We start from the raw sequence: 135,819 nt of genomic DNA on the forward strand, positions 1-135,819 counted from the left end.
CGGCAACGAACTTAATATAACCCGATATGCACAAGCGGAAGCAATACAAAATTTTCCCCATACAAAGAAATTCACTTGATGACTTGGTAAGACAAAGAGATTTTATAACATAGAAATACGATGATCCTTACAACGCATAGAAACAAAATACATAAGGATCTAGGGAGAAACGGTAGCTTAAGGTAAAAGGGATCTCCCACGAAAATACTAAACCTAAGGGTTAGACTCGTCGACGGAGGACTCGACGGTAACTAAAGCATCCTCGGTGGGAACGCTCGCCTTGGGCTCGGACTCATATGTGTCCATGGGGTCGTCATCGGTATCTCGCGGCTCTACGATCCCTCTTCCCTCGCCAGGGTCCTCGGGCTCTGGAAACTCCGTCTCAACGGACTCGTCCTCCAACTCCCCTGCGGCTCTCTGCACCTCGTCCGGTATTACGTAGCCTCTTAGGGGTCCAAAAAGCATGTCTCCATCCTTATACGTCCAGGATACAAAAGTATACGGTGTCCGACTATTACCTCCATCATCTACCCATAAGGTGTCAACCTTCCTATGGTACACGTGACTCGGTCCTACGTCGTACGATGTGGTTACGGACTCAAAATCCTTCGGTGATCCAAAAAGCATCGGCATCCTTAGGGTTGGGGGTCCGAAAGGTTTTGGAATACAATTATGAGAATAAATCTCAATAAGCTAACCCCTAAGCCTCGACCGGGATAACAGTATCTCCTAGCAATTTTATTAAGACATAAAACCCAACATACCACTAGTAATAATAATAACCTCGAAAATCATCAATTAAAGAGAATTGACACCATACATACTTCAAATCAATATTTCACAACCCTATAGTAACACGCTTCATACTTAGGCACTTATCAACAATTCAATCACAATGCGCAGCAATAAATTCAGGTGGATCGGTTCTAGCAATTAGGTCCGCAATTATCGTTTCGGACTATTCAAAATCACATTCCCCGCGTCATATAGGCGCCTCGGGGTATTCATATCACCTTCCCCGCGTCATATAGGCGCCTCGGGGTTGCAAGCACATTCCCCACATCATATAGGTGCCTCGGGGTTTCAAGCACATTTTCATCCCATGGATCTTGCGAGTCTTGCAAATCCACGTTCATGGAGGAGTCTGGTTGGTTCTTCCGGAATTCTTCAAGGGCTTGAAAAGTGTTGGGGTGTGTGCTAGGTCTGTCCCATGAACAATTTGCTGAATATGGCCATACTTCTGGGGGAATGACTTTGTTTGACTGACATAAAATCCTTTGAAGTTCCTTATACTCATAAGGAAGTTCTGTGATTGATTTTGGGAACGCCTGGTGGATCCGGGCTTTCTGCTCAAGAAGATCCGGTTTGAAAGACGTAGTGCCAACTTGAGCTGCGTTTGTCCATCTGTCTCTTGTGGGTCCTATAAAAGACCACGGGCCGTGGAAGATTAGCACTGTGTATCTCTCTGGTTCTGGTCTTCTAACTCTTCGTTGCATCTTGAACAGGTTGTTCCATGCTTGGAGTGGTTGGAACCATATGAGGATGTCCATCAAGTATCTCTGTTCATGGTTTCTATAATTTCCAAAATGGGCTGGGATAAAACCTTAATGATTTTATCTGTTGGAAATTCGATAGCAACATGATACAGATTAAACATATGCCAAAACATCCATTTGAGTTCTTCCGGGAATGCTTCATCCGGAGACCATCGGAGAGGATGAATGAAGGGATATTCATAATTCAATCCAGGTTTCAGCATTAAACCACCATAATCTAGAAAAATATGATAGTGATAATGCCAAAGGCGATGATGACGGTTTTCAGAGAAATGATTATGCTGGATCGGACCGGGGACATTAGGAGGGTATTGGTGTGAAGGCCATCGATGTTCTCTCATATTAACTATACAAAAAGTACTATCTGAGACTTGTTTTCGAATGTACATGTTAATAGAGGAAGTTGGTTCTCTTGGCCTGGAGAAAAAGTCTGCAAGGACATTTTTCTTTCCTGAAATGTGTTTGGCATCGAAAGAATATTTTGAAAACCATTCGGGCCATCTCGGAAGCCGAGGGTGAGGAATTTGCTTTTGTTTGAACTTCAGCATTTGAGGGAAGGAGGACATATCCATTTCCACAAGAAAATGGTGACCAATGAGATGGAATGGAATTTGAATTTTTTGATGCCATTTTTGATCGCTAAGATTTCTTTGAAAGTCGAATGATAATGCATTTCTGCATTCTTGAATCGGCCACTTTTGTAAGCACAGTTCTTTCGCTTACCATTAAGTTCTTCAAAGAGAATGACCGCCCAATATTTGTCACTAGCATCATGTCGTAAAATTCTTTTGCTTGTGGACGGAATTTGTAGAGGAGGTAGATTCTGAAGGATGTCTTTGAGATATCTGATTGCCTTTGTCTGCTTTGGTCCCCACGATGGTGCCTTCTTCTTCAACATTTTTTGGAGAGGATGCAATACCTTTGAAACTTTGGGCACAAAGTCTCTTAGATAATTGACAATTCTGAGGAAGGCTTGTACACGATTGACAGTGAGATCACTGTCCGGGAATTTTTTGCAAATCTTACGCAACATGGGGTCCCGGGTGATAAGTTCCTTCTTTGAGATGCATACCAAGAAATTCTATCTCTTTCTGGGCTATAATCATTTTTTTCTGGGAAAGCATGATGCCGTATTTCTTGACAATCTCGGTGAACCGAGTGAGGAGTTTACAATGGGATTCCTCATCAACCGAATAGAGGAGGATATCATCAATGTAAATCTGGGCATTTGGTAAAATGGGCTGGAAAATTCTGCACATGGCCTTTTGAAAAAGTGAAGGGGCCATTTTTAGTCCAAAAGGAAGGACTTTCCACTGGTAATGCTGGTTTGGAATGCAGAATCCAGTTTTTGGCCTATCTTATGGGTCAATACCCAATTGCCAAAATCCTTCTTTGAGGTCGAACTTGGAGTAAATCCTGGCCTGAGCTAGGTTGGAAAACAAGGAATTTTTGTGTGGCAGAGGAAATTTATCATCCCGAAGGAATTGATTCAAAGGTTGATAATTTATGACTAGTCTAAGTTTGCCACGATTCTGTTCAGCTCTCTTGTTGACATAGAAAGCTTCACATGCTCATTGTGAGTCGGATGGTTCAATGGGTCCTTAGGACAGTAGTTCGTAACATTCCTTTTGAGCAAGAGCAAGGTGGTCCGGATTCATTCCTGAATGACTAGCTTTTGTGGGATTCACATTTCCATTTTTCTTGAATGGAAGACGAATGAAGAAATCCGAATTTGTCCAAAGAGGATGAGAACAATTTTGGATAAATTGGGAGTGGGAATTTGCACAACATGATATGAGTGTCTGGGTGATGGGATCAAGAATTTCAGGTTGAATGATAAAGAGTCGCTGGTTGTCAACGAACTCTTTAAAATGATCTTTGAATTTGATTCCATCGGACCGAATTTTGAGTTGTGAAAGTTGGGCCAAAATGTCCCAACCAATGATGAGGTCTTTATCGGGAGAGGGGCAACCAAGGATTTTTGTGGTGATAGAACACCGAGTAAAAAGCTGGAGAGTGATAGGTTTGCTACGGACTTTAGTAGTGAATGTGTCATCGGAAGCGTAACTAAAGTACCTGGTATATGGAACCCAAAATTCTTCCGGGAGGACTTTGATGTCCATGAGGGAAGCAGCAGCTCCAGTGTCTATAAGGGTAATCACTTGGATGGGGTTTTCTTGGTCGAGCGTAAAGGTCCGGACTGGAATATAGAGTGAGTGAAAGACAGAGGGTTTGATGTGGAGGGAGTCGGAAACAAAGTTAGGAAAAATAGCAAAGATTTCTCCTGGGGTATCATCAGATTCGGAGTCAGAAGAATAGGCTTTTATGGCACGTAGGGTCTTGGATGGAGGTTCATCTTCGATCGAGAAGACCGATTCGACATCATCATCACCGAGAGAGATTCCAGTAGTTTTCAAAATCTTCCGAATCATGTAGCTTCCCCGGTGCTTGACACGAGGACATTTCTTTGCAAAGTGTCCTTTTTTGTTACAAATGTAGCATCGATCCGACTTGTACTTTCCTCTTGTTACTGAGGAATGAGACTTCTTATGCAGAAATTTCCATTTGCCTTTCCATTTTCCTTTGTTTCTTCTTCTTTTTCCAAAGGAAACCTTCTTGAAGTGAGACTTCTTCTTGTTATGGCGGGATGGATCATCACAATCCTTTGGGTACTTTATCTTCAAATAAGACTTGTCACAATTCTCGTTCATATTGCGATTCTCACGGAGGAACCGTTGGAAAAGTTTCCTTTTGTGACAATTTTCTTGAATGGCAAGATGGACTACTTGCTGTATTTCACCCATGGTGACTTCTGCAATGGTCTTATTGCGAGTACGCAGAACCTTTTTTGCTTCGTCCGCAACTTCTTTGGGAATCGAAGCCATGAATACCGGTTTAAGGTTTGCATCGGCACCAAGGTGGTAAAAAAGTTTGATCATCTCACGAAAGTGACGATCAAGGTTTTTTATGAAAGTGGAACAGCATTTGCGCTAAAAAAATTCTTTCTTTTTGAGTTCCTTGGTGTTGTTAGGTAGGCCAATGAAGTAGGTATGAATAACATGGATGGCTTGGTTAAAATTCATCATGAGGAAAGATATTTGGTCCTGCTCGGAACCAAGATTCCACCAATCTTTCATTGTTCCTGTTAGTCTGCTGGTAAACTCAAGAAGCACTCATAAGTACTGTGCTCTCTTAAGTTTGTGGCAATCATCCATGCATGAAACTCCTGGAGTCTTTCGGGCCATTTATGGAATGGGAGATCATCAAAAGTGAAGAAGGTCCTAGAACCCGATGAAGGTTGGTTTTTCGATGGCATGGTTATGTGAGGTTCTACTTCTTCTTCCTTGGGTTCTGTAGGATCAACCATCATAATCTCGTAGACCGGCTTATTCTTATCAGGGGAAGTTTCATATGAGGATGATGAAATATGATCGGTGTTTAAAGATTCTGAAGTTGAATCAGAGTCAAACAACTCTTGGGGGTCGTTTGTATTGACAGCAGAAATAGTAGGAATTTGCTGTCTCAAAAAGCTTTCTAGAGGATTGGATACCATGTAAGAATGGGCTTGAGGTTTGGGGGAATCAAGAGGTAATTCTTCAAGTTTGGGAGGTGCAGAAGGGGTAGGAATAGGTAGAGGAGATTTGCTTTTTTGTTTTTCTTTTTCGATTTCTTGCAACTTTGCTCCGAGAGCCAAGACATTTGTCTTAGGAAAAGGTGGTGCAGTTGCAAGGGTAGCTGCCAAAGAGGAAGATCCTAAAAAAACAGAAGTAGATGGAGATTCTAGAGTAGTTTGGGATGGGAAGTATTCAGAGAAAAGAGGACTGGAGGAAGGAAAACCAAACTGTGGATTCTTTTCAAGCTGCATCTTCCGTTCCTCAAGAAGCTTAATTTGTCTCCTAAGCTTCTCAATCTCTAGGGTCTGATCTTCGAGATAATGATGACGAACTTGATGAGTCTCAAGCATATAAAGCCGTTTTTGAAAATCTTCAAGCATTTTCTTGATCACCGTGGTACACCGGTCTACCCGTTCAACTTGGGTGGAGACCGTGTCAAACGCAACATTTTGTGCCAAAGCATTTTCGGTTTGCCGGTTCAAGACGGTTCTCGCTAGAGTTGGACCTTTTCTTACGCCATGTGCATCAACATCATGAGGGGCTGGTATTTTTGGAGCATGGTAGTATTTTTGCCGAGGGTCCGAGAATTTTTCCAAGGGAGGGAAATGAAGGTTTGAGGAGCTGGATTCATTTCTTGCGGGCTGGAGTGGAGGAAAATCTTTAGGCTGAAACATACAAATGCTTGGTAAAACAGGGGGTAGATCTGTTTTAGGGGAACATGTATAAGGCTTCGGGAGTTCGATTGAATAGAATGGATTTTTCTTGACCCATTTCTGGATCGGCTTGTAAAAAGGAGAGGTGGCTAGTTTCTTTGGTGGTGGTGGTGGTGGTGGAGGGAGTAGTTCATCCGGAACACATGGTGATGGAACCGAAATTTAAGGAGGCTCGGGTGTGCCATATTGAACCATGTATTGCCATCTTCCGCCATGTTCACCAAGAGGTCCTACAGTAGGGTCACCGTCAAGATACCTTTGGTATAATGAATCTTTCTTTTTCTTCTTTCTCCTTGAGGAAGGCCCGTCTTCTTTGTCTTCTTCTTGATTTGTGCAAGAGGAACATGCACGATCAATACCCCAGAAGCAATGTCCTGAAGGATCCTTTTAATGGTAGATAGGTTGACCATTGGAATCAAAAGATTGGACAAGTTCTTTGGGATTCGGACACTCTATGCTTACCGATTCGGTTGGCCATGGAGTAAAGCACAGAATGGTAGGAAAAGAAGGAAATGAATAACGAGAGTCTTCATTTTCTTTGGCAAATTTGATGGTCACAGTACCATCTTTCTTTTTGGTAAACTGGGGCTCAAAAGACTGACTTGGTCAAGAATTCTCGTGAAGCTTCTCGTAATTTGTTACCCGGCTATCATGCAGTAATTTGACAAGTTGATCTCTAGGGATCTGTCTGGGTACATGGACACAAGAAGTTTGATCATGATCAATGGAAATGATCAAGGCTTCATCCGAATTAGGGAGGTTCGGATCTATGGCATGGTTTTGAACCCGGTAAACCATTTGATAATGAAGAGTTGCAACCAAAGAGTTAGGAGTCCGAGGAGCTCCTGTAATTTGCGATTGAACTTTAAGGGTTGAAAGTAAGCTGGGATCAGCAAGGGATATATTGAAGTTTGGGAACAGGGTGACAAAAATTGTGCCAGCATTTAAGGTAGTCCGGATCGTACCAATACATGCATGTTGGTAATCCGTAAAGCGAGTATCCGTAAGAGCAATCCTTGCTACAATAGGCAATCCTTTTCGGCCATGAAAGGATAGAGCAAGTCCGATGGCTCCAAAATGCAAGTGGGTGAATCCTTGCTGGATTCACTAAAAGGAAACTCCTGGGGAATCCGGAGAGTCACGAACTGTTCTTGTTGTGTTGCCAAAATATGGTGCTGATCAAACTTTTAAGATCGCACGTACTCCTTCACAGCACGAGGAGTATGTTTGATGAGGTGTTTTATGGATCCGATGGGTGAGAAAGATAAGGGTTTTGAAAAGGCTGAATAGGGATTTATAAGAGGAAGTTAGGTCTCCGAAATCTTACTATCTTCGGAATATGCTACTTCATAAAGATAGTCGATCTTGGAAACCGTAGATCTACGGAGTTCCGGAGGAGGAGCCGGAGAAACGGGGGAAGTAAACCGTCTTGGGGCAGTAAGATCGGAGGAAGATTCCATGGTAGGTAATACTTCTCTTCTCACGGATCCGCAAATTAGATTCGTAATCTTAACTTAGACCGATGATATTTGGCTCTAATACCATCAAAGGAAGCGGAGACAAGCCCGAATCGAGAAGCAAATATGCTAATCCCATATGGCCTATCTGCAGGTGACTCTGAGAGATCTACCTTTTAGCTTCTAAATTCATTCTTGAAGCTCAACCCTTAACGCATCAGATATTTCTAATCCACGGGTTCCACAGATGCATTCTCGGGAAGGGGATTCCAGGTGAATTTTACGACCTTTGGTTGGTCGGTGTGATCGTGCAAGTGTGGGAAGAATGTATCAAAGTGGCAAGTGGAGAGCATCTTGAACCAAATCGTACCACTAAATTAACAAAAAGAATCTGACTCTTGGAATGCTGCTCGAAGAGAAGAGGGGAGAAATTTAGTGTTTCATGGTTTTGAAATCACACTGATATTACTGCAGGCTAACTTTGAACGAGCAAGCTCTGACCTTCATATTACACAAGGGGGCTTTTTATAGGCGATCTTACATGATAGTACGACAGAAGCTTTTGGATTCTCATTAAATGAGATCCATTAACTACTACGATAATGACAACTATTCTGACAATATTTCAAACTATTACAACCACTCTTTCAACAACTTTGAAAATCTTCAACGTTGAAAGTCTTCAACTACTACGGCTGGTCATTTATTTCACACATATTATTAAAGTTGAGTCGGATGACTTTTCCTCACGAAGGATAATAATTTGCGTCGTTGCTATCTAAGTCGTCGAGTCCATCTTTTTGTCCCTTGTATTCCTTCCATAATTGAGCTTCTTCATATTCAACTATCTGTCTTTTAGCTTCGTTGGCTTCTGGGTTATCGGGAATATCGCTTGTCTTGGATGGGATGTCTCTTAAGTCGGACGGGATATCAGCAGGGTCGGGCATGACCGGCTATGGTAGGTCATATGGGTCTTGCGGGTTCAGTGTGTCGGCCTTTTAGTTTCTTGGCTTACGTGCGTTGGTACGTTGCCACGTCGGCACGTCGGCTCGTTGGCTCGTTGGCTCGTTGGCACGATGGCCTGTTGGCCCGTTGGGACGTTGGCCATCAAACTCCGCGGCAAATTTTCAAATTCAAATTCAAATTGTATTTCAATTTAGCGGGAAATTCCCGAAATTCAATTACCATTTTTGCCGCAAATTTTTCAATTTCAATTCCGGCGAGAAATTCTCAATTTCAATTTCCCGAATTTCAAATTAAAATTCGACGGCTATTTTCAAATTCAAATTCAATTTATGCATTTACATTACATGCCAACAATTCAATCGATTCACATAAACAAGACTTCATGATCGAGTACAAGCAAAATCAAGCCCAATTCTTAATAATTGACTCGCACCACTCATCACATGGCCAAATGTACCAAGGCACTTCAATGATTCAATTTCTAATTAATTATCTCATCATGCCGTAGTCGAAAGTAATAGGGTCCAATCCACACCATAATGCAACATAGCACACCCAAATAGTTCTAGCCACATATTTGGGACCCTCAAGGCAACGTCATAGCATTAAATTCACTCATGACCAACATTGCATCAATTGACATTTGGTCATGCACATAAGCCACGATTAATTACTTGATCCCTATATGCATAATAGATCGATTCTAACATCCCTAATCAAGTCTCTAACCACTTAAGACCTCCAATCAAGTCTCTAAGATCATCCAAACATCTTTCTCATTTTCGGTTCTGCTATGAACAGTACCCCGTCACGATGAACAATACCCCGTTGCAATGAACAATAATAATCTTCAATGAATAGTGATTCGAGATCCTACATCCATGCTTATTAACCTCTAATTACACCCAATCATCCATTTTTAGCATAAAATTCCACATTCCAACACCCAAGATCACCTAAGCCACATTTCTCATTTTCGGATCTCCTCTGTGAGCAGTAACCCGACGCCCAAAATTTCACTAAATCAAGCCCTAAACATGCTCATTAGTAATCCATTAGCTTCCTCAAGGATTAGGGAGTTGCTTACTTGAGTTTGAGCTCGAAACTCTACCAAATGAGCCTAAATCAACCTCTCAAGCTCACAGCAAACCCACGGCCGAACGGTAGCTGATCGGAGGCACGGCCGCGGCGAAGGGTGGTCGGTCTTGGGTGGCCGAGCAAGAACACAAGGGAGAGGAAGAGAGAGAAAGGGTGTTTGGTTGGGGTGAGCATACTAAACCAAATCGTACCGCTAAATTAACAAAAAGAATCGACTCTTGGAATGCTTGCTTGAAGAGAAGAGGGGAGAAATCTTGTATTTCATGGTTTTGAAATCACACCGATATTATTGCAGGCTAGCTTCGAACGAGCAAGCTCTGATCTTCATATTACACAGGGGGCCTTTTATAGGCGATCTTACATGATAGTACGACAGAAGCTTTTTGATTCTCATTAAATGAGATCCATTAACTACTACGATAATGACAACTATTCCGACAATATTTCAAACTATTACAAACACTCTTTCAACAACTTTGAAAATCTTCAACGTTGAAAGTCTTCAACCTTGGAAGTTTTCAACTACTACGGCTGGTCATTTATTAAAGTTGAGTCGGAAGACTTTTCCTCACGAAGGACAATAATTTGCATCGTCGCTATCCGAGTTGTCAGGTCCATCTTTCTATCACTTGTATGTCTTCCATAATTGAGCTTCTTTATATTCAGCTATCTGTCTTTCACCTTCGTCGGCTTCCGGGTTATCGGGAATGCCGCTTGTCTTGGATGGGATGTCTCTTGAGCTGGACAGGATATCAAGGTCAAGCATGACCGGCCGTGGTAGGTCTATGGGTCTTGCGGGTTCAGTATGTCGGCCTTTTGGTTTCATGGCTTACGCGCGTTGGCACGTTGCCACGTCGGCACGTCGGCCCATTACCACGTTGGCCTGTTGGCCCGTTGGGACATTGGCTCACCGGCCATCAAACTCCGCGGCAAATTTTCAAATTCAAATTCAAATTGTATTTCAATTTAGCGGGAAATTCCTGAAATTCAATTACCATTTTTGCCGCAAATTTTTCAATTTCAATTCCGACCGGAAATTCTCAATTTCAATTTCCCGAATTTCAAATTAAAATTCGACGGCTATTTTCGAATTCAAATTCAAATTATGCATTTGCATTACATGCCCACAATTCAATCGATTCACATAAATAAGACTTCATGATCGTGTACAAGCAAAATCATGCCCAATTCTTAATAATTGACTCGCACCACTCATCACATGGCCAAATGCACCAAGGCACTTCAAGAATTCAATTTCTAATTCATTATCTCATCATGCCGTAGCCGAATAGTAATAGGGTCCAATCCACACCATAATGCAACATAGCACACCCAAATAGTTCTAGCCACATATTTGGGACCCTCAAGGCAACGTCATAGCATTAAATTCAATCATGACCAACATTGCATCAATTGACATTTAGTCATGCACATAAGCCACGATTAATCACTTGATCCCTATATGCATAATATATCGATTCTAACATCACTAATCAAGTCTCTAACCACTTAAGACCTCCAATCAAGTCTCTAAGATCATCCAAACATCTTTCTCATTTTCGGTTCTGCCATGAACAGTACACCGTCACGATGAACACTACCCCGTCGCAATGAACAGTAATAATCTTCAATGAACAATGATCCGAGATCCTACATCCATGCTTATTAACCTCTAATTAGGCCCAATCATCCATTTCTAGCATAAAATTCCACTTTCCAACACCCAAGATCACCTAAGCCACATTTCTCATTTTCGGATCTCCTCTGTGAACAAGAACGTGACACCCAAAATTTCACTAAATCAAGCCCTAAACATGCTCATTAGTAATCCATTAGCCTACTCAAGGATTAAGGAGTTGCTTACTTGAGTTTGAGCTTGAAACTCCAACAAATGAGCCTAAATCAACCTCTCAAGCTCACGGCAAACCCACGGCCGAACGACGGCCGATCTGCGGCACGGTGACGGCGAAGGGCGGTCGGTCTTGGGCGGTCGAGCAAGAACACAAGGGAGAGGAAGAGAGAGAAAGGGTGTTCGATTGGGGTGAGCATCTCGAACCAAATCGTACCGCTAAATTAACAAAAAAAATCTGACTCTTGAAATGTTGCTCGAAGAGAAGAGGGGAGAAATTTAGTGTTTCATGGTTTTGAAATCACACTGATATTATCGTTGGCTAGCTTCGAACGAGCAAGCTCTGACCTTCATATTACACAAGGGGGCCTTTTATAGACGATCTTACATGATAGTACGACTGAAGCTTTTTGATTCTCATTAAATGAGATCCATTAACTACTACGATAATGACAACTATTCTGACAAAATTTCAAACTATTACAATCACTCTTTCAACAACTTTGAAAATCTTCAACGTTGAAAGTCTTCAACTACTACGGCTGGTCATTTATTTCACACATATTATTAAAGTTGAGTCAGACGACTTTTCCTCACGAAGGATAATAATTTGCGTCGTCGCTATCCGATTTGTTAGGTCCATCTTTCTATCGCTTGTATACCTTCCATAATTGAGCTTCTTCATATTCGGCTATCTGTCTTTCACCTTCGTCGGCCTACGGGTTATCGGGAATACCGCTTGTGCTGGATGGGATGTCTCTTGAGCTAGACGGGATATCAGGGTCGGGCATGACTAGCTGTGGCGAGTCATATGGGTCTTGCGGGTTCGGTGTGTCGGCCTTTTGGTTTCATGGCTTATGCGCGTTGGCACGTTGCCACGTCGGCCTGTTGGCCCGTTGGGACGTTGGCTCGTTGGCCATCAAACTCCGCGGCAAATTTTCAAATTCAAATTCAAATTGTATTTCAATTTAGCGGGAAATTCCCGAAATTCAATTATCATTTTTGCTGCAAATTTTTCAATTTCAATTCCGGCGGGAAATTCTCAATTTCAATTTCCCGATTTAAAAGTAAAATTCGGCGGCTATTTTCGAATTCAAATTCAAATTATGCATTTGCATTACATGCCCACAATTCAATCGATTCACATAAACAAGACTTCATGATCGTGTACAAGCAAAATCATGCCCAATTCTTAATAATTGGATCGCACCACTCATCACATAGCCAAATGTACTAAGGCACTTCAAGGATTCAATTTCTAATTCATTATCTCATCATGCCGTAGTCGAATAGTAGTAGGGTTCAATCCACACCATAATGCAACATAGCACACCCAAATAGTTCTAGCCACATATTTGGGACCCTCAAGGCAACGTCATAGCATTAAATTCACTCATGACCAACATTGCATCAATTGACATTTAGTCATGCACATAAGCCACGATTAATCACTTGATCCCTATATGCATAATAGATCGAGTCTAACATCCCTAATCAAGTCTCTAGCCACTTAAGACCTCTCATCAAGTCTCTAAGATCATCCAAACATCTTTCTCATTTTCGGTTACGCCATGAACAGTACCTTGTCGCGATGAACAGTACCCCCGTCGCGATGAACAGTAATAATCTTCAATTAACGGTGATCCGAGATCCTACATCCATGCTTGTTAACCTCTAATTAGGCCCAATCATCCATTTCTAGCATAAAATTCCACATTCCAACACCCAAGATTACCTAAGCCACATTTCTCATTTTCGGATCTCCTCTGTGAACACTAGCCCGACGACCAAAATTTCACAAAATCAAGCCCTAAACATGCTCATTAGTAATCCATTCGCCTACTCAAGGATTAAGGAGTTGCTTACTTGAGTTTGAGCTTGAAACTCCACCAAATGAGCCTAAATCAACCTTTCAAGCTCACGGCAAACCCACGGCCGAATCGCGGCTGATCGGCGGCACGGGGGCGGCGAAGGGCGGTCGGTCTTGGGCGGCCGAGCAAGAACACAAGGGAGAGGAAGAGAGGGAAAGGGTGTTCGGTTGGGGTGAGAGAGAGAGTGTGTGTGGGGGGGGAAAGAGTGTTGTCCAAATATGAATACGGAAAAGATGGAGGGAAAGCTTGTGGAAGAAACTTGAGTTCTTGGGTGTGACATAAAGTGGTAGTGATTGAGGGAAATTAATGGGGAAAAGATTAGTAGGTGTGGTGGTTAAGGGGAATTAATGAGGAAAAGACAAAAATTCAAACCCCATTAATAATTTTGGCTCTTGCAATTAATATCCGGAGGCAATTTGGTAACTTATAACTCTGATCGAACAGAGAATATTGAAACAAACATCGATAGGTAGACCGATGAGCACTGGGCTAAATGAGACGACGTCAAATTAATAAATGATGAAATCCTTAGATGTTCGACCTCTGATTTCGAAGTCTACTTCGCACTTAAAATTGACCGATTGAGAATTCGGTACATGTCGGATCGACGGGCGTCTCTCGGGAGTTACGCGTATCGACGTGATTTGCGTCACGTTCAAGAATTATTCGAATCACGGCGACCCTGGTTGTCATGTAATTGTGAGGGTAATTACCAGTCCCAAAAGGACGCGATCGTCAGATACCGGTTCAGGTTTATTCGCAAATTATGCCATGGTCGGGCGGAATCACCTGCGAACTAATTGCACAATGCTAGCAAATCGTTTCGACACAATTCTAGATCCGTCCACGATGGTTCAAAATATACCCTCGACAATCCTTATGGTCAGGGTACTAATCCGTAGTCGAGTTCTTTAGTCCACGTATTTAGATCCTATTTAGTTATTCCCTTTTGGTCGATCGACTCTAGAGAGATCAATTTCGAGTGAGATTCTTGAAATACACCGATACTCATTTTATTCATTCATAGACTTCGAAATGGAGTCGGAATCCAGAATGTGACAACCCGAGGATACCTCCCGGGTTGTACATAATCGAACCCGACCTTTATCAGCCCTAACTAAATAGGTGTTATGTTATGGTAATTCGTCAGTGCATTTATTTTTAAATTAATTGTTATTAATCGCTAGTGAATGTGGTAAGCCTGGGACGCCACGGCTGGTACAATCACCCTTCGCCGTAAACCCATCGGCCGCCAAGAATTTGTGAGCCACCCGCTATACCGAAGTTTAACCCGAGACTTGAGACCCGAACTTGCGATGCCCGCGAGCCTTGCCGTTGTCGCCGTTGTCTTCATTGTAGCGCCCGAGTCGTCGCCGACCGTCATTTAGTTAGTGAGTTAATCCATAATCTTTGATTAAGTTGTTAATTGAACTTATGGTTAGTTTAATTAGTGTTAATCGTGAGTTAGATTAGTTTAATAACATTTAATTTAATTAAGCGTGGTCGAGTTAGATCGGTGACTATATTTAAGTTAGTTGACCACGGTTAGTTTAAGTCAACCCCGATTAGTTAAAGTAACCGTAGTTATTTTTGTTAATCGTAGTTACTTATGACTAATCGTGGTTAGTTTAACTAACTCTAGTTACTTTAATTAATTGTAGTCAATTTAATTACCTGAAGTCGAGTTGATTGAATACTGATGTGCTAATTAACTAGAGTAGGGTTAATTAATTAAGATGAGTTAACTAGTTAAAGCTGGGTTAATTAATACTTTTATTAATTATAATTGGGCTAATAATTATAATTAATTTAATTAACTATAGTCGGGTAAATTAATTGAGATGAATTAATTGATTGTAGTCGGGTTAATTAATTAAGATGGATTGAATTAATTATTAGTGGGTTAATTAATTACAATTAGATTAATTAACTATGATTGGATTAATCAACTAAGACCGAATTAGCTAATTATTGTGAGGCTAATTAACTGAGGTGAACCTAATTAATTATAGTCGAGGTAATTAATTAAGGTGAGATAATTAATTAAAATTGGGTCAATTAATTGCGGTTGTGCTAATTAACCTTGGTTAGATAATTAATTAATTATTATTGAGTGATTATTCAGTAATTGTCTGATGATTGCTATATGGTTTGGTTGTATATAATTATATGAATAAGGTAATTAATCACCATGTATAAGATGCAAAGTTTGATGGATAAAGCATGTTCATATGACCACGTATAGAGTCAAATTGTATTTTTGAGCATGAAAAATAGCCTTGAGCCTAGTTTTAAGCACGGCTATGTGTGCATTGACATTTAATGCGAAGATATAAATTGGCTGGTTGCCTAACGTACATGTGTGGTCATATAATGGTTGCCATCACTCTTGGGTACTTGGGGACGAAGCCGATACTCTTGGCTACTTAGGGTCGAGCCTAGTATGTTCGTGTCAATGGTACTTGGAATCATACGGCTTATTAGATATCGATCGCGGCAATATGCGGTCGTTAGTCCATGCCAAGGGTAGTTGGAACCACATGACTTATTAGTCGCCATCGCCGAAGGAATGGGACAAAACCCGGTCTTGCCGGAAGAGCATCGTTTTGCTATGACCGATTCGATTGTTAATAATCGGAACACGTATGTTGTATTATGTTTGAGAGTTGTAATGAGTATTCTGGTTGTGTGCCATGGTTATATGCTATTGATTGCCATGATATGTATTGCATAATGTGTGGACCAAGGCGGCATAAGCTTGCATATGATTGATGATAATCTGTTGGGTTGTGCCCTGCCTCGTAATAGTTAGAGCGTTGCGTGAGTCGCATGCTAGTGATATGTTATCAACTTGTTCTGTATGTTTAGGTGGCCCTAAGTGAATTAATGCCCTACTCGGACTTAGACGTTGGCTCACGGAGATTTTATATCTCATCCATTGTTGTTAACCATTTTTCGGATCCTTAGCTATAGAGTGGTAGTATATCGGTATCGAGTAGAGGACGAGGACGTTGGTCACTTGTTGGAGTAGCTTGGAGTAGTGTTAGTCCCGACCCCGATCCGGTATCATTTGATGGTGGTAGGAAGTGGCCTTGAGGTAGGGCTTGTATATATACGTACTTCCCGGGGTTAACAATATATAAATTAAAATAGTCTTTTGTTGAGTTGTAATGTGATTGTCTGTTTTACTATCCATGCTATCTGATTTGATGTTTGGGAGCAGCACGTTCTGCATGCGCTAAATAAAACGATAAAAATAAGGGTTGATGACATGCTTGAGACGTCGTCCATTTATGATTTGAGGCGATTTGGTAGGGTTGTCATGTACAAAACGCATGTCATGTATTCTGCCAAAAGATGATTATATCATGATGCATATAACCCTCGAGACGTGTATTTATAAGGTTCAAGTTACACAGTACTTACTTGATGCTAATTGTATACATTGTTTATTAAATTAGTAACCTTCTCCATGAACTTCAACTCCATTAGGATTGAGTTCATATTGGTTAAAACTTTAAGAAATGGACATGGGATTTTTTTTGTTTGGGATGGAGCTTGCGGATATTTGAAATTGCTCTTGCTAAGGATAAGCCAACAGATTTTATTGCCGACAATACGAAATCCGAGAAGACACACTTTCTTGTCTAGGTTTTAAGAACAATCAAATTTGCTTGTTATTTATGAGAGATCTATTCAACATCACTTGAAAAGTGATTTGCCAACTGACCGCACCGCTCTACGGATGACAGAAACTTTGGAGGCTAGGAACTGTGTCTCGATGCCGAGATTATGACACATCTACAAGGACTCTTCAACATGAGGTTGGGGTTAGAGATTATGTCATAGAGATGGTGGACCTGCGTAGTGTAAGAAGTCTAAAAATCAAACTTATAAAAAAACTCATGAAACCATTAGTCATTTTGATAGTTTTGGTCATAAGTACGTATCCTTTAAAAAGGATGGTGGCCGTTGTATCTTTTGTAAGAAGAAATGTCACATAAAGAAAGAATGTGATAAATATAAAACTTGATTGTCCAAGTATGTCATGCCCCGCACCCATCGGGCACGTTAACATCCCTTCTCCGTCGTTAAGTTCTAACGTCCCAGGATGCGTTACCGACCCATTTAAAATTTTATCTTTTAATTAAGCGCATACGGAAACGATCCACTTCTCCGGACAAACATAACAATAGGAATAGACAGTAGGACATCCCACCACTCCGTATCGGTAAAAAGCCTATTTTATTAATAGTTACTCGTTAATCCTAGGAAGTATGTTTACACATATAAGTTCTACTTTAGGGCTACTTCCTACAACCCTCAAAAGTATTAGATTAGCGACTTCATAGTTTAATATTAGATAATACACAAGAGCACATTAATAAATATAATGTCTAACTACCGAAAATTAATTTACTTAATTAGAGAATAATAATTCTCAAATAATCTGATAGCTTATCATAAAATAACGATAGCTTATCGTAAAACATCGATAGATTATTATAAAATAGGCGATAGTTTATCGTAAAATATGTGATAGCTTATCGTAAAATATGTGATAGCTTATCAAGTCCACTTATCACTTATCACGATAGCTTATTAGCCATGATTAATTAACCAAATCATGGTTAACAAAAGTAACTATGGTTAATTAATCTAACCAAGGTTAACTAACTTAACCATGGTCAACTAACCCAATTATGTTTAACTAACCCAACCATGGTCAATTAGATTAGTACTAAGCATATTTAGACTAATCTAAACTCATCATAATCAAGTTTAACATACTAATCAAGGGATTATGGTGATAACTCACCCGATTGAAAAATCGAGAACACCGCGCGTCGTCGGCGGCGAGGGCTACAAGGAACTTGGTCCGACAACAACCCGTAATCACCTAGGACAGCCGACCAGCAGCAAACAAAACCGGAGGGACTGTTTTTGGCTCCACTAGGCTTGATTTGGCACGGAAACAACTCAAACGAAGTACGTACAGTAATGGGAGCTCACGGCGGCACTTGGGGATGTTTTGGCCGGCAAAAACCAGCCAAAAAGGGCTGAGATGAGCTCATTTTTGGGGCTGGTCATGAATAGCAAAAGGGAGAGAAATTGGTGGCCAAATGAAAAAAAAAACAAAGGGGGAGAGAGAGATAACAAGAGGGCTTCTTGCAAGATGATGAAGATGAATTTCCCCTCATCAATGTCATGCCACAAAAGTCTTCAACCAATTAAAGCTTCTTCTCTTTTGCTAATAATGCAAGAAGGGCAATTTGGTCATTTCAAATGCTAAGGGTATTTTGGTAATTTCACAAAGTATAGTATGAAATACCATGCGCATATCAAGGCTAGTATTTTGTACAAATTCGTATAAATAGGAATTGGGCTCAAAAGAATAGAGTTTGGACTTTACAAAGCTTAGTGGACTTTAGTAAGCCCACTTAGCTTGCCCTTGGGCCTAGATGGTCGAAACTCACTTGGGCTTGAGGCCAATTTGTCCTCGTCCAGCCTGCTCCTTCATAGGCACCAAATATCGGCTTGTCAATTCTTAAACCGAGAGTCTTGAGAAAACCGATAAATATGTAGCTCAATGAGGCGATGAATAATAGTTTAGTCATAAGATTCTCGAAAATTCGATACCCATATTCGGATTCTAATCCATGGTCAAGATCGATCGATCGCGACTAAAGTGCATCGAGTAAAATCGTCACTTCATTATATCCTAAATAAGATCGAATTTGAGGATGTCACAATTCTTTTCCCCTTAAAGAAATTTGGTCCTCGAAATTTAGAACAACCATCCTACTAAAAGAAAAGATAGGGAGGTTGTCGTCTCATTATTTCCTCGCTTTTCCAAGTAGCTCCCTCCGTTCCATGGTGTTGCCAAATCACCTTGGCTAAAGGGGTCATCTTGTCCCACAACACTTGGTCTTCTCTATCTTCCGTTCACACCGGTCTTTCTACGTAGGACACCCTGTCGTCCACATTTTTTTCCTTATAATTCAGCACGTGCGTCGAGTCGGGCTCATATTTTCTTAGCATGGACACGTAGAAGACTTCATGTACTAGTGCTAGCTTTGGCGGCAAAGTCGATCAATAAGCCAAAATTCCAATCATCTCCAAAATTTCGAACGGTCTGACGTATCTTGGGTTTAACTTCCCTTTTCTTGTCAAATTGCGACGTTCCTCGTTGCTTGACATAAATAGTCACTTCATATTAATCCTTATCTTGGCTCAGCATACTAAAATCACGAATCAACTATCAATACGCAAGTCAGATTCAAGCTTACAATTCTCAAATACCAATTCTTCACCATTCCATATCCACAATCCGTCTAAACAGGCTAAATAGTCCAACTTCAATGATTCAAATCGAAATTGTCACCATCTGATCTTACCTTCCACTCCAACTATCGATTGCTATACTAGAACCACAATTAACCACGTAAATCAGCAATCCGTACTTAGCGATCGGCAACTTCTTAATTAACAAACGGCGGAGGTTGTTACTATCTCCCCTACCAGACACAAACTCATTTTGCAACATGTCCCTTAGTATCTGGATTGTCCTTTTAGACTGGCCATTCGTCTGCGGTTGATAAGCCGTTCTAAACTACAACTTCATTCCCAACGTAGTCTACAAACTTTTTCCAATATATGGCAATAAATTTAGGATCATGGTCCTATGTGATCGTCGCTGACACTCCACAAAGACATACTATATATTGTACATATAACCCTGCACATTCATCCAAAGCGAAATCCTTTCGCACTGCGATAAAATGCGCAAACTTCATCAATCTATTCACCACACTTCCATTGCGTACTTTAATCACTTATTTTCCTTAATCGTCACATTTCGCAATCTTAATCTTATTCTGGGTCATCACCGATCTCTGTAACTCATAGATTCAATCGGCAAACCATAATATGTCATCCACTCATAACTTGCAATTACAAATCTTTCACGTTCGTTTCCACAACTCTTTGATCAACATACCTACTTGTGCTTCTATTGGTTACGGTCTTCGTACAAATTTCAAATAAGTCTGACGCAATCCTCGAATCTATGGGAATCAACCTCCGGGCATTCTATGATGCAACCTAGACCTCTGCAGCGTACATCACTGCAGGCACATACAAACAATACATCCCTCACACATATGGGATCTTCTCCGGTAATAACCTTGGAGATATCACAAGAGACTTTCACCAACTTCTCACCAGGCAGTCCAGGCTTTTCCACATCCTTGTCCATGGTACTTCAATCCACTCATTGTTCTCTCATTCACCACTCTAATCTTAGAGATGCAATGCGATGCATTTTCGAAAAACATTTTTCATTTTGAGAACCAACTTTAATGTAATGTATCTTTTAATAAAGGTCAAACTTAGCCCGACATCTAGATCCACCTTTTTCAACGCATGACTCGGTTCATTCCTGCCCCCATCGCTATCTTAGAAGCCTCGCGTAAGTCGCTCCTTGCTCAAGCCATTTCGCCCCGGCGTCACTTCCCGCCCTCATCGGATCGGGTCGTTACAAGACCTTCCCAAGCTACACATCTACAAAGTTGAGTCCCGCTCGACACGTCCCATGCCATGTCTTACGATTTATAGGTGTCATGTCCATCTCGTCCCATACCGAGTGACAATTTATTAAGTCTGACAAAATAATGATATGCTCATGCGTGCACGTTTCTCAATTTTCATTTTAATGTAATAGACACGTCCAATGCATGATCGTCCTCACTACTCGTCATGTATCACTTGCTTTCACATCAATCCCGATATTAAATTAGCATGCTAAACCACCAAGCGATCATCGGATCAAAGATTAATTACCTAAGATCGATTTATAACTTCATGTTCGATCATTGTCCGGATAAATTTCATATGCATTCAATCACACTGGCCTTTAGTCCAAACGTTCGTCGTTCACTTTCTCATGAACAACCTCCGTTTTTTTTTAATCAGCACCATCACTAAAAATCAATAATTTAAACCATCAAAGTGCCACACAAATTCAAACCTATAATCTATAATTATCAATCATCACAATCATTGCAAAGAGGCTAACCAACAAACCCCAACGATTCAAATCTAATTATTCACCTTCCGAACTTATCATCCAATCTACTTGTCAATCACTATATTATATCCTCAAGTTTGATCGTTGACAATCCAAAATCACAATCATATAATCCAACTGGCCCTTCGTCCATAAGTAAGTCATTAAACCTCAAGCACATTTACCGGTTCAATCTACACTTAAAGCTTCCTAGTTCTCGTTCGCTTCCTTGCAAATCTCAATCATATCACCACTCAAGATCATCAATTAAAGTCGATACTAAAACCATTAGAATATAACACAAGCTCAAGCCTATAATTCTTGAGATTCAGTAGCACTACCTAATCCTAAATCTTGAGTTTCAGTCCATCCCGAAATCTTCTTGCCCTATCCACGGGGTTCTCAACCATCTTTAGCGCATATTTCGATAGTTCGACGAAATGCAGCTCGGTTCCTCACTTATTGCCCTACTATATCTCCTAAGGCTTCCAACGCCCGCAAAATCCTGTCCACTCTATGATCTTCCAGCATTGCCCTTTCTCTAGGCACTCTCGTAATTCGACTGCTCAACTTGCAGAAACTATACGGAATTTTGCTTGACCAAAGTCGATACGCCAAGAGAACTCAAGAATAGTGACCCAAAGGTCACTCAACAATCACAAGCACGGGTTTTAATCCTACTAACTATCCCAAAATCCAGCGCACCTTATTACTCCAGGCCATAACCAAATGGTTCGGGCGTCTTACTCTGATTTCACTTAAACGGGGATGGTACGCCCCGCACCCATCGGGCACATCAACATCCCTTCTCGATCGTTAAGTTGTAACATCCCAAGATGCATCACCGACTCATTTAAAATTTTATCTTTTAATTAAGCACATACAGAAGCGATCCACTTCCCCGCACAAACATAACAATAGGGATAAACAGTATGACATCCCACCACCCCGTATCAGCAAAAGTCTATTTTATTAACAATTACTCGTTAACCTTGGGAAGTACGTTAACACATATACGCCCCACTTCAAGGCTACTTCCTACAACCCTCAGAAATACTAGATCGGGGTTAGGTTAACACTACTTTCAGCTACTCCAAAAGAGATCCACGTTCTTCTCAAAGCCAGATCGCTCTCCCAAGCTAAATACCTGAAAAATGGTTAACGACAACGGGTGATATATAAAATCTCAGCAAGTTAACGGTCTAAGCCTCGATTAGGAGGTCAACTCAGCTCGGATGCGTTTAGAACCCGCAATGCAACATGGTATATATGTACGAGTATGCTACTACACAATCATAGGCAACCTTACTTGCCTTAGCATTTACTTTGCACGTTACAACTCATTGCAAGCAATATATTACAATAAATAAATGCATAATCGGAATATATGTCACTTTCTCGTGCACAATGTGCTCAAGCATACTTTCATCATTACAGCCACTTATGGCACGTCCATTCTCACACGGAGGTTTTTTGGTTCTCGCGGCATATGTTCATTCGATCAATTATGGCTGATCAAGGGCACACCCGTTTTTCTACGAGGATCTTCCGGTTGTATTGGGGATTTATCCATTTGATCAATCACGGTCGATCGAGGGCACACCCATCTTTCTACGAGGGTCTTCCGACTCATTCGGGTATTTATCCTTTCGATCAATCACGGCCGATCAAGGGCACTTCCGTTTTCTGACTTATTGGGGTATTCTCATATTAACGCAACTCTCATGTCGTGTATGTAGTAAATAAATTGCATGTGATCGGATATGTGGTAAATAAATTGCACGTGACCAAACACTTAGCAAATAAATTACATGTGACCAAATACTTAGCAAATAAATTGCATGTGACCACATACTTAGTAAGTAAATTACGCGTGACCACGTACACGTAATTCAATCACAATCCTTATACATTGCCAATCAATTTATTACAAAAGCCAATTTGTATGGGTATTCCCATTAGCGATTTCATATTTTAATATTAGATACTACACGAGAGCACATTAATAAATATAACCTCTAACTACCGACAATTAATTTACTTAATTAGAGAATAATAATTCTCAAATAATTTGATAGCTTATCATAAAAATAGCGATAACTTATCATAAAATAATGATGGTTTATTGTAAATTATCGATAGCTTATCGTAAAATAGGCAATAGCTTATCATTAAAATTTGTGATAGCTTATCATAAAATAGGTAATAGCTTATCACATTTTCAATAACTTATCAAGTTCACTTATCACTTATTATGATAGCTTATCGACCATGGTTAATTAATCAAACCATGATTAACAAAAGTAACTACGATTAATTAATCTAACCAAGGTTAAATAACTCAACCATGGCCAACTAATCCAACTATGATTAACTAACCAAACCATGGTCAATTAGATTAGTACTAAGCATATTTAGACTAATCTAAACTCATCCTAATCAAGTTTAACATACTAATAAAGGAATTAGGGTGATAACTTACCCGATTGGAAAATCGAGAATACCCGCGCGTCGGCGGCGGCGAGGGCTACACGGAACTCGGTCCGACAACAACCCGGAATCACCTAGGACAACCGACCAGCAGCAAACAAAACTAGAGGGGCTGTTTTTGGCTCCACGAGGCTCGATTCGGCACGGAACAACTCAAATGAAGCACGTATGATAACGGGAGCTCACGGCGGCACTTGCGAATGTTTTGGCTGGCAAAAACCCACCAAAAGAGGCTAAGATGAGCTCGTTTTTGGGGCTAGTCATGTACAGTAAAAGGGAGAGGAATTGGTGGCCGAATGAAAAAAAACAAAGGGGGAGAGAGAGATAACAAGAGGGCTTCTTGCAAGATGATGAAGATGAATTTCCCCTCATCAATGTCATGCCACAAAAGTCTTCAACCAATTAAAGCTTCTTCTCTTTTGCTAATAATGCAATAAGGGCAATTTGGTCATTTCACAAGGTAAGGGTACTTTGGTAATTTTACAGAGTATAGTATGAAATATCATACACATATCAGAGCTAGTATTTTGTACGAATTAGTATAAATTGAAATTGAGCTCAAAAGAATAGAGTTTTAACTTTAGAAAGCTTAATGGGCTTCAAGAACCCCACTTAGCTTGCCCTTGGGCCTAGATGGCCCAAACTAACTTGGGCTTAAGGCCCAATTTGTCCTCGTCCAGCCCGCTCCTTCATAGGCTCAAAATCTCGGCTCGTCGATCCTTAAACCAAGAGTCTTGAGAAAATCGACAAATACGTAGCTCAATGAGGCGATGTCCAATAGTTTAGTCATAAGATTCTCGAAGATTCGATACCCATATTCGGATTCTAATCCATGGTCAAGATCGATCGATCGCGACTATAGTGCATCGAGTAAAATCGTCACTTCATTATATCCTAAATAAGATCGAATTTGAGGATGTCACAATTCTTTTCCCCTTAAAGAAATTTGGTCCTCGAAATTTAGAACAACCATACTACTAAAAAAAAAGATGGGGAGGTTGTCGTCTCATTATTTCTTCGCTTTTCCAAGTAGCTCTCTCGGTTCCATGGTATTGCTAAATCACATTGACTAAAGGGGTCATCTTGTGCAACAACACTTGGTCTTCTCTATCTTCCGTTCGCACTGGTCTTTCCACATACGACACCCTGTCGTCCACGTCTATTTCCTTATAATTCAGCACGTGGGTCGAGTCAAGCCCATATTTTCTTAGCATGGACACGTAGAAGACTTCATGTGCTAGTGCCAGCTTTGGCGGCAAAGTCGGTCGATATGCCAAAATTCCAATCATCTCCAAAATTTTGAACGGTCTAACGTATCTCGAGTTTAACTTCTCTTTTCTTGCTAAATTGTGATGTTCCTCACAGCTTGATATAAACACTCACTTCATATTAATCCTTATCTTAGTTCAACATACTAAAATCACGAATCGGCTATCAATGCGCAAGTTAAATTCAAACTTACGATTCTCAAATACCAATTCTTCACAATTCCATATCCATAATCCGTCTAAACAGGCTAAATCGTCCAACTTCAACAATTCAAACCGAAATTGTCACCATCTGATCTTACCGTCCACTCCAAACTTTGATTGCCATACTAGAACCACAATTAACCATAGAAATCAGCAATCTCTACTTAGCAATCGACAACTTTTGAATTAACAAACAGCAGAGGCTGTTACTATCTCCTCTACCAAACACAAACTCATTTTGCAACATGTCCCTTAGTGTCTAAATTGTCCTTTTAGGCTGGCAATTCGTCCGTGGTTGATAAGCCGTACTAAACCGCAACTACGTTCCCAACATAGTCTGCAAACTTTTTCCAATATATGGCACTAAATTTGGGATCATGGTCCAATGTGATCGTCACCGACGCTCCATAAAAACGTACTATATATTGTACATACAACTCTGCACATTCATCCAAAGCGAAATCTTTTTGCACCGAGATAAAATGCGCAGAATTTGTCAATCTATCCACCACACTTCCGTTGCGTACTTTAATCACTTATTTTCATTAATCGACAAATCTCGCAATATTAATCTTATTCTGGGTCATCACCGACCTCTATAACTCATAGATTCAACTGGCAAACCACAATATGTCATCCACTCATAACTTGCCATTACGAACATTTCACGTTCGTTTCCACAACTCTTTGATCAACATGCCTGCTTGTGGTTCCGTTGGTTACGGTTCTCGCACAAAACACAATTTCAAATAAGTCTGACGCAATCCTCGGCTATCGGGGAATCAACCTCCGGGCAATCCGTAATGTAATCTAGACCTCTGCAGCATATATCACTGCAGGCACATACAGACAATACATCCCTCGCACAGATGGGATCTTCTCCGGCAATAACCTCGGAGATATCACAACAGACTTTCACTAACTTCCTACCAGGCAATCCAGGTTTTTCCACATCCTTGTCCATGGTACTTCAATCCACTCATCGTTCTCTCATTCACCACTCCGATCTTAGAGATGCAATGTTATGCATGTTCGAAAAATATTTTTCATTTTGAGAACCAACTTTAATGTAATGTAGCTTTCAATAAATGTCGGATTTAGCCCAATACCTAGACTCACTTTTTTCAACGCATGACTCGGTTCATTCCTGCCTCCATCACCATCTTAGAAGCCTGCTAGAAGCTGCTCCTTGATCGAGCCATTTCGCTCCGGTGTCACTTCCCGTCCTCATCAGACCGGGTCGTTACAAGACCTTCCTAAGAGACACATCTACAAAGTTGAGTCCCACTCGACACATCCCATACCATGTCTTACGGTTTATAGGTGTCATGTCCATCTCGTCCCATATCGAATGACAATTTATTAAGTCGGACAAAAGAATGATATGTTCATGCATGCACGTTTCTCAATTTTCATTTTAATGTAATAGACACGTCCAATGCATGATCGTCCTCACTACTCGTCATGTATCACTTGCGTTCACATCAATCCCGATATTAACTTAGCATGCTAAACTACCAAGTGATCATTAGATCAAAGCTTAATTACCTAAGATGGATTTATAACTTCATGTCTGATCATTGTCCGGACAAATTTCATATGCATTCAATCACACTGGCCTTTGGTCCAAACGTTCGTCGTTAACTTTCTCGTGAACAACCCTTTTTTTTTTAAATCAGAACCGTCACTAATAATCAATAACTTAAACCATCAAAGTACCATACAAATTCAAACCTATAATCCAAAATTATTAATCATCACAATCATTGCAAACATGCTAACCAACAAACTCCAACGATTCAAATCTAGCTCTTCACCTTTCGAACTTCTCATCCAATCTACTTGTCAATCACTATATTATATCATCAAATTTGATCGTTGACAATCCAAAATCACAATCATATAATCTGACCGGCCTTTCGTCCATAAGTAAGTTATTAAACCTCAAGCACATTTACCAACTCAATCTACGCTTAAAGCTTCCTAGTTCTCGTTCGCTTCCTTGCAAATCTCAATCATATCACCACTCAAGATCATCAATTAAAGTCGATACTAAAATCATTAGAATACAACAAAGCTCAAGCCTATAATTCTTGAGATTCAGTGGTACTACCCGATCCTAAATCTTGGGTTTCAGTCCATCCCGAAATCTCCTTGCCTTATCCACGGGGTTCTCAATCATCTTTAGCGCATACTTCGATAGTTTGGCGAAATGCAGCTTGGTTTCTCACTTACTGCCCTACTATATCTCCTAAGGCTTCCAACGCCTACAAAATCTTGTCCACTCTAGGATCCTCCAGCGTTGCCCTTTCTCTAGGCACTATCGTAATACGGTTGCTCAACTTGTAGAAACCATATGGAATTCTGCTTAACCAAAGTCGATACGCCAAGAGAACTCAAGAACAGTGACCCAAAGGTCACTCAATAATCACAAGCACGGGTTTTAATCCTACTAACTATCCCAAAATCCAGCGCACCTTATCACTTATGGGCATATAACCAAATGGTTCAGGCTGACCTTGCTCTGATACCACTTAAACGGGGATGGCACGCCCCCCACCCATCGGGCACGTCAACATCCCTTCTCGGTCATTAAGTTGTGACGTCCCAAGATGCATCACCGACCCATTTAAAATTTTATCTTTTAATTAAGCGCAAACGAAAGCAATCTACTTCCCTGCACAAACAAAACAATAAGGATAGACAATAGAACATCCCAACACTCCGTATCAGCAAAAGTCTATTTTATTAATAGTTACTAGTTAACCTTAGAAAGTACATTTACACATATAAGCCCCACTTCGGGGCTACTTCCTACAACCCTCAGAAGTACTAGATCGGGGTTAGGTTAACACTACTTTCAGCTACTCCAAAAGAGATTCACGTCCTTCTCAAAGCCAGATTGCTCTCCCAAGCTAAATGCCTAAAAGATGGTTAACGACAACGGGTGAGATATAAAATCTCAGCAAGTTAACGGCCTAAGCTTTGATTAGGAGGTCAACTCAGCTCGGATGCTTTTAGAATCTGCAATACAACACGGTATATATACGAGTATGCTACCACACAATCATAGGTAACCTTACTTGCCTTGGCACGCGCCTTGCATGTTACAACTCATTGCAAGCAATATATTACAATAAATAAATGCATGATCAGAATATGTGCCACTTTCTCGTGCACAATACGCTCAAACATACTCTCATCATTACAGCCACTTATGGCACGTCCGTTCTCACACGAAGGTTTTTCAGTTTTGCTAGCATATGTTCATTCGATCAATTACGGCCGATCAAGGGCACACCCGTTTTTCTACGATGGTCTTCTAGCTATACCGGGGATTTATCCATTCGATCAATCACGGCCGATCGAGGGCACGCCCGTCTTTCTACGAGGGTCTTCCAACTCATTCGGGTATTTATTCTTTCGATCAATCACGGTCGATCGAGGGCACTCCCGTCTTCCTACGGGGGTCTTCCGACTTATTTGGGTATTCTCATATTAACGCAACTCTCATGTCGTGTATGCAATAAATAAATTACATGTGATCAAATATGTGGTAAATAAATTATACGTGACCAAATACTTAGCAAATAAATTGCACGTGACCAAATACTTGACCAAATACTTAGCAAATAAATTGCACGTGACCACATACTTAGTAAACAAATTACACGTGACCACGCACATGCAATTCAATCACCATCCTTGTACATTGCCAATCAATTTATTACAAAAGCCAATTTGTATGGCTATTCCCATTAGCGACTTCATAGTTTAATAGTAGATATTACACAGGAGCACATTAATAAATATAACGTCTAACTACCAAAAATTAATTTACTTAATTAGAGAATAATAATTCTCAAATAATTTGATAGCTTGTCATAAAAATAGCGATAGCTTATCATAAAATAACAATAGCTTATTGTAAAATATCGATAGCTTATTATAAAATAGGCGATAGCGTATCATTAAAATATGTGATAGCTTATCATAAAATAGGTAATCGCTTATCACATTTTCGATAACTTATCAAGTCCACTTATCACGATAGCTTATCGACCATGGTTAACAAAAGTAACTACGGTTAATTAACCTAACCAAGGTTAACTAACTCAATCATGGTCAACTAACCCAACTATGATTAACTAACCCAACCATGGTCAATTATATTAGTACTAAGTATATTTAGACTAATCTAAACTCATCCTAATCAAGTTTAACATACTAATCAAGGGATTAGAGCGATAACTCACCCGATTGGAAAATCGAGAACACCGGCTCTTCGACGGCGACAAGGGCTACACTGAACTTGGTCCGACAACAACCCGGAATCACCTCGGACAGTCGACCAGCAGCAAACAGAACCACGGGGGCTGTTTTTGGCTCCACGAGGCTCGATTCAACACGGAAACAACTCAAACGAAGCATGTACGGTAACCGGAGCTCACGGTGGCACTTGAGGATGTTTTGGCCAGCAAAAGCCAGCCAAAAGGGGCTAAGATGAGCTGGTTTTTGGGGCTGGTCGTGAACAATAAAAGGAAGAGGAATTGGTGGCCGAATGAAAAAAACAAAGGGGGAGAGAGAGATGACAAGATGGGTTCTTGCAAAATGATGAAGATGAATTTCCCCTCATCAATATCATGCCACAAAAGTCTTCCACCAATTAAAGCTTCTTGTCTTTTGCTAATAATGCAAGAAGGGCAATTTGGTCATTTCACAAGGTAAGGGTATTTTGGTAATTTCACAAAGTATAGTATGAAATACCTTACACATATCAGAGCTAGTAGTTTGTACCAATTCGTATAAATTGAAATTGGGCTCAAAAGAATAGAGTTTTGGCTTTAGAAAGCTTAATAGGCTTCAAGAACCCCACTTAGCTTGCCATTGGGCATAGATGGCCGAAACTTACCGGGGCTTGATGCCCAATTTGTCCTCGTCCGACCCGCTCCTTCATATGCTCCAAATCTCGGCTTGTCGATCCTTAAACCGAGAGTCTTAAGAAAACCGATAAATACGTAACTCAATGAGGCGATGTCCAATAGTTTAGTCATAAGATTCTCGAAGATTCGATACCCATATTCAAATTCTAATCCATGGTCAAGATCGATCGATCGCAACTATAGTGCATCGATTAAAATTGTCACTTCATTACAGCTTGAATAGGGTCAAATTTGAGGATGTCACAAAGTGTGAGCATATAGGTAATGATTCTTTGGCTTTGGTTTGTGAATGCAACTTATCAGAAGCCCCATCGAATTCGTGATGGCTGGATAGCGATACAATTAATTATGTTACGTTCCCCATGTAATGATTCATAAACCGGAGGATGCTAAGTCAAGGTAAATCAAAGCTCATTATAGAAAACAATAATAAAGTCGATGTTGAGTTTGTAGAAGATGTCATTTTAATTCTAGATTATAGTTTTAATTTGACATTAAGAAATACATTTTATGTACTTTCCTTAAGATGGGACTTAGTTTCTATATCATGTCTGAAATTGTGTAGCTATTTTTTGAAGTAAAGAACAATAGCATTTCTATGTTCTTTGATTCAATAAGGTTGGGTGTTGCTATATATCCAATGGATTATATATATTATGTTCAACTCTCAATGATATGTATGTCATTTGTATGGTTGAAAATGTTGTTTTCAAAAGACCTCTACCTAAAGAACAGTCTTATGCGTTGTGGCATAAACATCTCGGCCACTCTTGATTTAAGATTATTTCTTACATTTTTCTTCTTTTCCTTTTGTTTCAATTTTATTAGAAGGAAAAAAACACCCGCGGCCCTTTTAGGCAACTTTTTTTTCACTTTAGCCCGTTACATTTTAACATTTCCTTCATGTTTGTCTTCTTCTAAACTTATTCCAACAATTATTAGCCTTATTTCGGGAAAAGCACACTAGAAGTGCCATAACTTTTGCACGGCGTTCACTTGAGTGCCATAACTTTCAAAACGTTCACTTAAGTGCCATAACTTTTAAAAATCATTCACTTGAGTGCCATGTTGACATGGCAGCCGAAAAAGCCGATGTGGCGGCTGGAAAAGTTACTGTAGACGCCGGAAAAGTTACTGTAGCACGCCGAAAAAATTAATGTAGATGCCGGAAAGGCGACGTGGCACGCCGGAAAGCCGACGTGGCACGTCGGAAAAGTTACTGTAGCACTCAAGTGAATGATTTTTAAAAGTTATGGCACTTAAGTGAACGTTTTGAAAATTATGGCACTCAAGTGAACGCCGTACACAAGTTATGGCACTTCTAGTATACTTTTCCCGCCTTATTTCACTAGATAATCTTCATGATCGTGAATTCTACAACTTCAATTTTCACTACATATTTACTTAAATATTGAATATCTTGGTTGATAAATGCACTGTACACAATTTACTCATCTTTCATTGTATTGTTTTTTGTAGTGTAGTCACTATGGAAAAAATAATATTGAAGAGGATCTAAATTGCTTAAATGTATCTATTGATGATGAAATTGTGAATGGAGAACAATAATCAATCATGTCAACAAGTTATTTGCAGATTCTCCCACTAAACATTGGAACATATGCGCGCGCGCGTGCGTATTTTAAGTGAATGAAAAAATATTTCAAAAAAAACTTTTAATGTCTGATTTAGGTAACAAACAATATCTTTTGTTAAATTTCATATGCAACTTGTTATTATTGTAGTTGATAATTTTCTTTTCATTGATGATTCTATGACAGTTATGATGCATTCAGAATTGACAAAAAATATTTGTTTACAAAGATAGTATTTTATATAATAATGGTTTAGGAAGCATATTCTTTCGCATTTGCATGATAATAATAGGTAATTATAATTTTTTATGCACCGAACTTTGTCATGTTTTTAATAATTTGTTGAAAGTATCTTCTAAAACATCCTGCAATGATGCATGAAAAATAAAGAGAAATTGGACTATTAGATTTATTGAACAAAATGAAAGTTGAGAAGCTAAAATACACATACCATAACGTGATGACAAATATTAAAGTTATAATTAAACGAAATGCGTGTAAGAACTAGTAAATGGAATCTTTTCACTCTTGCTTGTGCTTCGGTCATCTTCTAAATAATAGTTTCCTCGTATGAGAAAAGAGAAACATTCATCTGATTAACACAATGTTTAGTTACCTATCGACCAAATAAATTATTTTTTTTCCCCCTAAAAGAACACCGATTTTGTTCCGGATGAAAAAAAGAAAAGGCAAAAACCAAAATAAATAAATAAATAAATGGAGACAATTCATATTACGCGGTTTAGAAAAATTGCAAAATAGTAAGTCATATAGGTAGCAATAATATGAATTCTCAATGCTACAATAGTCATACACGAATAATTAGTTGAGATATTTCTGTATTTCAATTAGGTTTTTAAAGTTGGGCCAAATTAGAAATGAAATTGGGTTTTGTGTGGCTTGCTATTCCCTCGGGTCTCTGCTTAATTGGCATTGTCGGGTAAGCGTACAAGAATAAGCCATGGCTCTAGGGGTGTCGTGCGGTGATCGGGACATTGCTTCAAACTTGAAACCCAAAGAGGAAAAACAACAAACACCTGTAGAGCGAGAAAAAAAGAGCCTGTCATTAAGAAGTTCAACATCAATATATCAGCATAATAATTTACATACACCTAATAAAAAGAAGGGGATAAGTATATTGGGAGTGTCATAACTTGTGTACGGCATTCACTTGAGTGCCATAACTTTTTTCCTTCACTCACTTAAGTGCCATAAATTTGAAAATCGGTCACTTAAATGTCATTGCCGATTTATCTAGACGGAAATCCTATGTGGACGCCCGAAACTTCTTATTAAGTGATTTGAGCAATGATTTGTTCCATTGCAAAGTATTCAGACTTAGTTGAACTACATGTCCAAGATTTACTCCTCTAATTTTTTGTTATTCATGTAGTTGGATCGAGGGCCGCCTTGCTCTTGGCCAGCTGAGCTGCAAGGACAGTTGTAGTCTCACCGGCCACAAGCGAGAATGTGAAGGGCCACGCCAAATCCAACTCAAATGTGTAATAATACAACAAAAAGAGCTCAAAATACATGTAGTAGAGTCCCATCAAAGAAAGTGAAAAAAACATAGTATGAAGACAGAAGTAAATAGGACTAATTCATCAGATTGGAGATCATATATAACTCTAGAGTAGCAACCCCATGAGAGCCCAACCGAAAACCAAGTCGCCCACCATGTTATTTTGCACCGGCAAGATCTTCTCTACCCCACTCTGCATAGACGAACAAACTCTGGTTATAAGAAGATAAATCACCCAAGAACATGAAGCCAGACTAGAATTCAAATAGGTTGTTAAGGTCATACATTTGCATCTAGCTGAACTAGGCTCCAATCAAAGGGTGAAGCAATGTCTTCATCATCCTTGAATGGACAGTCTAAGACAGACACCGTATCATGGGATTCCATGCACAAATAACATGGATTTTCTCTTTCGAAATTGTCATTTACAATATCAAAGGTAGAAAGGGGGAAAAAAGTGGAACAAACTAGGTTTCTCATTGAACTCTTGCGTATCCTAGTCGAAGCTAACATCTTCCTACCAAGACCTCACTCATGTCCTTCCCCGAACCAGGGTCCTCCAAAATTGCTTATTGCGGGCACAATCAGTATCTTGAGGTTGGTCCGATCCATGATTGGATTGGGTAGTTGCATTTGAAGGAATTTAAGCCACAGATATGAGCAAAGATATTTGAAGAGCCCATCACTTCCTCCTCCTCCTTCACCGCAACTCGCTGCAAAGTATATGTACATTAAATTTATGATGAAAATGATAACAAAAGCTTCACAGAAATTATATGTACCAACCTCCAACTTCGTCAATCACCAAGAGACATCGATGTCAAGTTTGGCTCAACGGTCGTAGTTGGCAACTTTGCATTAAATTTATGATGAAAATGAGAACTAAGGTATCCATTGAAATATAGAAAGGTATAAATATTCGATAACTATATTTTTTTACCTGGCTCAAACTTTGTGAGTTCTTCTAAGTCCTCCTCAACCGAACAAGAAAGTAGTGCACTTCGTAACCAATCTTGAGCACATATAAGAGCTTCAACCATGATTGGGGTCAAGGAGTTACGAAACACATCAAGCACATGACCTCCCGTACTAAATGCAGCCTCTGATGCTACAATCGAAACGGGCACGGCCAAGATATCTCGAGTAATGGAAGAGAGGATAGGATATCTCGAGGAATTTCCTTTCCACCAACTTAAGATATCAAAGGTAGTGCTATAACGCTCGCATCTTTCCTCCAAATATAGGTCCAATTCAGATTTTTCTTCCAAATATTCTTGTCTGGTTTGGCTAAATACTTTGCAGTCATAAAATCAGCATCAACTATAGGAGGCTTTGATGTGCTTACCATTCTTGTGCTCTTTTGCCTCAAGATGCTTTGTGGGCATACACCGGTGCGGTATTGCTCAAACAATGACATCAGAGATGTGAATACTCTATTTCGTAAAGTTTCCGCATCATTGCTTTCATACACATCATTGATCATCCACTTCACATATCCCCACTTATGTCGCAAGTCAAGTGTGCAAGCAATGAACAAGGTAAGATTGATGTTATTCACATTGCCAAAATACTTATCGAACTTGATCTTCATTCTCTTAGCCATTTCCCGCAAACTCGTGTCCTCATTCTGACAATTCTTATCAATGATTCCATGGATCCCATACACATTCTTCCCCATATCATTACTAGTGACATAACAAGAACCTAACACTTTTAAAGTTGTATCATAGAACAACTTCGGGAGAGGAAGAAAGTTACGGACATACTTCCAATCATCACCAGTAGGCAACCCTTTCGTCTTGGAAAGCTCTTGAGCAAATTTGTGATCTCGAAATGCCAATGAGGTAAAAGTTGTTTGAAACTTTAGAGCAACTTCCAACATCATGTATGTTGAGTTCTAACGAGTCTCCACGTCCAAACATACAAGACTCTTGGACTCAATATTCTCGGACTCAATACAATCCTTAAACCATCTCAATCTCCCAGGAGAAGACCTCACATAACGCACAGTTGAACGTATTCTAATGATGGAATCATTCACATCTTTCAACCCATCTCTCACAATCAAACTCAGTACATGTGCACAACACCTCATGTGAAGTAACTCACCTCTTAAGACTAGAGAGTTCCAAGAATTAAGTTTGTTTCTTAAATGTTGAATCCCTAAGTCATTTGAGCTCATATTGTCCACAGTGATAGAAAATGCATTTCGAATTCCTCACTCTATCAAGCATTTCTCAATTAAGTTTCCTATAATCTTGGCAAAATGACCCGAGATTTGACAGAAGTTTAATATTTTCTTTTGCAACTTCCAATCGGCATCAATGAAATGAGCAGTGAGACACATATAACTCAAATTCTGACATGACGTCCATGTGTCGGTTGTAAGACAGACTCTTAGAGATGTATCGGAAAAATATTTCCTCAATTTACTTTTTTGTTCTGAGTACAACTCCTAATAGTCATGCCTCAATGTGTTACGTATCGAGATTACAAACTTTGGCTGGAGTCTATGCAAAAATATTTGAAATCCCTCATTTTCTACGAATTTGAATGGGCACTCATCAATAATAAACATAGTTGCTAGATCCATTCGACTAATATCTTGGTCAAATTTTCAAGGTCCAGATGAACTAACAACCTCACCAAATTGACTCAGGGCATTTCTTTGCCTCTTATCGACATTTGCATATGGGTATTCCTTACATCTTGACAAATGACGATACATCGAATTGGTACCACGATTACTAGCACAACCTATCTCGGTCCCACAATACAAACATTCAGCCTTTTCTTTATCAAGAATCTGTTTGAAGTGTTCCCACACTACCGAAGATCTCCTCTTTTTTTTTTTTGTGGTGCTCGAAGCACTTGTTTCAGCCATCTAACAAATTGAACATTCAACAGTAATTACTAAAAGCTCTCAATTCACAAACAAATTTCAAAAGGAATTTAGTTAAAGGTGAAAAGCGCCAAAAAGATTTCTTCTACAGTTGTTGCACTAAATTAAGAAATACCAGTTTGATCTTATAAGTTGCAATCTTACAATAAGAGTGATTCATACTTCTATATTCTTTAATAGTATATGCTACTCAAGGGCAACTCCAAAAGGTGATTCATATAAAACAAAAATGTAAAATTGGCTCATTTCATTGCAGCACACATCGGGTGGACCAACACCAAGTCAGGGGAGTCTATAGTCGGAGCGAGCACATCAAAATCGGGGAGGAGATTGAACAGCAAAGTAGAATCTCAGCCTCTACATCCTACTAGATTCCTCGATGGTTATGGAAAAGGATCGGGAGGACTAATACAAGGCCCCAAATCAAAATTTTCTTATGGGTTATTTGTCAAGCAATGGATTGTGTAGTCTAACTCAATTCCTAGCTCATGCAAGACGAAATCCACTTTCAAAGACCCATTTTCAAAAGCATCGCGTCGCTCTCACTTCAACAACGAATTGGCAAGCAAGCTAGAGAGTTAGAGGAATCACTTGCCTCGGACTCGATGCGCAGCGCAAACGAAGCAGAATTGTTGACGAATAAGTCGTTGTCTTCCCGTTTCCGCTTGGAATCGCACAGCCGGGAGCTCAAAGGAGGGGCGACTAGCGAGCTTGAGCTAGGAGGGATGCTAAGGAGGAGTCGTCGTCACCGTCGTGAGGGAGCTCAAGCAGCCAAGAGGAGGTGCGACGTCGTGGGTTTGCTCGGGTGGAATCCATGAGGTGAAGGGGGATTCGCACGAGTGAGTGAGAGAGAGACGTTAAGAGGAGAGAGAGATATGTGGAAGAATAGGTAGGTTTGTAAGTTTCGGGGCTTCGTTTTTCCTTTTGGGCCAAGCCTCATGCGAAACAGTACCAAGACCCGGCCCGAGAATACTCCAAATTTTTGCTCCAGGCCGGGCTGGCTCGGGCATTTTTGACATCCCTAATTGTAATCACCATTGTATCACTTAATGCATAGGGAAATTCATTTTTTTTTTAATCTATGGTGAAATTTGTTGTTACTCTTCCCGTGGACATCCTTGTAAAACCCGCCAAAGTACAGGTGAGACGCACCATATTCAATGGTCCACATGCAATTTTATACATACCCATTCCCCTAATAATTTGTCGAGAAAATACTAAAAAAATTAAAGCTCTGTTTGTCTCGCAAAAAATGAATAATTTGAGAAATTTTTGCCAAAAACGATCACTTATATAAAAAAATCAATGAATGAAGATATGTTCATCGTCTACGAAAATATTTAGATATAAATAAACTTCGATAATGAAAATATTTTTCATTGGCTAACTATTTTAAGCAATACAAGTGGTCATTTTAAAAAAAAAAAATTCTGAATCATTCGTTTTTCGCAAAACAAATGGATCCTAAACAGCACTTCAAAAGAGGGGAATAGGTAATATAACCCACCATGAAATTAGAAGTGCTCTCTTACTAGTTCTTATTAACATGAGAAGGGATGTGAATGAGAGGAAGTAAACAGGAATTAACCAATTTAAATGGTAATCTTAAATTGGACCTATTGCAACCCGATCTGGAAAATCAGGCCAATGGATAGCTAAGCTTTCATAATGGGCTTCGCACGGGCCATCCCAAGCCCATACCAAATCACGGCAAAATATATCGAATTTGATCTTTGTATGATCATATGGCATGTGTATGTGTACATGCAAAAGGAGTCGGCACCGATCTTTAGGAAAGGTAGATCGAAAACCTCATCAAGCGGTCGGGAGATGCCATTCAATCCTACACAACTAGAGATTAAGGGTCCGGGGACCCGATTACGTCGGTGTTCCATCAACGCCCTTTCGATATCGGAATTGATTGTTTTTCTAACATGTTCGTGCAGGTGTGAATTTATCCTATCAATCACAATAAATGCATATTATGTGTGCAATCAATGAGTCAATGTACGGGGATAAATCGCATCAAACGTCCCTAGTAAAGCCCTAGAAGCTTAAAGAATTGAGCGATTAAGTTTGGAGCAGTTTTGGGACAATTCATCTAAAGGAGTAAAATCGTCATTTTCGGGGATATTAAGGGTCAAAACCAGGAAAATAAGGTCAATCTAGCCATTTCCTAATTTTGTGATCTTCTGGAAATTTTTTATAATTTTTCCAAAATTTTCGATTTTTTTATTTTTTTATAATAAATAATAAAAAGGACTTAGGCCGGGCCTATGAGCGTGACCCAGATAGGACAGAACCCAGGCCCCCGGACGGGACCCCTTGTCCGGACTGGGCTCAAAGCTTGAGCCCAATCCGAACTCAAAGACACTAATGAGACCAAAGGCCCAACTTCCTATAAACCAACCCAAACCCAAAGTCCCAATTGAGCCTGAACTTGAATAGACTAGACTTAAAGCCCAATCATCCCAAATCTCCAACCCACTTTCCAGCCCATTCGCCCAGGCACGTTGACGAAGGGGCCCACGACAATTGGCCCAACTTGGACATGCATCAAGCGAAACCCTAGTTACCCATCAGGCCCAATCTCATTTTTTATCGTACTTTTTTTTAGTATTTCTATTCTACATCGTCGTCTTCATGGGGGGTGTTTTTTTCTGCGATGATGCCCTCACTGAAACTTCACCAAACTCAAAGCCTCGCCGGACTACCACCACCAACCGTCGACGACCCACTGCCAAAGCCGACGACCACCGCCCACCTCACCGCCGGTCACTCGCGACCGTCACCAGCCACGACTCCGACCAGATTTGACTTTTCCAGTGGACTAATTTTATTTTGTCATTTTCACTTATATGTAACGCGATTGACCAACACATCGAGCATCAAGGAGATTTGAGGGCTTACCCGATTGGCCTTTTGATGCGGTTGCAAGGGCGGACGAGTGTGTTTTGAGTGATTGTTATAGGAAGTGTCGATAAATCAGAGTGTGTGGGGATGATTATGGATGGATGTATGCTAAATGCAGGTAGAATATGATATGTTCAAGGCGTAAAGGACGTGCCACCAGTCAAAGAAAAAGATCGGGATCAACGAAGTTCATTACCAAGGCTTAAAAGGAGAACCACCGGCCAAGGATATAGGACTTCGAGATAGAGAAACTCACCACCAAGGCGTAAAGGACGAACCACCAGCCAAGGATAAAAAATTTCTTGGCTCACCACCACAGAATAATCCGCTCTCCGAGGATAAAGAAACCGAAATAGGAATATCCACTTTCCAAGATGTGCTAAAAAACAGAGGCAAATCTATAATATTCTCATCCATAAAAGTCATGTCTTACAATGGAGATTACACCTCTATTTATAGGGATAAAACTAAACATAACAAAAAGGACTCTTAGGATTCCCGAAACCGACAGACTCTTAGAAATTCACCTAGTTAAGACTCTTAAAAACAACTCCACACGAAAGTCTCATAAAAAGTTGTAAATTAAAAGGCTCAACAACTAAATGCACTTAACCAGACGCATTGATTCATGCAAAGACACTCCAAATTCGTGTTAACAATCTAGGACAACCCAAAAGACACCATAAAAGGTCATCAAATGATGAGAGGAATCATCTTGAGCAGCCTCCAGGCCATTAACACAATTAAGACCATAAATATCTAGGAAATTAAGAATGCAATTATGACATAAAGGCTTGAACCCTTGACTCTTCAACTCTGTTGTTCTCCTCCAAAATTCATCCATATGTCTGGTCCAGTAAATAATCATCTTGGAATATCGTCAAATGATCAAGGACATGGTTCAAAATAGCCTCCCATTGATTTGTTGATGATTAGCTTCGAAATCGGCTACGAATTTGGTGAACCAACACATAATCAGCAAGGAAGAATCAGTAACTATCTTGTTGAAACATCACCAGATAATCAAGGAAATGACTTGGAACAGCTTCTTTTAGGTATATTGTTGATCCCCATTGAAATCAGCAGCTTTCTTGGTGTAAGTAGAACATAAACACCAATGCAAGGATCAACACTCCTCTGGTCTTCATCCATTAACACTTGTACCAACAATCCATCGTATCAAGTTGTAACCGTAATCTGCTTTTGCCTGAATGAACATAGACGTCACTGCGCCTGTCGATGGAGCTATGTTGGAACTCAAGGGTTAGTCTGATGAGTCGGATGCCCACCGTATCATGACCAGAACCTGCTTTGGCTTGAATAGACATAGAGTGTGAATGACCTAGCCCAAAATAGCCTTTAGTATTGACAACTCTTGTGGAACTGGCATCTTCAGCTAGGTTCCATTGAATCAAGTTGTTCTCAAAGTTGATATTTTCGAGGAGAAATACGGATTGATTCGGATCAATTGACAAGCTGGGAGTTGAGCTTGAGAATCGATCGACTAGGCCCGATGCTCCTGCCTCACCTTTAACCGCACGCCGCCATCTGTTGACGGCAATCGATCCGCGAGGTTCGTGTCAGGCTCGGCCGAGTGATTCTGGTCTGGTCTGGCACGGAGGTGACCACAGCGACGACCATTCGGGCTCTCTCTTGAGCTCGCTCCGTTTCGTACCTTTGAGGAGGCAGGTGGTTGGGTGGTAGTCGACGAACGGAGACGGTGGAGACGTGCGCGAAGCCTTTCAGCCGTCGTCGCGCCACCGCTGGTTCGGCCCCGCATGCTGCTACAGGTTCAGATCGCCTTGCGGCCGCTCTACCGTCCAGATCTGTCCGTTGCACAAGGTTCTGTCCAGACCAAGCTCCTTTCAGGTTTTTTTTTCTTTTTTAACAGCTTGGTCTCCTACGGCCTCCTCACCCGTCGCATGCCTGAGCTTCCACTGGGCCACGACTTGAGCTGTGTTGCCGCTGTTGGACTAGCTATCGTCGCCATCGCCGCTTACCACGAGGTCGCCTCCTCGGGCTGTGATGACGGCGACCACCGTGAGGCAGCTCGGTCGGGCTCTCGTATTCTCACTCAAACTCTCTCTCTCTCTCTCTCTTTTTAAGTGAGCCTCCTCCCAACTCTGGTGAACTCTGAACCTTTTTCTATCGTTCCTCTCAGCTCTCCTTTTTCTAACCTTCGGTTTTTGGTCCATCCCTCTCTCTGGACTCTCTCGCTTGAATGCTCCTCGTGAGCTCCCTCCCTCAAAGCCCAGAAGACCCAGCTCTCTCTCTTCGATACTTGGCCCTCCCACTGCCATCCTTCTGCCAAGTTCCAGGGAGCGGCTAGACCTAAAGCAGCAGTTGAGGAGGATGGTAAAGCACGTTTTGGGCAATTCTGGGGGTTTGGTTTGGTCGCCGGCCGAAAGAGGAGAAGGGCATGCGCTGTTTTTGCTTGTCGGCCGGATCGGGTCAGGCGGATCCGGCTCAAAGAACACCCCGATTCAAGGCCAATTTGATCCGTTTTCGTGAAACCAATTCGACTAGAATGTACTTTGAAGTTCTATAGATCAAATGTTGTTACCGATGCAGGAAAATTAAAAAATAAAAATAAAAAAAATGATTGGAAAAAGAATCAATTTTTTTGCTCGATAAAGTCATGAAATCTCATGATTTAAAGAAACTATGACTTGAATCGAATTTTTGAGATTTCAAATGACCAAAAAGCAATTGGAATTAGAACAAGACTAATGACTATTTTTCTGGTCGCAAATGTTTTTTTTTTTTATGTTTTTGGGGTATTTTCTAATTAAAAGAAATGTCCGCAACTATGAAAAAAATTCAGAAAAATATCTTTTAGTCAAAATTGGTTCCTAAGGCTTGGCTAAAGTTTTCAAAACTGATTTTTTTTTTTTTTGTGATTTTTTTATTATTTTTAATTAATTTTCTAGAAAAAAGACTGATGAAAAATCAGATATCAACTGGACCATTACTGAATTTCCAATTTTATAAGAAGGAAACATCCTAAGGTAGGCGCCCTTTTTTTTTTACTTTTAATTTTGTCTATATCTCTGATATATGATGATGATAATTCAACCACAAATAGATTGCATTTTACCCCCAAGAAGTTACCAAAACATGACTTTTCGAAGATCAATTACCATTCTCGTTTCTTATTATTTATGCTAATTCATGGTAGTCTATGACAAAAGCAAAGTATTCTGAGGCTTAATCGTAGAACCGTCACACGGTTGATCCAGCAAACTACTATTGAATGTCGAATATCATTCATTTGTTTAATATCTACATTCAGTTTACTATATCACTTCTCAAATCAATTACTCCTCCTACTTCGCGTCTACTATCAATTTGTCGTCTACCAAATGAGACCTCGAACGTCAAGTCGAGGGTATCTACTTGGGACGTAACGACTCGGATACAGAAAAATATGATTTGTCGCGATTCGGATCGAGTTTATATTACCTCGAGTCCTAAAAATAACACGGGTGAAAAACGTGAAAAAAAGAAGAGAGAAAAACCACTTCCCTAATGTAGAAATGGTCCAACGCAAAACGAGCTCTAGAGATCCCGTGATCGTCGTGGGTAGTACCGTGGTAGCGTAAGCGTCAGTGTGACGCATGCTCATGCGCCATAAAGTTGTCGCCTTTTGATTCCCGCAAGTCAAAGAAAGATTCGGCGATCCGACCGGGGAGTGTCGTATGTTTCTTGAATTTGGCCTTTTATGGCCGGCCCATTACTATAAATTATTCCCCTGGTTCGATGCCATTCGAAATTCTTCCTAGTCTCGTATTATTACTGTCATTCCCCCACAAACCCTGAGCGGGACTGAGTGAGTCCGAAGCTCGTGTTTTCCAGAAAAATGGCGAAGGCGATTCGTTTCTTCGAGCTCAACACCGGGGCCAAGATCCCCTCCGTCGGGTTGGGCACCTGGCAGTCCGATCCCGGCGTCGTCGCCGACGCCGTCACCACCGCCATCAAGGTTCTCTCTTTCCTGTTCTTTTGCTTCTCTCTTCTTTTGTTTTCCTGATTTTTCTCGATAAATTGCTGGGTCAATTTAGTGGGTGCGTGAACCAGTTAAGAGTCGATTGAAGTTTTCTTCTTCTTTTTGCCTCGCATTTTCACGCATTGTGGTGTGCAAAGTATTTTATGCAAGGTGGTTTCACGTCGAATCAGAAACCCGAGATTTTCCGAGATTGACAAATGGGTTGCAACGCTAGAGTGAAAAGTGATAAACTTTCTGTCATTTTGTTGACCTTCTTTGCTTGGAGACAAGGAAATGGAGCCCGGTTTGTGTTGATCGTTGGGTCCCGCTGTGATTAGGCGTCATGGGTTACTTTGGTTTTCGCAATTTGGTGGCCTCTTTTGGTTCTTGGTTTTTCTTCGTTCGGTTCAATTTATTTGATACTGTGTTAAGGTGCAAAAATGTCTGTTTTGTCATAATTTAGGAGGATGTTTATTGTAGTTCTCTGCATGCAGGTTGGGTACAGGCATATTGATTGTGCTCAAGCTTATAACAACGAGAAGGAGGTAATATTCTGTTCTAAGTTGCCATTTTCTCGCATCTCGATAAATGATGTGCCATTGATTAGGATGTGAATTTTTCCCTGAAGTCATTCTCCTGGCAATCTCATCTTGTCCTCCTGCTAATGTGCCAAAGAACAAGAATTTTTGGTGAAAGAGTTGTTATATCTGATGCCATTGAAATGCCTATCGTGTACAAGTTCATGTGGGTGAGACATGGAGTGCACACTTTTGCATTGCATGCTTGACATTGCATTTGCCTTTGTGTTGTGTATGAATTGTATGGACATTTTGAAAGTTGCCCCGCCGGAAAACAATATGTCCTTGTCCTGTTTTGCGACTTTAGTATCTTCATCATTTAAAAGAGAGAAAAGCTTTTGTTGATTAGTAGGTCGTTCATTGCTCAATAGTGAACAGTTGAGCTATTAACTTATGAATATGGACAGGTAGAGAGGCAGATTATTATGATTTTTTGAGTTCTTAAGTTCTTTTTTTCCCTTTCACTTTGGTGGTTAGGGGATAAGAGTATCTCTAATCTGAAATGGTCTCCAGTAAACTATGTGCTTTACTCATTTTTAAACGCTTAAAAGCTTTTGTAAAAACTGCAATCTAGCTCTCAGTTGAACCTGAGGCTTATACTCCAATAAGGATATCTGCTTTTAGTCATTCCAATCCACAGAAACAAAACTAGATGTGCCCAAATGCATTGAATGTTGTTTATTTTTAGAAGTCAGGAGAACTACAATCTCTACCAGTAGGTTGATATTACCCTGTTTCAAAATGTCACTTTCAGTTGATCTGGAACTTGATTTTCCCACTGGGAAGAAGTCAACATTTGCTTTCTTGTAGTTTCATGGTAGGACATCAATTATTCGTTTTCCTTTCTATTGCTAACATACATTTCACTTGCGACGGCACAATCAAGATGTGGTTATTTTGCAGGATGGTCAATACTGCTCTGCCTTTGCTAATTAGGTCTTCCAATTTTCAACAGGTTGGTACTGCTCTCCAGAAATTGTTCAGCGACGGTGTGGTGAAGCGTGAGGATTTGTGGATCACTTCCAAGCTATGGTATGTTTTCGTTCTTCCTTATGCTTCGAAAGTGGGTTGATCAGTTTTTTCGAGTTTTGAGTCAGTGATGTTATTCCAAGGACCGTGCTACCAGAAAACAAGGTGATTCATCTCCGGATCACCTAATCACTCATGCACTCCTTTTTGTCTCATTTGGTGAACAATTTGCTGCAGGTGTGCCGATCACGCACCAGAAGATGTTCCCAAGGCATTAGACAGAACCTTGGAGAACTTGCAGCTCGAGTACCTGGATCTTTACCTGGTACAGTTTCAATGATGAACTTTTCTGGCTTACTTAATGACAGAATGCTTTTCCTGTTCTATCTTCTTTTCTGTGTGCCATTAGGATGTACATAAAAACATGACTTAATGTGGTTTACTGTTTGAAGATTCACTGGCCTGTGAGCATGAGGAAGGGCTCGGTCGGCTTCAAGCCTGAAAACCTTACCCAGCCGGACATACCCAGTACGTGGAAAGCGATGGAGGCACTATACCATTCTGGCAAGGCTCGAGCCATTGGAGTGAGCAACTTCTCCTCAAAGAAGCTCGGCGATTTGCTGGACATCGCGGGAGTCCCTCCTGCTGTCAACCAAGTGGAATGCCACCCGTATTGGCAGCAAGGGAAGCTGCACGAGTTTTGCAAATCCAGGGGTGTACATTTATCAGTAAGTAACTTGTTAAGATATCTAAATAACGATGCACGTGGGCTTCAACGCATCGACTATTGAAAGTGCTAGACAGAGAAATGCTTTTCCTCTATTATCATGCAGTATTCTTATCAATCTGCATAATTCTCTTGGAACTTCAAATTTTAGGTAGAACTTTTTCCTTGGGAACTCCCTTTTTTCATGAGTTTCTTGGCAAATGTGGTTCTTAACAATTTTAAAGGTGTCAACATGACTAGCTTGACGTTGAGATGGAGCATTCCCCTCTCATATTACTCATGTCCATTTTCATCTTCTTTGTTCATGCGTCACGGTTGTATCTGCTTCCTTACCAGTTAGTACAAATGATCAAACCCTTTGGATCTCTGCACATGCTTTCTCCTGTAATTTACTGCTAGTCAGTTACTTAATTTGAATCGAAATGCTTTTACTGTCCTACAGGGTTATTCGCCATTAGGTTCCCCGGGCACGGGATCTATCAAGAGTGATATCCTCAAGAATCCAGTTATCACTACCATAGCAGAGAAACTGGGCAAGACTCCGGCGAGGGTGGCACTTCGTTGGGGACTCCAAATGGGCCACAGTGTGCTTCCCAAGAGCACAAACGAATCAAGAATCAAGGAAAACCTCGATGTCTTCGACTGGTCCATACCCGATGACTTGCTCTGCAAGTTTTCCGAAATACCTCAGGCAAGTAATTTCTGTCTGCTGTTTCCTCGTCCACTAGCGGTCTCTTTCAATGCACTACACAATCCAACAAGCACGAGTGAAAATATAGCGAAACTATTAACTTTCTAGGGAGTGAGCAAATAATTTACAAATCCCTGGACTGACGGATCTTTTTTTTGGGTGTTCCTGCAGACGAAACTAATCAAGGGCACTGGCTTTGTGCATGAGACTCTGGGTGCATATAAGACGGTCGAAGAACTTTGGGACGGCGAGCTTTGAATGGACATGAGCAACCATCTGAAGCATGAGAGCCGCTGTTCTTGTCAATAACTTACCTTCCGTTTACTTTCGTGTTAGCTGCTTAGGCCTATGAATCCGGCGAAACATAAATTCGAACGTATTATTAGCCTTTTAGCTCATCGATCAGCGCAACTGCGGTTGAAGATGCGTGAAAGGCGCAATTGTTTGCGTGTATTCTCGTCTGATAATACTATGATGGAGTCGTATTCGAAAGTGGTGGTTCAACGGTATGGAGATGGATTTGAGCCTTAACAGGTTCAAACTGGAGGACGATTCGCACGAAACCATGAGATCACGATTACGTTAGAACTCCACATGTTTTCAACGTGCAACAACGATTGGGTTTTCCCAACAACCGGTTCATTAGTCGACACCACCCTATCTCTACCCCAGTTGTTGTCTCGCCGCCCGTTGCAGAGTTGCGCGACCCACCACCGCAAGCCGCCACCAACGTCCTCCGTTTGATGCCACCCGCCCCCAACCTAATCTCTCCCTAACTTTATTCCTCAATCGCCTTTCTCTATCTGCTCTCTCCATGACGGAGGCTGCCCACCTTAGGCGACCTGGATCAAACGTCGCCTAAGGCTAGGTGAACTCCGATTCGGGAGGAATTCGACCACGGTGCGAACTCAACCCCTACGGTAATAAGGGGAGAGAGAGAGAGCCGTCCATTCGTCGAGGGGACTGAGTAAATCGAGAAAAGCGAGAAAGGGGTCGCAAATGGGAGAGAGGACAGAGAGATGGCAAGGGGATTAGAGAGGAGAGAGAAAACCGTTTTGAATTAAGCCTCGAATTGTTTTGCGAAAAACAAGTGATTTGAAAATTATTTTGCAAAAATTAATCGTTTTGCAATAATGAATGAATGGAAAATATTTTTATCTTCTACATCAATATTTTACGCACAAATTGTTATTGAAAATGAAATATCTTTCATTGACTATCATTTCAAGCCATATTGCGATTATTTTTTTTAAAAATATTTTTTAAAGTTTTCATTTTTCGAGAAATAAACGAAACCTTTTGGTGTTGGGGTGAATTTAAATGTGGTATAGGATAAAAGACTTCACCAGGTAAAGTTGCCCTTTAACTTTAAAGGAGCTATATCCTTCATATAAATATCCATGTTAAGCGTAAATTACGCATACTCTACCGCTAACGACAATTTGCATGAGGATTATGCTTGCTTTTTTATTAGGGGTGAGCATTATTTTAGGGTAGAATGTGAAACCCGACTCCGGAATCTGTCCGGTTCTAGGTTTTAGATATGGAGGATAGGTTTCGGGTTCTAAAAATTGAGGAACCTATTTCGACAGATAAGTTCTAGGTTCCAGTTAGGTGGAACCTAAAACCTCAAACTTATAATATAAAATGTAAATTTTTTTGGGGTTTTTCTCGGTATTGCTCTTTGCGCAATCCCGCCATATTCTGTGACGTTTGGTGATGAGTGTGTAATTTGAAACCACTTATTTGAGCTTTCATTTTCGGCGATATTTATGACTAAGACTTGTACTTCGTTAATGATTCATATTTATTCGTGTGTTTAAATATGAATTGTGACCAGCGGATTGTAGCAATAAATGATGGTAATTGAAGGTGATGAGTCACCGCAATTGTTCAATTAAGAATACATATGGAACTATATAGACCCTAAAACCGATCTTGGAACCAGTGACAAGGTAGATTCTAAGTTCCAAGGTATGCAAGGTGGGTTCTAAGTTCCAAAAAATGAGAAACCTATTTCGAGAGATAGGTTCCAGATTCCATGTGGAACCCGTACGGAACCTAAAACCGCTCACGACTACTTTTTATTACCTCCTTCTTTCGAATCCGAGGCTTCGTTTGTTTCGTACGGAATAAATAGTTTAAAAAATATTTTCCTAACAATGACCACTTATATCACTTATTATAATTAAATGTCAACGAAAAATATTTTTAATTATCAGTAATAATTTATATATAAACATGTTCGTGAATGGGTAAAAGATTCTTTATTCATTCTTTGTAGGCGATACAAATAATCATTTTTAGAAAAATATTGCCAAAATCATTCATTTTCCGTTAAAACAAACGAAGCATAAATAAAACCATGTATTCACCTTATAACCCGACATCGACACCAATATTGAATCATATACTATTGATCTATCCGTCATATTGAAGGTTTTTCCTAATCTTTGGCTGGAAATCTCTAAGGCATGCGTCCGGTGTGATTATACAAGCAACACTATGTATTTTATGTGACATGTGCAGATTACGAAACTCTGCTCCTTCCTCACGTATCCCCACCTTACTCCTCCAAAGGTGGGGATTCGAACCCCCAACATCCCTCTTTCCAAATGAAAAGAGTGGCCACTGGGGTAATCCCCCAATGATTATCTAGTGTGCATTTAAAAGTGAAAGAATTTAAGGGGAAATAGAGACAAAGACGGGAAGAATCCTGAAACTTGTCATTATAATAGGTCCCGATGCTTTTACGTTATCCACGTTAGTCCTTCCGTCAATTCCATTAGCCTTACTTAGACGGAAAAGTAGCGTCTCGTTATACTCTTTTTTAGGGAAGATTTCAAATAAAAATATAAAATAGAACTTGTTTCAAATAAAAAAGCAAAAAAAAAATCAGAAAATGTAGATGACAAAAATATCCTTTGCGATCCCTTTTTCTTATTTTCAATTTATCTTTTAAATTTCCAGATTTGATTTCCTCAATCAATTTTCTCTTCGCTTTCGCTTTATTTATTTATTTCTTTCTTAGACTTTTCAGTTTATACATTTTTTTTTACCAAACACAAAACGACGTCTTTTTGGGTGAATCGACGCCACTTTGGGTTCTAACGAAGGCCCCGCCAGCTTACGAACGGGCCACACCACAATGGACGAGAAAATCAATACGCGAAACCAACTCAGACTTTGTCAATCCAATAAAAGTCAACGGAGCTAACGAAAGAGATTAACGCGGAATGACGATGACAACTTTTAAAGTCGAAACGAACGAAATGGAAGTTTTAAAACTGAAGTGCATGGGATTTTTTTTTTTTTTTTGGTAAAGGTAAGTAGTATATTGATAACCAAAGCGTGACTATACAAGAGTAAAGGAAGCCCGACACTACAAAAAATGTCCTGCACTGGTGATGACACTAGTGAGTGTCATTAGGAGTGCAAGAGTGTCGTGGATCTAAAAAAGGAGGGACAAGGGTCCGTAAAGAAAGAAGGAAAACAGCCAAAACAAACGGGCGAAAAAACAACCCAGCAAGGGCATTTGGGACAACCCTCATATCAACAAAAAATAGTCGAATCAATAACTCGGGCAACTTGCATCCTCCTATTGCGGGTGGTGTCTTCCACATGCTTGAAAGTTAGCGTTTTGTCCTTGACAACCTTCTGAAGGTGCGTTTTAATGGCAGGCAAATAGAGAATCTGGTTGCGGAATAAAATCTGATTTCTTACCTTTCAAATGATGTGGCATAAAGCTCCAAAGAAGAAGCGAGCAATTTGTTGGTGGAAACTACGCCCACTGAAGTGCATGGGAATTTCTAATATAGGCAGCTCAAAAAATCTATACCTTTCTAATGAAAACGAGAAAAATAAAAGAAATCGTAAGGGGGGGAAGAAACAAGCGATTAAATTTGTTTTGAATATTAAGACGAATTATTAATTATCGATTTCTACTTTTGTAAATCTGTCGAATCAAAATCGAAGCTCGTTAAGATTAATTTCATTGTACGCAACAATGGCATCCTCGTTTTAAGTTCGAATATGCATGAACATATTATAGATAGTGTATGAAACCGACGGTGATTTTTAAATCTCCTGATTACAATTTTACTTCATCAGGCAATACGCGAGATTTAATAGATTGCTCATGAAAGTTCTTCTGATAGTCATACCACCAAGTGTGCATCCCAATGATTGAATGTTGGATCATTTATCCAATATTGGGCTAATATGTGAATAATTATGTGATGCATACTGTCATATAAAGTTAAGCCCTTTGGTAAAAGTGATATTTGAGGATAAAGTTATTATGGGCTTTAATGTATCTGATAAGATGTGATCCTTTAATATGTAGAGACTAAATTGGTGGTTTCAATTTTTATGATGGGATAACATCGAAACACCAAAAGATGATAACAGTTATCTACAATGGGAATATCAAAGGACTTATACCGAAGGATAAGAAATAAGTTATCTTATCTGTTATCTTTAAGAGGAATTCCAAAAGGTAACAGATAAGTTATCTATAAAAGGTGGTTAATGTCCCCAGAAAAAAACTTAACGTTTACTCTTCCTACATCCCATCAATAGAGAGAGTGCTTAGAAAAGTTTAAAGGGGTTCTCTGAGAATTACGTACGTGCTGATCTAGAAGGCCAACCGCACGACTACGAAGAACAATTTGGCATTATGGATTCAGGTATGCTTCCGTAAACTATTTATTACGTTCGCGATGATACAACATGTACGATCCTATATGTTGATGTTTTTTCAACAGTTAGATTTGTTTTTTTGGGCATCGACAAGTGGTATCAGAGCCTATTGCATGTTGAATCATTGTGAATTTCACATTCAGGCGACCCACCACTTGATCTTGGATCAGTATAGTCACACCGCCATGGAAAATAATAGCCCTAAGTTAATTCCGCATTACGATGATCGTCGGAGGCTATTTGTGCGGGGGGATTTTTTTTTTTTTTGGTTGGTGGTTAGGGTTTGCTGTTGTTTAAATTTTGGTTGAATTATATATTTTGAAATGAATAGATTGAAGCAACATGTCTATAAAAGGACCTCTCTTGTGGAAATCTATTTGTTTTAAAGTATAAAAGGTTCAGTACATGCGATACTTGTGGATATTGACCGGCCCAAAGGAAGGTTAATATTTACAAAATTGCATGAACGACAGTTGCGATTAAACATCTGATAATTATTTGGCTTTTACATGTGAACAATAAAATGGCCCAAAGGAAGTTTCGTTGTTTGATTTGTTATTATTATCAATGTTTGATTGCTGCAATAGGATGTCATTTACTAGTAATATTGTTGTCCAAAGACAAGGTATTAATGTAGTGCTCAATATCTTGAGATGGGAATTACCTTAATTTGAATTAATATGCATTTTTTAGACTTATATGAGCATGTTTTGTTTGGTTGTTGTTTTATGGATTCGGCTATTACTCCTGCTGATATCACTGCCAGCATTAACTCCATTCCTATGCTAAATGGCACTAATTTCAAGTCATGGCAAGAGAATCTTTTGATAGTTCTGGGAGTCATGGATCTCGACCTTGCGTTAAGGTCTGATTCTCCTCCACCTCTTACCGATAGCAGTACTTCTAATCAAAAGAAGGATATGGAAAGGTGGGAGAAATCAAATCGCATGTGTATGATGATCATGAAGAAAGCCATTCCAGAAGCATTCAGGGGTACAATGTCCGAAAACATTACCATGGCTAAGGAGTTCCTTGCAGACATTGAGAAGAGATTTGTCAAGAACGAAAAGGCAGAAATTGGTACGATCTTGACAAATCTAATCTCGATGCGCTACAAAGGGAAAGGCAACATCAGGGAGCACATCATGGAGTTGTCTCATCTTGCTTCTAAGTTGAAAGCACTTAAGCTAGAACTCTCTGAGGACTTGCTAGTGCATCTGGTTTTGATATCTCTTCCAGCACAATTTAATCAATTTAAGGTGAGCTATAATTGTCAGAAAGAGACTTGGTCTCTGAATGAGCTCATCTCACATTGTGTTCCAGAGGAGGAAAGGCTGAAGCAAGATAAGATAGAAAGTGCTCACCTGGCCTCAACCTCCAAGCACAAGGGAAAGAAAAGGAAGAAGGATATGGAAGCTGCAAACAAGGCACCTAAAAGGAAGCAACAAATGAAATCGGATGATCCGGAAAGAACTGGTTGTTTCTTTTGTGGAGCCAAAGGGCATATGAAGAAGCAATGCACCAATTATCATGCATGGCGTGCTAAGAAAGGTGTGTTACTTAATCTAGTTTGTTCTGAGGTAACTTAGCTTCGGTACCGAGACACACTTGGTGGATAGATTCGGGTGCAACAACTCATATTAGTGTGTCTATGCAGGGTTGCCTGAGTTGCCGAAAGCCGAATGATGGTGAAAGATACATCTATGTGGGCGATGGCAAGTCTGTTCAAGTTGAAGCAATAAGGAATTTAGATTATTGTTAAAGACTGGATTTTATTTGGATCTTTGTGAAACTTTTGTTGTTCCTTCTTTTAGGCGGAACTTAATTTCTATTTCTGCTTTGGACAAATCCGGTTATTCTTGTTCATTTGGAAATGGAAAATTCAGTTTGTTTCATGACTCCAAATTAGTGGGTTCTGGTTCTTTATTTGTCTACGATAATCTTTATTTGATGGATACAATTGCTTCTTTTAATGAATCCTTGCATTTAAGTACGCGAGGTGTAAAGAGAAAATTAACCAATGAGAATTCAGCAATATTATGGCACAAGCGATTAGCTCATATCTCCAAACGAAGAATAGAGAGACTTGTGTCAGATAAAATTCTCGATCCTTTAGATTTCACAAACTTTGACGTTTGTGTTAAATGAATAAAGGGAAAACAAACCAATAAAAGGAGATTTGTAGCCAACAGGACTTCAAACGCCCGAGAACTCATACATACGGATATTTGTGGACCATTTCCCACGGCTGCTTGGAATCGTCAACAATATTTTATTACGTTCATAGACGATTTTTCAAGATATGGCTACATATATCTCATCAAAGAAAAGGCACGATCACTGGACATGTTCAAATCTTATAAGGTTGAAGTTGAGAATCAACTCAACAAGAGAATCAAAAGTGTCCGGTCTGATCGTGGTGGTGAGTACTACGGAAGATCCGACCGTTCAAGTGAACAATGTCCAGGACCTTTTGCTAAATTCCTAGAGGAGTGCGGTATCGTCCCACAGTACACTATGCCGGGTTCGCCTACTATGAATGGTGTTGCTGAAAGACGAAATAGGACGCTTAAAGATAAGGTAAGGAGTATGATTTGTCATTCTACCTTACCAAAATCACTCCGGGGAGCAGCGCTTAAGACTGCAGCATATATCCTTAACAGAGTTCCAACTAAAGCAACTATCAAAACCCCTTATGAACTTTGGACAGGCAAAAGGCCTAGTCTAAAGCACTTACACATTTGGGGATGTCCAAGTGAGGCAAGGCCTTATAAGCCACATGAAAGAAAATTGGACTCAAGAACGATAAGTTGCTACTTTATTGGATATTCTGAAAGATCAAGGGGGTACAAATTTTATCATCCCACGACTTGGTCGATTTTCGAGTCAGGCACTACCTGGTTCTTTGAAGATGTCAAGTTTGCGGGGGGAGATACGGTTAGGGATCTTGTCTTTGAAGATGAATGCGTTAACATTCCTATAACTACCATTGATATTGACATTGATCGGGATCCCAATCCCGACATTGTTCTTGACACATTTGATCGGGACAATGTAACAGAATCTCCCATTCAAGAAATTATTCCGGAAGAACAAACTCTACCATCTCAAGAACCTATGCCATTAAAGAGATCTACTAGAGAGAGGAGAAGTGCGATACAAGATGATTATATTGTGTTTCTTCAAGAACATGATTTTGACATTGGAATGATGGAAGATGATCCAATCAATTTACGTCAAGTCATGAAAAGTTCTAACTCTCAGAAGTGGATTGATGCCATGATGGACGAGATTAAGTCTATGAAAGACAATGATGTTTGGGATCTTGTTCCATTGCCGGAAGGTGTGAAACCCATTGGTTGCAAATGGATATTTAAAACCAAGAGGGATTCAAAAGGCAATGTGGAGAGATACAAGGCTCGTCTTGTCGCAAAGGGATTTACGCAAAAGGAAGGCATTGACTATAAAGAGACTTTCTCTCCGATTTCTTCGAAAGACTCTCTTCGGACTATAATGGCATTAGTGGCGCACTTCAACCTTGAGTTGCATCGGATGGATGTCAAGACAGCGTTTCTCAATGGTAATATTGATAAGACTATATTTATGGAGCAGCTAGAGAATTTTGTGTCCGGAGACCCGAAGAATATGGTTTGCAAACTTAAGAAATCCATCTATGGGTTGAAGCAAGCATCTCGACAATGGTATTTCAAATTTAATCAAGTGATCATCTCGTTTGGTTTTGAGATGAATTTAGTTGATGATTGTATATACCATAAGTTTTGTGGGAGCAAGTACAATTTTTCTGATTTTATATGTTGATGACATTTTGCTTGCCAACAACGATATAGGCTTATTGCGCGAAACCAAGAGATTTCTATCAAATAATTTTGAGATGAAAGATCTTGGTGACACCTCTTTTGTATTAGGCATACAAATACACCGAGATCGCTCTCGGGGTATTCTTGGATTACCACAAAAGAGCTATATCGAAAAGGTTCTCAAAAGATATGGCATGCAAGATTGTAAACCTGGTGATACCCCCGTGTCTAAAGGAGACAAGTTTAGTCTCGCCAAGTGCCCTAAGAATGATTTTGAGAAAAAAGAAATGCAAAAGATTCCTTATGCGTTAGAAATTGGGAGTCTGATGTATGCTCAAGTTTGTACACGTCCGGATATTGCGTACATTACGGGAATGTTAGGCAGATATTTAAGCAATCCAGGAGTAGACCATTGGAAAGCAACAAAACGAGTCTTACGGTATTTACAGAAAACAAAAGACTACATGCTCACTTATCGGAGGTCGGATCAGCTTGAGATCGTAGGGTATACTGACTCCGATTTTGCCGGGTGCCGAGATAATTTGAAATCTACGTCAGGCTATGTTTATCTGCTAGCCGGAGGTGCCATCTCTTGGAGGAGTGCTAAACAGTTAATTACAGCCTCTTCAACCATGGCAGCGGAATTCATAGCATGTTATGATGCATCCAATCATGGAATATGGCTGCGAAATTTTGTCACGGGATTGCGGATAGTGGATAGTATTGACAGACCACTCAAGTTATTTTGTGATAATAAATCAGCAATTTTGTATTCTAATAACAACAAAAGCTCGTCGAAATCAAAGCATATCGACATCAAATTCCTAGTTGTTAAAGAAAGAATTCAAAGTGGACAGTTGTCTATAGAGCACATTAGCACAAACTCCATGCTTGCGGATCCGCTTACTAAGGGATTGCCACCCAAGGTGTTTCATGAGCACACTGCTCGTATGGGTGTCAAGTTTATTGAGGATATAAAGTTTTAGTGGGAGTTTGTATATTTAAATGTTTTTTGATATAGACAATTTTTGGATATTTGGTATATGGATATTTTAAAGTTAAATTTTGTGCAGAAATAACAATATTTATTTGGTTTATCCACATTCTGATTTTGGTATAGCTTGATCTCAATAAATGTTTTAAGAAGGACCAGTTGGAAATAGGCATGTTAATATCACGTTTCATGAAATTTCCATACTGCACATTTACATCATGATCCATGTCATTCAGTTGTATTAGCATATGTGACCATTGATGGGTTAAGTTACAACGGATGTGACAAAAACCGCTTGATCCTATGTTGGTATGATTGATGGACCGGATTGGTTATTGATACATTTAAGTAATGACAGACAGTTGAGCTCATATGGTTATTTTTTTTTTTGCAAAACATAATTATAAAGTTACACATATAGCCCAAGTGGGAGATTGTTGGATCATTTATCCAATATTGGGCTAATATGTGAATAATTATGTGATGCATACTGTCATATAAAGTTAAGCCCTTAGGTAAAAGTGATATTTGAGGATAAAGTTATTATGGGCTTTAATGTATCCGATAGGATGTGATCCTTTAATGTGGTGGTTTCAATTTTTATGATGGGATAACATTGAAACACCAAAAGATGATAACTGTTATCTACAATGAAAATATCAAAGGACTTATACCGAAGGATAAGAGATAAGTTATCTTATCTGTTGTCTTCAAGAGAAATCCCAAAAGGTAACAGATAAGTTATCTATAAAAGGTGGTTATGGTCCCCGGAAAAAATGTAACGTTTACTCTTCCTACATCCCATCAATAGAGAGAGTGCTTAGAGAAGTTTAAAGGGGTTCTCTGAGAATTACGTACGTGATGATCCGGAAGGCCAACCGCACGACTCTAAAGAACAATTTGACATTATGGATTCGTGTATGCTTCCGTAAACTATTTATTACGTTCGCGATGATACAACATGTACGATCCTATATGTTGATGTTTTTTCAACAGTTAGATTTGTTTTTTTGGGCACCAACATTGTAAACTTGCTGACATAGTAGGACGGCTATCAATATCAAGTGTCAATACCAACTCTCGATCGTTAAGTGATTTTGAGAAAGTTTAGTCAAGTGTTGCCAATAAAAGTTAATAGTATTGATCAAAAAAGGCTTATGCAAAATTACATGTCATAAATTATATAATAATCGACGGAATAGAAGTCTTACTTGTAATGGAAATGTCAAAAATCATACTTAAATTCTCATCGGTTAGTACTACAAGGCCTAAAATATTACAAAAATAGAGTATAAGGATCAAATTGAGCATTACAATAAGTAAATAGATCAACAGTGTATTTTTCATTTAGAAGCTCCTCTACATAGACGCCACGTGCACTGTGAATCTAATCTCTACTTAACTTTTGGAAAAAATGACATAAATGGTCTCTAAACATTGATTCTGTGTGCAATGTAATCTATGAACCGATAACTTTAGCCTAATACGTAATATTATCCCCGATAATTTAATTTGCTTAGAGAAGTCCTTGAACTTTCGGCACACATTCAAAACTATATGAAAATCTTTAATATTATATGGGTATAATGGAAGGACAACATTGATTATGTTTATATAGTTCATGGACTATATCGGATATGTACAAAAAATTCGGAGATCACATTGAAAAAATCAAAAATTCAGGGACTACATTGCAAATTGGATGAAAGTTATGGGATTAAATTGAATAAATTAAAAATTTAGATGTCGAATTACACATCTAATAAAAGTTTATTGGTCATTATTCCTAATTTTCACGGCCATTTTAGTCCGCGCGACACTGAAACGTCATATTCTCCGTCACGCAAAATATCTTCTCCGTCAGTTTAAAAAAAAAATTTCGTTTTCTTTTTAATTTAAAGCCGGTGGGACCGCCTTCACATTCCAAAATTTCAACCACCTGCGCTCTGCCAAACCCCTCTAAATACGACGCCGTCTTCGGCCGTTTACCGCGCTGACCCCCTCGAATCACGGTGAGCCAAAGACGGCGAAACATCGAAGACTCCGAATCTCAAATCGAACTACACTCTGAATTGTCGTCTTCTTCTTCTTCTTCTTCTTCTTCTTTATCCCTCTGAAATAATCGACTTCCGCCGGGTTTGTAGGTTCCCTGCTCCGTCAGAGAAAGCAGCGTCGTCGGAACCCGATGTCGTCGTCGTCGCCGTTCGCCGACACCACCACCACCGCGCGGCTCATGCCACGCGGGGGCCAGTCCTTCTTCGCCACGCGCCGCCCCTGGTCCCAGTTCCTCAGCCTCCCTTCCCTCTCCCTCCCCCTCTCCCTCGGCGAGGCCGGCGCCCGGATCCGGCGCAACCTCTCCTACTTCCGCGTCAACTACGCCATGATCGCCCTGGCCATCCTCTTCCTCAGCCTCCTCTGGCACCCGATCTCCATGATCGTCTTCATCGTCGTCTTCGTCGCCTGGTTCTACCTCTACTTCTTCAGGGACGAGCCGCTGGTCCTGCTCGGCCGGCAGGTCGACGACCGCGTGGTGCTGGGGTTGCTCGGGGTGGTCACGGTCGTGGCCCTGGTCCTGACCAGCGTGTGGTTGAACGTGCTGGTCTCCTTCCTGATTGGGGCTTTCCTGGTGGCCGTGCACGCCACGTTCCGGGGCACGGAGGACCAGTATTTGGACGAGCAAGAGGCCGGCGAGGGCGGGTTGCGGTCGTTCGTGGGAAGCCCCACGCGTGTTGGATACACCAGCATTTAAGTGTATTCGGTGCGCAATTCCTGTAATTGGTTAGCCATGCCACGAGATTGGATTTTCCCGGAGTTGAATGTGTCGGTCTTGAGGTGAATTAACGACGACTCGGGTGTTGCTGCAGAGGTTCAATTGGATGGCATCGTCAGTGGATACTGGGTAGTGAGTACTGCTGGTCCCATTCTTCTTTTTAGTTGGCAATCGTTTGTATAATGGGCAGTGTAGATTGACCTGCTACTACTTGAGATAAAGATTACAATGAACTGCACCTTTGCTTCCATTCCATCGTGTTCTTCCTTTCGCCTGAATCGCTGGACTTTCTCCTACTCTGCATATGATAATAAGCTGCGGTCTTTGATTGTCATGTGTTGCTGGATTTTGAGGGAGGTTTTTGTTCTTTGAGCTTGATATTGGTGTTAGGATTGGACAAATTTTGCCAGATTTTGGCTTTCAGATTATGAAGCCATATAGCTGAGTTCTTTCTGGTCTTTGGTCTAAGTATTCTTCTAAAGTGGTCTCCATGGTTTGTCCCAAATTGGAACTATCGTGTTTGATAAGGGAGGACGAGCTTGGAGTTGTTTTTGTTGTAGTTTAAGCAGCCAATAGTATCTGGCCAAATAATAGATTAGAACATACTAGGTATTTTGATGCCTTGGAGTCTCAATGATTCTGTATGAGCAATAATATTCGTTGACATATGTCATCTTTCACGAATTTTCCATAACTATGCCATTTGCTATACCGTACGGCATGGGCTAGACTTGGGTCTTTACTTTTCTTTTCTGATGGGTGACTTGGGGTCGTAGTTGATGCATTTCTAGCAAAAATTTGTGAGATAGCAAGTGACGAGCCTCTGGATTTTCAGTGTTCCCTGTGTCGCTCTTCATTCTTTTCTGGTTTACTTAATGAAAGTTGAGTCCTTTTGCTTCTTGAGCTTTATTAGTCTTGTTTGCATATAACTTTGTGGAACCCTATTGCAAATTGTCTAGAACCACACTAGTGTCATGGATTTTAAAAGTTGCTGCCCTTTCAAGGGTTTGGATACAGCACTTATGTTCGAACGGAAAGACCCAGATGAGTTTACACTCATCGCTAGATGTCAGGGAGGGATAGCTCCTTAGATTGGTGCTTCCCCTTATTCAAACTGCTAGAGATCTTGACAATACGACACATTCTGGTCTGAACACAATTGGCGGGGGGTTATCACAGCTGCGGGTACTCTAATGGCTGCCTATTAGCTTTATAGCCTGGTCTGTGCAAGGAAATCATTAAGTTTAAGGATGCATTCAAGAAAGAGAAAGCCAAGACCCAACAGTGATAGTTTGTCTTTCTTTCAGTTGGTGCGAGTTATGTCCATGCTTATATCATCATTTATGTGAAAAGATATGTAGAACCAAGGTACATCTTCGCACCCTTTCTTTGCTTTCTGATGTGTTTTTCATGCTTGCGTGTCTTCCGCCACATATTTGATTTGGTGGGTCAGCTCCAGTCTACAATATGAAGGGCTGACGGTAGAAACAGTTAAGGTTTTTTGCTAGTATGGCCGATCACTTGTTTCCTCTCTTCTTTGCTTATAACGTAATGTCATCTGTCTGTTGATGACTGTAATTCCATCGAGCACACCCCAAAACGCCGTATGCTATCTTTGTTTTCGTTAGTGCTTGATGAATGTAATTGCATCGAGCACACCCCAAAACGCGGTAGCGTTTTGTGCTTGAGCTATATTGTTGTTTTCGTTAGTGCTTGGAAAAGGTCAGTTGGCTCGTGAAGAACAGGGTTTAGCATCAAAATGAGATTATGTTTGTGATAACGCAGTATCATTTAAAACCGCCATACTTACGGAATTTTTCCTATCAAAAGAAAGATGGGTGGTTCTTCGAGGAATTTGCGAGGCAAATGACTATCGGTTTGGTATTGTCAAGGTAAATTTGTATGTCAAGCAGACACACTAAATTACCAGTAAGACTACTGAAGTCAAACATGCTTACAAGAGTAAATTCTTCGAGAGCAAGTATCGACACTCATCTCAATCGGCACTTGCTCGGAATCGGCATATGATGCAGCAACAGCGTCTGTTGAAGTGAGATTACAATCCCTTAAAAAAGTGCTTCAGCAGACTAAACCAAGTAGACTGGAATATGTTCTGAATGCTCGAAGCGATCAGGGATCGATGCCCTCCGGAAAATGTTACTCTCGAAATGCCAACTACTGTTGGAGATTCGGAGGAGATGATCCATACTTAAAATTATCTTGTTTGAAACTGTTTACGCCATAGATCTCCAAAATAGTGTTTACGCCATTGTTATGACTCAGAAGGCAGTACAAATTTTAGATGTTCAAAAGAATGTTCGGCGATGGTCACGGCGTCCTTCAACTTCGACACACATTACTTCTCCTTCCGCTTCGTGTCCTCGTCTTCCCGGCTTCAAGCTCCGCGTCACCAGGTGTCCGACCTGGTTCGTAAGGTTTTAGAGACAGTTTACAGGGGGGTTCCTGAGTTCTTCAATTCCAGCAGAAAGCGAAAAGCAGAGCTCTCAATTGAGAGTTCGATTAATGTTCAGAAATCAGCCTAGCCGGCATCTCCTGAATCGCTAGAGTCAGAGGGTTCTCCTTCCTACCCGGGTGGGTCACGGGGCCGATGCACCAAAGACACGCCGATGCACCAAAGACACGCCGGGGCCCCAGAACCTTTCTCCGAATTTTCTCCTACGATGGTCGGGGCCCTTCATGAAAGTAGGAACCACGAAGTTCACCTTCTCTCGTTTGCACTCTTCTGAATCTTCGTATCGCTCTCCCTATCCTCGGCACCGGCTCTCGCTCTTTCCGCTCAAACGCACTCTTCCACAAGGACAGTTCCGAGGATAATGGGGCATTCGCAAGCGGCAGCCTTAGCTCTGGCTGCCCTCCTGCGCCCATCGGGTCGGATCAACTTCGCCTGAGCCTCCTCCTCTGGAGAGGCCAGCCAAATGGGCACCAAACTGCCACCTTGCGTGGTTTTGAGGATCGAAGCTCACCATCGGCGGCCTCGGCATCCCTCGCCCGTTGAGCTAGCCTCCTAACGATGTCGCCACCCTGCAGTGAAGATCAAGCAGCATTTTGCTTGAAGATGGTAATGCCCGAAAAAAAAAAAAAAATGGTTCGGTCGGGTCTAGCTTTATTTATCTATTTACTTTTTTAGGATTGCGTAGCCATCCTTGAATTTCTCGACCCAAATTCCAAACAAGGTTAATGTCAGCTTAGCAGCGCACTTGTATTAAGTTACTGTGATGCATAATCTAAGTTGTGATGATTTTGATGAAGAACGACTCTTCTAAAGTTTAAATAAGGGAGGCAAGGCAACCAATACCAATGACTCTTTTTGGGTATGATCATGAGGATCTCATACCAGTAACAGAACGTTTGATTTGAATTATTTTACTTTGACCACCCGCGACGATGCAAAGTTCGAGATTGTCGAGCCCCGTCACACTATCTAGCCAAGAAGTCTCTACGTACAAGATACATCCCAGTTAGGCAGTCCAGAACGAGCCGTTTAAAACATTGCTTGCGATGTGAATCGAAATCGTAATCTCGTAAAAGACGGGTGACTCATTTATCACTAGATCAATCTATCTTGGTGTCGAGTTTCTTTATCATATTTAATTGTTCCGTTAGTGACCAAATCTTAAACTATATACATTTCTCTTGGTATTTGGCGTAATTCTGATGTCTTTCTCATGCACACCATGTGGAAAAAAAAAAAGAAAGAGAAATAAAGAGTGTATTGGTCTTAGAGAAAACTTCATGATTAAGGAAATTATTTTCCTCTTTTTGGGGTCGGGGAATTCATTTGCCTAACTTTCAGCAATCGTATTTTCCGTGACTCTAAATGGATTTTCGTTGGCTGATCATTTCCGGCAAATCAAACGTGTGAAAGTGTGGAAAAACTAAGCCGAAACATTTCCCAATAAAGGAAGCATTTGAAAAGGAAAGAAAAAATTGCAAGGAGCAGCTCTGGAAAAAAAGTGTGAAATTCCCTTTTAATTCCCTCTAAATTTAGCCCGAAATTCGAATTGCTCTCTTATTTAAATCCCTTTTCATACATTTCCCTTTCTTTCATTTAACCGAAATGAAGGAAACATTTCCCAATAATTATTTCCGATCGTTGCCTTTTTAAGTTTCTCCATCCAGACAAAAGATTGAAATTGGAACTGTTGAGGATAGGGAGAAGAAAATGCTATCGAGAGCAACTAAGAAGCTGAATTCCAGGACTAAACTTTGATTTTACTAGTAAAGTTGGATCTTGACTGGGGATGTTGCGAGCAACCATGGAAGGATCCGGTGTTAATACTTCGATGTCTGTCAGACCCCAAGCCGCCGCCGCCGCCGCTTCTTGCACCGTCCCCGAGTCCGCTAAATCTTGGCAGTCCCGTTTCTACTACGGACTCAACCGGCAGCACCAACATCGTTTCAATCCCGATTCACTTCTTCTCCTTCCTCCTGTGCGGGCGACAAATCTGCCAACTCGACCATCGGGTCTCAAGAGTGGTTGACCCAAACCATGATCGCACGAAATTCCCAAGTTCATCTTCATCAATCATTGCCAGAGGTACGTCGTCGACAAATCGATTCAAAGACATTGTGCGAAGCACAGATCGACAACGCATGAATCGAAGCTCCAATGATTCACCTAAGGCGCGGGACGCCACTAGATGACCCTACTTGGCAGCAGCCATTCGAAAATGATGTGAAGTCTACCTTTCCCATCATCACCCTCTAAGTTGAGAGAAAATATTTTTCTTCCCTTTATCCCAAGAAATACCCTTGAATTTTACGTCACAGAATGCAAACGAAGTAGTTTAAGGACTCTACTCAAGTCCGATTTTCAATTACAATTACACGCAAAACATCTTGAAGCTGATTTTGGGTCCAAAAGCAAAACATCCTGAATGAACTTTGTGGTTGGTTCCAGCACTGGCCGCCTTGGAAACGCAAAGTAACAGGTCAGTGACAGAATGATCTTTTCCATCTTATGTTTGAAGGCAGACTTCCGAGTGGTTTCTTCACCAAACTCCCTTTGTACAAAGATTTGCATGCCCTTCAAATCTGGCTCATGCCTTTGCCTGGCTTAGGGGTTTATAAAGAGCAAACCGAAAAGGGAAGAGAAGGTCACTGCTGAGATGTTTCGACAAGTTCGATAAGCGAGTAATGCATTTGGATAGCAGACCGCCATTTCTCTTCCGCCATTATCGTAAAACTGCCCGGATGGTAAAGAGAATTTGTTGACATAAAATTTCCCTCTGGCAGGACTCAACTATCATCCTCACGATAATCAGAATTGTATATGTTACTACCAACTCATGTAAAAGTACAGTTTTTACAGACCGCCGGATGGAGATCTATCCATTGGGCTTGGATACAGATATAATTTATAATGTAAAACATGGGAACATGTATGAAATGTAAAAATAAGGAAAAAGAGACCAGGGTAATATGTATGAAGGCAAGGGCGATCAGCGGTCGGGCACTCTTCGTGCATAAGCCAGGACCATCACGAAATCCTTGGCCGAGGACCCCATGATTGCCGGGACTCTCTCCGACGTGGATGCCGTTTGTAGCCACAAGTCAACCAAATTATACAACAGCAAAGTTGGGAGGACGGTTTGTCCCATGCATCTGATTTCAACCTGGGCAAACACGGCAGAGTACACTGTAAGAGTAGCCTTGCAAAGCTGCAACACTAACACAAAGGCATTTGCTGCGCACAATCTCAGCATAAGAATATAGTCTCCCTAGCAAAGAACAATTCCTTTAATTGCTGATTCCTTCCGTAGTTAGGGGTAGAAACTGCTTCTGATAGATGATTCATGAAGATCTAGAAGAAGAGAATCTTGAATGTTAAATCCAACTCTTCCAAATAAAAGACTACCCACAGTAAAGTTGCGTGGCAGTCATGTGATTTTTACTCTCAAACGTAGGGACCGGCACGACTACAGTTTTCATACTTTTTGATACTGTACAACAGCATGGACAGATAAGAAGACTGCGGTTTACATCCTAGACAAAAGTGACAGAAACATTATTAGATGGTAAAATTTTCTTCTACTGCGATATTGCAAGCACTAAACATTCTCGGTTTAATTTCCATTTTTTCTATGTTGAGAGCAATAACGAATCACTTTGTCATACCTCAGTTTCACTTGTGAGATCTAGTTTCCTCACCAGGTACTTTTGAATAAAAGAAACCGGCAAGTTCCCATCCCTGTAAAGAAAATTGGACATAAATCAATTTTCAAGTACACACTTCAAATTTCCTGGAGTACAGTTTTAAAAGCCTATCAAAGATCCATGAAGTCATGATCGATGCGAGAAGAAGAGCAATTCAAAAACAAATCATCCCAAGTAGCTGGTAAAGGTTTGCTATTAAATAGGTCGAGGATGACCATATAAAGAAGACCCACAGGAATCTCAACCACAGTGCAAATGTTCGGAACAACAAGCATTTTATTACTCATTCATCACAGGTACTTTGCAAAAAGCAATACAGTTGAGCTTTGCACAATGCATGATAGTATTTGTTGCAACTAGAATGCACAAAAACGCAAGGATGGTTGTCCATGAGAAAGCCCAAGTAGTTGTATCCAAAACCATGAAAAATGACGTGCAGGAGCATACGCAATAATATATGGCACAAGATTACATCTGCCACATCAGATAAGCACACAAAAAAAAAATGTTATCTAGACTACACAGCATTTGACATTTCAGAGTTGATACTGCTACTTTAACATGCCATCCTCTCCTTTTAAATAGACAATTATTCAAAAGAACTGCATGAAACTACATAATAAACAAAAACATTTTAGATAACACATTCAGAGAGAAGGAATTCTCCTAAGACTAACTTGACATGTGAAGACAACAGATATGATGTTCAGCATGCCATTATCACCCACTTAACAGAATGAAACTTCAAAAATAAGGCAGAACCAACTCTATGACGTGAACTTGTCATATGGTTTTCACGGGGCTTAATGCGTCATCTATTCTTCCTTATGTATCAAATACAGACATGAAACCTGCTTTGTCTCTCTGTCACCAGGGTTCAGACATGCTGATGCTTGTTTGTTTGCCAATCAAACAAACAAGATTCAGGAATGCGAGTTCACAGTGCATAACCTTTTCCCTGCCATGTCTACCACCCAAACCCCCATAAAACACAAAATAAAAAGCATGTGGCCAGTACAATTGATATAGAAAAACCATATTCATCCGTCTCGATCTAAGAGAGCAAGACGGATGGATAGGAGAGAATAAGAAACTGTTGTCACGCTTCTTAGCATCAACACTATGAATGTGGCTAGTCCAACACTTGTAATATCAATTTTGTCATGTCAACACTACAACAAATTGGTTATTTGATATATCTTTCCAGTTGCTATGGCATGATGTCCATCCTTGTTTCAAGTCATTGCTGCAGTTTAAACAACTCCCGCCCAGTTGAGTTATAGAGAGCCTGCCTGGCCTACAGGCATAAATTGGGGACCACCTTATTTAATTTTCCTTCTCTGTCAACACTTGTCACACCCAAATCCTGATTAGATACATGTAGCTACCAACAAATCAAGAATACTAAATTCAACTATATTGAGTTTTCTAATAATTTGAACCCAGTGTTAAAATCACATGTTTTTTCATTTTCTCAACTTCATCATATCTCTTACACATTGATCTAATATTAAATCAGTCTGCAAAACTCCTTGTACTGAGTTGTGTTACTCGAATCTTTTCATAGGTGGTTAAGTCCTACTATTTTCAGTTTCTCCTGCTCCAAAATATAAAGCAGATTCCTGAAATATACTACGAGAATTTTCATTAAGAACTTGCAACGGATTTATTCCGACTACTCCAGCAGACAAGTCAGCCCGTTCACATAAAGTCAATTCATGTTCCACTTGGCGAGAAGCAGGATAATTATACGTTAGCTGCTAAAGCATTGCAAAAGTTGTTATAAATCATTACCACTACCGAGAAAGAATCCAATCAAGACAATCCAATAGCAGCCAGAAACAAAATCGGACAGACGAGCATTACTAAAATAAGAACTCTGAAGGCATGAATTCTTCCACAAAAGCAATGGAAACAGCTGTTTCTGGAAAAAGGAACTTACTTTATTCTTAAGTAGCTTGCATGGATTTGTGGCAGCGGTGCATCTCCTTCCCTGAAGTCATAAAATTGAATCAGTACAAAAATGGAGGTGAGAACCTTCAGCCGAATTCATTATAAATCTCATGGTTGATTTGAGTTGCAAAGACAAAGTTGTCCTTACTGATCTTCAGAAGCTACAAGTGAAAACCAGATTGGACCAGTTCTTTGTTCACATTTGGTGCCAGCTGCATCGAGCACGTCCTGAGGTGAAATGCCAGAGTCTCCAGAAACTGCTGTCCCTTTTTGACGAACCTTACGTGATCTTTTTGGTGGTCTCAATACTTCCGTAGATGCCGGACTAGCATTGTTTTTCTCATCCTGGACTTTCACCTTGAATTTAGAGTTCTTAATTTTATTACCAGGTATTGGAGCTTCAATTGCAAGGACTCGCTCAGCTCCTTGCAAACTGGGCCTCGAAGATTTAGTCCTATTAGCGACTTCCACCAGATAATGCAATGGCTTCCAGAGATCCAGTTTTCCTTCATCACCAGTTTCTCTTTCAGGCACAGTCTGACTAGGCTCACTGGAAGTAAAACCCTGCTCAGCAAACAGACAAATACTAATTTAGAAAATGTGCTCTATCATCTCCAAGAGGGACTATGTCCATATTTTAACCCTCAACAATCAAGAAAGCAGGTTTCTCCACTCCTCATTGAATTCATCTTTTAGTCTATTTCAGTTTATGCTCTCCATTACCTGCCTAATGTTCTGCGCAAACTTGCTTAGAGTCTCGGGGGAGCTTGAGCTTTCTGGACGATCTTCTACAGAATCTTCTTCCTTCTTAACTGCTTTTTCAATGGAAAAATTAGATCCTTGCAGAGCAGAAGCTTTCCTTGCTGTCCCTTTTGTTCTTTTTCCAGTCATAGTAGTCTGTGATGATACTTTAGGTGTGTTGACAACCAACTGGGACAAAGATCTCTCTTTCCTTCGAATTGGTAAAGTTGTCGAAGGCACAGATTCAGGTGCCTTCACTTTTCTTCTTTTGAAAGGGAAAACCTTTGCCCTCACATCTTGCAAGTTGTGATCAGGCCTATGACAAACATCAATTTCTTTTCATCAATTAGTTGGGAAGAGAGAAAGAAATCAACTGGTAACGAAATTGACCTACATGGTGTATATGATTGCGTGCTCAAGAAGCTGAAACTTATTCTTAGCTCACTGTAGAAATTGACATGATGCAGAAAATAGTTTGTGTGAAACAAAACTTCACTTTGAATTAAGCATAAATAGTTTCTGAGGGCACATTCCACTCCAGTTCATCAAAAACTGCCGTAGACAGCAAAGATGTTGATGATATTACTAAGGAACCGAAATTCAAAAAGCAGCTCAAAAAGTGAACAGAAGGGAGCAAGCTGAATTATAATAATGTCTTACTATCACATCATGTTAACGTTCTGTTACACACACACACCCACACACTCCCCAGATCACATTACACTGGAAAAGTAAAATAGCAAATTGATCCATAGTAATACCACCAAATATACACTTATGTTTCTCCAACCCCTTCCTCAAGGCAGAAATATTCAGAGTAATTGCTCTTTCTTGTTTTCATACTTCTTTTCCATTTATGTTGGTAAGACTAGAACATTGTCATGCACACAAGGCACGCTAATTCCTGCGTTATAACATCATAAGTTCGATAAGACAAATTGACTTCTGAAGCAAACTATAAAATCACACTCTAAGACCAAAAAATGCCAGCAGTAATTATCTTCAGGAGAGCACCATTTTTCTTTTAACCCCTGGACTTCAGGATTGCGTAAAGAAAGAATGATAATTGAAGGCTATTAGAAATTCTCCATATTATTGTTCAATTTCTCTATCCTCCTTTTTTTTTCAATGCGTATCATAAATTAATAGCTCATAACTGATGAAACAGCATGACAATTGTATGTGATAAGAGTTTTATATTTTGCTTGGAGGGAAGCAGAAGGAAAGAACTTAAACTTTATCAATACTCAATATACATGATATTACTCTAAATGCCCAAGAAATTAACAATTCGCCTTCTCAAAAGACTGAACTCAAAAAAACTTAAAGTACGTAATTTAGTCTACGATTAAAATGTCTTCAAGATTGCTACTTAAGTAGCATAATTCAACGAGAGCTATCTAATGCCAATGTTTATCATAAACTGCTGTGTTATGCAGCTGCATGAGTAAATCTTTGAAGACGGAATTTCTAATGGAAGAAAGAACCTGCGATTTGAATATGGTTTAATTCCTTAGGATGTTACAACAAAAACAATAAGTTGCATTAGCCCAAAATTAGGTGGAATGCATGTTATCAAAGCTGCACGCGCACCCATGCACAAAGATAAAAGAGGCGAAAAATCAAAACGAATCAAATGACCATAAAGGCAAACTTACCGCAATTTCTCCAGCGGCACACAGCCTAGATCAATGTTGCATATTGGACAGCATTCAAGTTCCTCCTCGGAGAGCTTGTCATATATGCATTTCCTGCAAACTGGAAAGATAAAGTTCATCAAGATTTTACCATTTCAAGGAGTTAGTCGCCCAACATGTTCACAAGCAAAACGACCGCCATGATGATAATTCTCTCTCCAAAACCGTGAAACAAAAACAGTACATCAGTCAATCAAAGACATCAAAACTACCGTTCCTAAACTTTGTGAGCTGGCATCAGCGCATTTATCTGTCAGAAATCCCTCTGTTTGACATTTTAAGACCACGTCAACATGCTAAAAGTACTTGCATTATGAATAATAGAAAGCTAAACCCAAGCCGATTTTTTGATGAACGGTACCTGAAATCCCAGCAATTTACTTCTCAACAGAAGCTCACTTCTTTCCTTAGAGACCGATAATGACAAAGATAAAGACAGTAGCTGGTGAAACCAAAACACACAAACACATTCTTCGGAACAAAAGTTCTAGACTACACTTGTAGAACAAAGCAGAGCAAAAGCGACATGGCCTACGTTTCGACAACAGACAAAAGAGGCCCGATATCAACAACCGAGAAAAACACCAACCAACCCAGATCGTGAATCACGAAGAAACACAAGAAAGAACTGCATCAGAAGCACCAAAGACACAAACGCCCACAAGCTGAAACAACAAGAAGACTCGAAGCGAAGCGAAACAAGAAACCAATCGAGCCCCCCCGCAACTCACACGAATGGAGGCACTCGGAGATGGTGGTGGCGTCCTTCAAGAGCTTGTCGCAGAGAGGGCACGTCATGCACGCCGCAATCGCCTCTCTCTTCACTCGCACCACCTGATTCGCCATTCTCGAAACGCACCCCCCGCCCACCCCCGCCCACGTATAACCAGAGCGAAAACGCCTATGCCTGCATGCCGCCGAGGCGAATCACACCAACCCGCGCGCTCTTCACGTCCACCTGTCCCGCACCGCCCATCGGCCTGCATTGAATTCAAGGAAACACATGGCGCTCGCTTAGCATTCGAAGACAGATTCGCCGCAACACTGCATCGAGAAGGCGCGAAAGCAAGAATTTGCGTTCGGGAAGACAAAGAGGTTGGGACCTGGTCATGAGTAAAGATGCGATTTTTAAGGTCGCTGAGGGTCGCTACGGGAAGATTCGACGTGGGGTTTGGCTGGGATTTGGAGATTATTCAAGAGGCGGGGGGAAGATGAAGAAGACGAATGATGATGATCTGAATCTGTGAAGAGAGAGAGAGAGAGAAGGGGAGGAGAGAGAGAGCTCGTCGAAAAGAGCATGAACCGAAGGAAAGAGCTAAAAAATGAGTAATAACTCTTTGTTGCTTTTCCGCATTTTTTTTTTGTGTGTTGTAAGATAGCCCTCGACTAACTCCCTCTATTTTATCTTTTTCTTTTGTTTTATTATTTTCTCTAAAAAAAAAAAAAAAAGAAAATTTTTTAAATCAAAACATGAAATGCCCTCGTTTTTTTTTTTTTTTTCAATAAGAGCCTAAAATAAAATTTTGCTTCAATTAAGTACCCGAAGCGCCCTCGTTGTTTCAAAAAAACCAATAATGTTCTTGTCATTTTCTTTTATCTTTCTTTTTTCCTTTTTTTTTTATTTTTTTCCTCCTTCTCGCTGATGGCCGACGATCGGGGAAAAAAAAAGGAAAAGGGAAAAAAGAACAAAAGATTATAAAATAAAAATGACGAAAATACCCTTGATCATGTCATTTTTTAAATTAATGAGGGCACTTCAAGTCTTTATTTTTTAGAAAAAGAGGACATTTCGAGCTATTATTTGAAATTTTTTCAAAAAAAGAAGATTGTGCTAGAAAAGCGAATTAAACTTTTTTCCTCAATTTTGCCCATAAATGTGAAAACATGAAGATTGAACTTTTGATGTTGCTTTTATTTCTCAATCGACTCCCCCCAATCAGTCAACTAATTTCTACAAACTTCTGGTAAAAGAATTTGTGGTGCTTACACATTTCCATCATATTGGGCTATAAGTTACCCATTAGGTAAGTATACCACCTTCCTCCCTCTCCCTCCTTCCACTTCCATCCTTTTCCTCTCTCTCCCACCCCGGGTTTTTCATAAGTTTCGAAAGCCAATCGAAAATTTCGATAATCGTGTCGTCGTATCTTTGCCGTGTCATAATTCAATATTTTCAAACTTAGATCCACGGACGACAACGACATGTCGTGTTGGCACGACTGATATATTAATCGATTATCGCGCTTCTCTCGAAATGGATCTCGAGAAAGCCAAACGGAATGCTAATAAGCGAGCACAGATATCTCCTCGCGATGAGGCGCTCGCGCTTTTCACTATCTTGAACCCTCCCGATCGCAACTCGATTCGACTACTACACCGGAAGCGCCACTAAGGGCGCGCATGGTAACACTTCTCTATCAGAAGTTAATTTTTTTACCAAACGGATTTCTATTTCGGAAAGTATCTTACCAAATGAGTTTCTCTGCGCGATTGACTTCTGACGGAGAAATTGAGAAGTAAAAGTGTTACCATGCAGGCCCTAACCTATTCTAAGCGGCTTGGAATCCCAGCAAAGTGCAGATGGTTGTTTCTTCACCAAGCCTCTCTTCTCCGAGGAACATAAAGCTTCAATGGCATTCCGATCCAAGGACCTGTCCACTCTTCCTACGACAAGGGGCGATTCGGCGGCTTCGAGGTTTTTTATGGGAAGATTTTAGCCCTTTTTTAAAGTGATGGGGTTATATTTCTTTAGACTAGAGGATTCAGAATGATAAAACAGGAAAATTTTTGTTGTACCACGCCTGTTTTTAGCATCGAAACTTCTCGAATGATCGTTTTGATGAGCTGTAATTTTAAAAAAAGCCAGCGATTGGTCTCGTCGGATAGTTTGATACGTCGTGATTTTAAGGATAAAAGCTCATCGAAGTTATTTAATTCGACGGTTTTGATACTACAGTGATCCTTAGTAAAGTTTTGACTCTGAATTAATTATTTGTTAAGTACTGATAAACGCATTTTAAAACCGTGTGGCACACAATTTATGTAGCACATACGGTCGTTGAGTATATTAATTTCCCAAAAATTGAGAAATTTTGGAATACGATCATTGAAGTGTCAATACTATTAGAAAGCGTGTTATATTAGTAATTAATCCTGCCGAACAATCTAATATATCGTTTTCAATGATAAAGGCCAGTCAAAATCATTTAATTTGAAGCTTTATTAAAATGATCCTTGATAAAGTTTTGGCACTAAATTGGTTATTGGTAAATTTTGATAAATGAATTCTCAAATCGCGTGGCATGCGAGCTATGTAGCGAATAATGTTGTCAAGTATATTATTTTTCCAAAAGTTGAGAAATTTGTGTTAGAATGATTGCCGAACGTGCCTTAAGGGCGCATTTAACATTTGCTTTCGGACTTTTGAAGCAGCTTGTTGGGCTTGCTTGACAAGGAATTGGTATTTTGTAAAGGAGTTGATGTAGCGAAAGAACGGAAAAAATTACTAAAAAAGTCCTAAATCTATTATAATTATGTCGATTTAGTCTAAGCCTTTTTTGGTCAATTTAGTCATAAAATTTCTGCATTTGTATCAATTCAATCCTTCCGGTCAATTTTGGGTGGAAATCGCTGACATGGTAATTTGTCATAATTTTTTCATAATTTTTCTAATGATTTATTTTCTACTTTCTTTTTTTTTTCTTTTTTTTTTCCTTCCTTATTCCTTTAGCGGGTTACCGAGCTTAGCAACCGACTAGAGGTTAGGACTGCGTGAGGCTGACCTTGCCGGTGGCCGCCGAGGCTGGGCTCGGCGATTGACTGGAGGAAGAAGGAAGAAAAAAAAGAGAAAGAAAAGAATAGATAAATAAATAAATAAAATAAAATATTATTAAAATATTATTAACAATTTCCAAAAGTTGAGAAATTTTGGAATACAATCATCACACTTTTAGAAAGCGTTTTACTTATAGTTAATCCTGCTAGACAATGTGATACATCGTTTTCAATGATAAAGGCCAGTCAAAATCATTTAATTGGAAGGTTTTTAGATAGTTCTGGCACTCAAATGATCCTTGATAAAGTTTGGCACTAAATTGGTTATTTGGTAAATTTTGATAAATGAATTCCCAAATTAGGTGGCATGCGAGTTACGTAGCGAATAATGTTGTTGAGTACATTATTTTTCCAAAAATTGAGAAATATGGGTTAGAATGATTGCCGAACGTGCCCAAAGGGCGCATTTAACATTTGCTTTCGGACTTTTGAAGTAGGTTGTTGGGCTTGCTTGACAAGGAATTGGTATTTTGTAAAGGAGTTGATCTAGCAAAATAACAGGAAAAATTATCAAAAAAGTCTTAAATCTATTGTAATTGTATCAATTCAATTCTAAGGCTTTTTTTTTTTTTGGTCAATTAAGTCATAAACTTTTTGCATGTGTACCGATTCAGTCATTCTAGCCAATTTTGGACGGAAATTGATGACATGAGGTGACCGGTGTTGATGTAGCAATTTTTCATAATTTTTCTAATAATTTATTTTCTACTTTCTTTCTCTTTCTTTTTTTGCATTGCTTCTTCCTTTTGCGAGCTACTGAGTTAAGTGATCAACGAGAGGTCAAGATCGGGCGAGGCTAAGATTGCTGGTGGCCAGTGAGGCCGGGCTTGGGGATTGATTGGAGGAAGAAGGAAGAAAAGAGAGAGAGAAAGAATAAATAAATAAATTAATTAAAAATTATTAAAATATTATTAGCAATTTCCAGGTCAGCGTCGATCGCGCCACGTCATCATCGGTCACCCCACGTCGGTGATTTCAAGCCAAAATTGATCGGAAAGACCGAATTGGTATAAATACAAAAGGTTTATGACTCAATTGATAAAAAAAAAAGTTTTAACTGAATTGACACAATTGCAATAGGTTTAGAGCTTTATTGGTAAATTTCCCCAAAAGGACGTCAACATATATTGAAATATATTTCATATGGGGGTTATTATTGGTCAATTGTATTATGTCAATTATATATGAACATCATATTTTCAAGTTTAGGAAATTGAAAAACTGCTTAGCCATGTGCGTGTTTGAAAAAATATCAACTTATATTTAATTCATCGATGTCTCTTGGTAAATAAGTTTACCAATTTCTACAAAATGAGAATAGAGAACCACACACTGATTCCATGGATCCACTTGGGAATCGGGCCACCGGTCTGGTCCGGTTCCCGGGTGGACACGTGGAGTCGATCCCACCGAGCGAGGAAAGTAAAATCCACTGAAATTAGACTAAATCAACTCAACAGTTACTTGGGCCAACTCATGTGAATTCCAAGCATAAAATCTGAACATGAGCCATTGAATCAGTATACTCGAGGACAACAAGAGGTCCAATTTCAATTAGACTTAAAGGCTGAAAATCGCATACGGACAACACAGATTCACGCGAAAACAAGAAAGAAAATAGCCAGCTTGCGGAATCATCATACATAAATTATGATCACAGATAAGGCATGCACAATCACCAACTAGAGAGCAAAGCTCAATTTTATTTTATTTTTTGAAAAACACACACACACACACACATATATATAAAGGGACTCGTCTAGTCCCGGTGATTCAGGTGGACGGTTTCACCATAGAGCTGAGAACCGCACTGGTTCTCACTATTCCCATTTATTGGGACTAGGAACCAGACCGAATCTCATGGAAACCGCCCAAAATCAGCCGATTTGGTCCATTCCGGATGATTCTCAGTTCTTTTGCACACTCTTACTTAAAACTTATCAAGAACTCAAATCTCCAAATTGCTCATTGCTCAAGAGAGACAAATAGAGTAGAAGATTGGCTTGTCAAATCCCCAAATTTGAAAATCCTTCTCCACAATTAGATCTCCAGCCCCCTCAGGCCTTGTGAGATTTATATTGTTCTGAAGCCTGCTTATTTGTCTCTAATGAAAAGCAAGGAACATTCGTCGATAAAAGAAAAAAGAAAAAAAATGGACTGCCGGAAGATCATACAACACTAAAATAAAGAGGCTCGGATACTTACTATTATCTTTTTGAAGATACGGTTTAGCCGGTTATCTATTTAATTACCAACTTAATTATTAATTTAATATATATACTTGTTCAATAATTTATTCCTTTAAATTCGATTCACCATCAAGTTATATTTGAATTTTACCAATGTGTCTGGAAACTCATTTGTATTGGAAGATGTCATTAAAAAAAAAAACTTGAGGTTAGTAAGATTAATCATCTACTGGACCACCAGTAAGCCATCAATTCCTTGGACCTTTACTAATAGTTTCGAGGGAAAATAATACAAATGGTCAATGAACTTTGGCCAAATATGTAATATCGTCCTTAAATTTTTGATTCGTTCAATATGGTCCATGACATTTAGCCCAATGAGCAATGTCGTCCTTGAACTTTTAATTTGTTCATTGTAATATCTAAACTTTTGGTACATTGTCAATTTAAACTGTGACCTTTATGAAAAACATTCACTGTTGTCCTTGAACTTAAATTAATAACATTGGATATTTTCATATAGTCTATGGACTATATAGAACACTTACTAAAAGTTCGGAAAAATTACCACAAAAGATCTAAACCCATTGCAATTGTGCTAATTCAGTTTATTTTTATTTATTTTTTTTGCTAATTGAGTCATAAACCTTCCTTCAATCATTTTGATTCAGTCCATTTAGCCGGCCGGCGTTGACGTTGACAATTTTTAATGATATTCTAATATTTTTTTAATTTTTAAATTTTTTAATAATTTTTTTCTGATTTTTTTGTTAGCAGGAGACCATCGGCCATAAGGCGAGGGCCTACGAGCCCTTGCTAGCAGCTGGGAGAGGGCAAAGACCCTCACCAACAGATGTCGTCGGCAGCCTCCTGCTAGCCTTAACCCAAAAAATAGAAAAAAAAAAAGATAGAAAAACAATTATTTAAAAATAATTAAAAGAAATTGGAAAATATTAAAATATTATTAAAAATGTTCACGTCAGTGCCGACCAACTAAATAGACTGAATTGACACAATTGTAAAAATTTTAATCCTCAATTGACAAAAAAGAAAATTTAGGATTGGATTGACACAATTGCAATAGGTTTTTGACTTTTTGGTAATTTTCCTCCAAAAATTTCAAGGACCACATTAAACAAATTAAAAGTTCAAGGATGTCAATGCACATTGGATTAAAGTTTAGGGACAATTTGTGTAACTATACCTAGTTATAAAAGTGCATGAGGTGTGCTTGTTTGGTCGGAGATATATTTATAGAAAAATATTTATTGAGATCATTTGGCAAAAGGACACTTGCAGTGTGAATATTTGTGCACGACATTCATTTTGGTGCAAAATAGTTATTTTAGTGCCAACTCTGGTGAACTTCACTGGAAATTATACGTGGCATCTACGTGGCTTGCCAAAGGATCTAGTCATAAAAAAAAGTCAAAAATTAATTAAAAAATCCATGTAATATTAAAAAATTAAAAATAAACTAGAAAACTACGGCCCTCAATGCTGCAACTTTTTCTTTTTATTATTTTTCTGTTTAATTTTAATTTAAAATTTAACTTATTTTTAATTTTAAAAGTCTACGTGGACGCCACGTGGCTTGATTTTTTTTAAAAAAAAAATAGCACGTAATGTTAAAAAATTAAAAATAAATGACATGTAATTAGTTGGTCGGAATTTCTCGTCGTTGGCACTTAAGTGAATGTTGTTTTTTTTTTTTTTTGATTTGGTACTTAAGTTATCCAAAAAAATATATTGTCACCAAAGTGAGCGTTGTACACAAATATTAATTTGTTTTACTTAACTAACACAATCAAATAATATCACAAACGGTCCAATTAAAATTACCGAAATAATTTATTTTCATTTAATCAAGTAGATCTTGAATACGTGACAACCCAATTTCGGATAGGGTAAGTTTATAAGCGGAAAAGACGTTATTGGGCTTGGATTAGTAACGAAAGTGATGTTGGGGTCAATTATTTGGTGAACGCGGTAATTTTAGTTGGACCGTTTGTGATATTATTTGATTGTGTTAGTTAAGTAAAACAGTTCGCGTGAGATTTTGGTTCGCGATGGAGCCGCGAATCCCTTGTACCGCCTGTAGCCCCACTGTAAAGGGCCTCACATTTCACTCTCTTCTCATAACCTCTCGCTTCCCTCTCATTCTCTCCTCTTGCTCCTCTTTGGCCATTCCCACCCGAGCAAGCCCCTGCTCCCATGCGTCGCCGGCGACTTCCTGGCTCGATGGCGGCAATTCTCGAGGTCCTCAGCTGCCGTAGCTCGACCCTAACTCGCCCTTGATGCCCGCTCTCTCTCCCTCTCGCTTGTTCTCGGTGGCCATCCGCGCCTAGGAAGGAACGGAGAGTTCGAGCTCGTTTCGTTGGCAATTCGATTTTCGTTTTTTTTTCGGGCAACAACCTGAGGCAAGTAGTTTCCTAACTCTTATGACTAGATTACCTATTGTAGCTGGTTTGTGCGAAATGGAGCGATATGAGCCGAATTGATGCCGAATTGAGGACGTTCTTGCATGGCCAAGCAAATGGCCTTGCATGTTGGATCAGTTTAGTGGATTAGAGTCATAGAGAGATGGGTAATCGAGATCTATAAGATAATCGTGATATATATCGTTGACATGAGATGAATTGGACTTGGTACGGTCGAGGGGCCGATGGCCGTGAGTTACAGAGGCCGAATCGTGGGGTTTCATGGCTTGTACGTAATTTTGTCATTCGGTTTAGTGATTGTCAGGCATGGGCAGCAAGATTTTGCTATTCATTCGTACTAATGCGATTGACGACGAAGTAAATCGTGATCGAGACTATGTGGAGGTTCGGACATAGAGGTCTGGGAACCATTCGTGGTGTTCGTGATTCTCGTTGTAGTGATTGAGTGATATTATGATTAAATAGTGTCATGGATTGTGCCTCGAGTGTTTTGGAGCATGTGGTTGTGAATGGCTCTCTGATCTTGTAGCTAAATAGATGATCTGGTCGTTGGGATTAGTACTCTATTTGCGCGCGTGTGAAGTCTTTAGCCAATTTGGTCGAATTATCTTACCGATTGTGGTGCCGGTAGTAGAACTTATGAAGGCCATACTCTTTAGGCACATCCTATCCGTTTGATTGCACTTGTGAGTTGATGTATGGCTGACTTGTTCGGCATAGGCTTCCGCATACGCCATCATATTATGTGTATATTAGATTAAAATAGAGCAAGCTAGCAAGGAGGTGGCGTCCGGGGCTCCGTAGCCATGGGTTTGCTTCGTTTTCATCATAATATAGCTCAATTTTGAAACGTTTGGGACGTTCCTGTTAGGGTTTCGGGATTGTCAAAACGTAGCGGAATATAAATCTAAACCGAAATCCTAGACAGAATCTATGCGTATATTGAAATCAATCGAAGTTCAAGGCGCACATTTTGCAAATCGAAGTTAAATTGAAAATCGGTTGTGTTTGGATTAGCGCCCCAAGTATTGCGCCTCTATCGGTATCCACACACACGAACCGAAGTCTCCAACGATTTAAGTGCTAGCTTACGGATCTTAGAATTTCTCTCGCTAGATTGCCTTTGATCTTTGAGACTCTCTCGGAGATCTAAGAATAGAGAACGATTCTCTGTGTTTCCCCTTATGTTCTCTTTCGGAATAAGAATCTTTTATTCCAACAAGCATCTCTAGGATTTTTCCCTTGTCTATATATATAGCCTCAATATTTACGCGTAATAAAGAAGTGGGGCCGGGCGATTCGGGCCCGCTAAACCGCCTATCTCCAATCATGCATTCAATCGTTATCTTATAACATGCACGATCGTGTAGATATTTAGAATATGAGAACAAATTAAAATCTACTTCTTAAGTAGATCAAGGCGCAGAGCAAATATGAATTTAGTTCGCTTTTGTGTGCGACCATGTAGGTTCACTAAACATTAGCAGTGTGCTCAAAACCTTTTTTGGCCCATAAGTCATAAGCGGTCTCTAGCAACACATTATAAATACCTAAGTATAGTGAAGGTCGTTTTTCGACACAACCTAATCCATAACTAATGTTAAAGCATCAACCTTGATTAGTTCCTAGGACAGACCGCTAACAGTTCCAAACTCTGCGGCTGGCAGTTCGAAAATCTTTCGTCCGTAACCAATCGTTTTCCTTTAACATTTCAGGAGACCGTGACCGTGCGAAAGTGTTTATTTAATAAGGTGGTTGCCTTTTCTTGAATCCATTCAAGACCGAGAGTCAATGTATTCCCAGCTCCGAATGGACTCAAGAGTGCGCTTAAGTTTATAAAGTTTTGCGCTAGTCAACCACTGGGCTTTCTCTTGTCCTGGCCTCTGTTTGCTCTCTGTCATCATATATTGGTGTGGATTGCAGCAGAGTTGCTTTATCCAGGAAAAAGATTTAAGGATTATGCTCTACTTGGGGACGATATAGTCATTGCCCACAAGGCAGTGGCAAATCGATATCTCCAGCATTTGAAGACGATCAGAGTCGAGCGCTGGTCTGTTCGTCTGGAGCCGCTGAGTTTGCAAAATAATTTCTGGTTAAAGGCTTATCAGTTTGATTGTTCTCCAATCTCCGTTGAGGCGCTTCTTTCCTGTCGGAATAACTTACCATTCTAAAGCTGCACGACTTGCGGTTAGTAACGGCTAAAGGTGCCACCATCGTTTTCATTCGCGGGACGCCTCATAGATCAGTAATGTCAAGAACAAAACAAACGAAGACTCGTTGACAACTTTTTGACCCACTCGATGTAATCAAGTTCTCTGTCAGCATTGCTTGCTTCTCGCTCCAATTCCTCCCATGTCGTTCCCTTCTCTTCTTTGGAATCTTTCTCTGAATCCTGCTCCTCCGACGCCACCAGTGACTCCCAGCCAGAGTTGTGGTCGGCCGAACCAGGCCGAACCAGAACCGGACCGCACATCAGAGGTCTCCTAACGCTGGTCTGATCCCTGTGAGTCGTCTCATCATCAGGTGATGGTCTTCAATATGTGTCGCCCGTTCCGTCCAGACTATATCCTTGATCCCATGGGAAGATGTAGAAGCCGAGGAATCGATTCTAAGCTTGTCTCGCCACGAAGAAAGGAGTCTCTATCAGGTCCACCGAGCAAGCTTGAAGATGGAAGAGCGGAATCTGAAAACTTGCGAGGAACCCCGTAGAAGCCGAGCTCTCTCGGGGGCTGATCAAATTCAAGATCCAGCCTATTGAACTGGGGCCGCCGGGCAGTTTCCTCATTCCTTTCGCGGGCCAATTCTGCCATGCTGCCTTCTCATTTCCTCCTTAGAGATTTCCCTGTTGTCCGAACTGAGTGTTGGCTTCGACACGGATGATTTCATACCAACAGCCTTGGGTTCGGCTTTAGGCCTTTCCTCTTCTTTTCCGTCCTCATCGAACGAGTGACGCACGTACTCCGCAGCTTTGGAGCTAACATGAGCTGCTGAATCTGGATATTCTTCTTCAACAATGACTGAATCGGAGTTTGCATCAGCAAACTCTGATTCGGGTTGTTTAGACTTCTGCAAATTCCAGACATGGTTTTCTACATATTTAAAATGTAAATGTGTGTTTCAAGCACATACGACCGATTCCCTTGGACCGCCTGAGAACCGGACTTAACCGGGAACCGATGTCCTCCTAATTCCCAGGGCCGTAAAGGCCAATACGAGATCCCATAAAGACGGACAAATAAAAGTAGGACCTTCAGTCATATAATTCTAACAATGTCAAACAATTATATGGCCAAATAATGGACAATAAGGACGGGAAAAAAGGACCACGCGTGTCCAAGATTAGATCTAGATTTGTCGGAGCTCGAGAAGCAGCCATTATTTTTAGCAAGCAACATAAACCCTAACAATGGCAATTGTCCTCTACTAGAAAGATTTATTGCACTAATAAAGTAATAATGACCTAACCTAAGTTATTATTGTTACAACATAAATGCTGTACGAAGATGGATGTCTCAATGGTCTCTTAACCTACACCATACATGACTTAACCTTTGAATAGGTCCCAATAATTGTTTTGCATTGAAGGGTCCTTTTATTCTTTTATGGACACGTGGCAGTAGCAATGAAAACTGATTCAATTGCTGATAATGCAGTAAGAAACAATGATAATCATGCTACACCAGCCAGACATAAGCAATTTATGATGTTTTTACTTGTCCTCGATAGGATGCATAATCGCGCATGTGCGCTTTTTGCTAGGAAAATTATCGATTCAGTCCAAAAGTTATCGTTAATTTGATTCTAAGTTTTTCAATTTTATTGATACAGTCCTAAACCTTGCGCGAAACTCTAATGTCGCCATTCCGGCCAATTGCCACCAAAAATCACTGATTTGGCAATCCTCCTACGTGGCAGGATGTGAATAACTTCAGTGATTTTCGGCGACAATAGGCCGGAAAGGCAACATTGAAATTTCGCACAAATGTTTAGAGCAACATTGACAAAAAAAAAAAATTACAGTTGAATTGACATACGTACAATAAATTTATGACAGATTAAGTAATTGTCCCATTTTTGCTAATGGTCAACTTAGGTTGGCATAAACATTAAGCTGTGCTTTTTTTTTTGGGGGGAGATATAAGTCCACTGCAAATGATAATTGGACGGAGATGCGTGATCGGAAAATGAATTGGATTTTCAAGTTAGATAGATCAAAATTCAATAACTTAATTAGAAAAAATCAAGTTTAACCGTCAATAGTGAACTTTTTACCTTGTATAAATGGTAGTATTAAACAAGGTGAATCTATAGTCATGTGTCTTGAGCACTCACTTTCATAAGCTCGTTCTTTTAGATTAGGGCCAAATTTAAATTTGCTTAGGTACTCAACCCGTCTTGGATCCGGACAATCCTCACTTATTTATGAGAGTTACAATTTCCAACAATAAATTACATCCTATTTCTCCGAGTCACCATAATGTCTTTAATAACCAAAACCCCTCGTACTAAGAATTGCTATACTTGCGTTTATTTGATTCAAACCGAATTTTAAGCACCAATACTTGATAACTTTTGCAAGGAGTTAGCTTAGGCCATTTAGATGGTTGAATCGGGTTCACAGTTCACTACAGAGAAGGTATAATTGTATGGTTAGATCATAGAGAAAGGCAAATAGTTTGTGTCTCCAGAGACAATTTAAAAAATTCACAGGATGCAATACCATTGTTTTATTTATCGAAAATTTTTATGTTTTTGACAAAATAAAATAACATATTTATTTGGTGTTTTAATAAATCACAACGAACGAACCCTTGTTTTACTACTTTACTAAGGGTTTCGCACAAGCTAAAGAAATATATATATATATATATTTTTTTTTTGATAAGTACATGGGCAAGTTGGGTAAGGTTGGGCCTTAAAGGAAAAATCATAAAAAAAGTCTTAAACTTATTGCAATCGTGACAATTCAGTTTTAATTTTTTTTTTTACAAATTAAGTCTTAAAACCTTTTTTATTTGTGCCAATTTAGTCCATCCTACCAATTTTAACTGAAAATTACTGACATGGACGCCGATTGTCCTATGCGGGATAGTTAGCATTAACGTGGATAAATTTTAACCAAATTTTAATATCACTTCGAATTTTTTGTTTGATTTTTGTTTTTCTTTGCCTTTTCCTTTTTCCTTTTCTTTCCTTCACCCACTGTGACCGGCGAGGGCTAGGAAGCCCTTGCCTAGATCCGGGCAAGGTCATGGTCGCCTTCACTCATGACCAGCGAGGCTAGCCTAGTCCAAATCTAGTCGAGGCAGCCTCGGTCACGGCCGCGGGTGAAAGTGGCCATGGCCTTGCTCGCCGCGGGCAATGCCACCTTCAATCATGCCCGCAATGGCCTCACCCAGTGGCCTCGATGGCCTCCCCCGGTGGTCAAAGAGCTTCAGCGACTCTTGCTAGCCACAACGGGTGAAAAAATGAAAGTAAAAAAAGAAGAAAATGAATGAAAAGAAAAGATAAAAATAAATATATAAAAAATAAAAAAAAATATTTACGTCGGCGCTACTCGTGCAACTTAGGACGGCCGATGTCCATGTTAGCGATTTATGGCTAAAATTGATTAGATAGACCGAATCGACACAAATTTAAAATGTTTAGGACTCAATTGAAAAAAAAAAGATTTAGAATTGAATTGACACAATTGTAATAGGTTTAAAAGTTTTTTCGTAATTTTTCCAGCCTTGAATGCCATTGTCAAACTTGGTCCACTAGTTAGATAGGTTTGTTTTTTGGGCCAAACCCGCCAACGAGCCCAAAAAAGTAGCCAAATTTGCTCATTTTCTGAGTGGGGCAACTTTGCCAATCTATCGAGGAAAAAAAATGATACAAATGATTTATAACTTTGATCCAATACGTCATCCCCGAACTTTAAATTTGCTCAATATGACCTATGAATTTTAGTTCAATGTGCAATGTGGTCACTAAATTTTTAATTTGTTCAATGTGATATCCGAACTTTTGGTACATTGAATTTAGTATCCGAACTATATGAAAATTTTCAATGTAATATCTGGTATTGAATTTAAAATTTGCTTCATTTCCAAAGTAGTTCCCCATAAGTTTTGACTGAGCTCTGAAGTCCCGTTGGAAACTTACAATGCACTCAAATTCAATTGTCGACATAAAAATCAGTGATTTTGTCAAAGTTGGATCACCAAAAAATGGGCTAAAAAACACAAATCCCAAAAAAAAAAAAATTTCTAGCTGACATGTATCACTCCCGCAATTCATCCGTCGACTTTTGGCCATTAATGCCATTGAAGACATTAATGTAATTTGACCCTTTTTTTTCACAAATATCCCAATCAAATTGAGTAACCCGAAAAAAAAATTGATTGCCCAATCAAATCTAGCTATTCTTACAACATTAAACGCCCCAAAAAAGTTGGCCAATGACGTACAGCCACGTGTCATGAGTGGCGTGTAAATTTCTGCGCCAATGAAGGTCGAACCTATATCGAACTAAATGTTTGACTAATCATCTAAATCGAGGCACGAGTAAAAGGACGTGAGTTAATTTTAATAAGATGTCAGACGCCACGTGTCTCCCTGCACATTTAGTGGGTAGAAAAACAATAACAGGGGTAGGTATCTTAAGTAATTGTCCCCTTTTTGCTAATGGTCAACTTAGGTTGTCATAAACATTGAGCTGTGTTTTTTTTTTTCCGGGAAATGTAAGTCCACTGCAAATGATAATTGGAAAGAGATGGCGCGATCGAAAAAAGAATTGGATTTTCAAGTTAGACAGATTAAAATACAATAACTTAATTAGAAAAAAGCAAGTTTAGAGATCGATAGTGAACTTTTTACCTTCTATGAATGGTACTATTAAACAACGTGAATATGTAGTTATGTGTCTTGAGCACACACTTTCATAAGCTCGTTCTTTTAAATTAGATGCCAAATTTAAGTTTGATGAGGTACTCAAACTGTCTTGGATCCAGACAATCCTCACTTATATATGAGAGTTACAATTTCCAACAATAAATTACATCGTATTTCTCCGAGTCACTAGAATGTCTTTAACAACCAAAACCCCTCGTATGAAGAATTGCTAGACTTGCGTTTATTCGTTTCAAATCGAATTTTAAGCACCAATACTTGGTAACTTTTGCAAGGAGGTAGCTTAGGCCATTTACATGGTCGAATCGGGTTCAAAGTTCACTACAGAAAGAGGTATAATTTGTATGGCTAGATCATAGAGAAAGGCAAATAGTCTGTGTCTCCGGAGACAATTTAAAAAATTCACAGGATGCAACACCATTGTTTTATTTATCGAAAATTTTTATGTTTTTGACAAAATAAAATAACATATTTATTTGGTGTTTTAATAAATCACAACGAACAAACCCTTGTTTTACTACTTTACTAAGGGTTTCGTACAACAAGCTACACAAAAAAATATTTGATAAGTACATGGGCAGGTCAGGTAAGGTTAGTCCTCAAAGGAGAAATCATAAAAAAACCTTGAACTTATTACAAGTGTGACAATTCAATCTTAAACATTTTTTTTTGTTTGCAAATTAAGTCCTAAAACCTTTTATATTTATGCCAATTCTGTCCATGCTGCCAATTTTGATTGAAAATCACCGACATGGATGCCGGTTGTCCTACGTGGGACAATCGGCGCTAACGTGGATAAATTTTAGTAAAATTTTAATATAATTTCGAAGTTTTTGTTTGATTTTTGTTTTTCTTTGCCTTTGCCTTTTCCTTTTCCTTCCTTCACCCGCTGTGGCCGACGAGGGCTAGGAAGCCCTCGCCCAGATCCGGGCGATGCCATGGCTGCCTTTGCTTATTGTAATGTCCCCTTTCCCATCCCGGGACCCATCACTTGCTGACTAATTGCGTTCTATTTAATATGATATTAGTTATAATTGGGCGCATGCAGAAAACTGAACTATAAATCAAATAGACGGCCACACAAAATACAAGTACATGTACCAAAAAGACAGGCACAACGCCCTAAAGGGGTTATGGCCTTACTAATGGGGGTTCCTTCACCTGTACCAATCATGCAGTAAGATTATTCAACGAAGTTTTACAAAATATATACTTTTATATATGATAACGGTTTAAATACATCGCTCTCACCTCACAAGAATAATAGCAAAGGGACAAACAAAATGGATCAACTCCCTTCAATAGCCACCATTGGCACACTCCAGCGATCCTATCTAATCACCACGCGACTTCAGTCCAAAAGGTGGCTATCGCGTCATCCAACATCTAAAAGCTTTCCTATACACCTTCAAGCTCTGACCTCATCACGCCTACTGTGAACCGCCACCACCTGACCTCACAAATGGAATCGGTCCTGAAAGATTGCCATCGTCACGCCTCTCAATAATGACGAAGAATCGGCAAGTAACAAACCTACCTGACCCTACATCGAGCTCCAATGTAGTCGCAAGCCTCACAAAACGAATGGCGGAACTACCTAGGCAGGTAATATCCTCCATAACGTACGGGGAAGTCGGAGGGAGAGCCATAAATGAAACTGGAGGTTAGGGGTGTAATCGACATAGCTGTCAATTGAGAAAAATGAGGAAGCCACGAGAGTGAGTTTGTAAAACCCAACAAGTAAGTTACTAACCCAAACAACTAAACGGGCATTTGAAATCTCTAGACCACAACAATTCCACTTCAATCGCTCTGAACTACCCCTCAAACATTTCAGAAATTGCAGTACAGTGTAAAGCTATAACCAACCAGGGAGCTAACCAGTTCCATCTCCCCACATGTCAACGCTCGACTCGAACTCCTCGATCATGAACTTCTCCGAACCATCACTGTAGTCCCCGACTAGATGCTCGGGTCCGACTTTTCCCGTCTCGTGTCACCCCAACCACCCAAACCCCACGATTCGCTGGTGAAACCCGTTCACGTGAATCACTATGGTTAGTCGACACACAAGGCCACAAAAGCACCAGCACCCCTTTCTCAAACTCTCGACCGTTCGTCCCCCAATCACCCCATCATCCATTCACCTTGCCATGACGTTGACTTTCACGATCAGCCTCTAAATCCCGAATACCCATCATCTCAAGTTCCTAGCCCAGCCAGTAACGCCGACATGCAAGGTCATCCACTAAGCTATGCGACGCACCTCAATTCAGACTCCAACCACAGCCAGACCGAGTTAATCAGCTCAACGAGCAAACAAAAGCTAGTCTAGTGGTAGGGATTAGGAAGCTACTTGTCTCGGGGTGGCGCTCGAAGATATAGAAGCACAATCGACGAAGAAATGAGCTCGGGTTGCTCCTCCTCCTTCTCGGTGTCACGCAAGTTCGAGGTGATGGCGGGAGCGGCGAGCGGTGAGCTGGGCAGATCAACGGCGGTGTGGAACCAGTTGGGTCTGTCGTTACCGTTGCCATCAAGGAAGGGAGCAAGCTCGAGCGAGAGGTGCTGTCGGGGCCGCGGGCGTCAAGAGGCGGAGAGACCGAGGGTGAGGGAGAGAGTGTGCAGGTCTCATATGTAGTGGGGCGGTTGGCGGGTTCGAGAATTACCATGGCTTCGCGCCCAAATTCTGTCGCGTCCAATTCATAAATCAATCCTTGCGCAAACATTTTTCTTTGTGGCTCCAAATAGTCGTTGCCCTAGGCTCGACGATTCACCAATCCATTTGTTAATTAAATAGGATAAAATTCAGACCGTCGCTCGAGGCAGCCTCGGTCGCAGTCGCGGGCGAAGGTGACCATGGCCTCGCTCGCCACGGGCGATGCCACCTTCACTCATGGTCGCGATGGCCTCACCCGGTGGCCTTGATGGCCTCCGCCAGTGGCCGGCAAGCTCTAGCGACCCTCCCTGGCCATAGTGGGTGAAAGAAGAAAATGAACGAAAAGAAAAGATAAAATAAATATATAAATTTTTTTAAAAAATATCTACTTCAACTTCCGCTCACAGCACTTAGGACGGCCGGCGTCCATATCAACGATTTGTGACCAAATTGACCGGATAAACTGAATCAACACAAATTCAAAAGGTTTAAGATTTAATTAAAAAAAGTTTAGAATTGAATTAACATAATTGTAATAGGTTTATAATTTTTTTAATAATTTTTCCAGCCTTGAACGCTATTGCCAAACTTGGTCCACTCATTGGATAGGTTTGCTTTTTGGGCCAAACTCGCCAACTGGCCCAAAAACTTAGCCAAACTTGCTCATTTTTTGAGTGGGACGGCTTCGCCAATTGATCACTTCTATCAAAAATGAAAAAAATGACACAAATGATTTATTAGCTTTGACCTAATATGCAATATAATCTTTGAGTTTTTAATTTGTTCAATGTGATCCATGAAATTTATTTCAATATGCAATGTGATCCCCAATTTTTTTATTTGCTCAATGTGATGCATGAACTCTTAGTACGTGTAATTTAGTTTTTGAATTATATGAAAATGTTCAATGTAATTTTTGATTTTGATTTTAAAATTTGCTTAATTTCCAAACTAGTTCCCCCACAAGTTTTGACTGAGGTCTGAAGTCCCGTTGGAAACTTACAATGCACTCAAATTGAATTGTCGACATAAAAATCAGTAATTTTGTCAAAGTTGGATCACCAAAAAATGGGCTAAAAAACACAATCCCAGAAAAAATAAAATTTCTCTAGCTGACATGTATCACTCCCGCAATTCATGCCGTTGACTTTTGGTCATTAATGCACGGCAGACATTAATGTAATTCGACCCTTTTTATTTACAAATATCCCAATCAAATTGAGTAACCCCCCAAAAAAAAAAAAATGATTGCCCAATCAAATCTAGTTATTCTTACAACATTGAACGCCTCAAAAAAGTTGGCCTATGACGTAAAGCCACGTGTCACGAGCTGGCTTGTAAATTTCTGCGCCACTGAAGGTCGAACCTATGTCGAACTAATTATATGACTAATCATCGAAATCGAGGCCCGAGTAAAAGGGCGTGAGTGAAATTTTAATAAGATATGTTGACCTTGATGTCGGACGCCACGTGTCTCCCTCCACAATTAGTGGGTAGAAAAACAATAATAATTATTGTTACCAAGTTTAGAAGAAATAGAATAGAATTCTTGATTTTCATGTAATTTGGTGCTTAGGAGATAATTGTGTAAGTTGGTCTATATTTTTAATAGGATAATACTTTGTTTATCGGGTGCTTCAATATACTTTATTTATCTAAGTACTCAATTAAAGTTTGTCACTCTACTTTCTACATCATTCGCGACACCAATATGACAAGATTATCTATATGGGATCTAAGCTGTGATTTTTCTCGCGTAGGGTTCAAATACTTGTTAAGCTTGTTTCGTAAAGAATATTGGTCATACATGACATGACCAAATTTCCGTAGATGCCGAAGACACCCGATCGGTGATTTTCTTCTCTTCTCCTCTCCCCAGCTACTCTCTTCCCCCCCTTTCATGGATCAATGCAGCGAGTACTTTCAAATCAGCTTAACGATCGGGAATGAATAAATGTGCATGGATCATTTCTACATCACTCGGCGAAAATAATCTCCCGGTTCGGACTATTCGATCGATTCGATCACGTCTTACCTAATCTATGAAATTTCAATATGTGTCTTGCTTGTTTTGATTCGTTTTGTTGTCACGAAAAGGACAGGCTGTGCATGTTGTTTATCTCTTGATATAAAATTAATTGGAATTTGTACCCTCACACCTACAATGATTATGACAAGAATATAAAGAAAAAGAAGGAAGGGACCGACCAACGTCTTGATCCAATGGATCCTCGGGTCAATGAGAACCGCACGATCATCAAGGCTCGGAAGTAATCACGATCAACGGACAGCAACTGGAGTCCGCATCACCTTCCATCACGTGCGCCTCCTCCACTGTTCGACCAACGTCATCCCACTCATCATTCTCACTCATTTTAAATAAATAAAACTAAAATTGAAGTTAAAATTAAATTAACCCAAATCTCCAATCTAAAATATTATTTAAGAACTTAACCCGTGATCCAACTTTTTCAAATCTCGTCGATTCACCTAAATCTAACTTTACATGATTAAATTAATAATCACAATTATGGTGTCATAATAATAATAATAATAATAATAATAATAATAATAATAATAATAAAGAGAAGACAAGGAAGAAGTATTCACGCAGACGGCGATGGCATGAAACCAGAAGCGTCTCTGTCTCGCTCTCTCTCTCTCTCTCTCTCTCTCTCTCTCTCTCGCTCGCTCGCCGGATACAGAGAAGCAGAGCACGTTCCCGTTGAAAACCCTAAAGCTTTTGTCTTTTGCCCTGTCTTGCTTCTCAAGCCATCATCGAATACATCGCCGCCGATCCCCGCGTCGTCTCGCCGTGGTGGAAGCCCATCGGGACCGGAAGAGATCACCGGAGTTGACGCGGCTGGTCGGTTTTTTTTTTTTTTTCAACCCTTCTTCCGATTGATGAAGAGGCTGCACCGGCGCCTGAGGATTCTGATCCTCTCTCTCTTCTCCGTCTCCGTTTTGGCTCCCGTCGTCCTCGTTTCGTTCAGGCTCAAGCACATTTCCCCGACAGGTACTTGTCTCCCGAGGAATGGCATTGGTCTTGGTTGCGATCTTAGCTTCGGGCGGTTTGTTTTTGTTTTTTTATTTTAATGTTTTTAAGTCGAGGATTGATCGTGGGTTGTTTTTATTTGAATCTGTTGTTGTTGCAGGACGCAGAGAGTTTTTGGAGGAGTTTTCCAGTAGGGTATGAATCTTGGGACTCTATTAGAACTCCGTCTTTGCTTATTTGCTTTTATTTATATTTTTGGTAAGGTGTTGGTTAATTATCTGGAAAAAAAATTATTTTGTATGTTGGTCATACGAACAGAGTGAAGTTCATGTTTGAGGTGGTTTTGCAATCGAAACTTACTGTAAGAAAAAAGCTCATGTTGATTTGCAATGTAACTCGTTTCCATGTATGGACTTGGAGTTGCGGGATTTTTTATGGGACTGTGAAGATTGTTTTTCTATATTTGATTTTTGACATTCATTTTGTTTCTCTCTTGCAGAAATTTAGTGCGGATGTTTGGAGACTTAATTCAGTTGATCAGGTATGAGGATCAAGTTATTTGTCCGGGATGCATCAAAGCGCCTCTGTGATTTTGGTCAGTGGTTAATAAATACCGGATTGGGCTTGCTTTTCTCTTGTAGGAAGAGGGTGAGGGTTTGAAAGAGCCGAAACAGGTTATTTATGAAGACAATAAATTCGTTTCCACGGTCAGCTATAGTTCTAACAACATTCATCATTCTGCGGAATCCAGAGACGCTGCAGAAAGAACTCAAATCTCGGAAAGAAATGGTTGGTGTATCTTTGTTCTATTTTTTGTTTATATTGACCCAAAACGGATATCTGATTATGACTGCATCAAAATCAGGAACTACACGCAGAAGTGCTAAGGAAGATGAGCAAATTCAGCATCGTGAAGTTCCATCCACATCTAGAGGCCAGGTACCCTTTAACAGATGAAAGAAGCTACTAATCACAGTTTTGGTTTATTTCTAGGTAACACAATGAGAGCTTAGCAATGATGCACTGGTTGGGAATAGAGAATACAATTCAAAACAGGGCTTTGATTTCTGTAGGGTGTACTGACATTATTGAGCAATCTAGCTTTATGGATTTACTGATTTCTACCTGTTGAAGTATGTCCCACATTGATTGATAATGGGTCCTAGATGCTCTTTGTATTCATGTGGTCTTCTCCACCTATCAGCTTAAGCTTTTAGGTTGGACTTTCTAACATGGTATCAAAGCAAGATTATCCCTTTCGTGAACGTGCGTGGTCAAAATTTCACATGAATGTGCATAGTCAAAATTCCAAGTGCCGCTTGTATTCCGGCTTGCATGCACATGAGAGGGAGTGTTGAAGTATGTCTCACATCGGTTAACAATGGGTCCTAAATGCTCTTATATTCATGTGGTCTCCCTCTACCTATTAGTTTAAGTTTTGGATTGGACTTTCTAACACTACCTTATCAGGTTGATTTGTTTGCTAGCAAAGAATCTCCTACTTTGGTTGACACATACTTTAATCATGGGTTTAAAGTCATTCGGATATTTAACTCAGAAGGTATTTCTTAGGGTTCTTAGATTGATTCTAGTGGAGAAATCAGTCTTGCAATTCATTTGTCCGATTAGCATTTTGCTAAGCTCAAGATTTGGGGCATGTATTGCCATCCTATAGTGTTTCTTTCAGCCTTCCTTGAGCAACATTCAATTGGTGTTTTAAGGGGTGAATTTGGTTATTATCTGTTTAAGTAAAGAAAAAGTGCTTTCTTGTTGTCAACTTTTATGTCACCATTAAATGGTTAACTGGCAACATGATTACAAATACAATTATTATCTGGTAATTTCTGGTCTTCATGATGGTCTGTCGGTTTAAAATAAGATAACTGGTTTGAGATGAGAGTCCACTTATTCTATTGATATGATAATGTTGAGGTAGAAGACTTTGAGCTCCTATTCCATCACATCAGGCACGTGTGAATAGCTATTACATGCTGCATGTTGGATCATAAGACAGCATCTGGGCTCCATCTGCTTCGGTTATCTGAAGCTGTGGAACATAGAACATGAAGTTCACTACGACAAAGGGAGACTGAAATTGAACTGGTATATTCTCTGTGGCGGAAGCCAGAAACAAGGGGAGGAGTGTTAGGGCCTTGCGTTAGATAAATTTCTCCAGAGAAATATGAGGAATCCCACCATTGTTATAATGTGTTTGGTTGATTGGTAGAAAGGTAACAAAAGACATTATGGTGAGAAGTACACCAGTAAATAGTCTTCCTCAGAGAAAGGGATAGATTATGTTACATTAATTTGTCTTGCGATGCCCCACACTGTAGAATTGTGTGCTTGACACTTTGGAGAGTGTCAAGCCACATATGGCTCTGTGTTTTGTTTTCTACAGTAAAATGGATTTCCTTTGGTTTTGAGAGCTTTGCCTATTCACCTGGGAATGAACCTTATCCATTAGGATCAAGAATAATGCGAGCTTCCCCATTGACTTTTCTATTCTTGTGTCCTCATACCCCGTCTTGTTTTCCACTTGTATGATTGCTTTCCCCTGGGATTGCTTGTCAGTCATTGACTTGGCGTTTTACAATGTTCAGTTAACCACTAAAGTGGAGACTAGCTTTTCTTTACTTGCTCAGTTTTCCAGAAGTGAATAGTATCATGACTTGTGTTGAACGAGTAGTATGCACATGTGTTGTTAGATAACATACTTTTCCTATGAATAAAAAACTTGGTGGTGATAGTTGTTATCATGAGCACATCCTGTTATCGAAGCACAATGAAGCATCAAGCTGCAGAAATGATACTTGATACTCCCTTTCGCTTTATTCTTGGTACAACTAAGGGTAGATTTATCATGACCTCAATTCATTAAATGAATCATCTGCAATTTTTCCATTAATTGCAGGAGAAATTGGATCAAATTATGGTCCAACGAGTTCAGAATGGACAGCATCGGGAACAAAGTTCGTCAGATAAAAAGGTGAAAGAGGTGAAAGATCAACTGATTAGAGCAAAAGTATACTTGAACTTTGCACCACCAGGTAGTAACTCGCACATGGTGAAAGAGCTGAGACTGCGGATGAAAGAGTTGGAAAGAGCAATGGGTGATGCCAAGAAGGATTCTGATTTATCTAGGAGGTTCATCCACTCTTATCATTCCCTATGCTGATTAATGATCTAGCTATTGAATTGTATCCTCTTGGAAAGTTGGTGTCTTCAAGTATGAATAAAATCTACAAAAATCTGTTCTCTACTCTTCGGTCATTGCTTGCTGGTGTCATTATTATCGATAACAATAGAAGGAATATTAGATACCATGTATGCTTTGATTCATTTCCTCTTAAAGAAGTTGTTTAATCCTTCTTCTTTATTCATGATGCTATATCTACGAAATTGCAGAGCTTGGCAGAGAACAAAAGCCATGGAAGTTTCCTTGATCAAAGCGAGTCGTACCGTTCCAGACTGTTCATCCATGGCCACAAAGCTCCGTGCTATGACTTACAACACTGAAGAGCAGGTTCAGGCGCATAAGAATGAAGCTGAACATCTTATCCAGCTTGCTGCAAGGACGACGCCAAAAGGTCTTCATTGCCTTGCTATGCGGCTCACTTCAGAGTACTTCACCCTACCGGCTGAGGAGAGAAAGCTTGGTAACCAGGAAAAAGCACGTGATGGAGATCTCTACCACTATGCTGTATTCTCGGACAACATTCTTGCTTGTGCAGTAGTCGTCAACTCAACAGTGGCTCATGCTGCAGTAATTGCTTCTGAATTTTTCTTATCTTGGTGGTTTGATTTCGTTTCCAGCCTTGATTATCTACATTAGAGACTTGATTTGGCATGACCAGCCATTAATGAAGCATGAGATGATGAGTATTATTAAAGGTTGAACTCACTTCATATCTGATAGAGCAAGTGATGAAAGTGCTGGACCATTTCAATATTCCTTTTTTGTATCTCAGATCTCGTTGATGCTATGTATAGCCCCTTTTGTTATGTATTAGGAATTTTGGATCACCCTTCCGCTATTGGCAAGTGCAAATCTAATAAATAATGGCAGTGATAAAAGTATTATGCTTAAAGGTCTTACAGATAAAATAAATTTCAGGATCTTCTTGGGATTTTTGTTGAGATCCTGTCTGTTTGTCTGGGTGATTGTCACCAGTCTTCCCTGGATCTACCAGTGCCATCCATCCCAACTTAATTCCTCTCTTCAAAGTACGACTGCTTTTCTGTTGAGATGGGGTGGAATATGGTACTTTAGCAATACTATTCAGTAAGACTATATTCATTTGCTCTAGACACTGAATAAACCTTGACTTACTTGGAAACTTAATCGTGCACGACACCACTAGCAAAATTCAGCTTTGAGGGGAATACTTAAGGCACCTTGCTACCCAGAGTTCTCAGAAAGATTGAAAGGAGTCTCACCTGCAGTATCTTATCTGTTTTCCTTTTATCTGACAACAAATCTACCCCTTAGTCACGGACTGATGGGAAGGAAACCGCTCGATATAACAGTTCAGAGCACATGCAACTCCCTAATTTTTCAATGCCTGCCCTTGTTTTTTTTTTTTTTTTTCTTCGGTCGAATACCTTGTTTGGTCTATTAGATTCTTCAGTTTGTGCATTCTGTATTTCCATTTTCAAATTTGAGTATTGTGAGACCAATTGTTAGTTAAAAGCTGGCAACCATGGTGGGCTATTGACGAGATGAATTTAGACAAATAAACAGCTCAAACAGAATAACTGGTATGATTTTACAGAGTGAATCGTGACATTGTTTTGCACCTTTAATGAATGGACGTGTTTGTTCGTATCATATAGTTATTCTACTTACTTATCAAGTAGTTTTTTTAATTACCAAGTAAAAGTTGCGGGACTAATTAATTTTTTCCATCTCACACCTGTAACTGCTCGCAAAAATTGTAGTTTTAGTATCTGCCCTTGGTAAGGGGAAGTAGTGTATTTGTGTGTGCCATGCGCATGGCACAGTTTTGTGCCTATCATCGCAAAAGTTGGAGGTACCTTTCGGTCTTCATAGACATAATAATCTCATAATATTGACTAGTATTGAATAATCAATTGAATGACAATATTCTATTTGATCTGTAGTTGGAGGCAGTTTGATCATTTTCTCTCTACTTGCCACTTTATTGCTGCTTGCTCGTCTTCAATCTTTACATGCACACCCAGGGCATGTTTTGAAAGTTTATTTTCTTTTGTTTGGCTGATGAAGATTCTTTTAAGTTGGTCTCTGCTCTCATGAGACAAGCTAATGTCCCACTAATACTCTAGTGCAAATACTTGTCTGTTTAGCTGGATTTTACATTTATCCTTGCAGAAGAACGGTGTTGATGATTTAATCCCATGATTTTTTTTTTTTTGAAAAAGATGCTGGTTGCTCATTTGCCACTTTTTCAGGAGCCAGAGAAGATCGTGTTCCATGTAGTGACAGATTCCCTCAATTTCCCAGCAATTTCTATGTGGTTCTTGCAAAATCCTCCTGGAAGAGCGGCTGTGGATATCCAGAGCTTAGAAAATTTTGAGTGGCTTTTGAAAAAATATGCATCATCATTGCAGAAGCAGAATGCTCACGACCCTCGATATAATTCTGCACTGAATCATCTACGGTTTTATCTGCCAGATGTCTTCCCTCTGCTGGATAAGATTGTGTTTTTGGACCACGATGTGGTAGTGCAGAGGGATCTTACTAAGCTTTGGGATGTGAATTTGAAGGGAAAAGTAAATGGGGCTGTGGAAACTTGTCAGGAAGGTGATGCTTCATATCGGCGAATGGATATGTATGTTGACTTCACAGATCCATTTGTTTCCGAGTGGTTCAATGCCAATACATGCACATGGGCATTTGGGATGAACTTGTTTGATTTGCAAGAGTGGAGGAAGCAAAATTTAACTGCAAAATATGGCAGCTACTTGCAGCTGGTATGCGCACGATGCTCGGTTTCATCTTTTTTATCATGTATACTGTTATGCCTGCTTGTTATTCTTTGATTCCTCTAAAATAATTCTAGAAAGCAACGCAACTTATCAAGAAGACCATTTACATGTCATCTCCTTGGACAATGAATGTTTAATTGGTCTGAGTTTGTGCTAATTAATTACGTCAATCCCCCATGAAATAGAAAGGAGAAAGAGAATGCTAGAAAGGGGAGGGTGAGAAAGACTAGTGTATTGTCTCTATTTCATAAACAAAGTTCACAAAGCTTCACTTCAAATGCATTCACAGTCTGCATTATATCTCACATGACTGAGTCCGAGACTTTGAACCAGAAAAGAATGAGAATTAGTGTTTTGGAAATTTGGACTGATAAGAATTAAGAACATAAATTGGCTTGGTCCAGTCCGGGTGATCCGGGTAGGTGAGTCCATAACTGGAACCAAACTGATATTCATCGATTTCAAATTTTAGGAGCTGGGAATCGCCCAGAACCGGCCTGTTGGGTCCTGTTCTTTTCATATATGTAATTGCTTGCTTTGGGTGATTTGAATTGGTGCTAGTTGCAGGAGCATGGGAATCCATTGTGGAAGGCAGGAACTTTGCCGATAGGATGGCTCACTTTTTACAACCAGACAGTAGCTCTGGACAGGAGATGGCACATCCTCGGCCTCGGTTACGAGTCAAATGTCGCTGCGAGTGACATTGACCGTGCAGCAGTTATACACTTTGATGGTGTCATGAAACCGTGGTTGGAAATCGGGATCAGGAAGTACAAGGGCTATTGGACCAAGCATGTCATGTATGACCACCCTCACTTGCAACAGTGCAATGTCCATGAGTAGTCCGGCCACTTGAGGAGTATTCTTAAACCACACAGCGCACCTGTTGCACTTGATTCTTCTTAAAGAACAAAGCAAGCTTTGATTCTTTCAACATCATACAGATTTTCGTGTAAAATTACTTTCCATTCTTTCATAGAGAACTATCTGGCCATAATCCCTCATTGGAGCAGAGATTAACCTTAGTTGAATAAGGATCCCCCCACCCCAACAGCAGATTTTTGTAATGCTCTTAGTTCTTGGATGTACATAAAACTCATCTCAGATTATTAAAGCTTCTTAATTATCGATGGATCGTCTGGTCTAAGTTGTACTTCGAGCATCATATACCTTTTTGTGTGCCGATGCTGCAAAATGATCTTGGTCAGGATTTGAAACTGTCTCTTCGGTTTGCTTACGTCCCCGATTTCTCTTTGCAAGCTCAGTATTCTGTTCTGAGATATAGTCCATGAATTGGCAATCCTGCCAATTAATAGAACTCAATTTATCCCTGGAGAGCCTTGCATGATGCTTTAGCTGCTGGACCTCTTGGGCTCCGAATAGCTCATTACGTCGGGTCGGATCCTTTTCTTTTTTTGCGGATCTCTCCAGAGAAGTCAGATCTGCTTGCAAGGCGCTGTAGTGTAGTGGCTCTAAATGGATGATGTGACACGTGGACAAATTGGGTTGGGCAGGTGCGGATAGAGGATATCGAATGAGGGGCTTCCCTGCAATCCATGCGCTCTTGTGGTCACTTCTTGTTTTGATGCAAAATCCCTTCTCAAGCCTCCATCAAATAAACCATTCTCACTTGCCAATAACACAGCAGCACATCTCTTTGGGGAGAGAGAGAGAGAGAAAGATGGCCACCATCACTGCAAGCTCTGCAACCTCCTTGGTCTCATGCAGAGGTCTCTGTCCACAGCAGAGACCTCTTGGGGTTTCATCCTTCCCTGTCCTTGGTAACTTACCCATCTCCTTTTTCTTGTCTTGGCCATTTCCTTTGGGATAGTTTTGAGAGGCTTTCTCACTGACTGATCACTAGTAGAGTCTTGTTACTTCAATAAGGAAAGAGAAACGAACTCTCGTATCCTTTATTTTTTCACCGATTATTATGGTCACAGGGTTGCCTGCAATGGCAATGAAGGGAAGAGTCAAGTGTTCTGCCGAGGGGAAGCCGTCAGAGCCGGAGAAAGCCTCCAGCGCTGGCATGAGCGCGTCGCTGGTCGCGGCCCTGTGCGCGGCGACCGTGTCGAGCCCGGCCATGGCTCTGGTGGACGACAGGATGAGCACCGAAGGGACGGGGCTGCCGTTCGGGTTGAGCAACAACCTGCTCGGATGGATCCTGTTGGGGGTGTTTGGGCTCATCTGGGCTCTCTACGTCATCTACGCCTCGAGCCTTGAAGAGGATGAGGAGTCGGGATTGTCTCTCTGAGCTTAGGTGAGAGGATCATTCAGGGGAATATGTAGAATCCACAGAGATTGTTCACTCAAATGTGCCTGTAGCATAAACTACCCTTTGCTTGTGAAATCTTATGTGTATTCGTATTTTCGTTAATAGTCTTCTCTTTCGAATCATTTGATCCTATATTACAACTTGAACTCTGGCTCATTTCCACTTTGACCTGAAGATTTTGAATTATACAAAACCTGAGGCAAAAGGACTGCTCAAGTATCAATATTTGTATACAGCGTTCACTTTGATGTAAATATATTTTCTTTGGATCACTCAAGTGTCAATTGTTTTGAAAAAGATTATTTAAATGTCAACTTCGACAAGGCCTTCAGAATTTCTTGCCATCGGTACTAAAATGTTCTTTTTTCTCTTATTTGACACTAAAATTCTCATTTTTTGGATCATATAAGTGTCAATTTTTTTTTAAAAACGATTTATTTAAGTGTCAACTCCAATGAGATCGCCGTTTCTTAAGTAATTATTTTTTCTCTGATTTGATGCTTAAGTGATCCGAAAAAATAATAATAATAATGACACTAAAGTAAGTACTATACACAAATATTAACACTAGGGTTGTTCTTATATCCAAAACATGAAAACAGAAACTGAGGTTAGCCATTCATGTAGATTCCTCGATTCTCCAGCAATTTCAAACCGTTTCAAGCTTTCCGAAGCTCGTCGGCAACGGAGACATGGTTCTATACGTTCTCTTTAATCCTCAGTCAATTCTTTAGCGCACGTTATCCATGAGAAGGGGAAAAATTTTCTCCATCCGATAGATTAAGAAATAGGCAAACTAACTTCCAAGCTCATTTGAGTTCCATTGATTTCAATGTCTACCAGAGGAGTTCGTTCTGCTCAGTTTGTCGACATAGCTTAAGAAAACAAGCCAAGGAGAAGTTTAACCTGATTCGGCACGGTTCATTCACGCAATAGAGAATTTACAATCTGTAGGATAAAGAACCAGGAACAACCATAGCAATCATATCCAAAAGAACACAATCAAAGTTATCGAGAAAATCATGCGCATGCTTCAGTTCAGCTGATGCAGGAAATTCCACTATCAAGAGAGAGAAGCAATGTCAAAAGCTCCACACGCCCCTCGACTCTGCAGGCATGAAAAAAAGAGCTTTTCTGCACCTAGAAGCATTGAAGAGAAAGAGCTTACAATGACGATAGCTGCACAATTGGACTACTTTGATGAAAACTTAGCTTCCATTTTGAACTCAACATGAGGTGAAACAATGATATGGGAGAAGGAAAATCGATGAAGGCAATGGCATTCAACCCAGGACACGAAATATACATTGCCAAGTCGGATGGTGGCCTATATATTAACTACAGCATTCCTCCTATAGTTTATCTCCTGTCATTACTGACAAGACACAGATACTTGGCCCTAAGTCACTGCTCCATGTCATTACACCAGAAGGTGCCTGTGACCACCAAAATGGAAGACTGATAAGACTTTAGCAAGTATGACCTCAATTGAGATGGCATTTAATACAAATAATAAACAAATGAAACATATACAGGAGATGCTATAGCTAAGTAACCTTTCTGTTTCTGGACACAATCAATCGTGTTATTGACAGATCCGCTTTACCTACCAAGACACATATCATTCCCACCATGAAATTGGACCCAAACCATCATTATCAAGCGATCCCTGTAAAGTAAAATGTTTAATAAGGATTAGACCTGCTTGACCAATCCGAACAGGTTTTAATGAAGAAGAGGAAACTAAGAAAACACTTGGGCAATCACATGAAGAGACATCAACCAATGGGGGCCATGAAGCAGTTAGCAGACGGTACTTCATTTCCTAATGAAGTGTGCGTGTGAGGAGTATAGAGCTTGCAGCCATTGGCGCTAGGCTAGAAATGCAGCCTCAAGAGAATAAAACAGAGAAGCAAAGCTGTAGAAGCCAACACCACACATGGTTTGAGAAAGAACTCACAGTAATCACCATAGGAGCAAATGGCTTAGAATCTTTTGGTTGCTCCAGTGGAATTGAAGGATAATTTACACTCTGAACTCTGAATCTGATAGTCTGCATTTTATAAGACAGGCTTTTACTTTTTCAAAACAATCTCTCAAAGAAAGAAACTAAGTAGGTTACAAGTAAATTGCTGGAAAAACATGATAGTTTCAGTAATATATTTAAGAGACCAAAGCAACATCCAAACCTCGCCAATCTCATCAATAGGATAAACTGTGCCTGATGCCTGATCAGCTTCGTTCTCCCCATTTGCCTCACGATACTCCCAGATCCATCTAAACCGATTCCTGCAAATTATGTATGGGTTGACCAAAAATGATATTTCAAATAGAAACAATACATGTATGCACCCACAAAGAGCCTCCTAGAGAACTGCATAAATTTCCAGTAAAAATTAAGCATATTAAAGAAAAGATAGGCTCTTACCCATTTTCTAAGTCAGGCTCAAAACGGGATGGATGTGGCAAGAGATGAAAGGGTATGTAAATGTCATCAAAAAATCCCATAGATACTGCCAATCATAGATACGGCATTACTTCAAGTGTAACCTAGAGCTCATAAACAGAAAGGAAAAGAAATGAACTTTCTATGTTGATTATTTGGTCACCCATCAATTACATTAAATTTGTAAGCTCTTGCATGGATTCAACAAATCTATAACTAGAAATCAATACCAAAGTACCTCAAAAAGTGAAGATTTCAGGAAAATAAAAGAGATACTGCAACAAGAATTAATAACTTAAAAAGACAAGAACTCAACAAGATGAGAGAGAATTCCGAAAAAATTCAAAATAGTTCAAGTTACAATTACAGAGAGATGGTTCAGAACATCACGAGCTCTGCAAGATGGCAAGTCATAGAGAGAGGATATAGAGAAGGTTCCTTTTCGCTTTCCATTAAACTTCCTAACCTTCCATAGCACGTCACCACCAGTCACATAGGTTCCTTTCCACTTTCGAACACAACTAATCGAAACCTAAGCTCGATTCTTGCCTTTCCTTCCCAGGTCGAATGTTACTTTAGGTGGATAAACCTTTGCCACCAAATATACCACAAATCCCACTGGGAAAATGCGAGTCCTAGGTGATTTAGTGCAGGACTTTTTGCACTTAAACCTGTAGCGTGCAACTAAACATGCACGCATTGATTCCTCAAAACCACAGAGACAATTCAGCAGGAGAAAACTAGACTCTTACTATCAATGAGTGATAGAACATGCAACTATGGTCATTTATGGATGCTATATAACCCTTAGAAAGATAGCTTTTCACTCTGAGAAAACATAAATTGGTTTCATGCAGTGGCGAGGTGAGAACATGTTGATCCTCAATTGATAGTCTTGAAGAGGCGACAACCCAACAAGTACCAGAGCTTCCATAAGAAGCTGCGGAGTTGCTATTAGTTAGATGTGCACCAATTGCTAATCCATTCAAAATCTGGTACATGAAAGATATCCGATACGAAATTAAAACTACAATGACGAACCCAGTGGACATGCATAGAAATTATTTAAAGCATCAAGATGTTGCCCCGCATTGGCACGTCATAGAATGCATTCAAGAAACAACTTTGAACCGATGACAAGTTATGACTTGTCTTTTGCCACTCTTATCGATGAAAAGATCGAGAATGCGTAAAATTCTATCACATCACGGTGGATGTTACTAGTTATTGTGTAGACAGTATAGCATATTTCATCAATCATTATTTCCCTCGGCCAGTAGTTACTAGTTACTGCGCAGATGCATATCCACAAGGATATATATGCCACGATGAAGCAGCAGCTCTAAATTCACCATAAGACCAAAAAAGAGGCACATAAATGCATTTGTTGCTTTTTTGACAAGAATTTTTTTTTTTTACAATTTTACACAAGTGTGAAAAGCATGACACAGATATTCAGAGGAAAGAAGCAAAAGAAGACGGAGTCCAGTATCAGGTGCAGATTGAGACATACAGCGCAAACCATCTTTATCAAATTCTTTGAGTTTTGCATCAATTATTTCCCCAACGAATGGACGGAACACCAGCAGTCTGCATTCCACCTACAATGACATCAAATGATCGTTACTGCAGGAAATCTACAGCATTTGATATTAGTTAATTTAAAAAGGGGGAAACAATAGGAGAGAATTGTGTAACAAAAACAAAATTCACAGAAAATTTTCCTAAACATGATATCTTGACAAATCTAATAACTCTTTTGACTCGCTTTGCTTCACAAAGGTTTCAATCGAAAACAGAGTCACGAATCTTCACAGATTAACATCAAACACATTTTTGCGCATACAAATACTCTTTCAGGCAATTCATTTACGGATGACTCAGCTATACAAGCTCTGTGATGATGGACAGAGTTGGCGGAAGGATAGGAATTTGACAAGAAAATGTCTTGCCTAAGCAACTGAACTTAAACGTCCGTTTTTTCCCCTTTGGGTGGGGGAGGGGGCTGTCGGGACAGGGATGTTCCGATAGTTGTCTAATCGAAGCTTACTACGCTAAACAATGTGGGAAATCCTGGCAGGTTCTATTAGATTTCGTTTGATTTCACTAAAAGCGACTAGGACAGTGAAGATAGCACTATCTTTTGCAAATTTTAGGGTTTTTTCAATTATCGAGGAAATCATTATCGGTTGAATGTTTTTCTTATGCTCTACTAAATGCAAGATTTGTAAGAGGGGAGAATAACTTCTTGAAAGTGACTTTTGGCAAAAAAGAAAAAGAAAACCAAGCTTAGGAGAGCTCATTCCCTTATTTAAACATGGTAGAAGAAAGTACTTCAAGGGAAATCATTGTCTCAATCATTATCACAAGAACAAAAAGGGAAGCTTTTGGACCAAAGGCCTTTACGCCTTCACGCCAATAAGCGCAAGAGAAGCAAACAAAAAGGAAAGTGGAACTGTACAAAGCAATAGCTTCCCTTTACCAACTAAAATACGGTAGTTGCGAACTTGGATTAGATCGAACATCCCGTTCTTATGTGCGACTCACATAATTTATATATATTCAAGAGCCCATTCACATTCATGAGATCATACTGAAATAAATGAATAGGCCTAGGTGGGTTGGGTCTAATCGCAAGGTCTAAAAACCCTAGCCAAGCTAGACCATGATTGAAGAAATATTAGATTTTCTTTATAAAATGATGAGGGACTGGGTGGATTGGGCCCAATAATAAAACAACTTACCAGCCTGCCCATTTTGCACTTCGTTCCGAACAGGCTGTTAGGTACACAACCAGCTCTACTGAAGATGCCTAACAAGGATCATAGTCTCGAGTATAGCAACCACTTATGCAAGTCACATTATTTAAAAGATGAAAAATTTCGACTATTCCATCCCAGCTACTGAAGATCCTATGCTTAAGTATAGAAGGAGTCTATAACAACAAGATAAGAAACAATCTACATAAAGAACAAATCCATAAGTTTCATTGATTCTTCATATACCTTGAAAAAAAAAAATGCAGCAATGCAATCTTTCAAAATGTTCCAATGTTCTGGATAATGCCATGGGAGATGATCGATATCCTTAGTGATCAAATACTGAGGCAGGTAGTGCTCTTTACAAGGGAAGTCAGCAGACAACAGTTCTAAGTGAACTTATTCAAAGCTGAAATACAAGGAAATGAACTGAAGCAGAGAGAAAACTCCACAAGTCTCTCAACAATTAAACAGGGAAGTGATTATCCACTAAAGAAGGGGAAAATGCTATCCCACAATATTTTTGACCGACAGATACCTCAAGATGACCTATGGGGGCGACTCATTTTGTTGCCATACAAAGTAAATTCAACTAAGGCATAAAACCTGAAACAGCAAATATAAATAGAATAAAGTACCGTGTAAGTAGGTGCACCATCTCCTGGAAAGATAAAGCCACCATCAATTCTTCTGATATCATAGACAGAAACGCAAAGGCCCAAATTTGCAATAACCTTCATTATAAGGATGAGCAGCATCAGCCTTCAAAGTAATTTAACTGAAGATCACATTACATAAAGCAGAAAAATTGTGAACACCCTGAACAAATGCACGTACCAACACAAACCTTATCTAAGAAAAGTTTCTCAAGCTCATGTCTAATAGCTTTATCTAGGGATAGGCTGAGCAGATGAGGAGGTAACCGAAATGTGTGCTCAATTAGGCTAAGATTGAACATAAGGAACCTCCAATATATTGTATATTTTGAGCTGCGAATCAATTGGGAAAAAGAAAACTGTCAGTAATAGCTCACATATCAAAGCATGATATCGTTGGAACCATATTCAAAAGCGGCAAATTATTTTTGTCAAATTCCGTTAAAGGACCACAGGGTCATTCGGCATCAGTCGTCCTTCCAAAACTAGGATAAGAATCGACAGAAGAAATGCAGAAGATTTGAACTTTCATCAAACAGGTGGTGCGCTTGACACAAACTGGCAAACACCCGTAAGAAGAAAGCTCATGGCGACAGATGTGGCACGAGGCAAAGCCGAATAACTGGCCATTAAGAGACAAAACTGGTGAGAAAACAGTGAAAAGAATGGGCATAGACTATAATCGAACGCGAGGAGGACCGAGAAGCTTTTTCCCAGTAGAGACTGAAAAGAAACTACTGAGGGATACAAAAGATCGGATGCAATTAAAATAATAATTAGAAGGGTTTAAAAGAACAACAAAAAAAAAAAAATAGAGCGCCAGTTGCAGATGAGACCATTTATAAAATGCTCAAGCTTTGCTGCTCACGCGCCGTCAACCGGCCAACACAGAGACAGAGAGAGACAGAGAGCGAGAGAGACGGGGTACCTGGAGGGAAGAACAGCGAGCGGCACTGCTAGTGTCGGAGTCCTGCTCAAGACGGTGACGGCGAGGTGAGGCGCGGCGGCTATAACAGAGAGAGAGACAGAGACAGAGAGAGAGCGGCGGCTTAGAGAGTCACAAGTGAGAGATGAGAGAGGGAGAGGCAAATAAGACTTCAGGCGCTGCGAGTGGCGGAGTGCTGCGGACGGCAGCGACGACTGTGGGGCGGGGGGGAGAAGGGGGCGCGGCGGCGGATCGAGAGAGAGGGCTGCGGCCTCCGGCTGAGAGAGTCACGAGCGACCCCAGAGAGAGAGAGAGAGAGAAATTGAAGGAACCGAGAAAGGAATTAAAAAGAATTACAAGTACATTATATCAATTCTACTTATTTTTCTTATTTGTTCCTTTTAATTTTTTTTAATATTCTCGAAAAAGGTTTTCGCAACGTGCGTGCATTCGATTAACATGTTGTAGACTCTTGACATACTTGAGTGCCTAATGGTCAGTATTAAGGACAAACTCATGTTACTAAAGATAGGGTTGACAATGTTTGATGGCTCGTGTACAACGAAGTACTCTTGCTCATCGGCAGACCATTGCTTGCGGAATAGATAATAGGCTTTACCTTCTTGTGCGAGAACGGCGCCAATAATGCCTACACTAGAGGCATTACAGTCCAGCTCCAATACCTTTTCAAAATCATGGAGCATCAGTACCATGAAAAGGTCAGCCGACCGGAACTTCCTTAAAAAAAACACGGGTCACGGTCGGGAGACAAGTCGTTGGATACTTTCTTGGAACAATCTAAATCCAATAGGGAAAAATATCAAAAAAGGTTTAAATCTATTGCATTGATATTAATTCAGTCCTAAACCTTTGAATTGGATTAATTTAGTCATAAACATTTTTATATTGGTATCTATTCGGTCCATCCAACCAAATTTGGCTAAAAACTGCCGACGTGGATGCCGATAGTGTCACGTAAGGCAGCAACGCTGAAATATAATTTTGTTTATTATTATTATTATTATCATCATCATCTTCCCCTTTCTCCGGTTGTTTTCAGTGCCGGCCACAGCCATGGCTGGCATGGGCAACCTCGCCGAGCCGAGGGGTTAGTGCCGGCGAGCCCCCAGGCCAGATTTGGTTGGTAATAGCTTTGAGACTGCTTGGGAGGACGGACAACGACGTGAAGAACCACCGGAACACCAAGCCGAAGAAGGAGCTCCTCTTCGCAGTCCAAACGGCTGTCTCAAGAGCAGTACAAATAAAAACTTGGGCGGGCATGTGGTCTTTGACGTTCCTAAGCTCGAGGCCCACGACGATCGTATCGTAGGTTCATCGTCATATTGCTTCAACACCAACAGTTTCAGCGCAATCCCCCTGCTACAGGCAAGCCCTGGCCATCAAGAACGCCATAGCTTCGGTTATCAGGATCGGAAAGCACCGAGCTTTCTAGCCCCGAAAGCAGCGTAAAGTTCAGATTTTGGCACTGGTGGAAACAAGAACAACTTCAGGGTTGCCTCTTCAACATCGCCGCAAGAGGTCTCAAGCCGAGGGGGAGCGCCCAGGCGAGGCTGCCCTCGCTGGCCCTCCCCCTTGGCCCGATGAGGCGGACCCCTGCCTCTAGCCGATGGCCGGCAATAAGAACAGAAAACAAACAGAGAAAGCAGAAGAAAAAAAAATAGGGATAAAATAATAATAAAAAAAATCATAAAATTATTAAAAAATTTAAAAATTTCCACGACAGCGCCAGCTATCCTATGTGGCACCGCTGGCATCCACGTCAGCGATTTTCAAGCTTTCTGGGTAAGATTTGTGCTGTATACCTGTTGCTTTTAGCTATATGAGCTTCTCGTTCTTTCTCGACTCTGCCATCTCCACGTCACCTTCAAGTCTTTGCTGAAAGGTCTCATTTTTATATTCCTTTTTTCGTTTATTTTTGACCTTTTCTTGGCATTTTAGATTTTTTTTTTCTAAGTGAAAGCATGTTTCAGGTTCTAACTCGTTCCTCACGCTAAATAATCTGTGGGGATTTTTGTTCTTTGTCATCTCATTTTTACTGTTCTTGATGTTCTAAACCTGAATGATGTCGTTCTGAGTAGCGATTACCTTTGCTAAAGTCGCCCTGAACCGGTGATTGGGGTTTCTGTCTCTTGCATTTCAAAAGCCTACGTTTTGATGATAGGAGCGGATCACGTGATCCATCCAAGTATTGAAGTTTAGCATTGTGCTGTTCTGAGATGTCTCTTTTCTGCTAGGTCGCTGCTCCGCGTCAGCTCGTGAGCATCATGGAAAAAGGGAAGCAAGTAAATGGGAATTGAAGCTTCGGGTGCGATGGCAATGAAGTGAACAAGTTGTGTCTAGAGGTGTCAAACGGATAGGTCGGGTGGATCGATATGGTCCGGCTCATATTGACCAATTTAACTCATTTTGACCCATTTCCATACTATACAAATCTAATGACTCATACTACACAACCATACCTAATCCGACATATATTGTTAAAACACTTCAATATTAAAATCTAATTTAGAGCAAATTAAGTAACCCATTTATGACCCACTTTTAAAATTTAAGGAACCCATTTATAACTCACCACCATAAAATATCAGTTAATGATGGGTTCTAGACCCATTTTTTCACATCTAGTTGTGCATATACCTATCAAACCTCATCGTTCAGGTGAAGGTTTGCCTTATACTCCCCGTTGATTGGCTATATATACTCAGGGAGCAGTAATTTCCCAGTTTGAGGAAACGATGCCTTTACCTTAAATACTTAGGGAGCAGTCTGAAAAAAGAGTAAGGCATCTTAGGTGTTTGTTTGTATGATTTCTTTGACTAAGTATGATTTCTACCTCTTGTACTCTTTTACTGGTGTTTGTTTGTAAAACAAACAAATAAAGCTTTTTCCCTTGTCCCACATAAAAGGAATGAGAGGTTGCAAAGTATTTTAAATGTGAGAAGTTTATTGTAGTCTTTCAAATGGAGAAATGGATAAGTGGGCTAGATTTTATCATATCCGCGTGCGGTTTTGGCACACTTGTTTCTCACTGTGACTACGATTCATGTCCAGCAGTTCCTCTCTGGCTACGCCGCGTCCGTCCTACGTGGCCCAGCTGTCCCTCCTCCAGGTCATCAGGCCCCGTGAGTCCCAGGCCGTGCGGGGCTGCATGCAAAACGTCATTGACAGCGTGAGACGGCTGAGCCGGTCGATCGATGAGCTTGGCCAATGGCCAGATGGGAGGCCGGGCGGCCGCAAGGGAGGCATTTGACTGGCACATGAGCAACGTGCAGGAGTGGGTGCGCGGGGCCCTCACCGACGAGAACTCGTTCCTCCATGGGTTCGCAAGGCCGGGCATGGACGGGAAGGCGAAAAGCACGTTGAGGGGCCGGGTCGGTGGAGGTGGCGCTAGTGGACAGCTCCGGGTCAAGGCACCGCAGGGCGGCCAAAGGGCAGCCGCAGGTCTGGGGATCATAGTGGGAAGCCAAGGTGAGGGTTGAGACTGAAAGAAGGATAGGTTCTGAGACAGGTGTGTAAATAATGGTCATGTACAACATTGTAGGAACGTGGGAGTTCAGCTGTTGCTGTCACTTGTTAAGGTTATGAATGTAACAAGTTTTGTGAAACATGTGAATGCAAGAAAAAAGTGATGATTGCTCTAAGGAAGAACACTCCCGTTACAAAGCAATGCGAATAAAATTACCCAAATATATACCATAGTTAGCATGAGGTTTTCACAAATGGGTTGCAGCAAGGAGAACTATGAACATTCATTAGCTTCTTCTTGTTCCATGATTCATGTCTTGGTACGTGGGAAGAGGTCTCAGATGCGTCATTACTAATGAATGATTTAAATGTGCAAAAGCCACGTCGCCAACGCAGATTTTGCGATCACTGAATAGTAACTGTAAAAATGTTTGATTCAACTCCAGCTCTAATTTGACGCATTGGTTAGGGCGTACTCTGATTGAGGACACGAAAGGTGCTCATGAGATTATTCAGATGGGATGATATAGCCCAATCCATTTTAACCACCAATAGGGTCCACGTAATTAAGCTGGTAAGCCTAAACCAGCATAATAACATCCTCCATAAGACTTCCCCTATCAAATGCTAGTACAGAGATCCTTCCCATCTTTCGTCCTCATAAGGCCTTAATAGATTATGGTGTCCGATGGGCGCATTTGTTTTCCAACTAAGTAATTATTTGCTTTCCGTTTACTCCGATTGATGTCTCAATCCTTTAAATGTCGTAGTAAGTGGAAAAGCTAATTAGACCCATGAAGACAAAGCTACTTCCCTCTTTTTTTGTTTTTTTCGCTAGGTAATCGAAACCATTCGCCTAACTACCCGCCATTAAACAATTCGACTTAATTCCTAGGAAGCATCGACACTATCCAGGGGTTTGCGTGTCCTGTCTAACACTCTCTGACATGTGACCGACACGTGGTCGGCGCTCCAGACATGTCAGCGGCACACGAGTTCAGCATCCCGACATGCCATTTCGACATGCACGGGGTCAATTTTTGGCGTTTTCATTAAATTATGGGTCAAAATGCAAATTCATCAAAAATATATATACTTAAGTCGTGTACTCAACTACCCCACCATTAATATATCCAGGATAAAATTTCAAATAAGAACCTAAAGTGCTCTCGTTTTCTCAAATAAATGCCTAAAGTGGCATAGTAATTTCAAATAAAGGCTTGAATTGGCATAAGAGTTTCAAATAACGGCCTGAAGTGGCCATGGAGTCTCAAAAAAGGGTCGGCCTAAAGGACTTTGAAATCAGGCCGTTTTTCAAAAATGCCCTTGAAATCAAGCCTTTTTTGAGATTCCATGGTTACTTCAGGCCTTATTTGAAACAAAATTCACTTCAACTCCTTATTTAAGAAAATCAAGAGTGCTTTCAGCCCTTGTTTGAAAATTTTCCTATACCCAACCAACCCAAAAAAACCTAATCTTGAATTCCTAATAGAATAAGAATAAGAAGAAACTCGTTGCTGATATTTTTATTAGTACATGATAAATACACGTCGAAATTCTCTATTTTTTGAAAAATAATGTGTCGGCATGTCATGTCGTATCATGTCGCGTGTCGATATCAGTTCTACTTAACTTAATTCACAAAGCACTCGATTGACCGGGCCATTAAAAACTACAAAATATTCTTGATGTATTGCTTAATTGGTGCCCTTATAATCGAAAAAAATTGTCTAAAATGTTCTAAATCTATTACATCGTTTTCAATTCAGTCATAAACCTTTCAATTTTGCCAATTGGGTCATAAACTTTTTTTGCCAATTAAGTCAATTGGGGCAACTTTGGCTGTAAATCCTAACATGGACGCCGGCCGTTTTACGTTGCATGACTTGCATTAACATGGACAATTCTTAACAATATTTTAATATCTTTCGAATTTATATTGATTTTCCATTTTCATGTTTGACTTCTTTACTGTTTTTTTCTTTTCTTTTTGCTTTGTTCCTTTTTCGCTCTACCCGCCACCGTTGGGCCACGTCGATCGCAAGCATCGGGAGAAGGACACTCGGGCCTTGGCCGGCGAGGGCGGTCCTCACATGGGCAGGCTTGGGCTGCCCTCACTAGGCCGACCAGAGCAACCCTCTCCCTTGATGTTTTGGCGATGGGTAGCCCTCACCTCGAGGTCGCGGTGGCCAATAAAGGGAAAACGAAAAAAAAAAAAAGGAAAATTAGAAAAAAAAATAATTATAAAAATTGAAAATTGAAAAAATATATAAATTATTTTAATTTATTTACGTCAAGACTGGTCGTGCCACATAAAATTGACCAACGTTCGTGTCTGCGATTTTCTAATCAAAATTGACTAGACAGACTCAATTGGCAAAATAAGAAAAAGTTTAAGACTCAATTGGCAAAATTAAAAGGTTTATGACTGAATTGACAAAAGTACAATAATTTTAGAACTTTTTGGACAATTTTACCCCTAAAATCTTAGTTTTTTTTTTTGTCAAACCTTATAATCTTGATTAATGAGGGGCAAGAGGTCCAGTTTCTTGGTAAGTCTTCTTGTTTTTTTTTTTTTTTTGGTTGTTGTTGGTCTTTTGCAACCCTATTTGTGTTAGCGGTCTGCCCTAGGAATTAATTAAGGTTGATACTCTAACATTAGTTGTGGATTAGATTGTATCAAAAAACGACATTCACTATACTTAGGTAGTCATAATGTGTTGCTAGAGACTACTTATGGCTTGTGGCCTAAAAAGGATTTTGAGCACACTGCTAATGTTTGCTGAATTTATAGGGTCGCACACAATAGCAAACCGTGTTCATGTTTTCTCTGCGCCTTGATCTACTTAATAAGCAGATTTTAATTTATTCTCCTATTCTAAATATTTACGCGATTGTGCATGTTATGAGATAACGATTAAATGCATGATTAGAATATATGGTTTGGCGGGCTCAAATTGCCCAGCCCCACTTCTTTTGTTACGCGTAAATATTAAGGCTATATATAGCCAATTATAACCCCTTAAGACAGTGAAAAAAAATCCCTAGAGACAGCCTCATAGTATTAAGAAGGTCATATTCCGAAGGAGAAAAAGACAGAGAATCGTTCTCTATTCTTGGATCTTTGAGAGAGTCTCAAAGATCAAAGGCAATCAAGCAAGAGGAGCTCTAAGATCTGTAAGCTAGCACTCGGATCGTTGGAGACTTCGGTTCGTGTGTGGAGATACCAAGAGAGGCGTAACACTTGGGGGGCTAATCCAGATATAACCGATTATCAATTTATCTTCGATCTACAACAGGTACGTCTTGAACTCTTATCGATTTTAATATACGTATAGATCTTGTCTAGAGTTTCGATTTATAAATATATTCCGTTGCATTTTATCAATCTCGAAACCCTTCAATTTGATACTTTGAGTCCACCTCGAAATAAAAGAAAACACCAATTATTGTTGTAAAGAGAACAAAAAAAATTTGTAAGTATACGCTAACGAGAGGCAAATTGCCAACTCGGAAATTCTACCTTAGGAAATATACAAGTAACATGCTTAAATTTACAAGGCAAATGTTAAATTTCAATTTCGACCTCACATAAGTGACATTATTGGATTTCCTACACAATCGTAACCAAATACAAGATCTGCTTGTGCATCTCAAAACGTAATCTTCCGCAAGTCCATTGTGCTAATGTTTAGATTGTATACCCAAAAGTTGCTTTATATGCTTTTCAATATATACACGCACGTACATTATATATGTATGTGTATATATGGTGCAGCCTTAATCACCAGGTATTGATTTCTACTCACAATTAAAGCTAGATTCTCCAAATAAGATTGCAGTAATCGACCTGCTTTTTCATGATGGCAAACATGAATCTTGCATTCCCGATCTCTTCTCGCTTCCCTATCCTCTTTTCCTCATCGTCTTCCACCGGGTCCAATCCGCCAAACCACATCGTTCAGGGCACCTGCAAGGAGCTCGCCGCCAGAGAGCTGGTCTTGAAGTTAGACTTCTGCGTGAAGTCCCTCGGGTTGGATCCGGAGAGCCATGGGGCGGATCTCGACGGACTAGGGCTGATCGGGCTCAAGATGTTGCAGGCCAACTTGAAGGGCACGACCGAGTACATTAAGCAGTAGCGAAAGCAGGAACCGCGCACACGCCATGCTCTCTCATATTGCCTGGGTCTGTATTCGTCCTATGAAGGCAAGGGCATGATTCCGTCTTCCAAGGCGAAGCATTACGATGAGGTGAATACTTGGGCGGTCGGAGTGGGCGATCAAGCATTTATATGCGACACTGAAGAATGGGAAAAGAAGGTTCCACGGCTAATGTACAGTAAAAGTATCAAAATTTACGTACGGCGCTCACTTTAGTACCAAAACTTTTAAAACAATCACTTAAGTGCCAACTCTTTTAAAAAACGATCACTTAAGTGCCAACTTTTTCTAAAAACGATCACTTCGGTGTCTACTTCAAATTCAGCTGACGTGGCTTGTCAGAAATCTAATACGTGCTATTTCTTATTAATATTTTGGCCTTGAAGTGATCGTTTTTCAAAAAAATTGACACTTAAGTGATCGTTTTGAAAATTTTGACACTAAAGTGAGCGTCGTACATAAGTTTTAGCACTTGTAGTGTACTTAAGCCAAGGTTCCACCTTTGACAAAATCTAACGATGACATTATGCAATTGCAAATCATGTTAAGTGGGATCATGAATATTATGCAGGGGACAGCATGAGTGACATCATGAAATATGAAGAGCGTCTTAGCCAATAAAAAAGAAAAGCCCAGCCTTGCTTGGCAGTTGGGCTGCTGAGTGGGCCTCGCTCGGTAACTCAACCGCCGAGCGAGACCCAAATCTGTAAATATTTATTTTTAAAAAAATATTTTTGTAAATATTTTTAAAAAAAAAATTAAATTGGAAAAAAAACCCATAAAATAACGCATGGCCAATGGATCTCCATTGTTAGATGCAGATCCCAAATCCCGTACGGTTGATAAATTTCGATCATAAACAAATAGAAAATCTCTTTTCGAATCTCAACAGTTGAAACTCATTGTGGAAGGGAGCAGGCATTCCAATTCGAGTCGACATGTTAGCCAGAAAGAAAACGATTTTATGGATTGCGGATGTAGAAATATATCTTGGGAGCGCGAGACAAAACTAAGGATTAAATTTTGTTCATCTACAATTGGAAATGACTTCCTTCAACCAAATTACAATGTATGAGATGTAGGGATTTTATATAGGATTTCATAGATTGTAATGAAATATTTGGTAGAATTGATACCAACCACCGTAAGAGAAATTTTACATGAAGAGAAAAACACGAAACTAACATTTTTATATTTTTTTCTGACATTTCTCTGATTTTTCCTTTTTTAGTTTTTTGTATTTTAGTATTTCCCTTTAGTTGGTGGCCGGGTTCAGTCGACTGGCCACCGGCGATGCCTAGAGAGGACTGGGTGAGGGCAAAAAGAAAAGGGAAAAGCAGAAAAAGGAATAAGGAAGAAAAAGGAAAAAAAAATCAATAAAAGCAAAAAAAAAAATCAGAATTTTTTTTAAAAAATAGCCACATCAGCACTATTACACCACATAGGAGGGCAAGTACTGACTAGACTGCCACATCAGTATTTTCCGATTAAAATTGAACGGAGTGACTGCATTGAAATATTGTTAAAAATTGGCATAATTAAAATGTTTAAGGTTGAATTGACACAAATGCATTAAATTTATAATTTTTTAATGGATTTCCCGGTAAATTTCTGCAAAAGTCATTAATAATTTGCAATCCAACCACTCATCATTGGACACACCATTTTTTTTTTTTTTTTGCAATTGATGCATTTTCTCCAGGAAAAAGGACAATTGGAGTGACAATATTTGTATACCGCGCTCACTTTGGTGCCAATATTTCTTTTGGATCACTCAAGTGCCAATTTTTTTGAAAAATGGTTATTTCGGTGCTAACTTTGGTGAGTTTCGTCGTAAATCTGACGTGTCATCTATGTGGCTCGCGAGAAGGTCCAAGTCAGTAATAAAAAAAGCCAAGAGTTAGCTAAAAAACTGAAAAAATAAATAAAAGGAAAATGCTTTGTTGCAGCGGCGCAAGCCCTCGCCGTCATTGGAGAAGCCGTGCCCGGGTCGACGGGGGTCGCCGGCCATCCCCCACCCATTGCCGACGATGGTGGTCGACAAGCCCTCGTCGCTACAACCAAGCATTTTCCTTTTTTTTTTAATTTTTTTTATTATTTAGCTTATTTTGTAAAAGGTCATTCCTCGTGACATCCACACGGACTGGTTTTTTTTTTTTTAAATTTGCCACTCGGACGCCATTTGGATTGACTTTTTCTAAAAAAAAATTCACGTAATATTAAAAAATGCCATGTGTACTATTTGCCCTGAATATCTCGCTATTGGCACGAAAGTGATCATTTTTTCTCCAATTTAGTATTTAAGTGATCCAAAAAAATATTAGCACCGAAACCAGCGCCGTACACAAATATTGTATCTCTAGGTGTCGTTTTGCCCATTTTCTCCTAAATTCGACCATTTTTTGTAATCTTGACATGATGGACACTGTCATCTAACCTTGTGCCTAGAGAGGGTCGACTCCACCAATTCTACATTCGACACATAATTTCCCGAAACATCATGATTGTCATATGATATCTTTAAACTATGGTTCTCCGGTAAGTAGCTTCGGCATTCTTCAAACCAAATGGTATCACTAGCTATTCAAATGTTTCTGTGACATCCCGATTTTTTCTCGCATAATTGATTAAGAGCGATAAATATATTAGAATTAAATTACGTGACTTAGAATTGACTAATGTCATGTAATTTTCGATAATAGGCAATATAAGCTCAATTTCTCGGATGAGAAATTATGGGCAATTATCGTATGAAGGGGACATCCTAAAAATGTTACATTGCTATTTGAGTACGGTTATGGTATGAATTGAATTTCTTATTTTACTAAATCAATTGTATTAAGAAAATCAATTAAAATGACTATAGTATATGCTAACCTTTAAGACAAATTATTAAGAGCATAACATATGATATTATAGTCAATAGAGTATTCTAATAATTTGAATATGTCACGTGACTAATTATTCGATATAAATTTATTAACATTATGCTAATTGAATTACTAATTAAGTCATAGAGAAAACTAAGGTTTAATGTGCATAATTAAGCTTATGGGGGCAAAATGGACATTTCACCCCCATAATTATGGCCGGCCAACCTAGGGGAATTGTGCCAAAAATTTTAACTCATTTCCCTCAATTTTTACCATTCATTAGTCATTTCACCTCCCATGACCCCCCAATAGAAATTCATGACAAAATGTTTCTTACACTCAAACTCACTCTTTCATTCTTTAACCCACACCCCCCCCCAATGGCCGAAACTCTCTCTCATTTCACTCTGAATTTCAAAATTTTCACCTCACAAAGTGCTCTCAAAGAAGATCAAGGAAGATCCAATATGAAGTTTCTCAAAGGTTGAGGTGTTCTTAACATTCAAAGGCAAGTTTAACATCTTTTTATTACATTTTCTAATTTAATGTTCCTAGACCTAGTTTATATGGAGCATTTTATGTAAATGGACATATGAATGGTATATTTCGTGCTCATGTGGAAAGAAAATGACTAAATGGGTGAATCTAGTAAACTGCCTTGAAAAGAGTCTATTTTACCCTTTGTTTTTACTATTTTTGTACGGATTTTTGTGGACTTCAAATGTTCTGAAACCAATACAAAAGTTCAATACAATACCTTAAACTATAACATATATTAATTTTATAATTTTTGCAATTCATATAGTTGATCAAAAGCCCTCATCTTTCAATGATTTTAAACTGTGCATGAATTGGGACCACACTAACCTTTCGATTTTACTATTTTTTTAATGTCCTTTTTTAACTTCAAATGACTTGAGACCAAACATGAAATCACTCCTAACATCCTAAACTATGGTATATATTAAATGAGTAATTTTTGGAACACATGAGACCCAAATTTTTATTTTACTTTCTCTCGGAGTCTACATGTCCTGTTTTGAGTCTGATCGATCCCCAAGGATAATTATTTTTGTATCTCTTCTTGTGGACTTCTAAGACTCACAGACAAAACACAAAAGTTTGAGATAACATCCTAAGCTAACACATATATTAAATTGAGAATTTTTGGGACACTCTAGGTTGAGATTAAGACCATGACTCTTACTGACTGAGTTCTGTTTCTGGGTCTAAAAGTTGGGGCCACTTCCATAAATTTTTATGACTGGTCACAAAAGTTGTAGATCTGGGTCTTTACTACATCATACTAAAATTCGATGATTTTTAGAACTAATTTACTGGGGATAAAGTATAAAATTCGTTTGGTGTGTAAGACTGTCCCTAGAGGAGTAGTTCATGAAAATTTGGCAAAACATCTTAATTTGTGGGTCTAACGTATAACGGCCTTAAACGAAACTTGATCCTTCCTGGTGAGCTACTATCCTGTGAATTTTGGCAATTTTACAAATTTGTTTAGTAAATTAATCATGGTGGTCAATTAGGGCCTAAATCTGCCTTGATTTCAACTTTGGGATATATGGTATTGCTAAATGGGATTATGTCATTATTAATGGAGATGGTAATAAATTGAATAAATTTGCATGTGGAATGATCATGTGACATATCATTTAAACACATGTATGCATTGATCATGGAGTAATAAATTGCAAAAAAATTCTCATCGAATTGAGTCCGGGCGGAGCCCCGTGTGTTTGGGAAGCCGGGTTGGAAATGCCCAAGTGTAGTAAGCTTGGTAGTGCCACGTGCGGATGTCGGGGAGGAGTCCGTGGGTTCTTGACAGGAAATACTGTGAAATGCGAATTGAAAAATGGTTAAAGTTGAGATAAATGCATCCTTGCATATCCGTAGGGATAAGTACACCGTGAGTGCCATAACTTGTGTACAACGTTCACTTGAGTTCCATAACTTTCAAAACGTTCACTTAAGTGCCACAACTTTCAAATATCGTTCACTTGAGTGCCACGTCGGAGCAATATCATTCACTTGAGTACTACGTCAACTTTTCCGGCGAGTCACGTCGCCTTCCCGGAGAGCCACGTCAGCTTTTCTTGTTGTCACGTCAACATGGCACTCAAGTGAATGATTTTTGAAAGTTATGGCACTTAAGTAAACGTTTTGAAAGTTATGGCACTCAAGTGAATGCCGTACAAAAGTTATGTCACTTTTAGTGTACCTTTCTCAATATCCGTAAATGCGTTGCATAATCATCTATATGACTTTGATTGCCCGTTTGACTTAATAAATTATTATGTGTCGGATATTAAATAAAAAGAAAATGGTACTATTTAACACCGCCAACGCCTTGGCGTGGTGGTATAGGGATGAAAACGGGTCCGAAGATGACTAGGGATCGAACCCTAGAAATCATTCTTGTAGTATTAATAAATAAAAACATTTTGGTAAAAAATGCAAGTATATTTTACTAAATTACAAATTTTGCTTTCTTTGATAACTTAATAAAAATGCATGGCTTTGGATAAATTGGAGTCGTGTGATATTTGAATTATGATTTGTAATGTTTAGATGTTTTTCTTGCTGGGCGCTAGCTCACTCTTGCTATATTTTCAGACCATTAGCTATGGACCTCCCCCCATATCACCTCTATGGAGCTCCCATTAGTTTTGAGTCTCGGACTAAGGACATCGTGTTTCCCTAGTCTGATTCCGTGTTTGTTAAGCGGACATTAGTGGTTTGGGTTCACGCGGGGGGGTTGATACTAGTCCTATATAGATTTATTGCCTGGTACATTAGACGGGGGGACCTCGTGCTGGGACCGTTGTACATTCTAGACCTTGGGGGTAATGGTGGTGATGATGGTGGAGCCGACGCGGACGAAGAAGGTGGCGAGCTTGAGGAGGAGGGTGATTTGAATGTAGTGGATGATTAGGCTGTTGCTAGGGTCGTAGCTATCTGTGGGAGGTTATCTATTTGTATTGCTTTATTATGTTTCGTTGTCTGTTGTATCATGATTGTTTGTTGTATAGTGCTAGTTGTGACAACATGATATGGACCTAGGATGTGTCAGTTGTTTTTAATTAATGAAGCCTTTATGTTTAATGTGAGCTTATCTTCCGTTTGCATTAATTAACTAAATAAATAAAAAAAAAAAAGAGGTCAGGTCGTCACAGTTTCAATAGCCCCCGGAGACCTGAATGCGGTCTTGCACGCATCTTCTTCTACTATGAATATCCGATTGTATCCCGAATGCCCATCCATTAAGGATATAATTTCATTGCTCGACGCCGAACGGACTATCATATCAACCATCGGCTTTTGATATTCGTCCTTTGGGGTCGCTACTTCCAAATCCCGAAAATCGATGAACACACGGATCTTCCATTCTTTTTCTTGACAAGAACTACATTTGGCAGCCATTCTACGTGCCAAGTAGTCTTGATAAACCCCGATGTCAATAGTCTTTCGATTTCCTCATTAATCCCGAGGATCACCTCTAGAGCAAATCTCCTTAGAGGTTGTTTTTATGGTCCGAAACCTTTCTTAATGGGCAAACCACATCTCTCCCTAGTCCCGACATTTTGTGGTAATCCTATACAAAGCAATATTTATATTTCTTTAGCAACTCCACCAGTTGTTTTTTGATATCGTCTTCCAATAATGCACTATCATACAAAGGCCGGTGGCGCTGTTCATCCCCAATATGAATCTCCGTCAACGGATCCTGGATTTGTACAATCTTATTATCTTCCTTGATAGGTGACTCCTCAAATTCCTCTATGCAATCATCCATGTCTTCTGATTGATCGGCGCATTCGGCCTCATAGGCCACGTACCTCTCACTAAGGTCTTTCAATAATGTAAGTGTGATACCCACAATTTAGCTTAGATGAAATTATTGAATTTTGTTCTAGAAGGGATATAGATTGACCATTAAATTAAGGAAATATAAAGGGACTAGCTAAATAACGGACGAGACGGGCAAAGACGAAATGATTCGGGGTGAGATCGTCGGTGACCGCCTAGCTAGCCGATTAGCCTTGGCCGATCTTGGACGGCACTAGGCAAGCAACCAGCAAAGGCTAGTCGTGCCCAACCATCGTCATGCCAATCCAACTAGCAAGGGCAGCGCACGGCCGATCGCTCGCCTAGCCGACATCGATTGTCCGGTCTCATTGTCGTGGCTGCCCGTCCCGATCCCGATGCCCATGGTTGTTAGTCGTCATTAAAAAGTTCGTCAATTGTAAGTCGATTGGATAAGCATGCATAAGTCAATGCAAATTCAATTGGATAAAGATAAAGATCATGTCACTTTCAAATTTTAGGGATAAACATCAAGTCATTATCAAGCTTAATGGATAAGATAAGGATGCATTATCCACCATATAAGTGGACCAATAAGCATAGGATACATGGCTATTCTAGAGACCTAAGATCAATAGCCTAGACAAGTGGAAAAATAGAGTATCGATAAGTGCCTAATCTTAGAGTCTAAGACATCTAGAGTTTGGGGTGGACCAATCAAATATCGATAAGTAGCTAGTCTAGAAACCTAAGAGAACCGGGCTTTTAGGTGGACCAATGGGACTAAGATACCAAAGTAAGGCCATTAATAAAGTAGCTTATGAGAGAAGTTAGAAAACTACTATAAATAGAGCTATGGTTTCCTCATTCCCAACATCCACCAACTCCCTCCTCTTTTCCCCTTATTTTCCTCTCTCTCTCTCTCACACATTTGCTCTGCTCATGCTCTCATTCATTCCTCGTGTGTGCTCGGGTAGTCCTTCGTCGAAGGTAGGTGGAATTACTAGGTTTAAACTAGGATGTTATTTCAATACTTTAATGAAGGGATTACAAGGTTGTTGTTTTCATAACTAACAAAACGTGTGCCAAAACGTGTGTATGGTCTTGCTAAAGGAAGATTGAGAAACAAGTCATTCTTGTGCATATGAGAATTTATTGCATATGGAATAAAACGTTTTTAGAATGTATGGATAGTATGATAATCCTAATCAAGATTAAGAAATGGATCATGCGTGTGCAAGAGTGTGGTTGCTATTGAAAGATGATTACATACTATCGTTAATGAGAAAAGCAACGACGTAGGGGCTTGAGATAACGACGTAATTTCTAACTATTGTTTGCGACAACATAATTATCTGCCATCATCCGCTAAAAGTAATACATGAGGCAATGGCGTAGACGTCGTTTACCTAATGATGATGAAATGTATTCGCCGTCGTACACGTGCGGTGGCAATGTTGCCTGGTACCGGAAGTCCCGATGGGAGGTCGGGAAAAGAAAACCCAAAAGTGAAAAGAAATATTGCTTGTCGCATTTACTGAAATTATGAATTATGCTAATGCTATACTTGATGATTTTTGAGTAATGAATTATAGAATAACTTTGTGGTTCGTGACATCGGGTGTTAGAACTACTACTCTATTTTAGGGCTATAATTTTATCTACTAGGCCGTGCACTCATCCCTTCATATTTTAGGGAACTAGCAATGGTTCGATCGGCCCCGCGCATCGCCTTGGTTAGGGTGTGGACTATCAAGAAAGGGACATAGTGTGCGTCGGTTCCGATATTACTTTTACTAGGATTAAATCTACTATACAGCTTAATGTGGGTAGGACGAAGCAAGTTTCTATGTGATTCATAGCCTGGCATCCGAATGTGGACGGAAATCTGGCTTGACCTCTCCAAGACTTCGACGGGCCCTCCGGCTTTCGGGGAGGACGGTCACCTACATAGGGATAAGTTACCATAGATCCCCAGCCTGGAGGAAGTTGTCTTAGAAACTATAGTAGATATGGGTGTAAGGCCGAGGGCCCAAATGTCTAAACTTAAGTTAGGTATGAGTATGGTGATAGCCAACCTCTTCCTTTTTCCCAAATTTTCATGAGATGTAGTTTTCATGGGGAAGGATAAATTTTATAATGTGAAAATAGTAGATGCACTATAGTAAATAAAAAGGGCTCATTCGGTGCAAATGAAGAAGTTTATTGCCCGATGTTTTGGTTGTGCCTTCTCCGCTCGCCAACTCGAAGGGAAAGTTTTATCATACAAATATTGTTCATCAATTAAATAGACGGGGATTGCCCTGGGACGTCACAGTAAGGTTCTCCATGGATAAACTCATTTAGTTGCCCCGCCAATTCACTTTTAGGGATCCATTCAATACCTCCTTCATCAAAACGGCGTAACGCTACATTTCTCGGATCAACCTTTAGGGGTTCAATGACGCATGCACTATCATTGGGTCGCCCTTTACAATTTTGATTGATCCATAGAGCATGTGCCTATGTTATAGCATCTTAGTATTGGCTTTGATGTATTTCGCTCTGTCACCGTTCCAAAAGGCTAACATTTGATGTAAGGTGGATAGCTCACATTGGCTCACATGGATCCAATCTCTTCCTAGCAACAGATCGTATGAACCATTTGCATCAACACATAGAATGATGTCTTCGATGTTTTAGACTTCACAGTTAAATCTGCAACAAATATCCCTTTTGTTTGTTTAATCTTGCCCCTAAAGTCCGTCCATTCAAGGGGATAATATTCGAGAGGATAATCTCTTCATCCTTTCTTCCCGACTTCTTGAAGTACCTATAAGGAATAAGATTCAAAATTCAGCCTCTGTCAACTAACACTTTGGACACTGGTCGACCGTTAGTTTTAGCATTAATATTGAGGCCCCTATGGTGCTCGGAATCTTGGATGGACAACTTTTCAAATTCCACCAATTTTTCATCATTGAATCGGAATTCGGGTCCGTTCTTCTCATCGACACCCATACCCGCATCCAATTTGACTCTCATTGATGATGCCTTGAACTTTGAGTTCAACTTAACTTGGACCATGCATGAAACTGCGAGAGATTCCAATCGCAATAAAACTACCGGTCCGCACTTGAATCTATCGCTTGCGGAGGATCTTGACCATTTGTTGTCTTTCGTCAGTTGGATATTATCCCTCTTCGAATTTCTTCTTCCAGACTAAATTCCTTGGTTGATATGTTTTAGGCTTATAAGCTATGATTAATTCCGGCTTCACTTGTGTGATATGAATATGATCAACCAGTTATTGTAGCTCATTCACCTTCTTCTTTCTCGGGATCCTTCTTTTCCGAGTCCTTGACGTGTTGCCCCCTACTCTTGAAGCTTCTCTAGCTTCAAACCATTGGTTCTCTAGTGAGTTATGAGGCATTTTCAATGTAATCTGCGGATTCATTATTGTATTGTTGTCCCTTGCTCTATAGGAATTTACATATATTTTCGATTTTGAATCATCATTGATGATGATTATTTTTTATCACTGCTAGGTCGAGGCCTTATTTCGCTTACTACAATTAGTGTAGCACCTTTTCTTCAAGGCCGACTTCGGAGAGTACCGCTGATATTGTTCGAGTATAGTCGTGGTATCTTTTACAATCCTGTTTGTGGCTCTTCTTGCTGCGAGCCTTTTTCTTTGTTGGCTTACCCCCGCCGATAACAGGTCCTTGAATATTCTCAAGTTCTGATTGTCGACAAGAAAACCAGCCAAGTGATTTTTTCCTCCGTCCTTATAGGAAATGGGTCTATATCAACTACCATAGGAGCTTTTTCCTTCTCATCCGCAAACTTGATCTTATTCCGTCGGATTGCCTCTTGTAGGTTGTTCCTAAACACAATGCAATCGACAGTATTATGGCTTCATGAATGATGTCATTTGCAATACTTCTTCCCCGCTAATTCCTCCTTACTAGGTATAACTTGGTTTTCGATTAGCTTTATCAAACCGTCGCCTAAAACCAAATCGAAAACTCCATCTGTTTTGCTTATGTCGGAGGAATAGAAGTGGGCATCTTTTGCCTTGGACATGATGTTTTCCTTCAATTTCTCTTTTTCCTTCACAGGCTTTGAGGCTTGGCATGTATGAGGTCCGTCGTTCATCATTGTGGCCCCACCTACTTCGGCAAAATTCATCTGATCAACATCGTAACTAAACTCGTACCGGTCAAAGAAATTCACATCATGTCCGCCATGCGTCTTATCTTTCTCTTTCAATAAACTTTCATGTTTGGTAGCAATTGTTACAAATTGAAAGAGATCACCACAAGTTTGTGCTACCATCCTTTCTCGTATGTTGAACTTCAATATGTTAAGGGAAAAATCTGCAAAAATCTTTCCCGGCAACGGCACTAGGCATTTGTTCCTCGCTTGTTTGAATCGAGAAATGAAGTGATCAACCCGATTCGTTACTTTGCTGCTTCATGGTGGACAAATCTGCCACTCACACATTTGGAGCAACCCTGTGCAACCGATTAGGGAACAATCTATCCATTTGTACCCAAGTAAGCACCGAATTAGGTGGCAATGCAATGTACCATGTAAAAGCAGTTTTTGGCGGTGATAAAGGGAATAATCGTAACTTCTATTGATCCCCATGTGTAGCATCCACGCATAAAGTATTAAAATGATTCACATGCTCATACATGGATTGGTCATATTCGCCAGAAACAAGGTTAAACTCTGGCATTTTTTAGGCATTTGGGATAACGGATTGCTTCCATCCACTTTGGATATGGTTTTGCGATATTCTCTAATCCCGTCTACTTCATCCCCTCATTACCTTGGTGCCTAGTTGAATACTACCCGATTCCGCCCGGGAGCGAGGACAACAGGTGGCACCGCTTGTTGGACTCCATAAACACGACGAGGTATGCCCTTTGGAGTACATGGCAACGGATGTTGTGGTTACTGTAAGGGTTATTGGGGGAGATTTTGCTGCATATTCTGTAGATATGGCTGGGGAATATGTTGAAGTATATGTGGTAGTTTATGTGTGTTGTAATATTTGTTCTAGAGTTAGATCCACAATTAGTGGGCTAATTGATGGAATATCATAAATTCCATGATTAATGGGCTAGTTAATGGGATTTCATATTTTGAGGGATTTGATTGTCACATTGTTAGGGATCTTATTGTGTGTGATTGATTCTCTTATTAATATAAATACGGGATGATGCTTTAAAAAAGATCATCAATCCATTCCAAAAACTTCTTTTTTTTTTCATAAAATTCTACATGGTATCGTAACTAGTTTTTCGGTTCCCATCTTAAACTTCTCCGTTGTTGTACCATCACCACATCTTTCACCACATCTCTTTGTTGAAGCCTACAACTCTCTTAGTTGATCTCACTCTCTTTTATTTTTTGGCCTAACCTCGGCCTAAATAGAGGTCACTTTTATGATCTAATCAAATCATAATCTTTTTTTTTTCCTTCCATCTCGAGTTATTGTCATTTAGCGGTGACGTCGGAAAATTCTGGTGATAAGGTCGATTCTCTTACTTTTGAAACCGAGCGGAAATATGAAAAAATTCTCTTCTCCGCCCGTTCGGTTCAGTTTGATGGTCTTAATTACCTACTTTGGTCACAATCTATGATGATCGGTATTGTATCGGGAGAATGTCTTGGTTTTCTCACGGGGGAGAAACCAAGACCTACTACTCCTCCGATGACCCTCTCGAGATGGTTGGCTGAAGATGCCTCTGTAAAGGCATTTCTTTTGAATCATATGACTGATGGTATTCGTAAATAATATGTTTTTATGCAGATAGCATGGGATATTTAGGTATCGGTTAAAGATACCCATTCTCGAGACAGAAATGATGTTCGGATTTATGAATTGATGAAGAAGATCCAGGAACTTAAACAAAGAGGTATGTCGGTTAGTGTTTATTTTTCAGAACTACGTACTTTGTGTCAGGAGCTGGAGGTATATGATGACACTTATGAGGGACTTGTTGCGGATGTCATTGTTCGACTTCAACAAAAAGAAGATAAGAAACGTGCATATCAATTTCTTATGGGTTTGAATCCGGAATTTGATATCATGCGTCAAAACATTTTGCAAAAAGATCCTCTTTTGACCCTTTAGCGAGCCTATGCCTTGGCCCATAAGGAAGATAACCGACATCGCTTATATTCTATAACTCCTAATCCTACTCCTACTCCTACTTCTGACCATTCGGCTCTTATCATGTCTTCCACGTTGAGATCCTCTCAAGTTCATATCTCACGATCAACGGATAAGTCATCTATTCGCTGTGATTATTGTGGTAAACCTTATCATATCGGATAGCAAAGTGCTGGAAACTTCATGGAAAACCACCAGGAATCAACAAGGGCAAAGGCGTGAATAAGAGTCGTTCACTAGCTCATGAAGCCGAGGTGGTTGGGTCAGCTAGTTCTGAGTTTGCAAGTCCTAGTGATATTGGGAATTTTGTCACCAAAGAGGAGATATAGCAAATTATCAAGGATGTGATTAATCTGAAGGGTCCTAATTCCTCTTATGTGGCATCTAGTGTATTTGCCATTTCTTCTACCATTCATCCTTTTTCAGATATATCTTCCCATTCATTTCCTTAGATCATAGATTCGGGAGCTTCTGATCACATGACGGGATGTTCGAGTCGGTTTGAATCATATAAACCATGTTCCGGACATGATAAAGTTAGGATAGCCGATGGATCTTTTTCTCCCGTATCGAGAACGGGATCAATTTCTTGCACTCCATCCTTGATATTATCTTCGGTTCTTCATGTTCCTAAATTTCCAAATCAATTACTTTCAATTAGTAGTCTTATTCGAGATCTTAATTGCAAAGTAATCTTTTATCGTACATATTGTGTCTTTCGGGACTTGGTGACGGGGGTGAAGATTGGCAATGGTAGTGTATGTGATGGACTTTACTGGCTAGATGGATTACCGGTAGCACCTATCCAGGCTAGCACTGCAGATTCCAATTCAGCTGCTATTTCTTCTCTGCGAGAATGGCATCAACGTTTGGGGCATCCACCACTTCATACTCTCTATTCATGTTTTCCTAGTTTAAAGAATCAAGTTAAAGATCATCGGTTTTTTCGTGATACTTGTGCTTATTCTAAGCGGACTAGAACTATTTATCCAGAGTCAAATAATAGAAGTCTTGTTTCATTTGATTTGGTTCATTCTGATATTTGGGGTCCTTCCCCTGTTAAATCTATTACTGGGTATAATTGGTTTGTGACCTTTATTGATGATTATAGTAGAGTAACTTGGGTCCTTTTACTTAGACATAAAAGTGATGTTTTCGAGGCTTTCAAAACCTTTTTCAAAATAATTCAAACCTAGTTTAATGCTACCATTAACGCTCTTCGAACGGATAATGGTAGAGAATATTGTGCCTCTTCCTTTCAATTTTTCTTACGAGAACATGGTATTCTCCACCAAGCTAGTTGTGTGGATACCCCCGCACAAAATGGTGTGGCAGAGTGAAAGAATAGACATCTTCTTGAAGTTGCACGTTCTCTTTTATTTCAAATGCATGTCCCACCATCCTACTGGAGTGAAGTTGTTCTTACAGCTACCTACTTAATTAATCGTATGCCATCCAAGGTTTTGCAAAATAAAAGCCCAATTTGTGTGTTGACTGGGAAAAATACATTTATCCTCCCACAAAAAATCTTTGGGTCTGTTTGTTTTGTTAGAGATCATCAGGTGAAGAGTAAATTGTCTCCTAGGAGTCTTAAGTGCATTTTCTTAGGTTATTCCTCTTCCCAAAAAGGCTATAGGTGTTATAATCCATCCACTCGTAAGTTTTATGTCTCCAAAGATGTTATCTCTAATGAGTGCTGAAGCCTTTTTTATAATCCCCTCTCCGAGATATCTAGTTCGACATTTATTGAACCATTCCCTAAGCTCTCGGTGCCATTATCAACAAAGTAGACAGAAGAGCCTATTGTGAATCAAAGTGTAACCCCGGAAGAGGTCTCACATGTTCAAAGAGATTATTTACATGTTTATTCTCGTAAACAAGTTGCTATGCCCGGTAACCTCCTGGTGAGTCTTCACAGGCCATACCAGAATCCAATACAATACCGCCGAAGCCTAGTCCTATTGATGATAACAATATTGAGGATGAAACAACTCCAATTGCTCTCCGTAAAGGTAAATGGTCTTGTGTTGGTAAGCTTCGGTATCCTATCGATGAATATACTTCATATTCTGTTCTTTCTCCATCATATTGGTCGTTCGTTTCTTCTTTAGACTCTGTGTCTATTCCTAATACTTGGTAGATTGCTATTCAACAAAAAAAATGGAAAGATGCCATGTTAGAGGAAATGGAGGCTTTGAAGAAAAATCAAACTTGAAATTTGGTGCCCCTCCCTCCCGGGAAGAAAATAGTAGGGTGCAAATGGGTCTATACAGTTAAGCAAAATGCTGATGGAATTGTGGATAGGTATAAGGCTCGACTAGTGGCTCGGGGATTCACTCAAAATGCAGGTGTTGATTATCAAGAAACGTTTACCCCCGTAGCAAAGATGAATACAAGACGGATTCTTCTATCATGTGCAGCAAGTTATGGATGGGACCTTCAACAACTGGATGTGAAGAATGCATTTCTTCACAGAGAACTTGATGAGGAGGTGTACATGGACATTCCACCAGGTTTTATAGATAGCACTACTGTTGGAAAAGTTTGTCATCTCAAACGTTCTATATATGGGCTTAAACAATCACCTCGGGCTTGGTTTGGCAGGTTCACCAAAGCTATGCGAGCTCAAGGATATTTCCAGAGTAATGCTGATCACACCTTATTCATTCGCCGTAGTGGTTCTCTCTCAATTTTCTTAATTGTGTATGTGATGACATTGTAGTGACTAGAAATGATAGTAGTAGAATGCATTGGGAAAAGAAATTGAGATTAAAGATCTTGGAAAATTGCGATATTTTCTTGGAATTGAAGTAGCTCGCTCCTCACATGGGACTTCCTATGTCGGTGTAAGTACATACTTGATCTTCTATCTCAAACAAGAATGCTTGGATGTAAACCTATTGATACTCCACTTGATTCAAACGCAAAGATTCGGGCCAAGACAGGGTAGCTGGTAGATCGCGAAAGATATCAAAGACTTGTTAGAAAGCTCATCTATTTTTCTCATACACGTCCCGATATTGCCTATGCAATCGATCCCGTAAGTCAATTCATGCATGATCCGTATACTACTCATATGGATATTGTGACTTGAATTCTTCGTTACTTGAAAGGCACACCGGATAAAGGTATATTGTTTTGAAACCATGGTCATTTGAAGGTTGAGGCATTTACTGATGCAGATTGGACTAGTAGTGTGGATGACATGCGATCTACTTCAAGTTATTGTTCTTATGTTGGAGGTAACCTAGTTACTTGGCGAAGCAAAAAGCAAGACGTTGTTGCTAGATCAAGCACGGAGGCTGAATTCCGCTCTATGGCTCAAGGCATGTGTGAATTATTATGGGTTCAGAAACTTTTGGATGATCTAGGATTCCAAGTTCAGAAGCCATTAATGATTTACTCCGATAGTAAATCTGCTATCGGTAGTTCACATAATCTTGTCCAACGTGATAGGACTAAGCATGTAGAAATTGACCAACACTTCATCAAGGAAAAGCTTGATACAGGAGAATTTTGTACTCCATTTGTTCAATCCTTGGAACAGAATGCAGATATATTCACTAAGGTAGTGAGCAAACGATTATTTGATTATCATGTGTCCAAGTTGGGCATGTGCGACATCCATGTGCCAACTTGAGGGGGGTGTTGTAATATTTGTTCTAGAGTTAGATCCACAATTAGTGGGCTAATTGATGGAATATCATAAATTTCATGATTAGTTGGCCGATTAATGGGATTTCATATTTTGAGGGATTTGATTGTCACATTGTTAGGGATCTTATCGTATGTGATTGATTCTCTTATTAATATAAATACGAGATGATGCTCTAAAAAAGATCATCAATCCATTCCAAAAACTTCTTTCTTTTTGCATAAAATTTTACACTATGGAATGTGTTGAGGCATGTTTTGTAGAAGTGGCCGTGGAATGGGTTCAACAATTGGCAACAATAAGTTTTGGTAGATGTTTTGCCCTGCCAAATTACCATCATATTCCCATTTGCACCAACCTGAAACCCATTGCTTGGTGTTGTTCCATCCACTGGCATTGCACTAATGACTTCACCTCTCTACAAAATTCTCATTAGAGGGACCGGAGGTGCAACCTGTGCGGCAATTCTAAAAGTAACTGGAATGTTAACAAGTTAAGGAACATACACAAAAGACGACGCCCGATTGACATGATTATCATGTGTATGGGGGAGGACCGCTCGATGCTCCATGCTTTGCTCACACTCTTGAATCGTGTTAACAATCAATGGCTTGATTGCGTCCGCTATATGTCTAGCCATGTAGTTGTGAGTTTTATCCTGATTTTCTCCAAGCATCCTCCTTATAGTGGCCATCATTACTGGTTTCAACTCCAATCGCCTCCTCTGATCATCGGTAAATTGTCTCGGGGATATCGGCCTCACCACTTTGTCACCGATGCGCCGCTAGCTGTGCATTTGATGATTCGGACCCTCCCATTCTCTCACCGGGAGGTGGTGGTGATTTATCACAGCCAAAGGGTGTCAAGATTGCGTTGATTCCTTGTCCTCATTGTCATTCTCCTCAAACTGATCACAAAAGTCCCACCGGCCGTGCAAAAAAGATATTCCATTAGAATTTCCCCCGCGACGAAATATCTTTCACCGAAGTTAGTTCTTCGACTTTTAAATGTAAGAAAAAGATCTTGTGGCGATTCGGGACAGGAGTGAACCAAAAATTCAAGAAATCAAAGGTGGAAAATTCAATGAAATTACACAAACGTAAATTGAACCGGAGTTTGACTCGACGGAAAGATCTAGAGAGTACAATTCTTAAAACGGACCAACATATACAGACTTCGACGGAGTTTGACTCGATAACAAAGCTTGAACACGCTTTGACACTATACTGGAGTTTGAGTCGACGACAAAGCGTATAGGGTAAAAACAAACGCCGGAAATTGACTCGACGACGAGAGCCTAAAAGCTATAGCTAAGAAAATTGAAGTGCAGTGTAGAAAGTGAAGATAAACATAAATTTGTTTCATGTGTTTGGGGGGAGGGGACTTGCTGATGGATGCTTGGTGGTTTTTATAATGGTTGAATGGATAATTGCTTTTTGACGGTTGCGACTTCCAAAGGATTCGTATTGACAGTCCTTCAATGACTTGTAGGAACTTGAATCTTCTCTTTCTCGCCTCTATCGATTATGCCCGCATTCTTTACGCATCATAACTCCCATGAACAACAATTGTGTAGAGGCTTCCGTAATCGTTGATGTCCATTTTTCCGATGGATGTTCGGACAATGACTTCTGGCTCGTGTCTCGAAAGATGTTTCAAATTTTGATGGCATCTCCTCGCCGCGGCTCTAGAATCCGCAACTACTTCAATTCCATCATTGTGTCTTGTTAACTGGACAGGTGGCGTTAACTTATACCATTGTCGATATGCATTTTAACACTCGTCGTAAAATCGATAACCATGGTAATTCCCATGTGCCATGCACGTGACCTCCTCATGTCCCGATATCTACTTTAATTTTTTCCTTTTGTGCCTCAAGCATGTGTGTCGACCGGTGAACGATTTTTAGTGTCAACAAATTTACATTAGCACATCCTCCAGGACCACCTAGAATGCCCTAGGGGATGGCTGAATCAAGCTAGAGCAGTTCCTCACCAACTCGAAGGAGGATGCCAATTCAATTATGGAAAAATTCTAAATGAGAGCCAGAAGTGCTCTCATTTTCTCAAATAAGGATCTAAAGTAGATCTTATTTCAAATAATAGGATTTTTTTTGGTCGAATTCAAATAAAGGATTAAAATGCCCTCATTATGTCATAGAAGGCTTGACCAATGGTATTTTTGTTTTCGTTTTTTTTTCCTTTTTTCATTTATTTTTTCCCATTTCCTTTTTCCTCTTTATTTCCTCCTTCTCGCTGGTGGCCGGTCTCAAGTGATAGCCGGCCACCGGTGAGGGCAACCCCCGGCTAGCTCGGGCGAGGGTGGCCCTTACCAAGCCCTCATTGGTGGCGGGCCATCCCCCGATACAAGTCACCGGGGAGAAGGAGGTGAAAAAAATAAAAAAGAAAGAAAATAGAGAAAAAAAAGGAAAAAGAAAAGGGAAAAGGGAAAAATAATAATAAAATAAATGAGGGACTTCAAGCTCTTATTGAAAACAAGGTCCACTTTTTGCCTTTATTTGAGAAAATGGTAGCATTTCAAGCCTTTTTTTTAGGAATTTTCCCTTCAATTATCTTCCTTAGGACCGTCGACATCGCAAGTCAAATAGGTTGAGGAATGATTGTTGGTCATGACTAGTGATTAGCGCGATGAGTTATTTTCCCGGAAAAGGAAAAAAAAAAAACCTATTTCAATAACATTTTCTCCGATCAGTCAAGTTTCGCCAATGGCATCTTTGGCTTCTTCCTCCAAACCTTAACCTCCCTCTCTCACTCCCACAAAGCCCTCCATGGCAGGCCACTAGCGAAGGCTGTCGCGACACCCTCACCTCGCCCAAATTTGGCAAGGGCCGTGACCTCCTCTATGGCAGGTGACCTTGCCGAGGCCTTGATATTTGATAACCAACCAGCGAAGGGAAGAAGATGAAGAGGAAAAACAAGAAAAATTAAAAAAAAAAAAAAAATGAAAACTCCATGTCTAAGGTAGGAGATCGTCTTACCACTTAAATGAGAATCTAGGGAGGTGAATTCAAGATCGTATAGAATATTTGCATATGCAAAATCACTATGAGTCGATGCATTAGCTTTCTAACTTTATATGCAAATGAAAAATCATTTTGTCAATGTGGCACCAAATTATTCATTCAAATGCAAGTCAATGACATATTATTTCATAACGCACGATTGTCACATAATAGTTCACGGAAATACATAGAGAAATAGCTAACCCTACTCGTCTCTGGCCATGGCTTCTCTCCACTAGTGAGGCATTTCCGCTACCAACTCACGAGGGACGGAATCATAAACTCGTTTAGCCATTATTGACTCGTTCATCACGAGTGTCCTCTACATCGATGAGGATAAATACGCTAGTTTATAACCTCATAACGATGGTTACCCATGCATGTGAGCCGTGAGCACTTCGTATGTAAAACTGATTTAGACTTAATTTATGTTCTCTAAACCCAACAAAGTACCATTAGAGACGGTAGAACATACGTTCTTATCCTACGGTCTTGATTCGTCGAGTCTAATGGAGTCGACCAATCACGGGTGCCCAGAAATTTTATCCAAGTCCGACAAAAACGCATCAACGTACGAAGGTGCGAGAATATACGGTACATTTTGAACTGAGGGAGTGGTTCTCGAGAGAAGAAAAACACTTTGAGTTGCGGTTTATTGCATCGTTCCTAGTAGAGGTATCAAATGGAGGGTAGGATCGGGTCGAATATGGTGCGATCCATATCGATTTATTTAACTCGTTTTGACCCATTTTCATACTATACAAATTTAACGATCCATATCCAATCCAATCCATACTTGACCCGACTCATATTACTTAAATATTTCTATATTTAACAAAATCGTGGAATATTGTTTTCTTATAATTTATTAAAAAAATGATATTGCTAAAACACTTTCATGCAATTGAATTTTTTTTTTCATTTTTCTAAAAAATTTTAAACTTGTATTTTATTTTTTTGTAAAAATAATTTTTTATTATTACCCGCCGCCTGCCGTCGGTCGCCGACCACCGCCGCCACCGCCCGCCTCTCGCTGCTCCCCACCTTTGCCTACCGACGCCGCCCCCGGCACCCCCCTGCCCGCCGCTGCCGCCTCCATCGTAGAATTCTTTGATGGTGATGTTGTTTTCGGTTCATCGGCTTCTCTTTCTTGTCGTTTCTTGCTTCTGAAAATCAATTTTGTGACCACCACCTGCGTTTTTGAAAATGGGGTGCACAAAGAAAGGGATCAACGTACATGAAATAGCTCCTGTCGCTGTAAGATTATTTGCTCTTGCTTCGGTTTCTGTCTTGTTCTTGGATATTTTGTGGGAACAAAAGTGATGTATGGTCCTCAAGAACTCAGGATGTGCAGATGTATATGTTACAAATGTCATTTATGAATTGTGAATTGTAATGGAAAACTGTACTCGTAAAATAAAAAAGTCTCATTTTTTCCTTGTGGTTGCTTTTCATCGCAGATGATGCCTTTCAAGCTGACTTTTTTTTTTTTCTCGGTGCACGACCATTTAACGAAATGAGACAAATCTACAATGACATACGCCCGAGCAATCTTCTTGAAAGAAATATTGTTAGGGTATAAACACAATAAGCCATCGGAGTATTGGTGGAGGTGGGCGGTCGGGGCGGGCGGCTGTGGCAGGCAAAGGTGGAGGGCAACGGGTAGCAACGACAAATGGTTGTGGGCGGTGATGGCATTCCAAAACAGTTTTACTTTTTTTTTTAAAGTTTTTTTTCATTCTTTACTTATATAACAATAAAAAAACATAAACTAATAGAATTGATGCCCGTTTACAAGTGATACTTGAGAAGCTGCAGGCCATGAGCCAAAAATGGGTCTAAAATGAATTGAGTTAAAACTCATATTTGAATAGGCTTTATAATCATAAACCCATATTTGACCCATTTTCAAATTTATTGAACCCATATGCGACTCAAATGAATGAAAGTGAGTCAAAGATCTATATTGACACTTCTAATTCCTAGTGAGAGGATTATTGATCTCAAATTAATCGACAAAGGAAAGTCTGAAATGCGTTATTCTAACTCCAAAAATCCTTGCCAATATGCGGCCCTATTGGTAAATGGATTAGAGGGGTGGGGAGATTAGCATCAAAGGTGTAGGGTTCGACTTTCGCGCTTTATAAAGAGGCGGAATAAAAGTCGGATAAAGGATAGTTAGAGATGCGACAAAGAAACGAAAAAACAACAAAAATCCTTAAGTTTGTCATGTTTCTGCTTCCTTGAACAGCTTCTAAGTGATGACATCCAATTCTTCTTCCCCCCCCCCCCTCCTCCCACTTTTGAAGTGATAATATTTGACTTGGGTGGGAGATAATGGGAAATAAGACAAATCTACAATGACATACGCCCGAGCATTCTTCTTGAAAGAAACATTGTTAGGGTATAAACACAATAAGCCATCGGAGTATTGGTGGAGGTGGGCGGTCGGGGCGGGCGGCCGTGGCGGGCAAAGGTGGAGGGCAACGGGCGGCAACGACAAATGGTTGTGGGTGGTGATGGCGTTCCAAAACAGTTTTACTTTTTTTTTTAAAGTTTTTTTTCATTCTTTACTTATATAACAATAAAAAAACATAAACTAATAGAATTGATGCCCGTTTACAAGTGATACTTGAGAAGCTGTGTAGGCCATGAGCCAAAAATGGGTCCAAAATGAATTGAGTTAAAACCCATATTTGAATAGGCTTTATAATCATAAACCCATATTTGACCCATTGTCAAATTTATTGAACCCATATGCGACTCAAGTGAATGAAAGTGAGTCAAAGATCTATATTGACACTTCTAATTCCTAGTGAGAGGATTATTGATCTCAAATTAATCGACAAAGGAAAGTCTAAAATGCGTTATTCTAACTCCAAAAATCCTTGCCAATATGCGGTCCTATTGGTAAATGGATTAGAGGGATGGGGAGGTTAGCATTAAAGGTGTAGGGTTTGATTCTCGCGCTTTATAAAGAGGCAGAATAAAAGTTAGATAAATAATAGTTAGAGATGCGACAAAGAAACGAAAAAACAACAAAAATCCTTAAGTTTGTCATGTTTCTGCTTCCTTGAACAGTTTCTAGGTGATGACATCCAATTCTTTTCCCCCCCTTTTTTGAAGTGATAATATTTGACTTGGGTGGGAAATAAAGCCAAATTTCACAAAATACCTATAAATAGCTTTTCGTGTTTTTGTTGCGAGGAAATGTTTTGGGTATAAATTTCAATATAAACTCGAAGATTTTTCTTTTTCTTTTTTTGTATTTAGTTGTGCAATATCATTGTGTTATGCCATTGACATAGTAAATATTAATTTTTTGTATAGTGTGCAAGTTTTTCTTTTGTTGTGACATTAAGATATAGTCATACACTCGAAGAGTCAAAACTTTTATTTAAGCCGGGTAATGTCATTATGTTATGCCATTGATATAGTAAATTTGCATTTAATTGCAAGCTTTTTCTCCGTAAAATGGTTTTTCGATGAGATACATGTTATTAGGTTTCTTTTCTTGAAATTTAATAAAATTTATCAATTTGCATTTTCTCCTTTTTCTAAAAAGCACAAATGATAGTATAAAGAGATAGATTTCAAGGTTATAGAGCAAGAGAAATACCATTCTCACATGAAAATGTTTCCTTGCCTTGTAAGGGGGAAAAATTGTTTGAAATACTCCTAAACAGGGGTGTGCACGGGAAGCGGATTGAATCGGCCGGTTCAAATTCGGAACCAGAAATAATTAATTCAGTTTACGGTTCTAGGTACGAA

The 135,819-nt window shown here is 39.9% G+C and overlaps 7 protein-coding genes and 1 long non-coding RNA gene across 17 annotated transcripts; 5 read left to right on the top strand and 3 right to left on the bottom strand.

Annotated features, from left to right (window-relative positions):
* Positions 1-12,903: 12,903 nt before the first annotated feature.
* Positions 12,904-49,233, bottom strand: LOC125315580. 2 transcript variants are annotated; one of them, XR_007198755.1, is made up of 4 exons: positions 49,224-49,233; positions 34,008-34,158; positions 23,726-23,729; positions 12,904-12,916 (listed from the first exon to the last, which is right to left on the bottom strand). It is a non-coding gene; the product is annotated as an uncharacterized LOC125315580 (long non-coding RNA). The 2 variants fall into 2 exon arrangements; XR_007198754.1 differs by lacking the exon at positions 49,224-49,233 and having other exon boundaries at positions 34,008-34,194.
* On the top strand, positions 42,682-46,468 carry LOC115754348 (NADPH-dependent aldo-keto reductase, chloroplastic-like). The gene is made up of 7 exons (XM_030693345.2): positions 42,682-43,008; positions 43,506-43,556; positions 44,545-44,621; positions 44,796-44,883; positions 45,011-45,286; positions 45,728-45,976; positions 46,148-46,468. The coding sequence occupies exons 1-7, from the start codon at positions 42,889-42,891 to the stop codon at positions 46,232-46,234; spliced, it is 948 nt and encodes a 315-aa protein (XP_030549205.1). The 5' UTR covers positions 42,682-42,888; the 3' UTR covers positions 46,235-46,468.
* A 2,172-nt stretch (positions 49,234-51,405) lies between the features above and the next one.
* On the top strand, positions 51,406-52,439 carry LOC125315490. Its single transcript, XM_048280649.1, has 2 exons — positions 51,406-52,257; positions 52,335-52,439. Exons 1-2 carry the CDS (start codon positions 51,406-51,408, stop codon positions 52,437-52,439), a joined length of 957 nt encoding a protein of 318 aa, XP_048136606.1.
* A 4,996-nt stretch (positions 52,440-57,435) lies between these two features.
* LOC115754350 (PRA1 family protein E-like) lies at positions 57,436-58,600 on the top strand. The gene has a single exon (XM_030693346.2). The coding sequence runs from the start codon at positions 57,675-57,677 to the stop codon at positions 58,236-58,238; it is 564 nt and encodes a 187-aa protein (XP_030549206.1). The 5' UTR covers positions 57,436-57,674; the 3' UTR covers positions 58,239-58,600.
* A 4,935-nt stretch (positions 58,601-63,535) lies between these two features.
* Positions 63,536-70,157, bottom strand: LOC115754359 (E3 ubiquitin protein ligase DRIP2). Its single transcript, XM_030693354.2, has 8 exons — positions 69,931-70,157; positions 69,559-69,807; positions 68,789-68,888; positions 67,113-67,446; positions 66,538-66,953; positions 66,379-66,429; positions 64,398-64,470; positions 63,536-63,895 (listed from the first exon to the last, which is right to left on the bottom strand). The coding sequence occupies exons 2-8, from the start codon at positions 69,671-69,673 to the stop codon at positions 63,722-63,724; spliced, it is 1,263 nt and encodes a 420-aa protein (XP_030549214.1). The 5' UTR covers positions 69,674-69,807; positions 69,931-70,157; the 3' UTR covers positions 63,536-63,721.
* A 19,353-nt stretch (positions 70,158-89,510) lies between these two features.
* Positions 89,511-96,936, top strand: LOC115754351 (probable galacturonosyltransferase 6). 2 transcript variants are annotated; one of them, XM_030693348.2, is made up of 9 exons: positions 89,511-89,857; positions 89,997-90,031; positions 90,336-90,377; positions 90,478-90,625; positions 90,702-90,775; positions 92,751-92,983; positions 93,245-93,602; positions 95,270-95,791; positions 96,368-96,936. In XM_030693348.2, the coding sequence occupies exons 1-9, from the start codon at positions 89,746-89,748 to the stop codon at positions 96,647-96,649; spliced, it is 1,806 nt and encodes a 601-aa protein (XP_030549208.1). In that variant the 5' UTR covers positions 89,511-89,745; the 3' UTR covers positions 96,650-96,936. The 2 variants fall into 2 exon arrangements, with proteins under 2 accessions (XP_030549208.1, XP_030549207.1); XM_030693347.2 differs by having other exon boundaries at positions 96,374-96,936.
* A 458-nt stretch (positions 96,937-97,394) lies between these two features.
* LOC115754352 (photosystem II reaction center W protein, chloroplastic) lies at positions 97,395-98,223 on the top strand. The gene is made up of 2 exons (XM_030693350.2): positions 97,395-97,587; positions 97,750-98,223. Exons 1-2 carry the CDS (start codon positions 97,488-97,490, stop codon positions 98,058-98,060), a joined length of 411 nt encoding a protein of 136 aa, XP_030549210.2. The 5' UTR covers positions 97,395-97,487; the 3' UTR covers positions 98,061-98,223.
* A 1,140-nt stretch (positions 98,224-99,363) lies between these two features.
* LOC115754362 (DNA-directed RNA polymerase III subunit RPC8) lies at positions 99,364-105,138 on the bottom strand. Of its 8 annotated transcripts, none has more exons than XR_007198649.1 (9): positions 104,871-105,137; positions 104,134-104,275; positions 103,925-104,020; positions 102,041-102,128; positions 100,510-100,594; positions 100,271-100,370; positions 100,042-100,134; positions 99,637-99,750; positions 99,364-99,517 (listed from the first exon to the last, which is right to left on the bottom strand). XR_007198649.1 is itself a non-coding variant. In XM_048280136.1 (8 exons), exons 2-8 carry the CDS (start codon positions 104,242-104,244, stop codon positions 99,703-99,705), a joined length of 621 nt encoding a protein of 206 aa, XP_048136093.1. In that variant the 5' UTR covers positions 104,245-104,286; positions 104,871-105,138; the 3' UTR covers positions 99,364-99,702. The 8 variants fall into 8 exon arrangements, 5 of the variants coding, with proteins under 5 accessions (XP_048136093.1, XP_048136092.1, XP_048136096.1 ...); XR_007198648.1 differs by having other exon boundaries at positions 99,364-99,539; positions 99,615-99,750; XR_007198647.1 differs by having other exon boundaries at positions 99,615-99,750; positions 104,871-105,136.
* Positions 105,139-135,819: the final 30,681 nt, after the last annotated feature.

Source organism: Rhodamnia argentea, chromosome 6 (assembly GCF_020921035.1).
Source record: "Rhodamnia argentea isolate NSW1041297 chromosome 6, ASM2092103v1, whole genome shotgun sequence".
Taxonomy (NCBI): Eukaryota; Viridiplantae; Streptophyta; class Magnoliopsida; order Myrtales; family Myrtaceae; genus Rhodamnia; species Rhodamnia argentea.

Bases quoted from the DNA above. Each gene is read 5' to 3' on its own strand.
- LOC125315490 (XM_048280649.1), top strand. From the start codon at position 51,406: ATGGATTCGGCTATTACTCCTGCTGATATCACTGCCAGCATTAACTCC. The intron at 52,258-52,334 runs GTAACTTAGCTT...GTGTCTATGCAG, and splicing joins TTAATCTAGTTTGTTCTGAG to GGTTGCCTGAGTTGCCGAAA.
- LOC115754350 (XM_030693346.2), top strand. From the start codon at position 57,675: ATGTCGTCGTCGTCGCCGTTCGCCGACACCACCACCACCGCGCGGCTC.
- LOC115754351 (XM_030693348.2), top strand. From the start codon at position 89,746: ATGAAGAGGCTGCACCGGCGCCTGAGGATTCTGATCCTCTCTCTCTTC. The intron at 90,626-90,701 runs GTTGGTGTATCT...CATCAAAATCAG, and splicing joins TCAAATCTCGGAAAGAAATG to GAACTACACGCAGAAGTGCT. The intron at 90,776-92,750 runs GTACCCTTTAAC...CATTAATTGCAG, and splicing joins CATCCACATCTAGAGGCCAG to GAGAAATTGGATCAAATTAT.
- LOC115754362 (XM_048280136.1), bottom strand. From the start codon at position 104,244: ATGTTCAATCTTAGCCTAATTGAGCACACATTTCGGTTACCTCCTCAT. The intron at 104,021-104,133 runs GTTTGTGTTGGT...CTTATAATGAAG, and splicing joins AGAAACTTTTCTTAGATAAG to GTTATTGCAAATTTGGGCCT. The intron at 100,135-100,270 runs GTTTGGATGTTG...TATAAAATGCAG, and splicing joins CTATTGATGAGATTGGCGAG to ACTATCAGATTCAGAGTTCA.
- LOC115754352 (XM_030693350.2), top strand. From the start codon at position 97,488: ATGGCCACCATCACTGCAAGCTCTGCAACCTCCTTGGTCTCATGCAGA. The intron at 97,588-97,749 runs GTAACTTACCCA...TTATGGTCACAG, and splicing joins TTCATCCTTCCCTGTCCTTG to GGTTGCCTGCAATGGCAATG.
- LOC115754359 (XM_030693354.2), bottom strand. From the start codon at position 69,673: ATGGCGAATCAGGTGGTGCGAGTGAAGAGAGAGGCGATTGCGGCGTGC. The intron at 67,447-68,788 runs GTAAGTTTGCCT...TGTTTGTCATAG, and splicing joins GTGCCGCTGGAGAAATTGCG to GCCTGATCACAACTTGCAAG. The intron at 66,954-67,112 runs GTAATGGAGAGC...TTTGCTGAGCAG, and splicing joins TTGCGCAGAACATTAGGCAG to GGTTTTACTTCCAGTGAGCC.
- LOC115754348 (XM_030693345.2), top strand. From the start codon at position 42,889: ATGGCGAAGGCGATTCGTTTCTTCGAGCTCAACACCGGGGCCAAGATC. The intron at 43,557-44,544 runs GTAATATTCTGT...AATTTTCAACAG, and splicing joins CTTATAACAACGAGAAGGAG to GTTGGTACTGCTCTCCAGAA. The intron at 44,622-44,795 runs GTATGTTTTCGT...AATTTGCTGCAG, and splicing joins TGGATCACTTCCAAGCTATG to GTGTGCCGATCACGCACCAG.